The 144,179-nt window shown below is 37.7% G+C and overlaps 1 protein-coding gene across 5 annotated transcripts; it reads left to right on the forward strand.

Annotated features, from left to right (window-relative positions):
- Nucleotides 1-33,395: 33,395 nt before the first annotated feature.
- LOC149238269 (bZIP transcription factor 1-B-like) lies at nt 33,396-113,080 on the forward strand. Of its 5 annotated transcripts, XM_089366942.1 has the most exons (14): nt 33,396-33,617; nt 35,888-35,943; nt 110,001-110,164; nt 110,287-110,343; nt 110,475-110,576; nt 110,689-110,769; nt 110,899-110,961; nt 111,044-111,219; nt 111,381-111,435; nt 111,730-111,778; nt 111,949-112,274; nt 112,437-112,514; nt 112,626-112,751; nt 112,858-113,080. In XM_089366942.1, the coding sequence occupies exons 3-14, from the start codon at nt 110,108-110,110 to the stop codon at nt 112,948-112,950; spliced, it is 1,263 nt and encodes a 420-aa protein (XP_089223068.1). In that variant the 5' UTR covers nt 33,396-33,617; nt 35,888-35,943; nt 110,001-110,107; the 3' UTR covers nt 112,951-113,080. The 5 variants fall into 5 exon arrangements, with proteins under 5 accessions (XP_089223068.1, XP_089223067.1, XP_089223070.1 ...); XM_089366941.1 differs by lacking the exon at nt 35,888-35,943; XM_089366944.1 differs by lacking the exon at nt 35,888-35,943 and having other exon boundaries at nt 111,384-111,435.
- Nucleotides 113,081-144,179: the final 31,099 nt, after the last annotated feature.

Raw genomic sequence — 144,179 nt, forward strand, 5'->3', positions numbered from 1 at the left:
CATATGGTACTTTCTCTTTGGCTCTGCTCACAAAGGCCTGATGCCTCTTACCCGTGTCCTTGGAGTCTTTTGTTGGTTCATCGTCTGAGATGACTCTAATTGCGTGCAATTCCTTCTCAACAGCGATAGGCTCTTCATAATTTTTTGTTAGTGTTTGTTTTGCATTTTGTGAAAATGCTTGCTGACAAGATAGAAGTGTAGTAATCTATGGTGATGGATTCACGAGGTTTCATGTTTTCTAGAAATTTGTTCAAAATATGATTGAACCTCTAGTTGAATTCTTTCACTTTTTCCTTTTGCTCCATCTTAAGATTACCCAACTCTTTCAATAACATGGCAGGGGTCTTATCATCAACAAACTTTTCAAGAAATATCTTCTTAAACCTCCTCCAATTCTGGATGGAGTTTTAAGGAAATTTGTGATACCATACAACTCCTCTACCATCCAAGGTACATGGGAAAATTCGACATGCAACATCATCATAACATACCTCAAGAGTTTGCATATGTAGGTAAAAGTTGTCCAAATAGTCTTCAACCTTCACTGTCTTATCAGGGTCATACTTTGTTATGAGCTTCTCTGAATGCCTTTGTATCTTGCGTAGAACACCTAGAAGTGCAAGTGGGCCCTGAGTCATCCAGTCCAGATTTTCTTCCTTTTTTTCCTCCTCTTCTTTATCAGAATCTGATGGCTCTTCTTCCTTTTCTTCTTCTTCACTTGTCCCACTGAAAGTTGTGCTTGAGAGTAGAATGTTGTCTCCATCACCACCATGAAAAAATGGAGGCTCTTCTTGTTTTTCCACAAAGTCTGCTAATTCTTCAAGAGTGGAAAGAACCACGTCTTCAAGAGTCAAAAATACTATCCACATGGATTTGGTCTTGTTCTTATTCGAAGAATATGGAAGATTGATTACTCCCAGGATCAATCCAACAACTTTTTCAAATTGACGGGTTATAGGGTGGATGGTCTGAATCTGATCATACAGAATTTCATTTTTAGGCTTGGGTTGAGAAGAGTCACCAACTTCATAAGCACGAGTAGGGAACGTGCAATGAACATTTCTACCTTGACCAAAAGATGGGATGATGGGGTTAGTGGGTTTATCAGCCATAAAATACTAGCTGCCATCCTTCTAGCACCAGAAATGTTGACGGTGTTGAACACGCCAACATTCAGATGATAACCCCAGTATGAAGTACCAATTAGACCTCACATTGTTTGGTGTAGGAGTCCCATCCAGTATAAAGGGTCGGTTACCGAATCCTTAAATATTTTCCTCAGCTCTAGTTGTCAGCACAAGAGAGGGGTGTGATGATGTCTTCGAAAATCAAGGGGGTGTTCCTAGTGAGTGTTCAGTTGCAACTGTGTCAAGGTTATTCTACTGCATAGGCGAAAGAAAAGTGAGCCTCTAAGTGAGAGGCAATAGTACCACCCAAAAAGAGACACACATGAACCAGAAAGATCTGTCTAACTTCCAGCGGAATAGTCCACAACAGATGCGATGGTCGTTACAACCAATAAATGAAGAAATATATGTATAGTATCCTGCGGAATAGTCCACAAGGATGGGACAACAGTAATAACAATTACAACACAATATCAATAAGATAAGCACTGAAATACCTGAAATAGTTCAATTATCTTAGCACATGTGAAAGAAAACATGAAATACAAACATTCATAGTCCATGCGTGAAGAACATGTTGGACTTAAACACTTACGTTATTAAGTAAAAATTCCAATACGCATGTTTACAATGTACATCACTAGCCCCAATAGTGGGACATTGGAGCCACTCCTTTCTCCTCAAGGAACTAGTTGATCTCTCTAATGCCTTGCGGGAGGAGCCAAGGTGAAAAGTCATTTGCCCATACAATGAGGGAGTATATATAACCAACGGTGACCCTTTGACTACCCTCATGACTGTTTGACTTCCTATGACTTTTCAACTTACATGACTCTTTATATTCCATGTGTGTCCTTTGGCATTCCACTTTACAATACATTTGAATACAATATACATGGTCCACAGTAGTGATGTGGCATATGACTACTCATGACATGACACTGTTGACATGGAATATTTGATGATGTGGCAATGTCAAGTCACTATTGCTGCTAAGTGTTAGATGTCTTCTTGGATATGCTTTGGATATCTTCTTGGATATGCTTTGGATATCTTCTTGGATATGCTTTCTCGTCACCTCTGCATGGCTTGGTGATGCGGAATCTTCAATGATATTTAGTCTTGGATGGTGGTTGTAAACTTGTGTCCCTTCACTTTCTCTCGATTCATCCACTTGTGAGTTCAACTACAGGAGAGTCTCTAGGCATGCTTCCCTCCTTCGTCTTCTTCTCCATCATCTTGCCATGACATGATAGTGTACTTGTTCCTGCAATTCACTCATGATGAGACGACATCAATCCGAAAACCCCTAATCTAAGATGATGCATTATGATCCATCAAATCAACCCGGGACAAGTGATAGCTTGGGAAGAGGGGCTCAGTCATTACGCATTGTGCAGTTCCAGCAGTTAGGGGGGAGAGCTTGAGCCCTGATACTACGCAATCTGCAGCTCAGGGAGGCCTGGAAGAGACTTCGCAGTTTCTGTAGGCAGTGGAGTTAGGCTGAGGGGAAGGACACTTGGAAAACCAAATGCTCAATTTTAGATGTCAAGGGAGGCTAGGCTTCTGTGCATTGTGCAGTTCCAGTAACCAATGGAAAAGCTTGAGAGTTGAAGATGCGAAATGCGCAGTTCAAGGTAGGCTGGGAGACATAACTGTGTAATTTTGGGGGTCGAGGTCGGGAGTCAGGCACATGAAGTGCATAGTGCAGCAGCCCTAGGAGATAGGGACTGTGCATAGTGCAGTTCCAACTAGCACAGTCACAATTTAAAGGGTTGATATTGTTCAATACGTAGTTCCATTAGGGCCCGGTGAGGCCAAGTTGTTTGGTCGGGAAGATTTTCCTAAAATGGATGTGTGGGACAGGTAATGAACTGTGATGAACCTTGACTGTGATCACACACTTATCATAATTTGACGACACGACAACATGGATCATCGGAACACATGAGCAAAGAATTTCCCTCTGTGTGACTGCCTCATGACAAGATACGATAAGTGTGACACTTATGATAGGCTTTAGTATGACCTTGACGACACTTATGCGATATTGCTCAAGACTTTGTGTATGGATGCAAAAAATGTTTACATGGTTAGGACAACTCATATACAAAAATATTGACCTTCAAAACCATCATAATAGGATTTCAAACATTGCACGACATCCAAACATGCCAAAAGACGACAGCTAACCCAACATGCAAAAAGGACCAAAGCACTGCAAGAAAGCTCATGAAATGAGCTCTAGTGTTTGCAACAACAATATAAAAGACCAAGGAAGGCTTTGAAATTGAGTTTAAGCCAAAATTTTGGAGGGTGTTACAGCAGCTACAACAATATCATGGAGCCATCTCCACTCGTCATTTTTGTGATAGGATCCAGGTCATCTCTTTTTCTTATCACTTTCATATTTGACATGAAGGCATTGGATTAAGACTTTCCAAAATTCAAAGTGATCATAACTTCCATACGAAAGTGATATCTTTTGACCTTCAGGTTATCTTCTTGCACTGCTACCTTCCAAGATGAACACATCTTAACGTCATAGTTTCTAGGTACCAGATATTGAGTTATCCTCAATACTCTTTTATCCATACAATTGATCTTGCCTAAACTATCATCATGTGTTCTTGCTACATCCTTTTCTATGCAAAAAAATAATATGTTAACTAGATAACCAAAAAAAATCAGACTTACCTCATCACGATGACCTTCTCGTACCATCAACATCCTCATCGACCATCTCCACTTGAAACTTCATTCATGCATCAGAGTGCCCAAGGATTGAACTTGATTACCAAGTTAGAACTTATCTTCTGAAGATTATATCGGATGTTATTCAATGTTATATATATTAGAGAAATTCTTATTTTTTTAATTCATCCTAAAGTAATTCAAATTCGCCTTTCCTAAGCTTCATATATCATATACTTAAGCATACTTTATGACCAACTTTATTTTCAAAATATTCTTTACATATGAATATTATCCAAAGTTTTACACCCTGCATGCATTCCTATGCTTTCATCTAATCATCTAGGTATCTTCCCTAAAATGAGCCTACAACCAAACCTACTGCATTCCTTCATCTCTTTGATAATATTGATTCCACATTACATGGAATGTCTACTTTTCTTATCATGATGCCTTTCTAAGGACTTTCCATAATGATGGTCCTTCCAGGATCATTATGATCCATCTTAAGCAATATGAAAACCTCTAACATAATGTTAGATAATACTTGGATGAATAATATGCGAATATGGTTTATCTATTCATCTAGATGATATCTACAAAGCAACTTAATCATGTAAATTCTAGAAATGATACTATCATATGCTTCTCTCTATGATGGTTTACATAATCAAGATTAACAATGCATATTATCCAAAGAAAAGAACATTCTATCTGAAGAAGCTGCCAAACAAAGTGCCTTCTTTAATAGTAAGGATCTTTTACTTCTTCCTTTTTCGACTTCTTCTCAAGTTCTCCCACAACTTCAACTACATGAGCTTAACTTATTTCATTTCTCTTGTTTTTTTGTTGGATTGGACATTCCCTCTTAAAGTGTCCAAACACATTTCACTTAAAGCATTGAACCTTGGACATGTATTTCATCTTGGAATTTCCAAATTTTATCTTCCTTAGCTTCTTGAATCGGGCTAGAAAGGCTTGAGACTGCTCATCTAATCCAATGTCATCTTTTACCTTGATCCTTGATTCTTCTAGAATGCATTGAGCCCACAATTCATCAAAGGGAGTTGGATATTTCTTGGAGTAGTTGCTTGTTGCAAAGCTGCTCCATTCTAATGGCAATGCATTTAGTACATAAATGGTTTCTTCCGAATCAAAATTGATTCCCCAAGCCCTTGCAAATGGTCTCTTAGCTGAGATACTTTCATGAGAAAGGATGCCATATCCTCATCCTTTGATTTATTCATTCTATATAACTTATTTTGCAAAGACATATTTTTTCTAGATGTACTTATAGAGTACAAATTCACTAGATTATCATATATATCCTTAGAAGTTTTCAAGTTTACATGTTATGAAACCATATCACAACAAGATAAAAAAGATAGATCAACGACTTAAAAATTAGCCTCTTCGAGGGGGCAACTTCCTTTACATTACACAAATGAACAATTCTTGGATGATACAAATGACAAGACCTCCTTTCTATATATAGGAGTCTAAGGGGTCATAATATAATCAAAGCCAATATAACAATAATAATGTAAGGGCACAACAATAACAATAGTGGGCTTCTATGGGGCACAATAATAACAATATAGGGACTACATGGGCACACCAATATAATAAGGGGGTTGCACTAATAACAATAAGGGGTTAAACTAGTAGTATAGGGACCTAACATGCCCCTCGGTGTTGTCCTCAATGCTTGAGTAGTTCTGGATGCTTCTATATAAAATTCTCATCCTCCTATGTGGAATCTTTAGCAGGTAAGTTCTTGCACTTGATGAGATACTCTGAAATTGATCGATTTCGTAGTTGTCGAGTTCTTTTTTTCGTGACTGTTTCAGGTTCCAATATGATTTTTTCTTCCTCGTCAAGTTTTGACAATATTGTTTGAACTAGGAGCTTCTCACCTATAACCTTCTTTAAGCATGAAACATGGAAAAATGGGTGCACTCGAGAAGATGCAGGAAGCTCCAATTTGTATGCCATAGTACCAATCTTTTGTAATACCTTGTATTGACCATAATACTTTGGCGATAATTTATTATCCTTCTTAGCTTGCTTGAGGGGCATTTGTTTGTATGGTTGTAGTCATAGAAATATCCAGTCACCTACATCAAAACTTCTTTCGCTGCGATGTTGATCTACGTGTTGTTTCATTATATTATGCGCCAAAGTGAGGTTATCCTTTAAGAGTTTGAGAAATTGTTGTTGATGCTCGATGTGATCCTCCACTGCTTGAACCTTAGAATTTTATTTTAAGGATGATGTGATGGACGGTGGATGATATCCATAAAGTGCAATAAATGGGGTCATTTTTGCTGCAATATGGAAGGAAGTGTTATACCATCATTCAGCCAAAGGAAACCACTTGACCCATTATGTCTGTTTATTAGATACAAAGCAACGAAGATATCTTTCCAAACATTTGTTCACTATCACAGTTTTCCCATCAGATTCAGGATGATAAGATGAGCTATGAGCTAACTGAGTACCCAAATATTCCACCTCTTGTACTCCAAAGAAACAATTGGAGATTTTTGCATATAATTGTTTCTCCTCCAATAGTTTGAGCACCCTGTCAACATGTTGAACATGATCCTTCCAAGACTTGATGTAGATTAGTATATTATCAAAAAATACTAACACAAATTTTCTAAGGGTTTGAAAATGGAATTCATCAAACCTTGAAATGTAGAAGGTGCATTGGTAAGGCCAAAAGGCATGACCAAAAATTCATAATGACCCTCATGAGTTCTAAATGTTGTTTTTGGAATGTATTCAATCTTCATTCTGATTTGATGATATCTTCAACGAAGATCCAACTTGGTGAAGTAAATTGCTCCATGTAATTCATCCAATAATTCATCAATGACAGGAATGGGAAATTTATCTTTAATAGTAAGCTTGTTGAGCTCCCTATAATCCAGACACATGCACCATGATCCATCCTTCTTGTGTACCAATACCACTGGAGCAGAGAAAGAACTTTGACTAGGTTGAATTATACCAACCTCTAACATTTATGCAATCATACGTTCAATTTCACTCTTTTGGGCATATGGATATCTGTAAGCCTGATGTTTGGGGGAACAATTCCTGGAATTAAATGAATAGCATGATCATGATCACGAATAGGCAAGAGACCTTTGGGAGTGTCAAATACCTTGGAATGATTTTCCAGAACTTTTTGGAGATCTGGAGAAATATATGATTTCGATGTGGGTACCTCCAATGAACATAATTGTGCAATTTCTCCCTGTTGTTCTTTCTTTAGAAGCTTTGTCATCCTGTTAGAGCTAATTATCTTTCCCAGATTCCCTGTGAGACCCCTTAATTCAACCCCCTTTCCTTCCCAAAACAATTTCAAGAAAATTTCTTGAAAATTAAAAGCTATCGTACCCAAAGATTGTAGCCATTGAACTCCTAGTACAACATCTGCACCACCCATTGGAATGAAAAGCATTGGACTATTCAAGACATATTCTCCCATGGATAGCTTGATATTATGGCACTTTCTAGAGAAATTTATGGTTCCTCCATTTCCAACCATTATTTGACACTCTAGTGTTGGATATAGGAATCAATTCAATTCCTTGGCTATATTACAATGAATAAAATTATGGGTACTGCCCGAATCAATCAACATTGTTACCTTTTTCTTCTTGACATGCCCTTCTGTCTTGAGAGTTTAAGGAGTGGTAATTCCTCTCAATGCATTACAAGATATGGTCAGATTCATTTCTTCTTTCTTTGGGATTGGTTCATGGTGTATATCCTCTTCTTTTAATGTTTCTTGTTCCTTTTCTTGCTCCTCTTCCCCATATATGTAAATTAATTTCTTCTTATGAACTTTAGTGTATTTTCTATCACAATTGTAACAAAGCCCTTTTGCTCTTTTTTCTTCCAATTGTTGTGGTCTCAACCTTGTAGGTGGTGAAAGGCTAGGAGCAACAAAACTTCCATCTTTATAGTTATGAGTGGTAGGCTTGCTTGTTGCCATAATTTTGCTTTCAATTTTTCTTGCCAACCTGTATGCCTTCTCCAATGAATCAGGTTCCCAAAGGCGAACCTCATGTTGAATGTTATCCTTTAAATTCCCTATGAAGACATCGATTCTCTACTTCTCTGGAGTATCATTTAACCTTATATTCAATTTTTGGGAGTCCTCAATGTGCTCTGCCATTGAAGGCTTTTGTTTGAGATTTATCAATTGGCTAAAGAAGATGTTGCTTTATGTATCCTCATAATGTGCTATCATTTCATCCATGAAAATTGACCAGGTGACAAGTGGTTTATGAGAAAAAATCCTTTTATACCATAAAAATTGATTTGGTTCTAAATATAAAGATGCAATACGTACCTTTCGTAGCAGTTACACATCATGAAGATCAAAATATTTCTACATATGTAGTATCCATGTTATGGGATCCTTGCCATCAAACTTCCTCATATTGATCTTTGGAATATGGTGGCTCTTCAATCCAATGTTATATTCTATGAAATCATGATTAACATTTATTTTTTTCTCATCATGAGTTTCCTCTACTACCTTTTCGTCATTAGGAGGCCTTTCTTGTAGCAGCTTTGTCCCACCTTTCTTCAAATCTGCTTCCCTAACATCAATATTAGCTTCCATGGTGCATATAAAACTAGTTATCTTAACTTCCATCGCATTCCTCAATTCCTCCATCCAATTTTGCTTACTAGGTGTTTCTATTTTCTTGATTCGAGTCATTCTTTTTCTTGATTTTAGAAGCTCGATCTTGAATCTTTTGTATCTCTGAAATTTCAAATATCCAAGGAGTGTAATTGCAATCTGTAGTAGCCCTCTGTGTCCTCTTTCCAATGCCACCAGTCTGATCGAAATTGGATTCTCCAAGAAAGAGTTATGCCCAATCTCCCAAGATGACCTGCTTATATACATTTTCAGTAGAGAGAAATTGTACAAAGTTCCACGTGTTATTATTTTTACCTCCAGACCTGAAAATAATACACAGAAAATTAAATTCCATCCTCTTTCTATAGCTTCTTACTAAATTTCAATCTGGTTCTCAGAGAGAAAGTTACGACGATTTTCCTTAGGTCACCTTTTTGGGATGTAATTTGGGAGCCTGCAAAAACCCTAAATTTATTGGACTGTATCTCCGAAAATATAGTGAAAGAAGATCTGAAATTCGGGCCCTTGCTTCACCACGACTTCATCTCAACTGGGTTTTAATTTCCTAGTCTGGAACTTCGTAGAAAAAAATTATAGCGAAAATGCCACGATGAGTTGTTTGAGATGGAATTCTAGAGCTTGCAAAAACCCTAAATTCCTTAGATCATATCTCCAAAAATATAGTGAGACAAGATCTAACATTCGGACTTGAGGTTCAGAATGATTTCGGCTGAAATTGATTTTTTTTTTGAGCTTCTGAAACTACGTAGAAAAAACGTTATATCTAAAATTCCATGATGACCTGTTTGGAGCAGCGAAACCCTAAAATCCAAAGCTCTAATACCAAATGTTATGAAACAAGCTCACAAAAAGATAGAAAATATAGATCAACGACTTAAAAATCAGCCTCTTTGAGGTGGAAAACTCCTTTACATTACACAAATGAACAATTCTTGGATTTTACAAATGACAAGACCTCCTTTCTATATATAGGAATCTAAGGGGTCATAATATAATTAGAGCCGACATAACAATAATAATGTAAGGGCACAATAATAACAATAGTGGGCTTCTATGGGGCACAATAATAACAATATGGGGACTACATGGGCACAACAATATAATAAGGGGGTTTCACTAATAACAATAAGGGGTTAAACTAGTAGTATAGGGACCTAACATTACAACAAATGGAACAAGAGAATATTTAGTGGATTCAACTATGATCCTTTGTGCCCTTACTTCCCCTTTCTTTTACTTTGCTAGTTCTTGTGTATTGTCTTTGTTAGGTTTAGTAATTTCCCAGTGACATACTCCATTACTTCTTGTTCTATGAGTGTCAGTTCAATCCTTTTCTTCCATGCTAGATAATTTGATGCTGTAATGAGATTATTGCTCTCCTTGCAAAAAGAACCCATATGACCAGTATATTCAAACATGATGTAATGATATGGTACTTAATTAATAACCAAGATTCTTCTAGATGGTGCCTCCAACCTTCCTGATGCCTTCAATATCTTTGATGAGGTTTCCTTGAAAGATGTTCCCTAGATTCCTCCAACAACAACTTCCAAGAATGACCTTTGATGCTTCTTTCAAAGAGGTCTAGCTATACTTCTTTCTCAAGAGACAACCTTCTTGAAATATTTTGCTTCAGGCCTTCCTTGAGAGTTTCCTTTTTGCTTCCCCTTGACAAGTAATTCATTCTAGTCTCCTTCTAGTTGCCTTCCTTGTTCACCTTAGCTTTGAAACCATGTTGGAAAATGTGAAGTGACAACTTATTACTTCTTATTTTCCTTTTCCTTAACACTTTCTTGTGAACTTAGTTATTCTTCTCGTGTTCTTTAGTTAGATATTTTCATCAAACAAATATCAAGAACAAAACATCAAAAACAAAGGACACAAAAATTAGGCTGTCAACAAGGGGAAAACCCATAAAATTCTTCTCTTCTTATAGAATATGCTTCAATTGAGACACAAAGACCCAAACCCTAGACCAAGTCCTTTTCCAAGTACCAAGTTATCCCTCCAACAAGTCCTTTCTTGATTCTTCACCAACCAAATTCAAATTTCAATTTCAACCTGCCAACTTCAATACTGCAACTCATTTTGCAACATCGATCTTACAATTTCGACCTTGCAGCTTCTATAGAAACCCTTATTCACCTTCTTCTTGATACCTTCCTAGATCAAGAAAACTCCTCTCAAAATCAACAAGGTCAAGGTAGGGTATCCTTCCTTCCATCTACAAGATGCTGCACTTCATCCTCCTGCAACTCAGACGTGCAACTTCGGTCTCCTTCTACAACACGAAAAAATCTATAACTTTACACATGTGAGAGAGATAGAGCCCCAAAACAACATTTTTTGTCCTTCTTTCTTCTCCTAGACCTTCACTCTCCTTTTCCATGTTTCCCAGCTACAGATCGAATTCTTTCTAGAGAGATCGAACTTCTTGGGTGAGTGAGTGCTAAATGAGGTCGAACTGCTCCTTTATATAACCTTCTCAAGGGGTCGAATTACCTCCTTTAGGTGAACTTGTAACTATTAGGACCAACTTGTACTTTTGGAGTTTCCGAGATTTTCTAGACTCAAAAATAATTCTTTTTAAGGGTCTTATGATCACGATGTTGACTCCTTTGACTCATGACAATAAATCCTAAGACCTAACAAACCCTATAAGCATGAAGAACATGCTTTTACCTAGAAGACCATTAGTAAAGAGCATGCAATCCATGCTTTAATAATAACTTTTTATTTTCTTCTCTTGTATGTTACATATGATACATATTGAAATTACTAAAATAACCATTATGAAGACCAAAACTAGTTACATTTTCAACATGTATCAACCTAGGTTAACTATGTTAGATTTTAGGCTTCTGTGGGAGTTTTTTGATTCATGATCCGGATTAACCACAGTCTTCAGTTCATTCTGCCAACGTTTCAAACCCCAAAGGGGGTCCATCATCAGGACAAATTAGAAAGAATAAGAATGAGAGATTATTGAGAGAAAAAAGAATTGCGACCTGAAAATAAATACAAGAACCCTAAATTCATAAATAAAGGCCGACATATGATTTTTAATTATTATTTTCCTATTTATTAGAAAAGGTTTTTATTATTTAAAATTTTTTTGAACACATATTAAAATTTTTACTATAATTAAAATATACTAATAATTAAAATTATGAACAAATATTAAAACCTTTACTATAATTAAATTACATTAATTAATATATAACTAAATTATAATAATTATATTATTATAATTAATATATAAATAATATATGCAATATATATAAATTATAATTGATTTATATAATTATTCTAATTAATTTAATTGATTTATATATTTAATAAAAATTAATTACTATAATTTAATATAAATTAATTAATATAATTTATAAGATTTTAATATAATTAATATAGATTAATTAATATAATTAATATAATCAATATAATCCATATAAATTAATTTATATTAATTTATATTAATATAATTATATAAATTTGCTTTAATTGTTTTAATTTATTATTTTCCTTTTTATTAAATCAGGTTTTTATTATTTAAATTTATGAATAAATTTTTTATTTATTTATTTTTTTAACCATAATTAAAATATATTAATTATTAAATTATAAACAAATATTAAGATCTATACTATAATTCTTTTATAATAATTAATATAACTAAATTATATTAATTATATTATTATAATTAATATATATAAATAATATATCTAATATATATAAATTATAATTAATTCATATAATCATTCTAATTTATATAATTAATATAATTTAATATAAATTAATTAATATCATTAATATAATTTGATATAAATTAATTAATATAATTTATAAGATTTTAATATAATAAATAATATAAATAATATAAACTAATTAATAAGATTTATATAATTAATATAAATTAATTTATATTAATTTATCTTAATATAATTAATATAATTATATACTTATATAAATAATATAATTTAATATAAATTAATTAGTATAATTAATATAATTTAAAATAAATTGTTTAATATAATTTAACTATGGTTAACTATGGTTAATATAATTTAACTAGGTTAACTATGTTGTCTTGTCAATAAAGTAAGAAGTATCACCATGTATGGGCAATTTAGGAGGGTTGTCCATGACTCCTATTTTTCTTTCCACTATGTCAGAACTTCTATCGGGTCCTCTTATGATGGGAAAAACCATTTCTATGAATGAAGAGGATATGTTGGGGCAATCCAAATTAATTATATCTAACATCTTACAAATTTTTAGTGTATACATAAGACGTTAGATTATTCTAATGTTAATTACTTATCACAAATCCATAAAGAAAAATACAAAGGTTTTAGGTTGCAATTATGAGAAGATGGGGTTAAGTCACATATTGCATCAGTAGTGGACAAGACAAGCTTTTCATAAATGAGGATTATAGGCAAGTCATAATTTCAAGTTACAACATAAGTCACATTTTCAAGTTTTAGTGCAAGTCGCATTTTCAAGTGCTAGCACAAGTCGCAGTTTCAAACAATGTTATTAAGGATTAGAAGTGTGATGTGTGACTTGAGGGAGGGAGGACGCCAGACTAGTCACATATTTAGGTCTTAGTGTCACTGAGGCTTGTAAATGCAATTGGCGACTTAAGGAATGGAGGATGCATAGTCTAGTCATGAATCACATTTCTATATTGCAGAGGTTCTAAGTGTTCACTGAAATTGTGATTTGTGATTTAGTGAAAAGGGGGCCTTCTCTACAAATCGCAAGTTCAAGGATCAAATGAGAAGGCATTGGCATTCAAATTTCATGTCAAATTTGTGCCACATAATGAACTAAACGATTCAATTGCAATTTCAAGCAATTAATCATACAAATTCAACCCATGAACATATATGATTTCACACAAATGAATATATATACAATTTCATCTAATTGACTCATATGAATTCGCCCAATAAACTCATATGATTTCTTGATGCATATTTGGGATATTTAGCCGATGAAATGAGAGTTAAATTCAAGGGAGAAACCATTTGAAAAAGTGATGGCGGGTGAGGGTTTTGATACAAAAGAGACAAAATCTGAGAGTCAAGTAAGGATTCGGGGATTTATGCGAGGGCACAGTCAAGGGAGAGAGCGAGAAAACATATCTCATGGTTAGGCGTACAAAGGAGCAATATTATATTTGTATTAAGAGTATAAATATCCATGAGCAAGGTAGATGAATCGATTATATTCCCAGTGAGAAAGAAAAAGATTAACGATGGAAGGGGTTGTGTCACTTACTAGGAAAATCATAGTCGTAACTTCTATCCAGAAAAATGGGTCGCTCATCCAATGCTAGAGTGCATAATGAAATGAGTGGGGAACAACTTCGTTATATAGAAAATGGCACATGTGAGGAAGTTATAGTTAAAAAGGGAGACTGGGTTAAGTCGCATGTGATGAGGAAAATCCTAGTTGCAAGTCACATTCCTAGAAGGTAGTTGGTAAGTCACTAGGCACTGAAAGTGAAACTTGTGACTTGGGGAGATGTTGACTTAGTCTTTTTCGCAAATCAGATTTTTAGAGGCCACAGAACAAGCTTTTAGGAAATAGACTTGTGACTTGCAACTTGGGAGATGAGATTTATGTTTTAAGTCACAAATCACATTTCCAGAGGCCAAGCAAGGTAGCACTACAAGTTTCAATTGTGACTTGCGACAAAGCCAAAAGGTACAAGTCTTTAAAGTTTTAAGGCTAAGCATGAAGACTGCAATGCAACCAGATTCAAGACAAAGAAAGGTAAAGTATTAGGTAATCATAGGATAACACTGAGAAAGTGTTGAGGCTCCAAATTTTGAAATCGTAAAAAATTGGGGCTTTTGTAGTAGCTACAACACAAGGTAATCAAGAAACTAAAATTGAAACTTGAAGGGGTATTATTTCCATTTGAAATATAAGAACCCTCTTCTTGGCTAACTAAAATTGAAAATTTAAACTTAATTAACCAACAAAAATAATTAATATGAACTAAAACTTATATTGAAAATAACACCTTATGTGCATTATAGCAAATTAATCTAAAATTGAAGAGAGACTAGTGGAATGCACTTATCATAAATGGTCACTTGTAGTATCTCGGATAAAAAAAAAACAAACAAACAAACAAACAAAACAAAACAAAACAAAACAAAAAACATTCTTAACATTTTTTAACTATTAATAGGCCTCTAAATTATTCTCTAATAGCCATATCATACATGATAACCATCTCATTTACTTGTCTTTTTGTTTGATCCTAGGGCTCAATCCTAGATAGGCAATGAAAACTACCAAACTAGAGTACAATAAGCGTAGAGGTTGCAATTCTAGTGACTCCTATCCAACAACTCTATGAAGCTATTACCATATAGGTAATGCTATGTTATTTAATGAAGTCAACAAATTTACAATCCTACTCTAAAATGGATACTTTTCATATTGCACACAAATTGACAATGTTACTACAAAATAGATAAACTCAACAGATGTCACGACATGCCTATCTAGTTAATGAAAAACTAGACAATAAATTAGCTTATTTTACTTGGAATTAAACAATACTATCTTTATATGTTTCCACTCTCTCTTCATCTTTCATATGAATAAAATGGGCATTAGAGGGAAAAAGTAGATTTTTTTGTTCATAATGCAAACTTGATATACGTACACAAAGATTACATACATTTTTAAAGAAAAATAATTGAAACAACTTAAAATTATATAGTAGTGTGGCCATTGCCTTTGGAATCTCACCAATCTTATAGTCATTTCAACTATGAAATGGTTGTCAAGCTCATTGAATTAATGTTGCAATAGATTTATGAGCAACCAATTATAGGACTTATATTTCTAATATTAACTTAATACCATGATATTATAACTTATATGACTTATATTTCTAACATTAACTTGATACCATGATATTATAACATTGAAAGCCCATATATGAAAAACAATGAGAAAGATCTTTGCTTAACATTTTATTCAACCTCATTTCTAGAGATCCTTTATGTGCCTTTTTAATTAAAAAACATACTTATTTGTAAAATAAAATTTTGTTAACACTAAACTATCCTCTCACCATTCATAAATGTTAAATAACTAGCCACATTAATACTAGGTAGAAATAATTGACATAAATTAGGTTTTAATGCCCATATGCATAGAAATGGATAACAATCCATGTTCTTGTGCTTTTGGGTACATAAGTTTCCTTTCTTTCTCAAATAAAGGTGAGGTATAAAAAGCTTTAACCCAATCATGGAGGAATTTTTTTTTAACTAATTTCATTTTTTATTGCCAAATATATATTGGACTGCCTGAGATATAACTGTGAAAAGTTGAGTAAACACATGTGATCCATTTTTGAGAGTTTAGACAATGCAAATTAAATCGAAAGGATAGAGGAATGTAATCAAATCGAAAGGATAGAGAAATGCAATCCAATGGTTTCTGGAATTATAAGGGAATAAGCTTGTGATTAGAAATGATATAGGGGAAGATATTGGATTTGAATGTAAAGTCTTGATGAAGAAAATCACTTGACACCAAATGTTTGTCGAGCATAATAACAATATGCCCAGGGCATTGTTTATTCACATGTATTTCATTTTTATCAGTTTAATGTCTAATACATCCTTATTGGCAATCAAATCTTATCTCTTACACTCATTCCCCTCTTTTTTTTGAACTATGCAAAATATCAGTGAAATATCCCATTTGATTAAAATCTTTAGTTGTTTGAACTATGCAAAATATCAGTGAAATATCCCATTTGATTAAAATCTTTAGTTGTTGCTTCCTTGATTTTGCTAACTAAACCTGTACAATCTCAGGCACTGTAATCATTATTTTGACTAATATTTCGCACTTCGAAATCTATGATTAATATTATTTTTTGTGGACTCCGTAGATTTTAGGTTGGTCCTTATAGATTTTTCAATTGTTGATTGAGATTCCAACATAATTTCCTATTTACCTCTTTCTCTTTAATAATCTTATTTGGAATCTTTCCAAATCAAGGATTATTTTATTATTTTAGTTTTTTCTTTTCTTGAATCATCATCACTATATTCTTTTGTGATTGGAAAAAGTTGTTAGATAAAATTGGCTTGGGGTTAGAGTTAAAGTTGAATAGTGGTTTTGGGGCATGTGGTATTGTTTACTCATAGTTTTTTGTCCATGGTATTGCATGTAATGGAGCCTATATAAAAGGAAGATTTCATTGTAAAGGTCAAGAAAGTGAACAGTAAAAGCTGGCTCGGCCGTATTAGACATGGTTTTGGCCAAAGCTAATAAAATTTCATTGAAGTGTTCAATATTATTTGTATTATTTATATTTATGTTTATTACTGGTTATTTTTGTTTCCCTCCGTAAATCTTCTTAAATATGTTTTACTCTATTCAATTTTTCTTCATTTTATATGAGAGCCGAAGCCGAAGGTTGCATTTTGGCTTCAGAAGGACACTTTTGTTGCCCAGGGTTATTTAGTCAAAATTTTTTCATTTTGTATCAGAGCGGAAGCCGAAGGTTGTATTTTGGCTTCGGAAGGACACTTTTGTTGCCCAGGGTTATTTGGCCTCGTGAATGAAATGATCGATAAAAACTTTAGATCTAGATATTTGAGGTAACATGGTTGTGAGACTGCTATATGACTAGTGGTCGGCGCTCACGGGACGAGTTAGAGAGATCGACGTTGAAGATCAGATATGGGCGCAAATCAGATCTGGGTGCAAGTAGTTGGTGAGCAGATCCATCGTGAGCTAGGCCCGAGCTACAGAGGTTTGAGATCTCGTTAAGGGTTTCACAATCTGCGACATGGTTAATACGAACCTGTAGAGGGAGCTATTAGCATCGGTGGAGCACTTGCATCTGGTAATAAAGGAACCCCTGGATGTCATAACCAAATATTTCTCCACATGCGATTTTACTAAAAAGTCCAAGATTGTGGATGACCATGGAAAATGAACGTTAGCTGTGGTGACAAATTGCGTTGACATACACCTCGGCTATGTTTGCAATCACATTTTCGTGGAAACAGATGAGTTGGTTGGTGGAAGAATCACGGAAAACCTCCTCATGGTATCCTCGACCCAGGTTCGATTCTCGGAAAAATCACTGCATTTCTGTAGAATCCTTAATTTTCACTATAAAAATTCTAGTTACTGATTTGGAACGTTTACCAACAACTACAGGCTCTGATGTAACGAAAAACCCCTTCACTGATGCTGGCGGAGCTGAACATGTAAAAATTTCCATTAACAGCCCAAGATTATCAATACCAAATATTTCACTGACAAACTTAATATGATCTTTGTTTAAGATGACATACCTTGATTAACAGCGGAAGAAGTAATGGCTGCCATCTTCTGTCTTCTGTCTTCAGAATTCGGTTTCTCTCCTCTTGCCCTCACTTCCTTATGTGTTTCTTGATGGAGAAGAATACAACCCTTGTGGGGAGAGAGAGGACCCAATCCTTTATATTTTTAACTTTAAATCTGGTACGTCCATCATATACCAATTCAACGCTTTAATCCTTTAATGCTTTAATGCTTTTAATTATGGAATGACTTAATTAGTTGGGTCACATTAAGATTTAGAAACTTCCATTTAATTTCTAACATTCTCCCACTTGACCCGACTATTCATAATATTAAGCGTTGAACATCATACTATGATAAATTGCTGAGAGTTATGGCGGTTGTGCACTATTAATTCAATGCATTCCCTTCCATATACTACAATACCAGCAATCCATCAATTCATACTCATAATTTATATAAAACAGCATAATGGTCCACATAATGTCTTATATCATAATGATTAAACATAATATCTTTATAAGACTCTTTCTTGTTTAAAATTACATAAAATACGTACTACTTCATTAAAACAAGAGACACATAATTGTATATCAGAAACACATAAAAGAGCTCAGAATGTCACACATCAATTATCATTAATACAACCAAGACCCATTCTTTGAACATGTTCCTTAAATTGTCTTGGTTGTAACCCTTTCGTCAAAGGGTCTGTAGTCATAAGTTTTGTCCTGATGTGCATGATTGACACTCTTTGTTTCTGAACCTCATCTTTCACAACAAGATACTTCAGATCTATGTGCTTGGCACCTTTAGAGTACTTGTCGTTCTTTGAGAAAATACTGCTGCAGAGTTATCACAATAAATTTTCAGCGGCTTGCTAATGGTGTCGACAACCGCAAGTCCTGAAATAAAGTTTTGCAACCATAATGCATGAATTGTGGATCCTTATTGATTCCAATATCATAATCTGATTCTCACATAATCATCAGAAATAGCTGACCTACGATTTCTCTGAGGTCTTCTTAATGCTACTTGTTGTGGTTCATGCATATCAGTATTATGTAAGTCATTTCCTTCAGGAAGTACTTCTTCATTTATATGTTGTTCATTATCATCATGCTGTTCTACAACAGCTGGAACAACATTTGGAGTAATAGTAGATGGCGGAACTATTCTAGGCAATGTAACATTTACCCTTGTTTCCTTTACTTCTACTATTTCTTTTCTAGTACTCCCACTGACTTCACCATTCTCAATGAATCTTGCATTACCAGTTTCTATTATTTCAAGAAGCTGGCATACAATCCACACATAATTCTAGATCATTAACATTATTTGCTACATTCAACAAGGAATTCGCATAAGTGTCATTCAGTTTCAATTTATATAAACCATCAATTAGAATACCAGAACCAACATTATCAGTATTCTTATATAAATCAAAACAACCAGATCCAATCATACATCTAAAACCAGAAATATCCAATTTACTTGCGGAAATAAGGTTTCTAGATAATGAAGGTACATAAAGGGTACTGTATAAGTTTAATACATATCCACTTTCTAGAATTAGACGATAAGTCTCTTTTTACAGATACGACATTGAACCCTCTTTATTTCCTTCTTTTCGTCATCCTGCCCATTCTTAGCAGGTGCTTCTTCCTTCTTGAAATGACTTGATTTTCCTTTCTTTTCTTTACCAGCTTTATTACTCACAAAACTTACTGAGTGATTCACTTGATTTTTCAAACGTCCTTCTTCCTGAACAAGTCTACTGGCCAATTCATTAACATTCCACTTATCCTTTATAGTGTTATAGTTAATCTGAAAAGGTCCATATTCAGAAGGTAGCGAGTTCAGGATGAACTGGACAAGAAAAGAATCCTCTACTGTAAGTCCCAGGGAGTTTAACCTTGCTGCAAGATTAGTCATCTCTATAATGTGCTCTTGCATAGTTCGCGACCCATCAAACTTCATGGTCGTGAGTTCTGCCATAAGAGTGCCAGCGAGTGACTTATCAGCTGAACGAAAACGCTCTTCCACAGACTGCATATATTCCTTAGCACTTTCTGTTTGTGGAATTGTTGACTTGATGTTGTTAGCAACAGTCATCTTAATAAACATAAGGCTCAATCTGTTATTGCATTCCCATGCTTTATGGTGTGATTTTTCTGCCTCAGTACTATCTCTTGTAAGAGCAACATGTTTATCCACAAGGAGTGCCAAGTCAAGATCCTGAATACCTAAATGGAAATTGACTTGTTCTTTCCATTCAGAAAAATTAACACCAGTGAACAATGTAACAGATGAAGCATGTGTATTCATGGTAACTCCTGCAAATTAAAAATGAAATCACTATAAGCTCATAACTAACGCGATTCAGATGTAGACATAATAGTATAATATAGCACTCCTTTGGGTAGATACTATCTTATACTTAACATAATTAAATACCAAAACATAAGCAGGTAATAAATATATTCAATCAAATAGAACTGACATCTTTGGATGATCAATATTTATTTAATCAAAATATCTATTAAACCTCATCATGTCAACTAGTTATAGAACAAGACTTTCCTTTGGGTAAGTTCTCAGGTTCTATCATTAGTGACGCCAGTTCTTAATTGGTATTTTTATAACTGGCAATTTCTATCAATAATCATTATGTCACTTATGCACTAAATGATTATTCTGATTTTGACCACTTTGGTGATTAACAAAATCAGAAATCTCATGTGCATAAAGCAAAACAACATTCTGATTTTGACCACTTTGGTGATTAGCAAAATCATAAATCTCATGTGCATAAATAATTTATAACACATACCTTATGCAAAACAATCAGTCATAGAGCAATTACTTTTATGCCCAAATTTCAAAAAAACTTACGCTTACCATTAATTCTTTTTGGCATTGAAACCATGCATGCACAGACAATTAAAGAATGCACACTTTCAAACATTTGTCCCTGCTACGCGTCACATTATTTTTTCCCTTCATTAATTTGTAAACACTGCAAAACTATAATGCAAGCATACACTTTCGTGTAAAATCAACGTTTCATCATCAAAACTCTTCAAATATTTAATTCTTCATGATCAAAATAAATGTGTCAATAATTTCAATCTAGATTGAAGGGAAGACGCCCATATGAATAGTAAAAGCAGAAGCATAGACGATGCATGCAATGTGTTTGACAAAGTGCCTAAGAGAAATGCTTGGTTTAATGTTACACGGAGGCTTTGAAGCTTTTCATATAAATGCAACAAGAAATCACGAAGCCGGGTTTACATATGGAAAACGTGGAAGCATAGAGTAGGCTAACCAAATCATTTGCTAAAATTTTTGAGCCAGAGATGGTCACAATATCTGCAATGATTTCAACTTATGCATAGCATGGCAATATTGAGGAAGCCTTTTGGCCTTATTGCTGAATTGCTTTAATTAAAATCTCTTCTTCAGGGTTTCATAAGTGCGCAAGGTGGGTGTAAATGCCGAGATATCCAACGAAAAGGTTAAGGAGAATCAGTTCACCTTGACCAGCGTGAAAATGTTGGACGCCTCCATCACTAAAATTGGCCAGCACATAATACCATAAAATTCGAAGAGCACGGCTTCACTTGCAATAAAAGGGTGGCTTCATACATTAGCGTAAAAGGCCGGCCGCTCCTTGTGATAAGACATACCGCCATCCGATGTTAAAAGATCCATGATTCATAATCAAAGGCGGCTAGATCCAGTCCATGCCATGTTTCAAAAGATAGCATCAATATGAGGCGGCTTGATTAAAAACAAATGGACCCTGATTTTTACCATTCCGGACAGAGAAAGAAATTGAGACGAAATTCCCCAATGGGAAAACGAATCTCATTGGCATGGGTTGGGAACTCCGGCGTGCAGTGTCCAGGGCAATGCGCATGGCTATAATAATGACTCTAGGGTTATATAAAGCCCTTTCAGCATTTCATCATTTGCGAAAAATTCTTAAAGCAGTTTCTAACAACCGCAACAGCCAACAGTCAAGCAATCAGTTTAACTAATCACTGCTAGATAGTCAATCAACTGTTTTGAGTTAGATCGTTAAGTCCGGAGTTCTTATATAACGCTTTTGAGCGTATTACAGGCAGGTTACGCATATTTCTCAGATTAATTTGAAGGAAAGGTTCCACGGCAAAATGCTACAGCTGCAGTTTAATATTTACACAGCAAAACGTTCCAGGAAATTGCGCAAGATAATAATAACAAAGCCAACTTCGTTTTCCAGAGAGCAGCAAGGCCGATCCATGCATCTTTAGAAACCCTTAGCATCTAAATACGATATCTTATCCAGATTATTAAAATAGCGTACCTTTTGCAGCCCCGCCTCCCACTCAGCCATTTGACTAACGAATTTACATAAATAAAAATTAATGCATGGCGTTTAGACACCGGCAGCGCAATTACATGGCTCGGTTTTTGAAGGCAAGAATTGAGCTTGAAAATTGAAACGATGCTGAGCGGGTAAGGGCGCTTACGGATTTAATTAACATCATGAGTAAAGCTCAATTGCAATCATAGGAAATATTTAGTTATTGATTTGCTCTGATACCACATGTAAAAATTTCCATTAACAGCCCAAGATTATCAATACCAAATATTTCACTGACAAACTTAATATGATCTTTGTTTAAGATGACATACCTTGATTAACAGCGGAAGAAGTAATGGCTGCCATCTTCTGTCTTCTGTCTTCTGTCTTCAGAATTCGGTTTCTCTCCTCTTGCCCTCACTTCCTTATGTGTTTCTTGATGGAGAAGAATACAACCCTTGTGGGGAGAGAGAGGACCCAATCCTTTATATTTTTAACTTTAAATCTGGTACGTCCATCATATACCAATTCAACGCTTTAATGCTTTAATGCTTTTAATTATGGAATGACTTAATTAGTTGGGTCACATTAAGATTTAGAAACTTCCATTTAATTTCTAACAGAACAATCTGTTGCGAACATTTATGCAAGTTCATATGAGACCGACTTGTTGTTCTACCAGCCAGACTCACATGGATAGGATAAAAGTGCCATATGAACGATCAGGTAATTGGTGGAAGTGAGAAAAATTTGGGCCTGCGGACAGAGTGGGCAGGCGTGAGTGCATCAATGTCAGCGATAGCAGTCTCGGTGGCGGTGAAAGTTGGGTATTTGAAGCTTACCAAGTTGCTTAGTGTGTCCGCAGTGTAGACTGCACGAGGAAGTCCAGGGCATTGATCAAAATTATGTCGGGCACTCAGGTAAGGTGCAGCAAGGACTGTGGTATGTGGTACATAGTGAAATGGTGCAACGTCCCGCAGGAGATCCAGACATTCCCCGGAATTAACAAGAGGTTGTGCGAAGGAAACTAGCACTGTGTGGACAAATAATTCATTGACGACGCCTGCAATGAAGAAGGGTTATGGTTCTCTTCGAGGAGTCAAATTCGAGAAGTCTAAGTTGGATTTGTCGTCGAATTCTTATACCTTTTCATTTAAATTGAGACCACAAGTGTTTTTCTCGTTAGCAGTTTATTCTGAAATACCTTCGACGGTTCGACTTGAGGTCGTGACTGGGTGTATGTCCAGCGTGGTAGATAATAATTCCACAGTGATGTTTGATGGGACTTCAAACGATTCGAAGTTGCTGATTGTGATGCGTTGCAGGGGCAGAAAGGGGATCAAAATGCAGTAGTAGAAGAAGCACAACCCTCTTGTCAGAAGGATCAATGGTCTGCGTAAGTTGATTCTGATGTTGACACTGGTAAAGTGAATGAGCAGTAGAGCGATAACTTTAAACGTGGTTAGGGTATCATTGGAGAGCATGGGCATGAAGAGGCTCAAAGAGTACCCAATAAAAAAAAAAGAGGATGTGTAAGGTTAACATATACTATGGTATAAACTTTCTCATAAAGGTGAGAGTGAGCAAGTTTAGGGTAATTCATTTTGCAAGGTTGGCTGTATTTAGTCAAGGAACCCCAAGTCAAGTTTAAGGGGGGTAATGTTAGATAAAATTGACTCGAGGTTAGATTTAAGGTTGACAATGTTAAACAATGGTGGTTTTGGGGCATGTGGTATTGTGTACCCATGCTATTGCATGTAGTGCAGCTTATAAAAGGTTAAGAAGATTTCATGGTAAAGCAGGGCAAGGAGGTGAGCGGCCAAGTCTCATTTGGCCAGGTTTTTGGACAAGGCTAATGAAATTTCATTATGGTAGGTTTCCCCTGAAATTGGGGTTTTTCCCGATTAAATATTGTTTGTATTGTTTATGTGCATATTTGTTTCTGGTTATTTTTGTTTCTATAGATAAATCCCCATAAATATGTTTTACTCTCTAGTCAAATTTTCTTCAAGAGTGTTTCAAAACCTTTAGGTTTGAGATTTGAGAGTAATTTCAATATCCGCAAAAAAAATCTTCTTCCAAACCCACTAGCTTTGGTTTTTCCTCTTTGGACAGAGGAACTTCTTCTCTAAGAACTTCAGTTGGCTTATTATTCAAATCTTCCCTGTATTTTGGAATTACATTCCTTAGATCTTCTTTGTTGCATTGAGATATCTTCGATATTTGGATTAAAGGCAACATGGTTAGAAAAGACATTTTTCAGCTAGCTTGTTTGAGATAATGACCTTTGTTTCGTGAGGATATTCTTGAGACAGTATTTCATACTTTGTATAAATTGGTTGATTATTGTGTGAACTTTTCCTTCCTTAAAACGCAGCAACTGGAATTAATTCTTTTGACTAATTAAATTATGCAGTGTATTTTGTTATGGAAAAATAACGAATTAATCGCACTACAATTTATTCACAATAAAAACATCGCGGACAAATAAAATACCTAGAAACTAAGAAATATAGAGCACACACAAAAAAATATGACATCGTTATTTTTGGACAATTGTCCCCGGATAAACAGAATGTGAGAAAACCAATACAAAAGATGAGGGTTTTATTATTAGGAAACAGTGAAATTTTGAGTACAGTCTGGATGCCCAAAACTGGCAATCCTCTACAAGAAAAATTGACCACAAAAATTAGTGAGAGAAATCTTGCATCACCCGACACTGATCCAACTCCAAACCTGGCACCAACTGGGTTGCTTGAAACTCATGCCTTAGCCTATGTGCAGATGTTGTGCAGTCCCTCACACGCACTTCCTGGAAGTTGCTCTAATCAAGCCATACTGCCTAACTTAGCCTATGTGAATGTCTCGATAGCCCCTCTGGAATTTCTCTTGGCATCCATCAACTGAATTGACCCTCACTCCAACTGAATTGAACTCTTCCTCTGACACTGCGTATGTAGTCCCTGCGTAGCCTCACTAAGGAAAACTCAACCCTTTTGTATCTGACTCTCCATAACTAGAATCTCCTCTAAAATCACTATCTCTACCCTTGGCTGTCTCTGTGTCCCCTCTTTGGCTCGAATTATTCTCTGTTGAATCATTGCAACTTGGAAGCTTGATTTCTACCAATGAACTTGACCTCAGGTGTGGTTTGCTCCAACCCCATCAACCTCCTCTTATGATCTCTCATTGGCTCACCAACGACCATGATTAAGTCCTTATCAATGGATAAGATCATCTTTGAGTTGATCAATGTGAGTTTCTAGAGAAATCCTTCCTTTCTCAATTAATTTATGTTAATTAATAATTTTTCCTACATTAGACTTAGAAGAAAAATTTTTACAGATTAATTAACATAACTGAGCCATTTCTAGGTGTTTTCTCTTGAAACTTTTTTTGGGTTCTAGATTTCTTGTGTTTCTAAGCCTCTTTGACCAAAGTTAAGACTAGAACACCTATCCGATGCTACCCAATCATCAAAAACTAACATATCGCTCATGTTTTCACTAAACAAAAGGATTTTCTTTGTAAAAGAGATTAAAGAAGAACCCTTGGAGTAGTTTTGTCACCAGTGGTTTTTGGCACCAGATGAAATAGGGGCTTTGTTTGTTAATGCATGATATCTAGCCCCTAGATTAACATTAGATCTTGGTTTTTGACTTCTATTTTCAATTTCTCCTCCTTTTATATTGCTTGTGGTTTTTGAGTTGTCTCATTTTCACAATCTTTAGCAAGGTGTTTATATTCATGATAGGAATCACGTTTCAAAGGTGACTACTCATAGCCTAATTTTTGAATATGGTACTAATTATAAAGGGTTATTAACACTCCATTAGGTGAGCCTTTTTCAATATCAACCTCAACACACATTCAAGCACATGTAAACATATTTTCTCTAGGTTCTATTGATCAATGTAGTTCCCTAGAGTTTTTTCGATGTAGTGGAGGGCATCATCACCACAACAATGAAGAGGAATATGGGGAAGCTACACCCATATAGGAATGTTTTAAGGAACATAATTTTCCAGGCTAAAATCTAAAGACCATTGGTTCAACTACATTCCTTTGGTTCCTAAAAATATGGTCCACTTCAAAAAGATTAGATCATGATCTTCTTTGGTTCAAAAAAAAAGAAGATAAAATCGTTTGCCACAAAAGGAATTATGCACATGTTAACCCATTTTCATATATCACCTCAATTAGATCTAAATTTTCATCATCATTAGTTATCACTTACACTTCTCGTTCTCTTTTGAAGTACAACACTTAGTCATATCTCCAAAATTTCTCTGCAGAACTTTTCATCCCTAAAAATAGTTTTGCACTCTACACACCTTCCGCTCCGCACATAGTCCATCCCACACAACTTTCATACTTTTCCATTTCACACGTGTGTACCACTTCTCACAACCATCCTTCTATACAACCATCACTCCACACAACCAACTCTTCTCTTCGCACATCCTATTCTTCCACAAAGCACTTTCCACATCCTATTCTTCCACAAAGCACTTTCCTCTAAACTTTTGTTTCTCCACACATAAACTTCCACACAAAGCATATGATATATTAAATGAATGCGATCTCTCTGCTTATAATCCATACTTAATAAATCATCTAAAATGATCTTTTTTCTCCTTTTAAGACTAATTGAAAAGTCATTAAAAAAAGCTTTGATCTTCAAGGTGGAGAGGTAGTGATATGTTGCTATGTGAATCAAATCTTTTATTAGTCAATTTAAGACATGTTCCATGGGTAATTAACCCCCCACTATGACTCTTGCATTTCCTAACGAACATGATACATGATGAAAGGATGCACCACTAAATGTTACATGTAAATAATCTTTTAAACAACTAAGAGTTCTGCAAAAGCACACCTAACCTATCACGTATATCAAAGTGCATTAGAAGAATAAATCAACATGATGAGTAAAAGCGAGTCTTTTTGTGGGGATACAACTATTTCGCTCGCTTGAAAAGACAAGAACTTCGAATGGTCAACCACATATCAATGATATTTGAATTTAACACCTGAGGAGAAGCTAAATAATAAAATTTGGGTTACAAGCCTTGCTAATGCTAGATGAGTTCCATGGGTTTTTAATTTTAGTAAACTTGTTCATTTACGTGCCCACTAGTTTGACCCCAAGACCATAATGATGGAAGTTTCTTTATCAAGAAAGAACCCGATATTCTTGACTTTGAAAGCCTTAAAAAATATGCTCAAGCTGTCAAACCTGAACATGCTACTTAAATTGCTGAAGGATTATGCTTTCTTTTATTCTTACGCTGGTGGAATCAATGTCATTAAATAGTTCATGGTTCAATCTGGGCATGTACTAGCCAACCTTTCTTCCATTGACGTCTCGATGCTAGAAAACCCATAAAAGGATTTTTCTGGCTTGTTTTCTCCTATAAGAGGGTGTGAATCAACATCTCATGCACTCATGCCAATATTATATATCTTATATTTATCTTTCTAGAAGGAAATTATCATTATTTTCAATTGGGCTGAAGTAATCTCTTCTTTTTAACTAACTAATTATTTTAAAACTTTATGGTTTATTCAGGGGATAGTATATTTCATTTTGTTCAATGGCCTACCCCCTAAAAATAATATGAATCTCAAAGTGGAGCCAGTACAATTTTGGTATCCTGTTTTATGGAGAATTAAGACGCCATTCCATTTCTGCCTTGTCCATGATATATAACTCAAATATTTTTCGTTATGGCTTATTTAGTGATGGAGATAATATATTTCAATTTGTTCTATGGCCTACCCCCTAAAAATAATATGAATCCTAAAGTGGAGCCAGTCCAATTTTGGTATCCTATTTTATGGAGAATTAAGACGCCATTTCATTTCTGCCTTGTCCATGATAGATTTGTTAGGGAATTTAGATATATGTTAAATAGAATTGAATTGTAGAAGTTGACTTCAGAAGCACGTGATTTATTAAAGGGAAAATGAGTCTATATACTAGATGAAAAACATACATACATAAAATTGTATGGTTATCAAGATAAACCTTTATTACTCTAGGTTTTCATTCTTAATAGATATTTTGTTGCAAAAGTTTGTAGGAAGTATTGTTCTTGGTCAATTTTATTTTATTTGACAAGAAGAAGAAGAAGCAATTTATTTTGCTATCATTTAAAGTTGGAGAAGTTTTGGTAAAGAAGTATGCACATTTAGTAGAATTATCTGAAGTATTAAAATATTTTAATGTAAATGAGGTTGGACCTTCCTAAAGATTTGATCATGAGGGCCTATTTATCCAAATCTATCATTAATAATATATTCCAATCTGTTCACTAAGATCATAGAAGGAAGTGGAGAAAATGAAGTAGAAACTTCAAGAGATAAAGAAAAAGGAAAAAAATTACAAAAATGATGATTTAATCACAAAAGTTAATTCCAATTTAGAATAGAAGACCAAAATCAAGGAAAGAGGGAAGAACCCTACAAGTGTATAGCCCTAATAAGCCCCACAGACTCGTCGGAGTCCCTCCCTGACCCCTAAGAAAAATAGACAATTATAACATGTGGAGAGAGTAATGAATGATGCTCTAATGGAGATGATGGTGAAGAACGGCCCCATCATGATAGTTTGGATAAGTCCCATACCATGGTTACTTCATCAAGAAGTAATAAAAGTTCTAGTAAGAAATAGTCACAACAAGCAGAAGGGCCCACTGACATGAAAGTAAATATTATTGTAGTCCCCGATTGGCTAGCACCATGTCTAGTAGAAAGTCAAAGAATAGTAGAATAATTAACTATAGAGGAGCCAACCATTTTTGAAGAAAAATTATTACTATGCATAATACTCATTATGATAAGACTAGTAGGAAGTTACAAATTGAGAAGGTACGTATTAGGAACAAGAAGGTGACAAAGAAATGAAAGTCGAAAGTAGATGTCTTAGGAGTTGGACCTACTAGACTTCTTAAATTACATATGACTAAAAGGGACACACTTACGCATTTTGACACAAAGCAAGAAATTGAGAACATGTGATTAAAGAGGAAGATCAATGAACTTGAAGAAGCTCTCAGCCATAGACCTTCATTTATGCACCCTTTAGCTATCCCAACCCTAGAACTTGTACCAACAGTGACGCTTAATACACTAAATAGAATCATGAAGGCAATAAAACCATTGAATGGAATTAGGACTTAAGTCGTAGACAATATCAATATGTGACTAATAGTTATTGAACACACATGGGAGCTATTTCTAAATTTAAGAAAGCTCTCACAAAGGATTTCTTCTTTTACAAATTATTTGCAAAAGGACTTGGAACATAATTAACACTTTGCTCGTAGTGATTTAATGAAATTTATTACTAGAATTGCTACCCTTGGTGACTTTCAGAAAACCCAACAAGGGATTTCAACTGGGGAGCGAATAAAATAGATAAAGGCAAGATTATATGCTAGAATCAAAATGTTAAAGGATGCTATTTTTGAGTGTATAAAGATTAATGACTAAAGAAGCAATAGTTTCTTTAAAGGTATTAAAGTTGTTGAAGATATTCAAGGGTCAAGAATGCTTACAAACTCCATGTTAGTTCCAAAAGATGTGCTACAAGAATTGGAAGTTATTAAGACATCATGGGGTAATGAGTTTGACAACTTAACAAATTTTTTGAAGGAAGAAATAAAAAAATGGTTAGTTACATATGATAATGAGAATGAAGACCAACTATCGGTCAGCAATCAATTATGTTCAAATACAAAAGAAACATATGAGGATACTTTTGCATTTGAGGTAAGACACGACATAATCGTCCTTCCTATGGAGTATATTGAAGAATGGCTTAGAAAATATTTAAATGAAATTGTTAATCTTGAATAACTTCCCCATTGGTTAGATTAACAAATATGCAAAAACTAATGTATACTCCAACATTTGATGCTATAAGGGATAGATAATTCATTCAGCCGATCATCCTTCTGCAATTTTGTGAGTGTTCTCTATTTTATTTGAAGTAATTCCCACTTCTTTCTCCCTAGTCTTAAATCATCCAACTTTGTAAAGTGTGTTATACATTTGTAATTCTGACTGCATTCCTTTTGCTTTCTTCTAGCTTAATATATACTATTTATTGTTCCACAGGAGTCCCATTCGAGTCCCATTCTAGTCCCTTAGGGATGAATGCATTCAATTTACATTTAAGTATTAGGAATTTTGTAGAGTACTTTACACATTTGCTCTATTTGAACTTAAAGTTTGTAATATCTTTTTGAATCTTGTAGAGAGCTATTTCCAAGAGCGCATGGAATTTGTGGCCTCGTATACTTTTAATTAAGCATTGAAATCTCATGAATGCTCTCCTATGATTGTTTATGATATTGAATGAAAACATTTTAGAGCTCTTTAAAATATTTGGACCATTTCTTTATTTTTTGTCTATGTATTTGTTTCAAATGTGTCTCCCTCATGATATGTGCCATGGAATGACTTAATTAGATAGTATTTACTTCTTTTTATTTTTATTTATTTTCTTTTAAATCACATGGTCCACTCATAGGTGAATATGTTGAATGTTTAATTCCACATTTTTTAGTTAATCAGAAAACGTGAGTGTGTGAAAGAGGAGTATCATCTCTATAAAAACACCATAGAATTTATAAAAGTCCCTAGGATGTTGACTTTTATCCTTGATGGGAAACAAGATCAACAACATTGTGTCTTTTGATATAAGGCTTATAGGTATTCTTCAAACAAGTTTTCATAGTTTTGTGAAAGAGCCAAATCCTAGTGAGTTGCCCAATAAGTCTATGATCAACAAGGGTCAAGATTTTGTATCTTCATATAACATGTCTTCTAGAATTTTCTCAATTCTCTTCACAAATATGTTTAGTTGATATTTGGAAATATTAGTGTAGGTAGTAACCATGGTTTCAAAAGCTAGACCTTTAGCATCGAGAATGGATTGCAACCCTCCTTTGAAGGGGGTATCCATTACACTTAGAAGAAAGTTTTTCAATTGGCATTAAGGTTCCTCAAAGCACGCATAAAAAATTACTAATTGTTACTATGTATTAACTTTTCTTAATGTGCAATTTGATTAAGGATCGGTAATTGATTTTGGCCCATTTTTGGATCAGTATTAACACATCCACATTGCTTCTATAAATGTTAAACTTATAAGAAGGGTAATACATGTAAATTGAATTAGCTATGTATCATTTAGTATTAGTGTTATACTTTATGGGTGGCTTTTAAGCTATGGTTACTATCTATATACATGTAGATTCTTTTTAAACCCATGTTTATCAAGTATTAAAATAGATTGAATTTCTTTAATACACATAGATCCTTCTTAAATCCATATCTATTAAATATTGAGAGGGATCAAGTTTATTAGTGTATTTTTTTTTTTAAATAAGTTTAAACATTATATAGTTTGAATTTTGTTTTTGGTAATCATCACCATAATTTGGATATATAATTTTTTGATCAAATTGCATCTTTTTCATTATTGAAATTGTGTTTTTGAATGCATAAAGGGATTTAATATCCTCAAATACCCTATTTCACTTGGATTATGCAATCTCAACAATTAATATTTAAAATTCTAACAATTCTTATAAATTTTTAGTTAGATTTTGGGAAAAAAATGGTTGGAAAAACGTAGCTAAAACAAGTTTGAATTGTAACATGTTTAGACCATGCTTTTTTTTATCATTCAATATGCTGAAATAAATGCTAAACAAAATTTACACCTTAATAAATTTGTTCCCTCTATAGATGCGGGTTTAAGATGGATTTACATTGATTTAATCTTTTTAGGTATTATCACTTACATGTAAGTGAGTGATAACATCTATGTCATAATAGGTTGTGAAATACCTCATTACTCTTTAAGGAATAATATTCAATATTATTTTATTATAATAATAGATTATATGTAAATCAATTAGGTTTATAAAGGGTGGTTTATATTGATTTATATGTAAATCAATTAGGTTTAAAACTGCATTTTCTTGCAAAGAGCTCCTCTTCCTCAGATGTAAGGAAACAATTTAACGACCAAGACTCAGAGGCATCTGGCATGAGTGAAAGTCTGCCCCCTCATAGACCACCAATGGGTATTTACAAGTGGGGTGATTTTCCATAAATAACAATGATGAGTCAACCTGCATTAGCATATAGCAACAAGTGATTGTTGTCCACACTGTTGGTTTGACAACTAAGTTATGGTGGTTAAGAGAAATCATTATTCTCCTCTCAAACTATATTCAATTGCCCCAAACAACATATTGAAGATAAATATAAATTATTGCTTAACTATTCTATATTTTGACGATTTTAATTGATCCATCATAAATATAAATCATTGTTTAGCTATTCTATATTTTGAAGTTTTTAATTGATGAGTCAATCTCATTAGCAGATAACAACCAATGATGACTATCCACATTGTTAGTTTGACAAGAAAATTAAATAGCAACCAATGATGACCATCCACATTGTTAATTTGACAATGAAATTATGATAAATTTTCCCACTATTTAAAAGTTAAGTGGTTTGAAAAAATAATTATTCTCTTTTTTAACTAAATTCAATTAGCCCAAATAATATATTAAAAATAAATATAAATTATTATTTAACTTTCTACATTTTAATTTTTAAACCATTCAATTTTTTATTTAAAAAAAAACCAACCACCTCTCATTCATTCAACCTTTGAATAGAAAATATGATATAGTGAATCTCAACATCAACATCAACTTCCCAACTTCCTCCCATTGACATATATAAATTATTAAAATAAATTACACAATATAAATACCACATTCCTCCCATTGACATATATAAATTATTAAAATAAATTACACAATATAAATACCACATGCTCAATGTCCATCCCTTTAATATCAACTTTCCTCATAGTGACAAAGTCAATATACCCCAGATACACACAACGTTTTTCATACGAAGAGAGACCAACTTTTTCACATATACATATTGGGACAGCATAGGTTGAGTATGCGTACATTTATGAGACGGATGATATTCTCTTTGAGGTATATTATATGTATATATTATTTCTCCATGCAAAGCAAACTGACTGGCGAGAGACAGCACACGTCTTAGTATACATCTCTTTGATGATATTTTCTTTGAGGTATATTTTCTATATATATTGTTTTCCCATGCAAAGCAAACAGTCTGCCAATTCATGTGGCAATGCGTGATGCATTTACTAGATGGCTTGTTTGTAAATATATTGACTTGCGAGCAAATTCCACGTGGGTTGCTCTTGAAAATCAATAAAGCTGAGGTTTGAGAGAGCGCAGTTTAAGTATTTGAAACATGTGAAAGCCGGGGATTATGCATGAAGCTGTGCTTGGCCACTTGACTGTCACGCCATTGTCCGAAGGAACGAAAGGTATGCACGATGATTCTTCCTTCAATTATTCACAGTGGCCTTTAAATCTTAAATCCAAAGAGGTCCTACATATACTGAAGCTCTTAGATTCAAAATGTGCTTCTATTTAAAGTAAAATGCTCATATATTATATAAAAAAGACTGGATTCTGTAGTACCCTGCACAGTAGAATATCTTGCTGTCTTCCTGCATTTATAGTACTGTTTGAATTATTGGTTCACCCATTGGCAGTAAGTGAGTTAGTCAGACTGGGTTTCCTTAGTTTAGGCCTTTCCAAGTGGCAGTCATAATTCAAGTTTTACCAACTTGTTCTTTTTTGCAGTGAGATGTCGAATTCCGGGGGTTTGTTCTGTGGTTGGATTTTGGGGATAATCGAAGTATAGCATTGTAGGTCATGCTGTCTATGTGGGGTTCTCATGTGCTTTGCACAACTAGGATTTGGGTTCTGGTTTCCCGAGATGAACAGTGAAGTGCAATGTTGGGGGAGGGTTTGGAGATGAGGTAACTGTTGTCTAGTCCTGTTCATGCATGTAGCTTTTTTCTCAGAGCATTGTCCTAAGAATTTCATGTCACCCTTTGCTATCTGGCAACATGGTTTTCATAGAAAATTTGAAAGTTGTATTAATGGGATGCACTTGCCATGCTAAGCCATCATAGCGTCAAAATTATCTTTCCCTTACATTTCCATGCCAATAGAATGAGAGCATGACATCTCGCTTATACCAATCTCTTATTAAGGCTGCTAGATGAGCTATATGCACAAAAGAATCCAAAATTGGATATGGCTCCATTATTAGCTGATATGCTTAGTATATTTGAACTTTATCACAAGACTTGAAATCCTGTATGATCATGCTTCTTCATTTGGGGTTAATGTCAGCTGACTAGTAGGTGGTATACAACCCTTTTTCAGAAGATTTTGGAGCCTCATAAGAAATCCTGTATGATCATGCTTCTTCATTTGGGGTTAATGTCAGCTGACTAGTAGGTGGTATACAACCCTTTTTCAGAAGATTTTGGAGCCTCATAAAGGATCTTTTAGGATATTCTGCATGATGACCTTTCCCTGTAACCATGACCTGTCATCCGCTGCTGAGGTGTCATATAATTGCACTGCCCGTATTTGTAACTAGTCATGCTTGTGTAATTATAAGAAGTTTTCCAGCCAACTTAAAATTCCGCGCAGACGATGGCATCCATATTTGGTTGTCTGGTAAAGTAATTTTGTCCATCATGTTAATTGGGTTTATTTTGAGTGGTTGGGAGGATTGATTGTTATCCTCACCACCTAGGTTCAATTTTCTCAATTTCCTGAAATGATATATTGAGCTCATATTGAGTATAATGCAATAATGTTGTAACTTTCTCAATTTCGTGAAGTGATACGTTGAGCTCATATTGAGTATAATGCAATAATGTTGTAACGACTTCAAGCTTTGTTGTTGAATGACCTTGCTCCCTCAATAATATCTTACCCTTTCCTACAGTCCAGAGGGTGGGATGATTTGTTTCGTGGAAAAAAAATAAGTCTGTCCATGGACACTACTTTCCGTCCAGAGGCGTGAGGCCCTAAAGCTATATCATAATCTGTAAACATGGGAATGTCTCGAGAAAGTGAAAGATTGCATGTTTTCTGCCGGAAAGCTTTTAGTCTAAAAATATTTGTGGGAAAAACCTGTTATCAGTTTTATAACCAACGTTTTGGACTAACTGAGTGAGTCCATCATCAGGGCAATGTGATCTGCATTTTGAGAAGAGAGAGCGTGAAAGCATGGAGCAATTAATAGTTAATAGTTAATTGAGAATAGGTATTTAGCTCTTGAAATTCTCAGCTTTTCAAAATTTAGAGCATTGTTCATTATGTCCCTTCCATGGTGGGACTTAATGGTGTTAAAGAGTGAATCGATACAGGTTGGTAGAATTTTAAAATGTTCGTGGAAAAAACCTGTTATCAGTTTTATAACCAATGTTTCGGACTAACTGAGTGAGTCCATCATTAGGGCAATGTGATCTGCATTTTTAGAAGAGAGAGCGTGAAAGCATGGAGCAATTAATAGTTAATAGTTAACTGAGAATAGGTATTTAGCTCTTGAAATTGTCAACTTCTCAAAATTTAGAGCATTGTTCATTATGTCCCTTCCATGGTGGGACTTAATGGTGTTAAAGAGTAAATCCATACAGGTTGGTAGAATTTAAAAATATTTGTTGAAAAAACCTATTATCAGTTTTATAACCAATGTTTTGGACTAACTGAGTGAGTCCATCATCAGGGCATTGTGATCTGCATTTTGAGAAGAGAGAGCGTGAAAGGATGGAGCAATTAATAGTAAGTATTTTGAGCCTATGTTAACTCATATAGGGGAATTACTGTTAGAAAATTTCAAAAAGTGCCTTTTCCTAAACAGAATAGGAAAACCAGCAGGCCCACAGCTCATCTGGGACTGCTACTTTACTATGCAGAATTTTAAGTTGAGTTTAGAAACATCATCAAATTCTGTACGCTTTGTTTTTCTAATAGTATAATCATAAGTTGGGCTGATAAAAATTGTAGTATGCTTCCCTGACTTGTTCTTTCTGCATTGTCTCTTATTAGTTTGTCAAATAGGAATTTTTTATAAAATGAATGAAAGAAACTGCTTTGAAGTCTGATCTAGTTATTTTTGTGGTTGCTTGTTATGAATTCTCATATGCTTTGGTTTAATCCTATGTCGAGATATATCTTTTGCTATAGCTGGCAAATGATGTTACAATTTTTTAATCATGGATGACATGGCCAGAGTCTGAAAAACATAGCTAGCAACATCATGCAAATGGAAACGTCTAATTTTAACATATAGCTTATTTGCAGAGTTTGCGTATATGGAGGATGAGTGTTCCAATGACAAATATGTCTTTATGATCTAGTTTTAATGTACTAACAATTGCTCTAGATGTTACCGATGCTTAGATAGGATTAGGATTTAAGGTTTTCATAGTTGTCACATAAGCTTAGAAAAGTTGGTTCCAATTTGCATCCTTGAAAAATTGTACAGCCAATATAAAGTATTCCAAATGGAAAATAAAAAAAATGGTATCTTGCACCCTATTTACGTTTAGAGTATCATGCTTGTGATGCATAGAGGATGTACACATTCATATACTAATCCGAGTGGATCTCTGACAATAAACAAAATAGTAGTTGTTGGCTTGGATTTGATTCTTAGAGGTGAAACCTAGTTTGTGATCCAAACTTACAAGACTTGCAACAGGATTCATGGAGTCTATCAAAGCTCAACAACATACAATGGAGCTAGAACCCTGTGGTTGAGGATTGAGTTTGACTGGAATTGTCATCGTGGCCAGCTTGGTATAACCATGACTAAGAACCAATACCACAAACTTTGTTGTAGAGGGTATGTGTCAAACATATGTTTGCTATTAAGGTGAGAGATGGATCTAATGTGGAATCAGAGTCCATGCAAGTTGGAGAAGGAGACCATTCCATGTAGGCAAATGGAGGCACAACATATTGCAAAATGTGTGGTAGTGTGCTCACATGGAGGTGACATAAAGGGTGTAGAACCTCCTCACATGCATTGTGGGATCAACTCTTGATCTAAGTTGCACGATACGGGGAAACGGGTATGAGTTTCTGAAACGGGTACGGGTATGAAACGTGACCCCCCCCAAATTTTGGAAACAGGGAAACGCGATATATATATATATATATATATATAAGGACATTTAAGAAATATGTGCAATCATAAAGCATACATGATACATTATAATTTATTACATTATGATTAAATTGTCCAATGTCAATGCATAAACTATAAGTCTCTAAATTTACATCACATTTACTCATGAATGATCACATAATGAAAATAGCAATATCCAAAATCAGCGTTTATTATATATATGAGGTTGCAAGTACAATAAAGACAATGAGGCTGCAAGTACTATAAAGACTAAAGACTAATAGCCTTCAACCTTCATCCTCATCATCATAATCCTCATCAAAAATAGAAGCAGAAGCATGCTCAACAGTGGATGGTGGAGTTGAAGAAGATGATTGACCAATTCCACTTCTAGGCTCTCGGTCTTCAATATTCAAGGAAGCAAGAGAGAGCTCCAAATCAGAATTTCTTGGATCCACATCCCATTATCTAGAAGGACCACTGCTATATTCTGGACCCCTACGAGATGCAAGGCGAAGGTTGGTGTTATTTACAAAAAATACCATAATAAATATGAAAGATTCAATAGTTATAAAAAGTACTAGAAACTAGAAAAGACAAGTAAATATATTATCTACTACTTGACTTTCTTGCCACGAGAAATTTCTAATTTCTTGTCTCGTGCTTGATTAGGAGTCTCCTCTTGCATAGTCGAACAACCTTGGTGCTCTTCATTAAATACAAGTTCCATACCCTAGTACCCTAGGCGTTCTTGATTATTGAGAGTCTCCCTTGCATAGAGGGCTTGGTGCTCTTGATTAAATACAAGTTCCATACCCTAGTACATGACAAAATCCAATGGAAACATTCCCCCCAATCCTGAAATCCTAAATAAATGATAAGTTTGTTGGATTTTGAGTGAGATCTAAAATTCTACTTTCGCCATATGAAATCCAATGAGGGCGAAACCACTCCCAAACATCCTGAGTCATTTCATGGTAATGTTAAAAATTTAAGTCAAAGGATGAAAATGAAAGATAAAGGAGAACTTTAAGAATTTAATATTACCATGAACTACACATCAACACTAGGGCCATAGGCTTGACCATTAGGCTGCCCCATTCAATCCTTTTTTTCCAATCTTCAATATCTCCCTCTATCACTCCTGAATTGGCAGAGAGAAAAAAAAAAACATGAAAAAGACACCACTTAAAGGTTGAAACGTGGTCGTACGACCTGGAAACGCATTTCAGGTCATACTAGGCCACGTTTCCCCCACGTGAAATTTTCTCTAGGCCGTACCAAACACGTTTCCGCGTTTCTGTCTTGTTTCTTCCTAGAAACAACCTCTGGCCCAGCGTTTCCTGCAACATAGCGAGTCTTGATCAATGGTTTGCACATTTCATTGCTTTTTAGAGCTTTTAAACCATGGGAATGTGCAGACTGTTCGACCTAGATTATATTGGATGACTCGAATCCACAAGGGGCTATTAGGATCTCTTCTAAGACCATTTGCCTATTACCTTGTGAGCCTATTACCACAAAATTTAGAAGGCCCTAGGGAGGGAAATCCTATAGGACAAAAAGCTAGATTAAGTGCCAACAATAGGACAGTGGCCCACTATCACCATAACCAAGGGCCCCTGCTCTTTACAGACTTTCACCGATGGGAGGAGTCCTGGTAGGATTGTGATCACCTATAATAAATATCCTAGGGTTTTAAGATGCAAGGTGATAGATTAGGACCTCTTAAGGAAAGCTCAAGATTATGATATAATGCTTCAAAAGGTGCTTTGCTCCCTATAAGAGACCTAGAAATGAATTGCGCAAGACCTAGCGTTATGTGAATAATCATGGATGATGGTACTCCCGAGATCAAGGAAATAATGAGAAACGACCTCTTATGATTTACTTCAACAAGTACTAAGCTTATACAACCTTCAAGGAAGTTCTCAAGTTGAGGGAGAAGAACCTAGGGTTTCCCTCTTGGAGCAACACCTAGGGCAAGAAATTTTATGGATGAAACTCGAGTGGATGCCCACCAAACTTGGAGCATAGATAGCCTAGACCCTAAGCTTGATGTTTAGGCTCTCAAATTCTTGAAAAATCTCCTCCCTAAAATTTCGCTACAAGCCCTAGATTTTTTCCCTAGCCTTAAAGGACCAAATTTTAAGAGGAAAAATTATGGATGAAAAGTAGAGATGACCACCAAGGACTTGGATTAGTGCCTTTTTCTTTGGGCATAGGGAGTCTTAGGATGCTCAAGATGAGCCAAATCATCTCTAAGGAGGCTTAAAAATGATGTCGTAGATACCACATTTAAGCATTTACCCACTTCAAAGATAATGGAATTTCATGGAGAGTTCAAGAACTTCCTCCACTAGGAACATTCATTACACGGCATACATTGAATAACATATGCAATACTCAACTAAAAATCCTTCCATACATTAAACAAATTAAAGGAAAAATTTTATCAACATTAAGCACGTACAAGATGACATGCAATATATCCATCCGAGATCTAAGAAATAGCTCCAAAGAAGATATGTGAATTAGCTCCAAATGTCAAAATGGATTCTAAAACATTCTCCAATAGCCAAAGAAACAAGTGCGAGTTATTCTCAAGAGATCTAATCCAAGTATGATGATGATGAAAAGCTCAAATGAGCTCTCATCTATTTATACATGATCTATCAAGTCTAATATTAGCCTAGAAGCCCCTTATTAGTTGTCAAATGGAGGGAAAAACTAATTGTGGTTACAAGCCAACCACATTGCCAATGATAAATCATAAAGATAAGCCCACAAGAGGGCCGAAATGCTAACATCATCATTGCATGGGCCTCTTGGAGGCATGCGTTGAGCTCTCTCTATGCTAGAATGAGTCAAAAGGCTTCATAAATGATCTCCTAGGGGTTGGCCCCTAGTCATGCATGCAAATCATCAATTGGACCCCAGTTTTGTGTTTAGGGAACAAAATGGGTTTTATGGGTCTCTTCGTGGTAGAATAACTTGTATCTGCTCCAACGTTGTGGGCTCAGAGGATGGTGCTATCCCTGCCAAGTCTCAGTAGTGAGACAAACCTCATCTGGGCCTCGGATCAACTGCCAAATCATATATATATTGCTAAGCTAGCTAGGGCCATGTTGGTCCAAGTGCATCATCTTGTGAATAAAATGGGGCAAAGTGTAGACCATTGTGGTGTTGTAGGTGCCCATGGAGTGAAGTAATGATGCTTTGCAAGTATATGAGTCCCATGGCTCTCAACGCTTACCCAGATGTTGTCATATGCTCCTCTAGTGGACTTGGGTACCAGTTAAGTTGCCTAGCCCATGACAAAACCACCTACAAGTCACATATAATGTCTAGTGCTACATCCTCACCATCAGGTACAATAATTCATTAGTGCATCTAAGTGAACCAAACTTGTTAATCAAGGCCACATTGGGACTTCATATGGGGCTTATCTTCTAAGTTTAGGGCTTTAATCTCATAATAGTGTTACCTCCCTAGGTAGGAGTGGTTAATAAATGACCCTATTAGGTGTTCCTAGCCCCTAAGGGGAAATACAGGTCCTAGGTACATCCTTCAATTAATAGGTGGCATGTGAATGATGATGAAATGGATGGGGACACAGGGATCTCAAGGCCAAATGCCATGGGTACAAGGATAACAATGATGAGGGATGTCCACATATTGGGTATATAGATGTAGGAGGGAGAAATCGTGGATACATGAGATACCCCATCCTTTGTTTTTCCACACCTCTTTATTCTACTTTTGCCTTTTCTTGATTTGTCTTTGTATTACTGCTCGGGGCTCTAAGAAATGAGAGCATGCTGTGAATGATATAAAATAGTTATTACCTCTTATGGTGGGGCATTTCATCAACCAGTAGGGGTTGGGACGTGCATGGGTTCTTTAATGATGTGGGGGCACTCTTGGGGCCCTAAGAACCAAGGTGATGGCCATGATAAGGGGTAGAGATCATGTTTAAATTTTTCCCACGTGCTATTTAATGTCCTGGCCATATTTTGTATTTTATAATATTCCTTTTCTTTTGTTTCTTGCTTGTGGCCATGATATGCTTTTAACTTTCTTTTAGCTGCATCAACCTTTGGGGCAACATTTCTAGGCCTGACCTGGATATGTGGATAAGGGGAGGGGGTGTTGACGATCTTGGGTCTAGGATAGAATCTTAGAATCTCTGACGCTACCAAACCAAGAATCTCAACAAAGCTACTTTGCACAACGGAACAATATAAAGCAGTAAATCACACATGCACAAGTATAGACAACTTTTTACAAATTTCAACCCAACTTCATTATATTAATAAACATATAATACAACTGTCTAGGGCTCCCATACAAGGGATAATGACCCTCAATTATCCACAAGTACAAGAATACAAGATACACTGACAATCTCGCTGCAGTCTCTATGTCGTATCTCATCTTGCCGGTCCTTCGCTTCCGTTCTGCTCTCTAGTTGCCCCTTAGTCCATCAAAGGACAACACATAGAGCCTCCAGGAGGGTTGTCACCTATCACTACTGCAAGTCGCTTCTGCTACAATGAACACGGGTTGATCCAATCTTCTCTTGTAGGTTGGCCAACACCTGCGCTCCAATAGAACAATCTAGTAGCCTCTTTTGTCCATCAAAGAGCTACACATTAGGCTCCAATCTTCACCCAACCTTCAACTGTCAAGCTCTCATTATGACTGCTTGTCAAAGGCTACTTTGGACCATCAACACGTTTCCCTCCACCAATCCAATGACGCCCAATACTCCACTCCAAGATCTACACATAGGAGAGGCTTTTAACCACCAAGTTAAGCCCTCCAAATGGCTCTCACAAGCTACAATAACTCTGTCCACACTAGGATTGATCCAACTAGCATCTAGTCAACATGAAACCATCACATACCTGTCCAATCATGGGATGTCATACATTGTTGTAGGTATATCCCACTAGTTAAGGCTGCAACTACACTGTAATAGCTACCTTTCCTCACGTCTAGACCTCCCTTTTCTGCTGCGGTCGTCCCTTTCTATCTTCTGACCACAATCTCCTTCAAGTCTAGGCTGAATCTAGCCCCAAACAAACCTTCTCAGCCCCCTGTTCCAATGAGACAAGGCCTATGGCCTTCCTGTAGCTATAGGTAGCCTTACGACCTGCCTATTTCAAGGGAAAAGAGTCCTGCAACCTACTTGTTTGTGCCTCCAAGAATTGCGGCCTGAGAAAAGGAGAAGGCCCACACTAAAACTCTACCCATAACTCCTCTAAAGCATGCGGCTTACCTTTGCTGCTCCACAGACTTGTGAAACCCAATCAAACAAGACCAAAACAGTCCTCCTCCACTTCGACCTTCTTCCTTTTTGAGCTGCGGCTGCCTTAGGATGGTATTCCTATGAAAGATGCACTTTTGGATGAGATAAAATGATGTCCAACAACTTCTATTTATACACTTTAGAAGGGCTACACGAATAGACATGTCTTTCCGCACGTGCACTCCAAGCCTACATGACTTATGTGCCAAAAACTCATTGTTAACCTTCAAAAATTCATATCTCAATAAGGACATCTCAGATTTCGATGATTCTTGAAGCGTTGGATTCTCCTCACCGTCCTCTATCATCTCCATCCATCACATGTCCAAAATGCTCCATGGTTTTGGCCCAAACATCGATGGGTGCAAAACCCCAACCTTGGGTTCCAAGCCCACAAGTGACTCTTGTGGTGCTCCAACCTCCAAACCCTAAACCCTAGGGCTTGGACTCTGGAGTACCTCCCAAGATACTCAACAAATCAACACTTCCTCTTAGTGAGGGAGGTACTTCCAAGACTAGGAAGTAACAATTCATCATCATCACTACTCGCAACGCTCGCCCAACTCTTGGCACTCACCAATGCAGCAATCCCTGTAGTATGAACTACGCTTCTCTCAGAAGTGTCATTGTCACTGGAAGCATCCTGCTTCTTCTTATTCTCCTGTATCGCTTTCTAATCCCTCCATGATTCCTTCTTGGCAGATGTGGAAGCACCCTTGCTCCCCACTGACCACGCACTCTTTTTGGTCTGCAAAGTCTCCCTCTGAACCTACAAACTCTCGCTAGAACTCGACTCCCTCTAATCCTCTAGAATCTAGACCTTCTTCTTTGGAACCTGTACCTGCCCCTCTGAAGCCTGCACTTGCAACTGCTTCTCTGGAACCTGCACCTAGTTTGCCTGCTTCTTCTTTCCATGATCCATAGGCTTTCTTGTCAGCCTGTATAGACCATGCTCTCTAACTCCAAGCACAATACCTACGGAGCTAGAGCCTCTAGGTGTGAGTCTTGCCTTCGAATCCTGGAACAAGACCTCAAACCCTTTCTTCTCGATTATCAAGACATATATCACGATATATGAGTCTTGGTACAAACAGTGCATCCTGGATCCGCATCACTCGTCCTGGCTCCATCTTGAATGGAACAACTCTCGATCCTTGGATCTCCTTCTGACTCTTGTCGCCCAATACCATGTGCAACTTCGAGCCCCATTCAGCTAGAGTCTCGAAAACCTCCTTAGACCTTGTCATATGTTTCGACGCACCACTCTCCACGTACCATCCATCCTCATCGATAGTACCCTGCGAGAAATGAGAGATCATATTAAAGTCCTCCTCCTCCAACCTCCTGGTGAGATCATCTATCTCAGTAGAAGTGGCAACACTGACGACTTGCTTCCCTTTCTTCTTCTCGTCATCTCCCTTCTTCTTCATCAAACATCTCGACGAAAAATGACCCATCTTGCCACAGTTGAAACACTTGACTTTACTCAAGTCCTTATTCTGCTTACCCTTCATTTGTGTTGGGAGTGCCATGTCATCATTTGAAGTCCTCTTCTTCAGATGTGTTACCGCTCAAAATAGTAGGGGAATCCCTAAAGGGCAAATGCTAGGCCAAGGTCAACAAATGGAGTCTTAGCTCACTGTCAACTCAGCGAAGGCTCCCTTCTATTTACAGATTTTCACCAATGGGAGGAGACCCGGTATGTGTGGAGTCACTTAATGAAGGATGAGTCAATAGAAATGAGTGACCCAAACAACCCTTTCCCAGAATTTGAAGGATATAGATTGCTTTCTTTGTAAGCAAGGTACAAGGTAATTTAGGGAAAGGAGGAGAGGATTTGAGGGTTAGGTTTATGGGATAAGAAGGGAAATCCTTGTTAGAATTGGTATCCCAGATGGTTCTTGAATAATAGCCCTTTGAAGGAGTGGGACCACTCGGGGCCTAGTGGACCCGATCTAGGGTACGAGGAAAGTATAAAATAATCAATGATTTTCCTACCCTAGACAAGGTGGGAAGGATCAAAGAAAGTATTTCAATCGATGATGTTGTATTGACCCTGGGAAGTGCTAGCCTTGGGGATGGAAGGGAAAGTTTTGGTCCTGGAGCTAGGGCTTGGATTTTCTCCCAACTCCATCGTCAGAATGTCTTCAAACCAGGAGGAGGACTAGAGGAGAGGCCAGCGCAGGAGACCCTAGGAGATCAAACTTTTTTAGTGGCTAGCTTGTCAGGAAATTGATGTCCTAGGCACCCCAATGTGGCTAGAATTGGGAGAAGGTGAAAGAATAGGATTTTTGGTGACCACCCTTAGTAGATCAGTGCCTTAGTACTTGGGAGAATGGAGTCTATGTTGATTATGTGTAAGATTTCTTGGTTTCCAGTCAAGTAGGCCTCAAAATTACTTCACAAACCCTCTATGTCAAGTGAAAGCAATCTTGCAGCTTTTATACTTCAAATGTACAAGAGGAATGGCTTGTCAAGGTCAAATCTTACTTGTAGGATATTTCACTCATACTACAAGGGCCAATGCATGGAGAGAATGTTATAATAGAAACAATCCCACAATATTAAGCAATAATTTGCATGCAGCAATTAGCCTTAAAACAACGAAAATCCCATCCAACATATATGACAAAAGTAACAAAGAATAGAATCACAATTCCGTACTTACATGTAGTAGAGTATATCCAATCATTCACAAATGACAATAAAGAAGCTCCAAAAGAAGATAAACCAATAACCATACATTAAAATTCATCCATAAATGCTCCAATTCACCCTCCAGCAAAAAGTGTGAAATTCTCTAAAGAAAAGAGAGATCCAATCCAAAGTGATAATGAGAAATGATCTAACCTCACTTGTACTTATACACAGCTAAGGAGTTTGAATTAGCCTCCTTGGCCTACATAAGCCCCAAAAATAAAATAATGTGCTAATAATACAACCTTTTGGTGACAAGCCCACCAAACTAGCTCACAAATGAAAAAGTAAGCCTCTCAAGAGGTCAAATAATAATCTATGCATGTCGTAGGGCCTTCTAAGAGGCCTAATGAGGTCCATGGGTGCCACAATGAAGAATAGGACCCTCAAAAGAAGTGGACAAGGGGTTGGCCCCTTGTAATAACCTATGGTGCTCCAAATGACTATGGGGGCACACAAGTGTCCTCATGGGTCTCCAAACAAATTGAAGATGCTTGTAGGTTGCCCTCAAGGGCTAGGATGATAATGTAGGAGATGCCACATCATCGTAGAAGTCCTGGATCATCTACCAAGTGTATGGTGTAGATTTGGGGCCAGTTGGGCATGATGGATTAGGTGCATCCTCCTCGTCCAATAAGTGAACCACGAGCAATCTCTAAATGGATGTTGGGATCCATGAAGTGCAATCTGTTGTTATGGAGGCCCATGGCTCTCAACGCTCACCCTATGTGTGCCAATGTAGCCCTCTGGAGGATTAGGACCCCGTATAGGGAGACCAAACCCCAAATGGAAACCATCTGCGATCCTGCATAAGATCCAACCCGTCCCCTAGGCTTCCAGTACAACAAGTCATTAGAGAAATTGACTAAATGAGTTTACCTAATCATGGACCACTGGTGGAGACTTCATAATGGCATGCCCTTCCATAATGGGCTTCGGGATGTGCCAATGTCTCCTAAACTCCCAATGGGGTTAACCAAGCACTCTATTAGGTGGTTTCTTCTTCTAAAGGGGATAATATTGTCAAGGTACATCCGTTAAAAGGTGTTGGCATGTGGCAGGTAGGTGAATGAGGGAGGGAATGAGAAGGGGCAACCCTGGGTCACATGCTGGGGCACGAGGGTAGCTAATAAGAGGGAAGCCCACACTTGGGTTTATAAGGTGTAGGAGGGAGAAATCATGGTACATGAGGTGCCCAGGCCTTGATTTTTCCACCCTTCTTTATATGCCTTATGCCTTTTTATGATTTTCTTTGATTAACTGCTCGAGGCTCAAGGGGTTAGAGCATGATGGATAAGATACAACAGTGAATTCCCTCCTTTAAGGTGGGGTGGTTCATCGCCCACTAGGAGTTGGGACAATCATGGGTTCCTATATGATGAAGATGGCTCATAGAACCTGTTGGAACCGAGGTGATGGCCATGATGATGGGGTAGAGCTCATGTATTGGCTTTTTCTCACGTGCTAATGTTTTTGTCTCGGCCATATTTTGCATTTTGTGGTACTTTTCCCGTTGAATGTGGCCATATATGCTTTTAACTTTCTTTTTCGTTGCATCAACCTCTAGGCTTCATTCTAGGCCATGACCCAAGGTGTGGGCAAGGCGAAGGGGTGATCTGACCCTATGTGGACCCAGGTGGAAGAAATGATGGATGTGGGTAATAATGAATGGAAAGAGGGTAATATGAGCAGATAAGGGAGGGGGACCACACACCAAAATCGGGGTTTCCCTTGAAATACCATCCCTGGAACCAGATGGTCAGTAAAAAAAGATCCCACGGGACTAGAATCCAAGGTTAATGCCTAAAAGGTGTCTAGGGGACAGAAGCTCAGACCTAGCCTATTCTTTTCGTTGAATCCCCCCATTAATCCATGCCCAGAAATGTCCATGATAAGAAAACTACAAAACTCAATTTCAAAATGACAAGGCATACCTTTAGATTCAGGAGGCCCACCTTCAAACATAAGATCACATGGCTGGCTCAGGTTGCGGAAAAATGGCACAATGAGCTAGCTGATGGCTACAAGGGGTTGTTGTCTGTCTGCTGAGGACCATCTTGGAGAAATTTTTTCTCGTAGGGATATTACTCGCAAAATGGTGGGTAACATCTAGCTCCAACTTGGACTGATCTCTCAAAGAAGTGGGCGAAGCTACTCGAACGAAAGGTTACAAGAACTCCAATAATCTCTTAGTTACCGTAGTCCTATCACTTGCAAATACAATAGATAGAAAAAAACACGAGGCAACATGCTTTTGCGACGCCTCATGATCGCACATGCTAATATGTTAGGCCATAAAATCAACAGAAAAATAAAGATATGCAAATTTTTAATCTAAATGTAGCTAATCTACCATGAGAAATATCATATGATGTTCTATCTAATGCAAAAACAATCAGCGTGCAATGCATCCTACTCTACCATGCATATGGTAAGGCTAATACTAAGTGTAATCATAAAGCCAGTGCAACCAACATATCATCACATCAATATACATATGCCTACCAATATGATTACTCATTTAGGAACCCCAAATCGAATGTGGACATAGTCACATGGCGGATGAAGCAGGTGGGAGGCCGAAAAATATGATCTCCATTCGAGGTAAAGGGAAGTCCTAGGAGAAAGGAAACTGGTCAATCTAGAGGCCCCCAACTTTCCTTCTAGGTACAAAATGGTGGAATGAATGATCACTCTCAAGAACTCCTTATCACGATCATTGTTTGTAATATCATGTTTTAAGGATGTCACATGGTTGTGATAAGAGGGGAACGAAGGGTGAGAGAAAGGAGTGCAACAAATAGGTCTCTCAATGTGATGGTCACATTAGAGAGGGGAGGTCGTGGAGTGATCATAATCCTGAGGATGGGTCTAAGGGGATAACGTATATTCAATGAAGGGTTCTTTCTTGACACAATGTTCAGAAAGGGGAGAAGGGGCATGGTCACTCGAGGTCATATCAAAAGAGGTGAGGTAATTACTTGAGGAAGACTCAAGGTGGTGAACAAGATGGAAAGGCAGAGGCGAAGTATCATATTCAACGGGATTTCCCTCCCCGCACTCTAAAGGCTCAAGTGATCTAAATACATAGTCATAAGGTGAGTAGGTGGGAGCCTCATTTCTTTCCTCATTATAAGCATCAAAGATTGGTCTTTCGCTAAAAGGAGAATCAATCACTTCCAACTGTCCTTCTTCATGCAAGGGAAAATAATAATTCTCCCTCCCAAAGGCATTGATGGGTATGTCATCGCAAGTAATGTCCAAGATAAAGGAGAAACTGATTTCAATCTCATCCTCCTTGTCAGTATCATAAATGGGAGCACAATCAAATTGGGGCCCAACAATCTCCCATTTCTCCTTTTCAATGCGGAAATAATCTCCAATGTCATTCTTCAAGGAGCTCACGGGATCACCTTATGCAACGTTTTCAAAAGGAGAGTCATCAAGAGTGATACCCTTGAGAAAGGTAAGGTCAGTCTCGACCTTACTTTCCATAACTTCATTGTCCTCAACACGTGCTCTCAAAATCATCCTGCCCGTCCTGCAACCCCAATAAGGACTCATCTTCCTGCTCATCACCGAGATCCTCAAGGTCATCTTCATCTGGGTTGGTTGACAAGCAGTACCTCTCTTCTTCTCTCTTCTCTTGAAGAACAATGGCTAAGGTATTTGTTACATGATTCTGGTAGAGTATGTTTCTAGGAGGAGAGCATTAGTAGGGTTTTCTTTATATTCACATTTCATCTATGTTGCCAGGAAACGTGGGTGCGGGGACGGGGACGACATTTTTGGAAACAGGGTGCGTGGGTTCGTCGGGTAATATAATAATATTAAATTTTAATAATTATATTTTATAAATTATAAATTTATAAGTAATAATATATATGAAATTTGAATTTGTATATTTTTTCAACTTTAAACAAGAAAACTTTAATGATAATCATTTAAATGGGACAGATTTTGTCACACACAGCTGACTGAGATACACTAGCCAAGTTTCCTACAAACTCAAGAGTACGCTAAAAAATCCTAAAGTATTTTGAGTTCTCAAAGACTCAACATTTTAAACTTTATTTTATTGGGCTGCCTTGTGTGTTTGGTGGGACAGTAGTGAAATATATGCTGCCAGCAGCCATAATTTATACTTTAATGTAGCCATAAGCCTAAAAAAACCACATAATTTATATGTTAATGACAAATGTAATGATTCAATTTTTCAAAAATTAAAATATATATACTATGAACTGTTTTTCCTGAACAAATTCTGAACCATTTAATTGGATTTTGTTGATCCATGGTGAAATTACATTGCAAGGGCAAGCAACACCATTGTTAGAGGGTAGATAATGAACTGGCTTGAATGTTGTGTAGATGATTGAGTTGAAAATTTGAAATACATTCTCACTGAACGGTTTATATTGTAAAGAATAGCACAGAGCTATATTCAGTGTATGAATGCAATTATGTAATGCCATTCATTAATGCAAAAAATGATGAAGATTTTCTGCGCTTTATTAATCTATTTGCAACTATTTCAGGTTAAAAGAACTGAAACGTATACTTCTCATATTATAGTATATAGTATAAAAAATTAAAAATTTAACAAGTCTGGGCTGAGTAGAGATAAGTTTGTGGCATTGTCATCTCTGTTTAGGGCTTCGGTTGGGTACAGGAGTCTGCATAGGGAGGCCGAGGTCTGTTCCTTAGTGAACAGTGAGTTGTTTTGTGTAAACAGTGGCATGAATCAAGCCCTACAAGGAGGAGGAGGGACTATGCCGCAGCTGTAGGAGGCAAATTGAGTGTATAAAAGTGGACTGACAGTTGTGGCTCATGTTGCAGACAATCCGAAACAGCAAGAAATTGTGACATTCATTCCGGCAATTCTGCTTAATGTAGTTGAGCCCCTGTGGGTGTTCACTGTTCAAATGTGTAATATAATGCACCTATATTTTTCACACGTGGGTCTTGTGAAACTTTTTCATGGAATAATAAAATTGAAAACGAAAACTTGTAAATACCACTGCCGCTGAAGCTACTCTATCCACTGCCGCTGAAGCTGCCCACTGCCGCCAGAAATGGTAAATGGGGACGGCTCAAGCCTCAACCAAATGGAAAAAACTTAAAAGTTAAATGAAATCAGTAATCACGTATCAGATATTTGCTTGTGTGCGTTCATAAAGAGTTAAAGTCTTAAAGATTTAGGGTTTTTTAAGTTTTTTACCTTTGTTATAAGTTATTTTTTAAATTTCAATAAAAAAATTATTTGAAAATTAAATTTTTAATATAATTTTTTTTATTAAGAACCCAAAGAACCCAACCCGAAGAACCCGAAGAACCCAAGAACCCAAGAACCCGTTAAAGGAAAAGAACCCAATTTTTTTTTTGAAGAACCTGGTTCTTCATGGAAGAACCCGGTTCTTCTGGGTTCGTCTGGGAAGAACCCGTACCCGAATCCGGTACTTGGGTGCGGGAACCAGGGACGGGTTCGAGAACCCCACCCCCGGGTGCGGGTACCCATGCAACATAGCATTTCATCTTATGATGCTTTACTTCGTCATCATATAAGCAGGAGAAAACTTCACTAAAATTGTATTCCCTTACTACCTCCCCGCATGACCTACTATATTCATCTATTCTTTCTTGTGTGTCTTGGAGGCTAGTGGGATTCAATTCTTCGTCATCCTGAGAGGAGGAATTCCCTTTCACCTTGTTATTGATGAGGTTGCCCAAAATATTCACAACACAAGTTACATGAGCAAGGTCAAGGAGACGACTAGGATCCTCTTCATAAGAACACATTACTATGTCGAGTTGTACTTCTTGCGACCTATAAAACCTGAGCATGAGTTCCATATCCATGCTTTCCAACATATTTTGAAAAGTTTATGCATATTCCACAACTTTCCTTTGCAGCTCTTGAATCTCTTGATTATTGAGTTTTTCAAATATAGGACCAAGAGAAATCTCCATTTTCTATGATTTTGCATATTAAGATTATGATGGAGTCGCCAGGGTGAATTAAAGTGCCTTGATAGATGCTTGCTTCACCCTACAAGCATTAACTTTAAAGTTCAATGAAGAACTAGGGCTTCGTTCTTCCTGTGGAGTCGCCAGCAATGATATGTCAATATGTCGTACAAGGAACAAAATACACGTCTTGTGTCCTTGACAATGATGCCAAAATTTTACAGTTCAAACTAGCAGGGGAATCCCTAAAGGGCAAATGCTAGGCCAAGGGCAACAAATGGAGTCTTAGCCCACTGTCACCTCAGCTAAGGCTCCCTTCTATTTACGGAATTTCACGGCTGGGAGGAGACCTGGTATGTGTGGAGTCACTAAATGAAGGATGAGTCAATCGATATGAGTGACTCGAACAACCCTTTCCCGGAATTTGAAGAATCAAGATTGCTTGCTTTGTAAGAAAGGTACTAGGTAATCTAAGGAAAGGAAGAGAGGATTTGAGGGTTAGATTTATGGGATAAGAAGTGTGAAGGAGTTTCCTAATCCCTAAAATCCTTGTTAGAATTGGTATCCTGGATGGTTCTTGAAGAATAGCCCTTTGAAGGAGTGGGACCACTTGGGGCCTAGTGGACCCGGTCTAGGGTATGAGGAAAGTATGAAATAATCAATGATTTTCTTACCCGAGACGAGGTTGGAAGGATCAAAGAAAGTATTTCAATCAATGATGTTGTTTTGACCCTGGGAAGTGCTAGCCTTGGGGATGGCAGGGCAAGTTTTGGTCTTGGAGCTAGGGCTTGGCTTTTCTCCCAACTCCATTGTTGGAATGCCTTCAAATCTGGAGGAGGGCTTGAGGAAAGGCAAGTGCAGGATATCCTAGGAGATTGAACTTTTTTAGTTGCTAACTGGCCAGGAAATTGATGCCCTAGGCACCCCAATGTGGCTAGACTTGGGAGAAGGTGAAAGAATAGGAGTTTTGGTGACCACCCTTGGTAGATCAGTGCCTTAGTACTTGGGAGAATGGAGTCTATGTTGATTATGTGTAAGATTTCTTGGTTTCCAGTCAAGGAGGCCTCAAAATTACTTCACAAACCCTCTAGGTCAAGTGAAAGCAATCTTGGAGTTTTTATACTTCAAATGTACAAGAGGAATGGCTTGTCAAGGTCAAATCTTACCTCTAGGAGATTTCACTCATACTACAAGGGCTAATGCATGGAGAGAATGTATAATAGAGACAATCCCACAATATTAAGCAATAATTTGCATGCAACAATTAACCTTAAAACAATGAAAGTCCCATCCAACATATATGACAAAAGTAAAAAAGAATAGCATCAAAATTTCGTACTTACATGCAGTAGAGTATATACAACCTTTCACAAATTACAATAAAGAATCTCCAAGAGAAGTTAAACCAATTACCATACATCAAAATTCATCCATAAATGCTCCAATTCATCCTCCATTAAAAAGTGCGAAATTCTCTAAAGAAGAGAGAGATCCATTCCAAAGTGATCATGAGAAATGATCTCACCTCACTTGTATTTATACACATTTGAGGAGTTTGAATTAGCCTCATTGGCCTACATAAGCCCCCAAAATAAAATAATGTGCTAATTCCATTAAAAAGTGCGAAATTCTCTAAAGAAGAGAGAGATCCATTTCAAAATGATCATGAGAAATGATCTCACCTCACTTATATTTATACACATATAAGGAGTTCGAATAAGCCTCCTTGGCCTACATAAGCCCCCAAAATAAAATAATGTGCTAAGAATACAACCTTTTGGTGACAAGCCCACCAAACTAGCTCAGAAATGAAAAAGTAAACCTCTCAAGAGGTCAAATAATAATCTATGCATGTCGTAGGGCCCTCGAAGAGGCTAATGAGGTCCATGGGTGCCAAAATGAAGAATAGGAACCTCAAAAGCAGTGGACAAGGGGTTGGCCCCTTGTAATAACCTATGGTGGTCCAAATGACTGTGGGGGCATGCAAGTGTCCTCATCGGTCTCCAAACAAATCGAAGATGCCTGTAGGTTGCCCTCAAGGGCTAGGATGATAATGTAGGAGATGCCACATCATCGTAGAAGTCTTGGATCATCTACCAGCTGTCGAGTGTATGGTGTAGATCTGGGGCCAGTTGGGCATGATGGATCAGGTGCATCCTTCTCGTCCAGTAAGTGAACCACGAGCAATCTCTGAATGGCTATGGGGATCCATGAAGTGCAATTTGTTGTTGTGGAGGCCTTTTGCTCTCAACGATTACCCAATGTGTGCCAATGTAGCCCTCAGGAGGATTAGGACCGCGTATAGGGATACCAAACCCCAAATGGAAACCATCTGCAATCTTGCATAAGATGCAATGCGTCCCCTAGGCTTCCAGTACAACAAGTCATTAGAGAAATCGAGAAAATGAGCTTACCTAATCATGGACCACAGGCGGGGACTTCATAATGGTCTGCCCTTCCATAATGGTCTTCGAGATGTGCCAATGTCTTCTAAACTCCCAATGGGCTTAACCAAGTACCCTATTAAGTGGTTTTTGCTTCTAAAGGGGATAATATAGTCAAGGAACATCCGTCAAAATGTGGTGGCATGTGGCAGATAGGTGAATGAGGAGGGAATGAGAAGGGGCAACCCTGTGTCACATGCTGGGGCACGAGGGTAGCTAATAAGAGGGAAGCCCACACTTGGGTTTATAAGGTGAAGGAGGGGGAAATTGTGGTACATGAGGTGTCTCGACCTTGATTTTTCCACCCTTCTTTATATGCCTTTTGCCTTTTTATGATTTTTTTTATTAATTTCTCGGGGCTTAAGGGGTTAGAGCATGATGTATAAGATACAACAGTGAATTCCCCCCTTTAAGGTGGGGCGGTTCATTGCCCACCAGGGGTTGGGACAATCATGGTTTCCTATTGTTAATTTTTTCAACTACGGTCAAATTCCACTTTGGATAGCTCATATGATGAAGATGATTGCATTAGATTCCTCTTTTCGAGAGGACCAAAATCGACCTAAAGATCACCTTATTTGGATAAGCGAACGTTGGTTTTTAAATTTATTTATTCACTCATGTATATTGGGTTAGGTCGACCCTAAGCACATGTTAAATTGGACAGGTTGGTCTCAACCCTAAGTGGACCCTCATGAAAGCCTATAAATAGAAGAGACCTCAAGCTCATTTGGACACATTGAGCAAGCCATCTTCTCTTCTCTTATTTGTCTTGGTTCGCACAAGTTTGTTGGAGGAAAGTTTGCATAAGGGTTAGAAATCTCAGGGTCAAAGCTTGCACTGATCTAGGGTTTTTTGGATCTCGGACGTTGGCATAGAACTGGTCATTTTAGTCCTTGGACGCTGGCACAAAGTGGTCCTGACAGCGTCTAGGGAGCCTTCGATGCTAGCACAGTGTTTTATGGGAGCGTCTAGGGCTTGAGGATCATATCGGGTTGTATTAGTCCCCGGACGCTGGCACAGAGTGGTCCTGAGAGCGTCTGGGCTTCCATAGATGCTCACGCAGAGGCCTTATGAGACCGTCCAGGGCTTGAAGTAGATTTGGGTATGTTTGACCCCAGACACCCTCATCTAGTTCACCTGGGAGCGTCCAGATCTGTTCTGGATGCAAACATCCAGTTATGCAGAGAGCATCCAGAGCTTCTATAGACGCTCGCACAGCTCCTCCTCCCTTCGTCTGGGACTCAAATATGAGATTCCAGTATTCCGAAGATTCCGCTCAGTGACAACAGTGTTCAGCAGTATCCAACAGTTGACGACAAACAGTGACAACACTTTACAGTCCTCAGAATTAGGGTTTTGATTATAAGCATGATTAGATCTATTTCATGGATATCATAGTTGTTTTGTTGCATAGATAAAGTTATGGATCATTGTACTCTCTTTTGTTGAATCATTTGATGACAATCTAAGAAGAAGAATATTTGCAAGGGTTTTCCCCATAGTGGGTTTTTCCCTGGTCTCGGACCAATCCTGGTGTCTCTATGTGTGTGCATGCTTTTATTCTATTATTCCTTTATGTTCTGCTGCATTGATGATGATGATGATGTTGTTCTTTCTATATAATTGCATATGTTGATGAATAATGGTGTAGATCTGAATAATGTAATGATGATATGGGGTGAACTTAATGTATTAATGAAGAAATGCAATTATCAAAGAAAAGAACAATGTAGCCCTATGAAAAATTAACACCTATATGATGAAGAAGGCTCATAGAACCTGTTGGAACCAGGGTGATGGCCATGATGATGGGCTAGAGCTCATGTTTTTGTGGTACTTTTCCCGTTTAATATGGCCATATATGCTTTTAACTTTATTTTTAGCTGCATCAACCTTCGGGCTTCATTCCAGGCCATGATCCAAGGTGTGGGCAAGGGAAAGGGGTGAGCTGACCCTATGTGGACCCAATGGAGGAATGTGGACCCAGGTGGGAGAAATGATGGATGGGGGTAATAATGAATGGAAAGAGGGTAATATGACCAGATAAGGGAGCGGAACCACGCACCAAAATTAGGGTTTCCCGTGAAATGCCATCCCTAGAACCAGATGGTCAGTAAAAAAAGATCCCACGGGACTAGAATCCAAGGTTAATTCCTAAAAGGGGTCTAGGTGACAGAAGCATAGACCTAGCCCATTCTTTCCGTTGAATCCCCCCATTAATCCATGCCTAGAAATATCCATGATAAGCAAACTTCAAAATTCAATTTCAAAATGACAAGGCATACCTTTAGATTCAGGAGGTCCACCTTCAAACATACGATCATGGAAGATGGGCGACGGACCACATCGCTGGCTCAAGTGGCGGAGAAATGGCACAATGAGTTAGTTGATGGCTGCTGGCTAAGGACCATCTTGGAGAAATTTTTTCTCCTAGGGATATTACCCACAAAATGGTGGGTAATAGGATGAAGATCCTCGTCTCGCAACTCTTCCTGAATGAAGTCGTCCCACAGCCTATTCCAGTCTAGCAACTTCTCTCTGGCAACGATCCCCTTGATGAAGGGCTTCCATTCCTCGGTGAACCCTTTCAAAGCAATCCTCACCATATCAGAATCTGAAATAGTCACACCGACGACAGCAAGCTCATCTTTGACTTGAGACAATCTCGTCAGATACGAAGTCACTCCTTCACCTTGTATCATCTTGGTGGACTTCAACTTATCCTCCAATACTAGTACCCGGTTCTCGTTCTTATTCTGGAACAAATTCTGAAGAGCCATCCACATCTCATGTGCAATGTTCTTCCTGGACAAATGAGGTATTGGGGATCCTTCACACCATCAAGGATGATCAATCTCGCCCCCGTACCCAAATCCTCGTACACTTGCAACTTTTTTGGGTCAGTTGGCTTCTTGATGGCTTTCTCGGTGAACTCCCAGATCTTATTGACCTGCAAGACCAACTTGATCCTTTCCTTCCATGGACTTGTTGACCATGGGAGTGGCACCCGATGATTAAATGAAAGACTCCATGCCCAAGGATGATCCAGAGGACACTTGTACCTTTCAAATATCATTAGTCAACAAATTCTTAAAACTCTACTTCTATTTTCTCATCATCTTTCTTGTAACCAGATTCCACACCCTGCGGGGAATTGTAACAAGTGATACTAGTAATGAAGAGTTTTGAGTCTGTAGCAGGCCTAGGATGTTGGGACTCGATCAACAAATGAGTACACTTTGGAGTGTTTTTTTATCTATTTAATTATCCATTTTTTTTCTTCAGAGGTGGATAATTTTATGGGTTTTTTCACTCACTTTTTAGCCAAGTTAGGGTGACGGTTTGAAGGTTGAGCCCCTAACTGTTAAAATTGGAAACTAGGGCCAAACTCCACATGGGTCATCTTATTTATGACAGCCGATATTTTTCTTGGATTCCTCTTTCCGAGAGGTGTAGGATTGTTCTAAAGATCATCCGATTCTGACATGAACAAATGAAGTTATGAATTTACTTTGATTATGGACAAATTGTCAAGGTCGGCCAACAAACTTATGTAGGCTTAGAAGCCCAACAGTCACGTCTATTCATCCTCAACATTTGCTATAAATACATGATGCCTTAGCCTCATTTGGACACACTCATCCTCACACATCTCTCTCTCTCCTCATCTGATTGGGTACGCATTTTCTGGGCAACTTTCTCTCTCACACGTGCGAAGGAAAGGAGGACGAAATCCTGTTTTAGGCATTGACCAGTGTTGACCAAATTTCAGCAAGTGTTTTGACCAGCATTGACTAGCATCGTTGACCCGTTTGACTGCGTTTTTGGTGAGATATTTTTGTTTGGGAAAGCCACATTTATGGGCACAAAAATAGAGGTCAAGCATTGACTTTGACCATCGTTGACTGCAGCTGGGCTGATCGCAGGGTTGGCTGTTTGACTAGGTTTGAGTGGACTGTTTTGGGCTATTTTGAGGGCTGATTCATCTTGTTTGGAGGCCAAATTTGACTGAACTTGACCATTTTGTTAAGGCTCAACTCTGCCTTGTTGACCAACGTTGACTTTTCTGGTTAGGGCTCTTTTACTGTTGTTACAAAATATCATATTTGTAAATTGTACTATCTCTCTCTGCTGAATTATTGAAGACTAAAAGAAGAATTGATCAAGGGTTTCCCCACATTGGGGTTTGTCCCTGGCTGGTGCCACATCTTGTGTCCTCTTGTCTTGGCTTGTCTTCCACTATTTATGTTTATGTTCCATCTACATTTTACTATCATGTTGATGTGATTGCTAATCTGGATATTAATATTGGGCTAATAAAGAAATTGAAGTAAAATTGCTCTAAAGCATAGAACATACCATTGTTTCCTAAAATTAACATGGTATCAGATGTGAGGTGAAGACAAAGCCCAAGCAAGAGTGAAAGAGAAATCACCAAAGACAGTTGGACAAGGACAAAAGGCTCAATGGGTTCCTCATCCCACTTCCCGGCTGAAGACAAGCTCCATAAAAAATCTGACTATCATGGATGGAAGATGTCTCTTGATCTGACCTTGGAAGAACAAGAAGTGTTGGATTATGTGAAGGGTAAAATCCTTGAGCCTCCTTCAAATGTACCGGCTGCTGCGAAGGCCAAGTACAATAAGGCTGAAGTCAAAGCAAAGAAGGTTGTTAGAGATTCCATTGACAAGCGTCTGGTGGCCTACATCTCCGATTTGAAGACCTCCAAGGAGATCTACGACAAGTTGGTCAACATGTTCAAGGTTAGTGATGCTGATCAAATTTTATTTCTCAAAATTAAGTTGAAGGATATTAAGAAGAGCAAGGACGAGGATATTCAATCCTACTTCTTAAGGATCACTGAGATCAAGAATGATCTACTTTCAATTGGAGAGGTCATTCCTGACAGGGAACTTACTATCACTACCCTTGGAGGATTCCCACCTAAGTGGTATATATTTAGAACCACTGTTCTCAATAATGATCAAATTCCAGTGTTTGAAGAATTGATGTCAAGATGCATTCAAGAAGAAACAAGAATGGTGGAGCAAGAAATGCCTTCTAATAGAAGCAACCTCACTGCATCCTTCGCTCATGCCAAAAGGAAAAATAATGCAGGGTCTAAAGGTCATTTCAATGGTAAGCCTGGATCTAAGGGAGGAAGGAAGGGCGGGTGCTTTGTTTGTAATAAGTTTGGTCACTATGCAAGGGAGTGTCCAAATAGAAGGGACACATCACATGATGATGATCACAATCATTCTAGGGGAAACTTCAATCACAACGATCAAAGGAATGGCAGGTACAATGGCAAAGGAAAAAGGAATGCGGGACATCAAGGAAATGGTCGACCCTCCAAGAAAGCAAGACACTCCATGTATGAAGAATAAATTTTTGTTAACAATAATCAAAAGGAGTACTATCTTATATCGGCCCTCTCCACTACCTCTCCACCATACACTTTGGGGAATTAGCTAATTGATAGTGGTGCCTCAAGGCACTTCACCAGATACAAGGAAGCTCTCTCACCGGATACAAGGAAGCTCTCTCTAATCTGATAGAGAAGGAGACAAACTTGGAGATTATCCTTGGAGACGATGCCACCTATTGTGTGAAGGGAGTAGGAAATGTTACCCTTCAATTGAATCAAGGTAACACTATTCATTGACAAGAAGCACTTATGTACCTGATCTCAAGAAGAACTTGGTGTCCATTTCGGCAATGGGAGACAAAGGATACAAGGTGGCATTCATCGATGGAAAGGTACATGTTTGGAAAAGAAATTTTAAAGATGCTTTTACTCTTGGGTTCAGGGTTGACACTTTGTATCAAGTTGGAGGAAGTCCATTAGCAGCCATGTCTTGCGACACATCTCTACAATCTGAACTATGGCACCGGAGGTTTGCCCATCTTCATTATAAGGCCCTACCCGATGTGAGACAGATGATGACAGGTATGCCCGAGTTCAAAGTAGAACACGAAGGTGTATGTCTGGGATGTGCCGAAGAAAAACTTACAAGGGGACCATTCCCCTCAAGTAATAGTAAGACTACAGACCTCCGACATATCCGGTATGATGCCCGTAAACTCTTTGGGAGGATACTTATATTATCTCACCTTCATTGATGATTATTCTTGCAAGATCTAGATCTACTTCTTGAAGAAGAAGGATGAAGTGTTCACCTGGTTCCAACACTTCAAAGCCTTGATCGAAAACCAATCCAAGAAGAAAATCAAGATATTGAGGACTAATAATGGGATTGAGTACGAATCAAATGAATTCCATGATTATTGCAGAGAAGCTAGCATTAAGAGGGAGACTACAACATCATACACTCTCGAGCAGAATAGTGTAGCTGAAAGGAAGAATCGTGCTATTGTAGAAGTTGTTCGTGCCATGCTTCATAATCAAGGGCTTTCGAAGTTCCTATGGGCTGAAGCTGCAAATACCGCTGTGTATGTTCAAAACCGATGCCCTCATCAAGCATTGGATTCCAAGACTCCCGAAGAAGTGTTCACTGGTAAGAAACCCGATGCCTCTCATTTTAGAATTTTTGGAAGTCCCGTATATTTTCATGTGCCGAAAGAGAAAAGAAGCAAATTGGGTGCATCAAGGAAGAAATAGATCTTTGTGGGCTATAGTGAAAATTCCAAGGGTTATAGAATTTATGTGGCTAGTCAAAGGGAAGTTGAGATAAATCATGATGTCATCTTCGACGAAGATATGGCCCTCAGCAAGATCAACAACCTTCCTATCCCAAGGAAGGACAAAGAAGCTGACATTAGAAAACAGGGTACAAAAGAAGATGAAACAATGCCAAATGTTGATGAACCTATGGATCCTATTGATCCTCCTCCTCAAGAACCCTCCCCCTCCAAGAGAAGACCCTCATGGCTTAGGGAGACTCTCGAAGATGCTGAGAGACATATTGCACCAAGGGGGACTTTCTGTGAAAGCAAGAAGCCGAACAGGTATCAAGGATACTTGACCGTCATGAGCACTATCATTCAAAATGAGCCTTCATCATTCGAAGAAACCGTGAAGCATCAAGTATGGAAGGATGCTATGAATGAAGAATACGAGTCAATTATGAAGAATGATGTCTGGGATGTGGTTCCTAGACCCCAGGACAAATCGGTTATCACCTCTAAGTGGCTCTAGCATGGAGCTGTTGGAAGTGCAGAAAAGTTCAAGGCTTGCTTTGTTTCTCGAGGCTTCTCTCAAAAGTAAGGTGTAGATTAAGATGAGATATTTGCACATGTTGCCCGATACGCCACCATCGCTTGATCATAGCCCTTGCTTCCTTGCAAGGATGGAACCTACATCAGATGGATGTCAAGACCGCTTTCTTGCATGGTTCGATCAAAGAGGAAGTCTATGTGGAACAACCTGAGGGGTTTGAGGTTCATGACCGAGAATCTCATGTATGCAGGTTGAAGAAAGCTCTCTATGGCTTGAAGCAAGCACCCTGGGCTTGGTATGAGAGGATTGCTAGCTATTTGATGAAGTTGAGATTCACTACAAGTGAAGCCGATCTGAACCTTTACTTTAAGGTTGAAAATGATAAACCTCTCATATTGGTACTTTATGTGGACGACCTCTTTCTGACAGGTGCAGACCCTCTCATTCACAAATGTAAGAGGGAGTTGGCTTTTGAATTTGAGATGAAGGATCTAGGACTGATGCACTACTTCCTAGGGTTGGAGGTCTGGCAAAAGCCAGGAAAATTTTTCCTATCTCAAGGAAAATATAGTGTGAAGATATTGGAAAGATTTGGGATGGTGGATTGCAAGCCTGTGACTACCCTGATGGAACTTAACTTTAAGAAGTTATGTGGTAGTGCTGCTGGACCTGAATTGGGAAATGCTTATGAGTATCATCAACTCATAGGAGCACTGATGTTCTTGGTGAAATCCTATCCGGACATATGTTTTGCAGTTAACACATTGAGCCAATATATATGGTTGAGCCTTATCATATGCATTGGATTGGTGCCAAGAATCTTCTGAGATATCTTCGGGGCACAATCACTCATGGACTGAGATACACTGCCAGAGATGTGAGGCTGCATGGTTATTCTGATGCTGATTGGGTTGGCAGTGTGGTGGATCGCAAGAGCACTTCTGGATGTTGTTTTTCTTTGGATTCTGTTTCGATATCTTTGATGAGAAGGAAGTAGAAATCGGTTGCCTTGAGCACCGCTGAGGCCGAATACATAGCTGCTAGTATGGCTTCCTATGAAGCTGTCTGGTTGAGGAAGCTATTTAGTGAGCTGTTTGGACATGTGTTGCATACCATCGTGATCCTCTGTGACAACCAGAGTGGGATTTGATTATTAGAGAATCTTGTGTTTCATGATCACTCCAAGCACATAGATATCAGGTGCCACTTTATCCGGGATATGGTACAACGAGGAGCAATAAGGCTCCATCACATTGGGAATGATGAGCAGGTTGCCAATATTCTGACAAAGCCCTTGGGGAAGGTCAAGTTCTTGGTCTTTCGAGAACGACTTGGAGTCGTGGAGAGACCCTCTTGTGAGGGTCTTGTATGATATGGACATTGAGCTTTGGGAGCTCCGGGGGGCTTGGGGTACTTCTTGGAGCGATGAGCAACCATTGGGTGAGTGGTTCAATCTTCCCCTAGTGGTTTGCTTTGTACAGAGTGAGTGGTTTAGCCTTCCCCTAGTGGTTTGCTATGCACAGGGTGAGTGATTCAACCTTCCCCTGTGATACCCCTGGTGACATGTAGGCAGGATGAGTGGTTCATCCTTCTCCTGCTGAGACATCCTACCCATGCAGTCTAGGAGTCATGGGAAGTACCTCTCATTTGGCCAATGAGTAGGGAGATGAGAATAGGGACCATATTACTACCGATGGACACATCGTGTACTACCGTACTCCCTATGCTAGGATGACCGATATTGATCTGGGATCAATTGGAACCGACTTCGGGTCAGTAAGAGTGGTATGAGACACTCTCTTTTGATTGGAACTAACTTCGGGTCAATAAGAGTGGTATGAGACACTCTCTTTTATTTGGGATTGACTTCGGGTCAGTGGAGAATGGTATGATACATTCTCTATCACTTCTTCTTCTTCATAGTTTAGCAGAGTAGTGTAGAGAAGTGCATTGATGGCAGAGATAGTATAGAATGGCAAATAGATTAGCAGATGGAGTTCTCCTAGTTGAGAGGGAATATTAAAATTGGCAACTATGGCCAAACTCCACATGGGTCATCTTATTTATGACAAATGATATTTTTCTTGGATTCCTCTCTTCGAGAGGTGTAGGATTGATCTAAAGGTCATCCGATTCTGACATGTACAAATGAAGTTATGAATCTATTTTGATTATGGACAAATTGTCAAGGTTGGCCAACAAACTTATATAGGCTTAGAAGCCCAACAGTCGCGTCTATTCATCCTCAACATTTGCTATAAATACATGATGCCTTAGCCTCATTTGGACATACTCATCCTCACACATATCTCTCTCTCCTCATCTGATTGGGTACGCATTTTCCGGGCAGCTCCCTTTCACACGTGCGAAGGAAAGGAGGATGAAATTCTTTTTTGAGCGTTGACCAGCATTGACCAAATTTTAGCAAGTGTTTTGACCAACATTGACCAACAACGTTGACTTGTTTGACTCCATTTTTGGGTGAGATATTTCTGTTTGGGTAGGCCGCATTTCTAGGCACAGAAATCGAGGTCAAACGTTGACCTTGACCAGCGTTGACTGCAGCTAGGGCTAACCGCAGGTTTGGTTGTTTGACCAGGTTTGATTGGACTATTTTGGGTTGTTTTGAGGGCCGATTCATCTTGTTGTTTGGAGGCTGAAGTTGAATGAAGTTGACCATTTTGTTAAGGGTCAAATCTACCCTGTTGACCAACGTTGACTTTTTTGGTTAGGGCTCTTTTACTGCTGTTACAAAATATCAGATTTGTAAATTGTAATATCTCTCTCTGCTGAACTATTGAAGACTAAAAGAAGAATTGATCAAGGATTTCCCCACATTGGGGTTTGTCCTTGGCTGGTGCCACATATTGTGTCCTCTTGTCTTCTACTGTTTATGTTTATGTTCTATCTGCATTTTACTATCATGTTGATGTGATTGCTAATCTGGATATTGATATTGGGCTAATAAAGAAATTGAAGTAAAATTGCTCTAAAGCATAAAACATACCATTGTTGCTTAAAATTAACACTAACACATCTTAGTACCTAGAGTCAATCTATATTGCCATACTAGATCACACAAAATTTCGTGGAATTTGGTTAGGTCTAGGTTGTCATTTTTTAAATTTTTAGATTTTCCGCACTGCGGCAATTGCAATAAAAATTGTATTTGTAATGTAATAAGTGATGTCTAGAGAAGTTGTATGGGGTATGAGTAATGAAATTTGCACTTCTCACCCTCAACTTTCTACTATGACACACTTTGAAGGGCTAAAAATGTGTTTTGAACCTTCAAAACCCACTTTTCCTAAGATTAGTGGGAACTTTGGTAATTAATTAAGCCAGAAATTAAATAAATGGAAAAAAATAAATATCCACACATGCTAAATGTTGTGGAAATGAGGTGGAAAATTATGGGGGAGTTAAAGTGAAGTCCTAAGGTGATGTGGACTCCTAAAATCAAGGAAATGACATGTGTTCAAATAAAATCGAATTTTTGGCATTAAATGAGAAAGTTGCTTACTTGGAAATTCGAATTTGTGAAGTTAATACACATTTGGGAGGATTTGGGAGAATATTTGGTGGAGATTTTTGTGGGAAATTGTCCCCACATAGGTTACCACCCATATACACTTGTCATTTTATCATAAAATTCGAATTTGGCACATAAGGGAAGAAGAAAATGATATCCACTTGCCACAATTCAATTTTTACACTTGGCATTGTAGCTCCATTTAACAAATTTGAATTTCTCTTTGGGATTGTCACCTTGTGCCACTTGTTTAATCACTTTTATATTGAGATTGGCTCTCAGTTCTATATAATAGAGCCTTGAGCTCTCATTAGTATCATATTGTTACTAGCTATTGTGACATTGGGATTGACTCTCATAGTTCTATATAATAGAGTCTTGAGCTCTCATTTGTATCATTTTGTTATTAGCTATTGTGCTTGCGGAAACGCTGATGCCTTGTACACTTTCAAAAATATCAATAAAGACTTTGGGGTTTCATTCATGAGGTGTTCCTCCTTTGGGAGTGTGATGAATTGTTGATCATTGGTATAATTCCTTTTACTCATGCTTTGATCTAATTTGTTTCCATATGCTCTTGTAAATGTAGAGCTATCTTGCATTGACATTTGATTTAGAAATATGCTCTAGGTATAGAATGCTCTAGTTGGTTTTAAATAAATCTCTAGAGTTTCTTATCATTGTTTATTGCTAAATCTATATGGAACTAATTCTTGATTGAAGTTTTGTAGAGGGAACATCTTGTTGGGATCACAGAATCAAGCGTGAGGGGAAGTCTTTGGAGAGACCAACCCACTCTTGATACATTCTTAAAGGAGCTCTCATTTGTTCTTTGAGCCTTCATAGTCTTATCTTACAAAGTGGTTTTGCAGGGGTTTTGGCACATAGCTTGTACACAAGCTGAGAACTTCTAAATTTAAATCTCTTTTAAAAAACATTGTACTTCATTTCTTTCATTTGTTATCTAAGAGCTTGAAGATGGCTAAGCAAAGACGAGAGTTTACTCTCACTCTTTAGCTTAGCCTTTTGTAAATTATAATTGTACATATACATTTTATCTTGTTGATTTTTTCACTAATACTTAACTTATTTTGCAGTCATTGTTTGGATTGTTTGCTAACTCTTGTGTGGTAGATTTTGAAGAGCAACCTCCCACAACATCTAACAAGTGTTTGCAGAACCTTTGGAAAATGTTGGGGGTTCGATTTCCAAGGATGTTGTGAGCCTTTTTGAGGCTTATTTTGGCCAAGTCGAGTTCCCTAGAGGGTTGCCCATTTTCCTCTCTAAGCTGTGGGTATTTGGAGGAAACTCACACCTTGTTTCCTTTGCATAAGTTTTGTGAGATCTTGTCACTACTTTGTCAAGAAAGGAGGTTTAGTGTCCAAGTTTCAAGCAATTATTCTGAGGACTCTCCTCGAAGTTTAGTTGAGGACTTTGAAGGGCCCTTTTCTCATTGTAATATTAATAAAAGATTTAATTTGCTTGTGGGAGCTTGGGATTTCTCCCATGGTATCCTATCTCCCCATTTAGAGGGAGGTTTCTCTTGGGTGGATTGACATTTGCATGGTTTAAAATTTCAAGCTTAATGTCAATCCACCCAAGAGAAGCCTCCCTCTAAATGGGGAGATAGTATACCATGGGAGAAATCCCAAGGTCCGACAAGCAAATTAGATCTTTTATTAATATTACAATGAGAAGAGGGCCCTTAAAAGTCCTCAATTAAACTTCAAGGAGAATCCTCAGAATAATTGCTTGAAACTTGGACAGTAGACCTCCTTTCTTGAGAAAGTAGTGACAAGATCTCACAAAACTTATGCAAGGAAAACAAGGTGTGAGTTTCCTCCAAATGCCCACGGCTTAGAGAGGAAAATGGGCAACCCTCTAGTGAACTCGACTTGGCCAAAATAAGCCTCAAAAGGGTTCATGACATCCTTGAAAATCGAACCCCCAACATTTTCCAAAGGTCCTGCAAACACTTGTTAGATGTTGTGGGAGGTTGCTCTTCAAAATCTGCCACACAAGAGTTAGCAAACAATCCAAACAATGACTGCAAAATAAGTTAAGTATTAGTGAAAAAATCAACAAGATAAAATGTATATGTACAATTATAATTTACAAAAAGCTAAGCTAAAGAGTGAGTGTAAACTCCCGTCTTTGCTTAGCCATCTTCAAACTCTTAGATAGCAAATGAAAGAAATGAAGTACAATGTTTTTTAAAAGAGATTTAAATTTAGAAGTGCTCGGCTTGTGTACAAGCTATGTACCAAAACCCTTGCAAAACCACTTTGTAGGATAAGACTATAAAGGCTCAAAGAACAAATGAGAGCTCCTTTAAGAATGTATCAAGAGTGGGTTGGTCTCTCCAAAGACTTCCCCTCACGCTTGATTTTGTGATCCCAACAAGATGTTCCCTCTACAAAACTTCAATCAAGAATTAGTTCCATATAGATTTAGCAATAAACAATGATAAGAAACTCTAGAGATTTATTTAAAACCAACTAGAGCATTCTATACCTAGAGCATACTTCTAAATCAAATGTCAATGCAAGATAGCTCTACATTAACAAATCTACAAGAGCATATGGAAACAAATTAGATCAAAGCATGAGTAAAATGAATTATACCAATGATCAACAATTCATCACACTCCCAAAGGAGGAACACCTCATGAATGAAACCCCAAAGTCTTTATTGATATTTTTGAAAGTGTACAAGGCACCAACGCTTCCACAAGCACAATAGCTAGTAACAATATGATACAAATGAGAGATCAAGGCTCTATTATATAGAACTATGAGAGTCAATCCCAATGTAGGAGTGATTAAACAAGTGGCATGAGGTGACAATCCCAAAGAGAAATACAAATTTGTTGAATAAAATTCCAATGTCAAGTGTAAAAATCGAATTCTGGCAAGTGGACATCATTTTCTTCTTCTCTTATGTGCCAAATTTGAATTTTATGATGGAATGACAAGTGTATATGGGTGGTCACCCATGTGGGGACAATTTTCCACAAAAATGTCCTCCAAATATTCTCCAAAATCCTCCCAAATGTGCATTAGCTTCACAAATTCGAATTTCCAAGTAAGCAACTTTTTCATTTAATGTCAAAAATTCGATTTTATTTGAGCACATGTCATTTCCTTGATTTTAGGAGTCCACATCACCTTGGGACTTCACTTTAACTCCCCCATAATTTTCCACCTCATTTCCACAACATTTAGTATGTGTGGATATTTATTTTTCTCCATTTATTTAATTTTTGGCTTAATTAATTGCCAGGTTTCCCACTAAACTTAGGAAAAATGGGTTTTGAGGGTTCAAAACACATTTTTAACTCCTCAAAGTGTGTCATAGTATAAATTTGAGGGTGAGACGTATAAATTTCATTACTCATGCCCCATACAACTTCTCTAGACATCACTTATTACATTACAAATACAATTTTTATTGCAATTTCCACAGTGCAGAAAATCTAAAAATTTTAAAAGTGACTACCTAGGCCTAACCAAATTCCACGATTTTTTGTGTGTGATCTAGTATGGTAATATACATTGACTCTAAACACTAAGATGTGTTAGGGGCTCAACCTTCAAACCTTCACTCCGACTTGGGTAAAAAGTGAGTAAAAAAACCCAGAAAATTCTCCGCATCTGAAAAAAGGGGATAATTAACCAGATAAAAAAAACACTCCAAGGTGTACTCACTTGTTGATCAAGTCCCAACATCCTAGCCCTGTTATAGACTCAAAACTCATCATTACTAGTATCACTTATTACAATTCCCCGCAGGGTGTGGAATCTGGGTACAAGAAAGATGATGAGAAAATAGAAGTAGAGTTTAAAAACTTTGTTGACTAATGATATTTGATGATATAAGTGTCCTCTGGATCATCTTTGGGCATGGAGTTTTTTATTTAATCATCAAGCGCCACTTCAGTGGTCAACATTTGGCTCCATATGGGGATGCATGCTAGATATGAAGTGATAGTGTGCAAGAACCTGGAATCTACATCCATCGACAATAGACATATATCAACAATATCCATTCAAAATATCATCAAATGAAATAAAGTATAAAAATGAAGAAAGGGAAGTTTATTTTAAGAGCATAAATGACAATTTATTCATGAAATAAAACTAATTAAACAAAATTGACAAGGGATAAGGTTAGAAATATGATACAAAATGATGCCCCATAGCATCAGATGTCCTCAATGAAGTTCATGCTGAGAACCTGTTTACTTTCAGGCAGATCCATGGGCTGCTTTTCTGATGTGCCCTGTCCAATTCTAAATATTTGAGGACTTTGATCAATCCCAACACTGTGTTGTACATGGCCATCATATTTACGAAATCCTTTTCGCTTTTTTCTTAACATATTGTGATGTTGATGTTGAGGTGATCAAAGTAGACATTTTTGCCCGATCTTGAAGATGCTCTGATGGAAAATGCGATGTATCCAAGAATTCTTTGATCTTCCTTTGTCCATTTTGCTTCTGCTCTGACATGGGTGATGGATCAATCTCATAAGTATAAACTTGATTCCCCTCAGTTTCCTTACTATCCAAATCTCTATCAATTAGCCATTTTTAAATGGAGTAAATGACCTCCTCATAATGAGATGAAGATTGCTTTAGTGGATCAGGAGGCTTATGATTTGTTTCTTTGTTCTTTTCCCATCCATCATCTGTCCTAAGATGGAATTTTTGTACTTGTAATCTTTCCATTTCCTCCAGCCTATTTTGAAAAGTGATTTGGTTAGCCTTCATAACACTTATTTCCTTGGCATGATTTGTTTCCATGGTGTTGATTAATTGTACTTGTTTTTCTTCCATGGCGAGCAACCTATTTTGAATAGAGGTCATCTGATTAGAATGATTTACTTCCATGGCCTTTATTGCTTGTGCATGATTTTCCTCCATGGTCTTAATGAGTTGAGCTTGGTTGAGCTACATATCCTTAATCATTCGAGTCAACCCCTTGATGAGATCCTTATCATTCTCATTTTCTTGAGTTTTGATCTTTCTTTCATTTCCATATTTTTCTTCAAAGGCATCAATGATTGATTCTAGAGAATCAAAATTGTTAGCAGGTAAGTCTATGAACCAATCCATAGCATCACCATCTAATGAAAAGATGAAAAGTCTCATTTTAACATCCTCATGGTTAATATCATGGCACCATTTGCTCACACAAAGGTGGAAATTCCTAAGGTGAGTTTCAGTACTAATGGCATTGTTACCTAGAAAAGTAGGCAACTCTTCAATAGCCTCAATGGCTTCATCTGGAATGAAATTCGGATAGCTTGAAATGTTAGTAAAATCCAAAGGGAAGAACAAATCATTCATGATGTCATGCTCACTTGAACCTAAAAGAGCAAATGGATACCAGAGAGAGGCTCTTGTCCAAGATTAGCAAGAAATCTACAAGAAGCAAGCTTCAAGCATAAATCCTTGCAGAAAATGAAACAAGTGGAGTTGCCACTTGAACAAGAATCTAACTCTAAAATCCAACATGCAAAAACCAAAGTTAGTTGTATTGCCCAGGTACAAGAAGACTTGTCCTCGGCAACGGCGCCAAAAATGAGTTCCCTGCCACCAACCACACCTTGTGGGGTTGCATGCTTTAATTGGGAATTAACACAACCTCACTATCACATTTCATTTTTTAAGTTAAAGTTTGTTACAATTTCATTTGAGCTTTGCATTTTCTATCTCATTGTTGCTTGGAGCTACAAGCTTACACTTTACTTTGGGTAATTTATCCTTTACATTCAAGCATTTTGTATTCTTAACAAACTTTGGTTCGTTTCCATTTATCTTGGTAAATTGTTTCATGAGCACTTGAATACATGCTTCATGTTTATGCTACATTGTTATTTTGAATATTGGATCAATTTATTGTCATTATCTATTTGAAACAAATTTTACTTTCAAACAAATTACTTGCATCATTTTAATTTATTTTCAATCAATTGATGAGACACATGCAACACTTGTAAGCTAATTTTATTCCTCCAATTGAAGTTATAATTGCAACTTATGTTGAACACTATTTCATTTTCATTACTTTGAAGCATTGCAAATCAATCTCTCTTTTGGGGAAAAAGCTTACATGCATTTCATCTATGCATTTTAGTATAGGAAAGCTCCAATCCTCATTAAAATTTTACCTCCAACATAAGTTGGTTGAAGTAGACATCTTAGGGACCCTCTACTCCTCTATTGACTCCTCACTGTGAGATCCATACCTTTGGGCGAGGGTGAGGTCTGAGGATTGAAGAGTTAAATTGTAATCTTGTTGTAAAGATAATTAATTAAATTAACCAAGAGAACTTTCCATTACATTTACTTTACTTGTCTCTTGATGGTTTGAGTTTTCATATGCAAAGTCTATTCCAAAAGCAAGTATTGTAATCCTTTCAAACAAGTGTTTTCTTTTCATGCTTCAAGTCTAATTTCATATTGATGTCTTGGTTTAACACTTCCTTTCTTTTACATTTCCAAGTTAATTACTAATTTTTGGGTTTTTGCAAGATATGTTTCACACGTTTTGATTTATAAAGAGTATTATTTCAAAAACATTTTGTATCTTACATATCTTGTGCTAACAATTTTCGTTTACATTTTAGGGTTAATTTTCTTTCTCTTTTGAGAGCATTGCATTTTACTTTGAGCAAATATATTTTTGTTGAAAAAATTTCTTATAAGGCATTGGTTTATGGTTTTTGTCATATTAATAATTGGCATTGTTATTTCAAGTTGCTCACTTCATATTTTCTCATAAATCCTTAAAAGTAATCCATTTTCACTATAACACTCTCCTAGAAACTCACATCTTTTAACTTAACTTTTCATTAGGGACCACCCCCCTTAGTTAACCTAGGAGATAGTTCAAACTGAGAGAGTCAAGATTAGTGTGACAACCCCTTCTTTGAGTTCCCTGCCACCAACCACACCTTGTGGGGTTGAAGGCTTTTCTCACTAACTTGTAGGTAGGTGTAGGCGGCAGGTGATAACAAGACTATAGTTCGAGAACCCCTCCAACTTGTCCTCATGCTGGAGATTAGTCTACAATTTTGACATTGTAGTGAGCCCTTCACCTACAATGTGACCAACTCTAAGTTGCAGGAAACGTGGCCCTAGGGGTCGTTTCCCCAGGGGAAACGAAACGAAATGCGTTTCCCCGTACCGTATGGCCTGGAAACGCGTTTCCGGCCGTACGGCCACGTTTCCCGAAACGAAAACGTGGCCGTATGGCCGGAAACGCGTTTCCAGGCCGTACGGGCCACGTTTCCCCAAAAAAACAGTTGTTTTTTAATTTTTTTTTTTTTTTTTTTTTTATTTGTTTTTAATTTTTTTTAGGGTTTCCAGGATGTTCTAGAAACCTATTCTAAAGTTATAAAAGAGCAGTTTGTCTCATTCTCTCATCACACTATTCAGCAAGTCGTTTCTCTTGGAGACTGGCAGTTGTTTCAGCTAGGGTGTTTTGAGCAGTGAGCAAAGTAGATTTCAGCAGCAGGAGAAAGAGATTTCAGCAGCAAGAGAAAGAGATTTCGGCAGGAGATTTCAGTAGCAGCAGATTTGGCTCAGCTACAACCATATTTCTCTTCTCTTTTTTGGCATTTCGGGGTAGTCTCAGCCACAGATAATTAATTTGGGTAAGCCACATTCATTTTTTTAGTTTTTTCTTACTATTTCTTCAATTTTTCTAGGGTTTAGGCAGCCAAAAATATGAAAAACGTTTTTTATTGATAGATTTGTTTTTTAAATTTATTTTTGCAGCAGATTTGGCTCAGCTACAGCCATATTTCTCTTCTTTTCTGGCATTTTAGGGTAGATTCAGCCACAGAAAATTTAATTTGGGTAAGCCACATTCATTTCTTAGTTTTTTTCTTACTATTTCTTTAATTTTTCTAGGGTTTATACAGCCAAAAATATGAAAAACGTTTTTATTATTTACAGATTTGTTTTTTTAATTTATTTTTGCAGCAATGGCTTCCAGCCAAAGTGTAGCTGCAACTTCAAGCCCTAGGGCCAACCCAAGGGCTGAATATTATCCTCTTTGGAGGCATGTGACGAAGCTTCAAAGATGTGGAGGTGGTGGCTCATGGGAATGGCGATGCAATGTTTGCAATAATATGTACAAGGGCTCCTACCCAAGAGTGAAGGCACATTTATTGCATGGAGGAGGACAGGGGATTTCAGGTTGCACAAAAACATCAGATCCGTTGGTAAGGAGGGCATATCAAAGAGAGAAAGATGAGGCGGATGGTACTAAGAGAAGGCATGATGACCTTACTCAAGCTCCATCTAACATTGAGCCAAGGATTGTAGCTGAAGCAAGAAAGAGGAGAGCTGGTCACAGTCAAGAACATGAACAACCAGCACCCAAAAATACCAGAGGCCTAGGGGCATCCCATTCAGTTCAGGATAGCAGAATTGCTAGATTGGTGAATGTGCAAGCAAGAGAAGAAGCTGATTCCAGAGTGGCTAGGTGCATTTATGCATGTGGTATCCCATTCAATGTTGTTCGCTCTCCTTACTGGCAAGATATGATAAGGGCAGTTAACAAAGCTCCTCAAGGGTACAAGGGGCCCAACTATGAGAATGTCAGAACCCAGCTTCTCAAAAATGAGAAGGAACTTGTGGAGGACATTTTAGCTCCAATTCGTTCTTCCTGGAGTAGCTCTGGGGTTACCATAGTCTCAGATGGTTGGACAGATATGAGGCGCAGACCATTGATAAATATCATTGCCACTTCCCCCAAAGGAGCAATGTTTATCAAGGCAGAAGACTGCTCAGGAGAGGTGAAAGATGCACAGTTCATTGCTGATGTTATTATAAAAGCTATTGAACAAATAGGGCCTAACAGGGTGGTGCAAGTTATCACAGATAATGCACCAGTTTGCAAAGCTGCAGGTTTAATTATTGAGGGGAGGTATGACCACATCTTTTGGACACCATGCATTGTCCATAATCTGAATCTGATCTTAGAGGAGATCGACAACAAAGTTTCCTAGATAAAGGAAGTCACAGGGAAAGCAAGGGAGATTATCAAATTCATCACCATCCACCACCAGTCTCAGGCCATATTTCGAGAGTACTCCAAATTGGAGTTGTTAAAAGTTGCTGAGACAAGATATGCCTCAAACTTCGTGATGTTGCGCCGCCTTGTTGAGGTTAAGCATGCATTAGTTTCTATGGTGGTGAGTCAACTTTGGATTGAGTGGAGACAAGCAGATTCAGAGCGGGGATCTATGGTGCGTAGATTGTGCCTTGATGAGGATTGGTGGAGCAAGTTAGATTTCTTGCTAAAGTTCACAACCCCTGCATTTGAGCTTCTCCGGAGTGCTGACACTGACCAACCTTTCTTGGGAGAGGTATATGATGGCATGGATTCCATGGTTGAGAAAACTATGGAAATAATTTCGCAGGAGTCTCCACAACTTTTGTTTGTTGATGATCATTTTGCTAGTTTGATCAAGAAAATCATTGTTGACAGGTGGAACAATTTCAATACACCATTGCACACTTTAGCACATGCTTTGAACCCCAAATTTTATGATGAGGAGCTTATTGCTAAAAGCAATGGGAAGAGGAAGGAACCCCATAAGGATAGAGAGGTGGCTACTAGGGTGAAAAAAGCACTTATGAGAATGTTTCCTTCTCATCTACATAGGGAGGTAAAGGAGGAATTTGCCAGTTTTGCTGCAGGAATAGATGATTATGCAGATATATCAGCTTTGGAGGAGAGAAGCATCATGAATCCAGTTAGGTGGTGGATTTGTCATGGAGCAAATGGTGTACATTTGCAAAGCCTTGCCATTCGTATTCTTTCACAAGTGGCAAGCTCTTCATCAGTAGAAAGGAATTGGAGCACTTATGGTTTTATTCATTCTGTGAAGCGCAATAGGTTGGGCTCACAGAAAGCAGAGGATCTTGTTTATGTGCACTCCAACCTTCGCCTTGCATCTCGTAGGGGTCCAGAATACAACAGTGGTCCTTCTAAAGAATGGGATGTGGATGCAGAAAATCCTGATTTGGATCTCTCTCTTGCTGCCCTGAATATTGAGGACGATTCTGGAAGTGGAATTGGTGCATCATCTTCTTCAGCACCACCATCCACTGTTGAGCATTCTGCTGCTTCTATTTTTGATGAGGATTAGTCTTTTGTGACTTGTCTCTATAGTTCTTGCAGCCTTATAGTCTTTATTGTACTTGCAGCCTCATATACTAATATAAATAAAGGCTGATTTTGGATTTTCCAGTTCCTATATTTTTATTTTCATTATGTGATTATTCATGACTCATGAGTAAATGTGATGTAAATTTAATCTTAATGTTTAAATGTAATAAATTATAATCATATAATGTAAATGTATCATTAATGCTTTATGATTGCACATATATATATTAATAATTTTTAAATATTTTTAATATATATATATATATATATATATATATTCGTGTTTCCCTGTTTCCAAAATTTGGGGAGGTCGCGTTTCGTATCGCTTCCCGTTTCGGAAACTCGTTTCCGTTTCCCGTTTCGTGCAACTTAGGACCAACTCCCTCTTAAGTTGTACTTTGTTGTGCACTCTGATGATTCACTGTCTTCCAAAGTAGCTCAGACACCCTCTAATACCATGTTGAATTTCCACGACCTTGGGTCTAGGATAGAATCTTAGAATCTCTGACGCTACCAAACCAAGAATCTCAACAAAGCTACTTTGCATAGCGGAACAATATAAAGCAGTAAATCACACATGCACAAGTATAGACAACTTTTTACAAATTTCAACCCAACTTCGTTATATTAATCAACATATAATACAACTGTCTAGGGCTCCCATACAAGGGATAATGACCCTCAATTATCCACAAGTATAAGAATACAAGATACACTGACAATCTCGCTGCAGTCTCTATGTCGTATCTCGTCCTGTCGGTCCTTCGCTTCCGTTCTGCTCTCTAGTTGCCCCTTAGTCCATCAAAGGACAAAACATAGATTCTCCAGGAGGGTTGCCACCTATCACTGCTGCAAGTCACTTCTGCTACAATGAATAGGGGTTGATTCTTAGTCCATCAAAGGACAAAACATAGATTCTCCAGGAGGGCTGCCACCTATCGCTGCTACAAGTCACTTCTGCTACAATGAACAGGGGTTGATCCAATTTTCTCTTCTAGGCTGGCCAACACCTGAGCTCCAATCTGCCAATCTAGTATCCTCTTTTGTCCATCAAAGAGCCACACATTGGGCTCCAATATTCACCCAACCTTCAACTGTCAAGCTCTCGTTATGACTGCTTGTCAAGGGCTACTTTGGGGCATCAACACGTTGCCCTCCACCTGTCCAATGATGCCCAATACTCCACTGCAATATCTGCTCTTAGGAGAGGCTTCTAACCACCAAGTTAAGCCCTCCAAATGGCTCCCACAAGCTGTAATAACTCTGTCCACACTAGGATCGATCCAACTAGCATCTAGTCAACATGAAACCATCACATATCTCTCCAATCATGGGCTATCATACACTGTTGTAGGTTTGCCCCACTAGTTAGGGCTGCAACTACACTGCAATAGCTACCTTTCCTCACGTCTAGACTTCCCTTTTCTGCTGCGGTATTCCCTTTCTATATTTTGACCACAATCTCCTTCAAGTCTGGGCTGAATCTAGCCCCAAACAAACCTTCTCGTCCCCTGTTCCAATGAGACAAGGGTTGTGGCCTTCCTGTAGCTATAGGTAGCCTTACGACCTACCTATTTCAAGGGAAAAGAGGCCTGCAACCTACCTGCTTGTGCCTCCAAGAATTGTGGCCTGAGAAAAGGAGAAAGGCCACACTAAAACTCTGCCCATAACTCCTCTAAAGCATGCGGCTTACCTAGGCTGCTCCACAAACTTGTGAAACCCAATCAAACAAGACCAAAATAGTCCTTCTCCACTTCGACCTTCTTCCTTTTCGAGTTGTCGCTGCCTTAGGATGGTATTCCTATGAACACTTTTGGATGAGCTAAAATGATGTCCAACACCTTTATTTATACACTTTATAAGGTCTACATGAATAGACATGTCTCTTGGCAAATGCACTCCAAGCCTACATGACTTATGTGCCAAAAACTCGTTGTTAACATTCAAAAATTCATATCTCATGAAGGACATCTCAGGTTTCGATGATTCTTGAAGCGTTGGAATCTCCTCGTCGTTCTCTATCATCTCCATCCATCACATGTCCAAAATGATCCATGGTTTTGGCCCAAACATCGATGGGTGCAAAACCCCAACCTTGGGTTCCAAGGCCACAACTGACTCTTGTGGTGCTCCAACCTCCAAACCCTAAACCCTAGGGCTTGGAGTACCTCCCAAGTTACTCAAAAAATCAATAGGGGGAAATGCCAATGCCTTATGGACCCGGTGGTCACATGGAACTAGAGAAGGAAAATGATGAAATAAGGCTTGTAATGTACGGAGGGGAGTGAAAAACGTGGAATGGGAAAATGGGACCACACTACCAAAATCGGGGTTTTCCAAGTAGTGCCCTTCTTGAAACCATAGGTCAATAGGGGAGATCCCACGAGACTAGGATTGAGGATCAACCCCCTATTTAAGGTGAGGGAACAAAACCACAATCAAATCCCTTCTTTCTTCCAAGCCACTCAATAATCCATGCCCAAGATGCCGAAGAAAAACAATTATAAGCACCCAATTTCATAATGAAAAACATACCTTTTGGCTTGGATTGCCCACATTCTAACATATTCTCTCGACAGATGGGCAATGGGACATACGATTGATGTAGGAAGCTGAGATCAAATGTCACATTGTATCGACTACACTGGTGGATGTCAGGGGCTACTGGCTGCCAGTTGAAGAGATAACTTGGAGAAAAAATCTCCTATGGGGTCACCCACTTTTGGTGGATAACAATAGCTAAAGATCCTATGGAACCCTTCAATGAATGACAAACGACAATATTTCAAATCTGAAAATGAAAACAACCAAGAGAATAATTTGACATGACCTTATTTAAGCTTTCTTTCCCAATAGCTAGCCACACTACTTGAGAACTTTATTGGATCAAAGTTTAGAGAGATTCTAGCACATATATATCAACAACCAATGGCAGATGGATAGCCACTTATTTATAATAGAATTCACCATTTCTACTTCAATGAGAGATGTTCAATACAAGACAAAAACCAAGAACATAGGTGTCTCCTCAAGCCATCAATAAGCATTACAAATGGAAGAACCTCTCTTATATAGAGTTTACACTCAAAACCTCAACATAAAATATCAATATCCATGTTTGAGATCCTAGATCTCTAATCTCTCCTAGGAAAGCATAATTAAACTAATATCTCCTCACCAAAATCAAATGATTATTCAAACATTACGTAGAATAATGGGCAACAAGTGAGGCTATGCCACATGGCTCATTCTCCATCAAAATGATTAAGCAAGGATATATCCTCAAACAAAGTGATCTTTCATGTCCAGAATGCTCAAACACCCTTCTAAAATCTATCCAATAGTATTGATCCCCTAGCCAAGTCTCAATAGATGTGCAATAAGCCTGCTATTCATGGATCAGACCACTAGAAGATGGAGTGGATACCAATAAATGATAAATACATGCTAGAAATAGTTTGAAAGACTAGGTTATCTCTACAAATTGGTCTCCTAGGTGTAACAAACCCTCAAACCTCAAAGAATGTGCAAATGTCTAGATCCATAAAAGTAGAAGTTAACGACCAATATGCTATGTCCAATCCAAGTGCCAAGTCATCAAAGTGAATTACTAGCTTCATGAAGAAGGGTATGACCCCATCAAATAAATAATAAAACATGCTTAGACCTCAACATATGTGCCAAGAAGGAGAGCAATCCCTTGGGAATGGTGCTCACTCATCTTAACTCGAACAACATGCAAAGAACTTCCAAATAAGCAAGGGTGTACAAGTAATAGGGCTCCAATCAATTCAAAGCATATGGACTAATTGTTGAGAGGGATAGATCCACCCAGAACAATGTACCAACAAGGAGCACTTTACTAAAATCATGTAATAACGATGCAAAGATGTTATACCAAGGAAAATCAAGCCCATAAGTGCCAAGGCATTCCTCCACAAATATCATCATATATCATTAATGGACAGCTAATGTGAGGGGTTGTATTATCATAGAAAAGTATGCAAAGGTGGAGCGTTATCACAAAATGATGAGAAAATACACCAAGAATGACATCATAATGCTGAAAGGAACCATATGGTCAAAAGTGATCCCCAACCAAGCCCAAATACATCAACAACAACCACCAAACAATCCTCTCTTGATGTGCTCTAGTGGCATCGATAAACAAGAAAGTATATGTGCAAAGGAAAAGCTCTCCTCTAGACACCTTAAAACCCACCACAATGGTGGTAAACAATGTCATAAGAGAAGTGCCAAGGAAAGTGTGTGCACCAATTATAATGCTCCTATATCCATCAAAAGTTCAAATGCTCCAATATCATATACAAATCTTTGACATGTGTAGTGAATATCACAAATACCACTGAGTTCTGATGGTAATCAGAAAGTGGTGAGATGGAAATCACAACTTTCATGATGAAAATCACGATTTTGAAACCTTATACAAAATATGGGGTAGCAAGGAGAACACTCTGAAATGCAAGAATGATGAATTCATTCTTTGAATATTAGGGAAAAATGTTTTCACTAATTACATCCATAAACCCTTGATACAAAGAATGACAATTATGTGCTTTGCCCAAACATCATAATCAACACTATTCGATTTGGAAAATGTGCATTGAGAATCTTGTTCCCATGAAATCTAGTGACCTTAGTGCAAAGCCTCATTAAGTACTCTAGGTTAAGTGAAGCAATGGGAGCAATCACCACTGTCACTTTTGCAACTATTCCCCTGTTGTATTTTGGTTATTATCTCCCTATTGTCTCTCAGGTTGTATAGGCACTGCGACAATGACTCAGGTTGGGGGCCGTCACTCTGATCTCTGACCTCTTCGTTCTATCTATCTCCCAACAACAGGCTATGGGGGGTAGTCCCTATGTAAATGTGAAGATGAAAGACAAGTTGACAACCAACGAGTCTAGGAGACACGATTGAGTGGCCTAGCTACTTGGTTAATTTTAGCAAGATTTAAGGATTACACTAAATTCAAATGTGAGACCAATGCCTTATGGAGTCAACGTCTTGCTTATTATCAATTATAGACCAAGTAACCAGATGGACAATCGTTGCTTAGATGCTTCATTAACCAATATGCTATGCAAATCCTAATACCTAGGTGTGGTGAAAGAATCTTGGTTACTTTTAGTTATATTCTTATTCTAAGTAAGACCTTCCTCTTTACTATTTTGAAGCTAGTCTCCAAGGTAGGTTTGGGGAAAGAAACCAATAGGAAGCAAGAAAAGGCTTGATTAACGATACCTTTTGTTAGGCTCTTATCACCCGATGCCTTCGGAATTGCAGAGACTGTGGCTCTGACGATTGCAAGGTCACCGTGTCAACCACCAAAGAGTTGCTAAGCCCCTCAAGCTAGATGAGAAGGGTGGCCTTATAAGTCTATCAACCAAGCTTTATGCTTGGAGGTAAATTATTAGTGCAACTAGAATAGGAATGCTTGTGCAAGGTGTATGAGTGGTTCTTGATTTAAGATTGTTTGATAATTTAAGTACTTAATTAAGATTTGATCTTGAGTTATCAAGTACTTATTAAGGAATTAAAAGACAATCTTAAACAAGAAAAAATGCTACAAGTGCCAACAAGAAACCAAAAGATATCCAAAGATACAATTGCTTAAGAATGAAACAAATGCTCTTTACAATGCTTTACAAATATATATCTTCTTAGAACATGAACTATAGATGTCAATAAGAGCACTTATCCACTTTCAACGATTAGCCAATCATTAAAATGATATGCCAATGACAATTATCCAAAAGCGGCACTAAGATTGTAAATGCTCTTAATATACTTCAACATAAGATGCCAGTATTTGAGATTATCAATGATATTATCAATGCTCAATTAGGTACTTCCAAGATGTCAATATAACCAATGAGTCAAAAACAATTGCTTACTCAAGATGATTACCCAATTAGGTATTAGACTTAGCAAGTCCCTTAGAGCTTAGTGATGCCTACTTGAAAGAATTAGGAAACAATGTTCAATGAGATACTATATTTATTTAACAAGATGAGACTAGTTCTTTTAGATGTGAACTTATAGCTTTGTGGATCACACTTCACAAAGAAACACAATGTTAGATTCCAAATAATCAAAGCTAACAACCCTTTTCAAAATAGTGCATAAAACCATGGGACAAGGAATAATTAAAATTTCTTATGTTACTTGTGTTCCAAAGTTTGCAAAATGGCCTTCAATGAACAATTAGGACAACAGTAAGTAATCTCATGAGAACAATGATCTAACAATGAATTGCTTTTGTGCCAAATGCATTAGACAGTCCCAAAATTGATTAAATTTTCAAGAGCACATTCAAATGAAGATGCACAATATGAAATGATGCTCAAGTTACTATTTTGAATCAGACCTTACAATTTATCCAGAACAGAGATAACAGTCACCCAAAAAAAAACTTAATTTTTTGCTAAAATAGAAGTGCCAAATTTATAAAAGTAATCCCTTAATGTTTGAGGCAATTTGTGAATTAATTTTGAGAGCATTTATTACTGTTATAAAGTGATTGATTTGCTGAAGTAAACAGTGCAACAGTAAGGATACAGAAGGCAAACCAGCAAGGCCTAAGGGCTGGAATGAGGCTAGGAAGTCTGCTCACAATTTCCTTGAGTAGCAGGTCCTCCTGCAAACACAAATCTTACCCCAATTTCTCTGCAAACAATGATTAACTCAGAAAATTAAGTGATTACCACAGTGAGGAAGAATGAAGGCAAGGTAGGGCTCAATGACTCCAACACATCAAGGTGAGAAGGCCGAAATAGGCCTGTGTTAAGGAGAGGGAGGCCTTAGAGGCCATGACAATGAGGGCCGAGGGGAAATAAGGGCCTGCGATAGGCTTGAGGGCTGGAAGGAAGGGTAGTGAGGGGGGAGGAGGTTGTACGGAGAGGATAGGAGGGAGAGCGGAGGGATAAGGAGGCAAGGGAAGGAAGAAGAGAGGAGGCCGAGGGAGAAAAGGAGGGCCGAGAGGAAGGGAAGTAGGGTCGAGGCTTTTAGGGCTCACGGCCAAGCATAAAAGGGCCAAAAAACGCTGATGCAGGGGGTTTAGAGGCTGGCGCTACGGCTAGAAGGGGCCACGCTAGGCCTAGGGGCCCTGAAAAAACCTTGAAACGCTCGCCAAAAAATTAATTTTGCTTCAAATCTTCAATTTCTGCAAAATTCTTCGGTTGTTGGCCCTGCAAAATATTGTAGAGGCTAGATCTGACCCTCAAGGGCCTAGATCTAGCTTTAATCCAACAATCTTCCTTTGATCTCACCTGCACAAATAAATTTACACCAACCTGAAACCCAAATATATATAAAAGTTCAAAAAATCCCAAAATCCAAGAAAACCCCAGCTACAAAACAAGGGTTAGAAAATAAAATAATTTATAGATAAACCCAAATATATATAAAAGTTCAAAAAATCCCAAAATCCAAGAAAACCCCAGCTACAAAACAAGGGTTAGAAAATAAAATAATTTATAGATCTATTGTACAAAAATACATTTACAAAATATACAAATGTACAATGCTTAGAAGAATTTTGTTTGTAGATTTTGACAATGGCTATATGTATTTCGAAAAATAAATGCCAAACCACAACCTTAGCAAAGTTAGAAAACCATATAAAATATTCAGGATCCAAACATAGTCAGGATCCAAACATAGTCTGCTTGTGCCCACAGTTTGTGAACTTGGAGCCTAAGGGTTGGGGAACCTGCAAACACTATATAATTTCTCAAGAATAAACCGTTAGAACAACAATGAATCGGATCACCTAAGATAAGGCCAAAACTTATCAATAAAATGTTCCTATCATCTACAATGAAATAATGATTTAATAAAATATTGAAGCACAATATAGGAATGCCCGTACCCAACACATACCACAAATTAGTAGAACAAAGACACCATGAACTGCACCCCAAAGTCTTTTATTATGATTATTCAAAACGTTCTTAGTGGGACAATAGCTTTACATCAAGTTTAGAGAGTTACATTAGCCAAAGATCAGAGGTTTTGAGACACACATTACTTCTAATTTATAGATAAATCCTCCAAGTGGAAAATAATGGCTAGTTGGCTTGATCCCCGTCAAAATAATCTCGGCTGTTGATAAATATTCGATGATCCTTTAATCTTTGTCGTCGAAATAATTATTTTTGAGGAATTTTCGAATTTCTCATTAAAACCATTTTTTATTAGCTCAAAAATAATTGTTTCGAGTTAATTTCCTAAAAAATTTGACTTTAATTTGACCACCAAGGCCTAAGGGTTCAATTTTTCTTGGAATTTCCAATATTCCCTTGGTGGGGGACCTCCAAAAATTTATTTGTTTATGACCCACGAATTTTTCCACTTGGAGAATTTATATTCTCTAGCAATTTAATATTTTGATTCTAATTAATTAATTTTTTGGCTTAAAATTAATTTAATTTTGCCAAACAAACTATTTTTTTTCTTCTAAATATGACTAAATCTATTAATGAAACAAAAAATAGTACATGGAGGCACTGGCCTCTGCAGATCATGTCTCAGATTTTACCATGTTTTAACAAACAGTAACTGAAAAATGACTGCCCTCAAAGGGGAAACCAGTCCAAGATTCGAGGAGTATGCTGCCCACGCAGGGGAACCAGCCTGTAATAACATTGTGGTATAGTTTTTTGAAAAAAAACAACAAAATTGACATCAATTACAACAACAAACATTAAAAAGACCCCTAAGTTGGTGACCGGGTGCTTAAAGAAACCTGAAATAAACCTTGGCCTGCTAGGTGTCATTAGGTGGCAGAGGTTCCTCCACAATTAGACACCTGTAAGCCTCCATATCATCTTCGTCGTGCTGTTGCCCGCTCGTCGTGGCTTCCATATTCGTATTTCCGCCTGGAGTGTTGTGAACCTGAGCTACGTCCGTCCGGTTCAGAGCTTCATCGTGTGTTCTGCGAGTCTCGAGCTGCTACCAGGAGTTTTCCTTCTGTTGGTGTCGGTGCTTTCCTGAATGATGCGAGCTGGAATGACAGAGCTCTGTGGCTCCTCTCTAAAGGCAACAGAAATGGTAGCAATGATGCACGGGCGCTCCAGCGTGCAATGAAACTGGAACTGGGTAGAATGGCAAGGTTGCATCGTTGGAACAGAGGCATCAGGAGGTTGATGGGTGTCTGCAGCACGCCTAGAGCCGGCCGTCTGAGTACGCCCCCTATCACTGCGGGTGGCGGGATATCGACCCATGAAGTGAGCAGCAGTCGACGGGGAGGAGGAATTCGAAGGAGTAGAGGCAGAGCGGGACAACGAGGGAGGGCGAGTTGCTCTTCCTCTGCTGCTGCCCCGTCTACATCGCATCCTGTGCCACAAACGAGGCATACTTGCTTGGTTGGAATTGGTTCGGCGGGTGCTAGGAGGAGCAGGATGAGGGATAGAATGGCTAGTGGAAGCAGGAGAATGGGGAATTCGTTGATCAAAAGCAGAATTCAGGGCCGAAGCAGCAGTTCTGAAGCAGCAAAACAGATTATGCGAGAAGTGGGCACCTTCAACCATTTCAATACAACAGAGGATCTGGCACCTTCTCCCCGTAGCCGTGCGCGAGCTCGGCTCTGCAGCAGCGGGGAGGCAGTTACAGTCCAAAGGAGGCATAACAGGGGGAAGGCGATCCGATATCGCCATCTTATGGATCAGAGTGAGGTTTCCTCGGCCTTCACACAACATTAAATTTTTTCGGCCTTCACACCGCATTAAAACGCCATTAATTATGGCGGTGGGCTTCTGGGTGGCCATGTGGCCGCACCACTTGCCATCCCAAATTTGCTGCATTGTACCAATGCGGTTAATCACCCGCATCCGGGACCAAACAAACTAATTAATTGACATTTGAGGAGATTAATTATTTTTTCACCCTCAAATATTTTAGCCATGGTGTCTAAGTATGAGGGACCATGCACTAAAATATTTTTTACATAATATTTTACAATAATTCAACCCTCAAAGGGGGAATATCCGTTCGTTATAGACCCTCAAATAACTTACCCAATTCTGCGACACAATATGATCTAGTAGACCAAGTGACTTGTAATAAAATAATTTAGCCAATTAGCTTAAATTATTCCCAAATCACTTTTACAGAAGACTCGACTAGAACACTAGGACTCACCTAAGACTTTGACGATAAATTCCACCCTAGCTTTGGGGTGAGGCTGGAGGGAAAAACTCTGCCGATCATCTGTGTTTAGAAACACAGATAATCAGTGAGATGAAAAACCTCCTAGGATGAAATTCGTCGCCAAAATAATAGGCTTACCTAGGTTGTTACATAAATACATGGTCTTACTAGCATCATTTACATTACAAATTTGCAGAATGGGTTTATAATGACTCAAAAAGTTGTTGGCTGATGATCCTGATCTTTGAAAAAAATTGGCACAATTGCTTCCTTGGAACTTTGACAAAATGTGTGCAACATCTGGCTCCATATGGGGACACGTTGCTTCCATGAAGTAACGTGAGAATCCCAGAATCCTGTATCCAAGAAAACAAAAGTCCATCAAATAGATATCCATTCATAATCAAAATCATCATGCGTATATAGAATATCTGCTGGAATAGAACAAATCTACTCTAACAAACTGAAATATAAAACATAAGTGCATAAAATAAAACTAACTAATGACATAAATGAAGAGGAGTAGGGTTAGAGATACTATACAAAGATGCCCTATGGCATCAAATGTCTTCAACATAGTGCATACTGAGCATCTGCCGACTTTCCGACAAGTCTGTGGGTTGCTTCTTGGATTTTCCATGCTCGATCTTGCATATCGAAGGATTCTGTCTTATTTAAATATCGAGCTACTCCGGACCATTGGATGCATCAAACCTCTTCTTTCTTCTCTTTCTCTTTTTACGTTTTCTCTCAGCATAATGTTGATGTTGATGCGATCAATGTGCAACTTTCTATCTGATTTGGACAACGCTCATACGGAAAATTTGGAACGTCCAAGATTTTTGTGACCTGCTCTTCTTTATTTTCATGAACCTGATATGTTATGACTGGTGGATCAACCTTGCAAGCATCAACCTGATTCTTATCAATTTCCTTCCTGCCTGGATCATCTTCATTTAACCATTTCTCAATGGAATCAATGACTTCTTCATAATAAGATGAAGGTTGCTTCTGTGAGCTAGGAGGCTTGTGTTCTGGATCCTTTGGTCTTGGCTGGAGTTCCTGAACCTGTGATTTTTCCATTATCTGCAGCTTATTTTGAAGAATGATTTGTTTGCTTCTTATGGCATTCATTTGATTAGAATGCTCATCCTTCATAGCATTGATTTCTCTGGCATGATTCTCCTCCATGGTATCCATCATATTCTAAAAGGTGATTGTTTGATTATACTGCGTAACTTCCATAACCTGTAACTTGTTCTGAAGAGCCATCTGACTGGCTTGCATGTCCTTTATCACTTTATCATGACTTATTTGAATAGAACTCCTTTCTTCCTATTGATTTGTTTCCATAATGATCAAATAGTTTTGCATGGTGGTCATCTGAATGGAGTGATTAACTTTCATGATTTCTAGCTCCTCATCACGTTTTTCTTCTATGGCCAATAATTTGGTATACATGGTTCTTCTATCCTTGGCGTGATCTACTAATAATCTTTCTTGATTAAGTTCCATTGTTTTCATCAATTGTGCTTGACCTCCTCATCATGTTTTTCTTCTATGGCCAATAATTTGGTATACATGGTTCTTCTATCCTTGGCGTGATCTCCTAATAATCTTTCTTGATTAAGTTCCATGGTTTTCATCAACTGTGCTTGACTGAATTGCATGTCTTTAATCATTTGCTTTAGTTCCTTGATAAGATGCTTATCATTTTCCTTTTCATCATCAATATTAATTTGATCCTTCGTCCTTGCCCTTCCACTATCGAGGATTCTTCTTGCAACAACACAAGTGGATTCATCATGAGAATGGTCACAATGTCTGCAATATGGCACATTTTGTTGTGGTGTATTTTCTTGAAATCTTTCTTCGATAATTGGGTCCTTTACAAGATCACTTTCATCTTTCTTCATAGTACTAGGGGCACAAGGCGAATCCTTTTGATCCCCATATCTATTTTGAAAACATTGACGATGGCTTGTAAGGAATCAAAAGAACTGTTAGGAAAATCACAAAACCAATTTCTAGCATCACCTTCCAAAGAAAGGACAAAGAGCTGCATCTTGATGTCTTCATGATTGTATGCAGTTGCATGAGCATATCTTGCCAGAAAAGTTGTGAACCTTTTGATGTGATCTGTAGCAGTGGTTGCATCATTACCCATGAAAGAAGGTAATATGTCAATAGCCCTTTCCGGAATATCATGAGGAATGTTAGTAAAATGCAAAGGGGCGAACAAGTCATCCATGATGACTTGCTTCAAGGGAAAATGAAGCCAATGGATGTTGGAGCAAGAGATCCTTGTTCAAGAAAAACAAGAGATCCACAAGAAGCGAGCTTCTAGTAGAAATTCTTGTAAAAAATGAAATAACTGGAGTCGCCACTTGAACATGAATCTAACTCCAAGAACCAAAAGGCAAAAACTGAAAAGTTAGTCAGGAAAAAGCAGATGGATGTCGAGGAGAGATTCCTGTCCAAGAAAATGAATGCTCACTAGAATGCAATTTGTTCAACCAAGTTCTGAGAGCGAGGTTGACTAAGCTACCGGGATTTCCTCTAGTGTAAGCTTTCATGAATGGATGAATCAATGGAGTTGCCACCCAAACATGAAACCAACTGAAATGTCCAAGTGCTAAAGGTGCGGATAGAGAAGATGAAAATATTAGTGAGAGGAAAAAATATAAGGTGATGAAAAGATTAAGAGATATAATAGCACCAGAAAATGTGTTATTGATGGGATAAGGAATGAAAATGTCGTTGAAGCACGAGTTGATAAACTTATCCATGACAACGATGCGAGAAAATGTTGTTGCTCAGATTGTACAGGAACTACGACAACGACTCAGGTCGGGGGCTGTCACTCTGATCCCCGACCTCTGTTCTAGCTATCTCCCAACAACAGGTTATGGGGGGTAGTCCCTATGGAAATGTTAAGATGAAAGACAAGTTAACAACCAACGAGTTTGAGAGACACAATTGAGTGGCCTAGCTACTTGGTTGATTTTAGCAAGATTATGGATCAGACTAAATTCAAATGTGAGACCAATGCCTTATGGAGTACTTAACGATACCTTTTGTTAGGCTCTTTTCACCCAATGCCTCCAGCGTTGCGGAGATTGTGGCTCTGACGACTGCAAGGTCACCATGTCAACCACCAAAGAGCTGCTAAGCCCCTCACGCTAGATGAGAAGGGTGGCCCTAGAAGTCTATCAACCAAGCTTATGCTTGGAGGTAAATTATTAATGCAGCTAGACTTAGAATGCCTGTGCAAGGTGTATGAGTTGTTCTTGATTTAAGATTGTTTGATAATTTAAGTACTTAATTAAGATTTGATCTTGAGTTATCAATTACTTATTAAGGAATTAAAAGACAATCTTAAACAAGATAAAATGCCAATTTTACAAGTGCCAACAAGAAACCAAAAGATATCCAAAGATACAATTGCTTAAGAATGAAACATATGCTCTTACAATGATTCACAAATATATAGCTTCTTAGAACATGAACTATAGATGTCAATAAGAACACTTATCCACTTTCAACGATTAGCCAATCATTCAAAATGATATGCCAATGACAATTATCCAAAAGAGTTACTAAGATTGTAAATGCTCTTAATATACTTCAACACAAGATGCCAATGCTTGAGATTATCAATGCTCAATTAGGTACTTCCAAGATATGTCAATATAACCAATGAGTCAAAAAAAATTGCTTACTCAAGATGATTACCCAATTAGGTATTAGATTTAGCAAGTCCCTTAGATCTTAGTGGTGATTACTTGAAAGAATTAGGAACCAATGTTCCGTGAGATGCTATATTTATTTAACAAGATGAGACTAGTGCTTTTAGATGTGAACTTATAGCTTTGTGGATCACACTTCACAAGGAAACACAATGTTAGATTCCAAATAATCAAAGCTAGCAACCCTTTTCACAATAGTGCATAAAACCATGGGACAAGGAATAATTAAAATTTCTTATGTTACTTGTGTTCCAAAGTTTGAAAAATGGCCTTCAATGAACAATTAGGACAACAGTAAGTAATCACATGAGAACAGTGATCTTGGACAATCCAAAAAATGCTTAACTTTTGAAGAGCACATTCAAATGAAGATGCACACTATGAAATGATGCTCAAGTTACTGTTATAAATCAGACCTTACTATGTTTCCAGAACAGAGATAACAATCTCCCCAAAAACAAAACTTAAGTTTTTGCTAAAATAGAAGTGCCAAATTTATAAAATTAATCCCTTAATGTTTGAGGCAATTTGTGAATTAATTTTGAGAGCATTTATTACTGTTATAAAGTGATTGATTTGCTGAAGTAAACAGTGCAACAGTAAGGATATAGAAGGAAAACCAGCAAGGCCTAAGGGCTGGAATGAGGCTAGGAAGTCTGCTCACGATTTCCTTGCATAGCAAGTCCTCCTGCAAACACAAATCTTACCCCAGTTTCTCTGCAAACAATGATTAACTCAGAAAATTAAGTGATTACCACAGTGAGGAAGAATGAGGACAAGGTAGGGCTCAATGGGGCCAACACAGCAAGGAGAGAAGGCAGAAATAGGCCTGCGTTGAGGAGAGGGAGGCCTTAGAGGCCACGACAATGAAGACCAAGGGGAAATAAGGGCCTGTGGTAGTGATTTGTAGTGATCACGCAGAGGGGCAGAGAGAGTTTTGGCTAGAGGATCCTCTCCGGAGCCAAGAATACTCAGCAGAGAGGCAGAGAGACACACATAGGAGGCAGCGCAGAGGGCAGAGAGGGTGACACAGAGCCAAGAAGGGCTCACGAAGGCCCCACACAGAGCAACATAGTAGCTTCCAACACAAAAGTTCGAATTTGCTGAGGAAGTAACATTTTTGAGCTGGCAGGGATGGAATAAGCTTCTGAGGACAGATCGATTCCCAGTTGAGCTGACGCAAGGGCAACGCAGAAGTAGCCAGGGAACTCATGGTTTAGATGATGGATCAGCCGGGACTTGCAGTGTGGAGTGAGATAATTTCACTAATTTCTTCGTCCAAGTGATTTTCTATGTAACTGGATTGTCGGGAGGGCATTCAACGATTGTATTGAGAAATGCTTCTGCTTAATAATAAAAACTCTCAGATCTGCTGCACCAGTTTTCCTGCGTTGGGTTTTTCCGGGGACGATTGTCCAAAAACAATTGTGTCATTTGTGTGTATCTTTCTCTATCGTTTAGTTTCTTGTTTCGGAATATTATTTAAATGGTGTAGGCTGCATTGTATGTATTTCGATGTTTTCCATAGGAAACTGCAAATAACTTGTTCATGTAAATCTAACAAGTAGAATAAATATCATCAGTGTTGTAGTAGGAATTCCTGGGTTTAAGGAATTTTCACAATGTGGACCTAGATGAGAAATATGATGAATGGGGTTATAATGAGCGGAGGGGAGTAATGTATATGGTTTCGAGAAGCGGGACCACGTAACCAAAATCGAGATTTCCAATGTAGTGCCAGCCCTAAAGCTAATAGCCAGTAGAGGAGATCCCACAGGAATAGGATACAAGGTTAACTACCAAATTAGGCAGAGGAGACAAGAGTACAAACCTAGCCCACTCTTTTTGCTGAATCCCCCCACTAATCCATGCCCAAAAGTGTCCATGATAAGTAAACAAAATCATTTAATTATACTAATGAAAAGCCATACCTTCGGGGTTGGGAGGCTCACCTTCAAACATACAATCATAACAGATGGGCGAGGGACCACATGGCTAGTTTAGGTGGCAGAGATAATGGCACATCGAGCTATCTGGTGGCTGCAAGGGGCTGCCGGCTAAGGACCATCTAGGAGAAAAAATTTCTCCTACGATACCACCCACGGATGGTGGGTAACATCTGGCTCCAACTAGGACATGAGCTCTCGGAAGAGTGCACGAACGTACTCAAGCGAGAGGTCATGAGAACACCAACAATCTCTTGGGACCAGAGCCCTGTTATCTGCACATATCAAAGATCAAGAACACATGGAAACATGTTTTTGTGGTGTCTTATGATCACCCATGCTTAGTATTAGGCCATAAAATCAACAAAAAAATAAAGTTTAATCTAAATGCAGTTAGTCTATCATGGTAATATCTTATTTAGTTCTAATGAGAAAATCAACATGCAATCTAAGTCACCTGACACGGGGATTCAGGATTCGACGAATACGGGGATTCGAGTGTCGGATACAAACACGTTGACCCCCCGAAACAAGATATGTTCGGATACATTATATATTATTTTATTAATATATATATATATTTCAAACATAGTTCTTCATCTAGATGTAAGTTTTACAAAATAACAGTATGCATACAAATACAATTGTGACATAAATGATAAATCATAATACATACTCAATTCATCAATGATCCAATAGGAGAAAGGCAAGATAATAAGATAAATATACTGTAGTTTTCTCATTAAGTCATCAAAATCAAAATGTGTTACATAGGTAGTGCAATGCCAATGTCAAATAGAAATAGAAAATACAAAACAACTACAAGTATACAAGCCTCAAGGCAGTAAGTAGCTCATGACTCATGAGTCATCAATCCTCATAGTCATCATCCTTGAATCTCCTTGAAAATACTCCCACACCCTTTGCTCCTTGCTCCCAAACACCCACAACAAACCCACAACAAACTAAACAACTGAATGTGAAAATAGAATGGGGAAATACGTCTTTATAACGTCGCGCAAGTTCCTAATTTTCGGATTTGTGTTCGAAAATCGGGACACACCTTGGATTCGAACGTGTCCGAAAATCGGGACACGTCCCGGATTTGAACGTGTCCCGATTTTTGAACACGAATTTGCCCGAATCGTGTTCGATTCGTCGGATTCGGGACACACAGGGCCTAGGGGACGAATCGGGTTTCATAGCATGCAATGCATCCTACCCTAACATGCATATAATACAACATCAAGTGTCAAGGAAAGGGATGATACGACTTAATTTGACCGGTTGTGGCCAAAGTTTGTCGTTAAGTTTGGCAATGTAATAACAATATTCTCCATCCTTCCCATGAATCTTGATAGGCACAGGGTTTTTATCCACCAAGACCACATCCCCAGCCTTGTATTCTCTTTTGGGCTTCCACTTCTTGTTCGTCTTGTGATTTGGTCTCTTGAGGATACAACCTCTTGAGAAGGGAGAATAGGAGATGGTTCCTTGGCCCTAGGAGTTTTATAATAAGGGATCAGTCCTGGTTTTACCACATGAGTAGGGTACATGGGTTCTCTATAAAGGGTAAATGGGGTTCCATCAAATTGTGGGATGGTGACATAGGATAAGTCCATTTGGAGTTGACCACCAATAGTAGCACCCCATTTCCTAGACAAAAGCATTCCCCACGCATCGAGAATATATATATGACCACAATGTCCATGAGTAGGGATATATCGGGGTTCATGGCTAAGGAAACCTTCAGATCTTTTATGAGGCCTTCTACTTCAATAGGCTTGGAGTTGAAACCACAGACCGCCCTATATTCACGGGTGATGCTAAGATTCAATTGCTTCATGACCTTTAATGGCATGATATTTGCAGAAGCCCCTGAATCTAGCATACAGTTATGTAAGAGGAGGTCATTGATAGCTAAGGTGAGAAAGAATGGTTCATGTCCCGGATTTGATTTGGAAAAGTGAATGTTTTGCAATGTTATTGGTGTGTCCTCTTCCTTTTCAAACCCGAGGGCTTTCTTCACTTGCCATTCTTGGCGTGGGAGTTTCACAATTTCCTTCAAAGGGACTTGCATAGTCATCTTTCCTATAGCAACATCTAAGTCGAGATCAAGTTCCACCTCCTTACCCTTGGACTTGTTTTTGGGCTCCCATTTTGGAGGTTTCCCCTTGGAATTTTCTTTCTTCGAGGGATCTTTCTTAGGGGGGTCCCTAGGAGGAGGATCTTTAGGAAGGGGTTGCTTAGGAGGTGATTCCTTTGTGCCAGCCTCCTTTGAGGTAGAAGGGGGGTTCTTGTCATTCTTTCTTGAGTATTGGATCCCTTTAAATCTCCCACTATCATCAGCATTGAGGATTAGTTCTTCCTTAATAGTCACTTCACTAATGGGAGGATGAGTATATGAACCACCTAGAAAAATGTTGAAGGCTTCAAATTCCACGATGTTAGCTTGCTCATTGATTTCTTCATCTTCACTCTCATCCTCATCACTTTGCTCCTCCTCAGAGGATGATTCTTGTTCCACAACATTTGTTGGAGCCAAAGTGTTTGGGACTTGAGATGAGCTAGGCTTGTCTTCATCATTTTGTCTCCTAGGGAAAGGCTTTCCTTTAGGAATATAATTTGATTTTTGAGCCCTTTCCAAGGTGGTGAGTTTGTTCATGTATAATTTATCTCGTGAGTTCATCTCCTCGGTTAGCTTATCGACTTTCTTAAGGAGCACTAGAAGGGTTTCTTCGGTTTGGTCCTTGGATTTGCCCTTTTTGACTTCAACCTTAGCTTTAGGATGTTCATCTACATCCATTTTGGAAATTCGTAGGTTTTGTTCAACTTCCATCACTAATTCCTTAGCCTCAGCGAAGGTCTTAGGTTTCTTATCCCTTAATGCATATGTCAGATGACCACCCATGACTTTAATGAATTTTTCAAGTATACTAGCATCAAGGGGTCTCAAATGGTCAGGGATATCCCTAACTTCTTGATCAAATTTTTGGACAAACTCTTTGATATCTTCCCTTCCCCTATTTATTTGGTAAAATTTTTCAATGTTGAAAGTTCCCTGTGCATCACATGACCATCTTCTCATGAACATATCCTCAAATTGGTCAGAGTTTTCTACACATCCTGGGGAAGACTTAGGTACCATTCCCTAGCTTTCCCTTCAAGGGATAATGCAAAAAGCATCATGATCCTATCTTCATCGAATACCAATCTAGGAGAAATGTTCCAATAAAACTCTTCAACATGGTCATGAGCACTTATAGTAGCATCGCCCTTGAACTTGGGTAGCCAATTATTATATTTTTTGGGTAAAGGCTTAGGGTCATTACTCAAGTTCAGAGGGGCAAAGACACTAACCAAATGCCTCTCACTTCGTGACATTTTTGGTTGGTCTTGGTTTAGGCCAGTGGTCGAATTGGTTTCCATCTTGGCGGTGTGATTACCAACCTTTTCAAATTCAGGGAGAAGGCTAGTTTTAACAAGGGATGGAGTTCGTTCTCCCCTTCTTGCAGCAACCCTAGTTAAAGGAGGAATGTTGTCACCTTAAAGTAGACTAGGGGATTGGACAATGAATGGAGTTGCTAGAGGAATATTTGAATTGCCGTATATGAATCAATTCCTCAATGATTCACTAGGGAGCTAGACCCGCTTCCTCCTCGGGAACGACGCCAAAAATGTTATCACTCAAACTAGCATGGGTCCTAGGAAGGGATCCTATGGAGAAACTACTAGGTCAAGGGGCAACAATGGAGCGATAGTCCACTGTCACCTCAGCCTAGGCTCCTTGCTCTTTTACGGACTTTCACTGATGGGAGGATTCCTAGTATGAGAGGAATCACAAAAATGGATGGGTCAATGATAAGATATGAGGTGATTCCTAAAGCCTATTCACAAGAGAGGCTCAAATAGATGGCTTGCTTGCTTTGAAAGCAAGGTGATTGACTCTCTAAGAAGGGCTATGAGGATACCTAGACCTAGGGTTGGACAATAAGCCTTGTCAAGGGGCTTCCTAGGCTTAAGGATCCTTGTGAAGAAATGGATTCTATGTAATCCTTGTGGAATTTGAGTTGTAGAGTTGTGGGACCACAAAGAACCCAAGTGGACCCAGACTAGGTCAAGGGTATGGAGTTGATCAATCAAGGAGGGGCTTGACCTAATTAGGGAAGAGAATAGGATCAAAGGACTAATCTTCTTTTGAGATTTGAATGCAATGATCCTAGTGAGGACACTAACCCAAATCAACCTAGGGCAAGAATTGGTCTTATGGCTAGGGCTTGCTATATCTCGGGATTCCACTGTCAGATTTGCCTCAAACTTGGAGGACCTCTAGAGAAAACCCCAATGCAGTAGTGGACCAAAAATCAAGGTGTTTGGATGGCTACAAAGGAATTCGATTGATGCCCTAGGTGACCCTCTAGGGTTAGGCCTAGAATTGGGAAGAGTGAAGAAAAGAAAGATAAATTTGACCACCAAGAGGATGCGAGGATCAGTGCCTTGCTTAGGGGGCTTAATGGAGTCAAGATACACCTAGATCGAGGAATTTCATGAGCTAAGGAGCCCTAATTCACCTTCGCTAGCCTACTCAAGGGCAACAACTAGGTTATTAGAGATTTATACTTCAAATTGCCAAAGAGATGAAGTTCCGAGCAATGTTATCAGAACCAGACTGTAACTGGTGGAACCAGTTGGTTTGGCCATTTTTGGCCCAAAGCCGGTCCGAACTAGTCCTCTGAAGTACCGATTTGGCCTATTCCATCGAACCAATCGGTTTAGGACCGGTTTTGTTCTGTTTGTCCCTTCCGACGTCAGCGTAAAAAAATTGTCTTTTTTCTGTTTTTTGATTTTTTCAATTGGCTGGTTTACTTCTAACTCTCCCCTAGGCCAACCTAATATTCAAGCTTATGGTCCTTAGCCTAATAGTCAAGCCTATGGTCCAATTATTGCTATGCATTTCATGGTAATGTTAAATTCTTAAATTTTTAACATTACCATGAAATGACTCAGGATGTTTGAGAGTGGTTCCAACCTCATTGGATTTCATATGGAGAAAGTAGAATTTTAGATTTCACTCAAAATCCAGCAGACTTAACAATTTTTCAGGATATCAGGATTGCGGGGATTGCAACATTTCCATTGGATTTTTTCATGTACAAGAGTAAGGAACTAGTATTTAATAAAGAGCATCAATCCCTCTATGTACTTTGATGTTAGTGTCAATCGTTGTTGAACTCCTCTATCATGAATCTACTAAAAATGTGGTTCCAACCTCATTGGATTTCATATGGAGAAAGTAGAATTTTAGATTTCACCCAAAATCCAGCAGACTTAACAATTTTTCAGGATATCAGGATTGCGGGGATTGCAACATTTCCATTGGATTTTTTCATGTACAAGAGTAAGGAACTAGTATTTAATAAAGAGCATCAATCCCTCTATGTACTTTGATGTTAGTGTCAATCGTTGTTGAACTCCTCTATCATGACTCTACTAAAAATGTAGCCATCACTAAAACAAAATCTTGACTTGACATGCTACACTTTTTCTTTCTTACTTTAATGCTTAGAGGGTTATACTGATGATAAAGATCCCAATATAGGCAATGATTGCAGACTTGGATTCTACTCATTCTTCAAATGAGGATGAGTAGGATGATCAGGATGATGATTCTAATGATGACATTGACAATTAGCACTTGTAGGTTGTAGTTGTAGTATTGTAGACTGTAGTATCATACTATCATGTTATTTTGGACTATAAAGACCTTTTAGAGCCTACTGCTTCATGTTTTTTGGTTCAACGATGTTTTGCACTAAGGTATATTTTGGTTATATGCATTATTACTTGCTATATAAATGAGAACTTTTGCATATTTGTGTATATGCACATGAATATATATGTTTTTGGTATATCGTTTTGTTTGTTTGTTTGTTGGTTAATCTGGTTTTTTACCATTTCCTGGTCCACAAGGTTTTTTGGTTCGATCATCGTTTCGGTTCTGATAACATTGTTTCCAAGGTCTTTCAACCTAAGAGTTGCCTCTAGGAACATTCACCCAATCCCTCCAGAGAAATGCGTGCATTAAATCACTTATTCAAAGGTCCCAAAAGAATTTTGCATTACATTAACCCATCCAAAAATAATGATAACAATATACGCGTTGAGAAATATAGGGCATTAGTATTAGATGATTATCTTCTTTGGTGACTGCTTGTGAATTATTTTTACATGATTAGATTAGGATTTTCTTTATGTTAGATTCTTAGTGTTCTTCTTCATCAAACAATAACCAATGCAAGAACATAAATAGACAAGAGACACAACATGTAGGCTATGAGCCAGGGCCAAAACCTCTCACTCTTTGAGAGGAAAACCCACACAAATTCTTCTTCTAGAGATTCCAATTGATGAATTCCAAGACCAAGGCCCTTAACCTATTAGCCACTCCATGATCAAGACACAAGTCCTCTTCTGCTTCTGTCTTCTAGATTCTTCTTCCATTGTTGAGGCTACACTAGAGACCTTCACTGAGATAGAAATCCGAAATCCATAACTGTAATACCACTGTACTATAAGCATGTCTGAATTGCAGCATCATTGAGACTGTGACTTAACACTGGATCCTTCTTCCTGTGACAACACCGATGTTTCTAAACAGAACTTGATTCAAAACACAGTCTTCTTATCTTCCGGATAGTGGACTCTCCTCAACACTAAGACAGTGTCACTGCACTAGGCCACCTGAATGGAGGTATCCGAATTATTTATTGTTCTTTTCTTCTGAAATCAGAGAGAGAGAGACATCCAAGCTTCATTCTGCTGCTACCTATCTGAGGCCACAGAAAGATATGAGAAGTTCTCATTGTTGTTCATCACCGAAACTTTAGAGAATCCGAACTTCTGTCCTTTGTTACCCATTTAAAATTACCGAATTTTTTACTGTAATTGTTATGCGAAAATCTCAAAGACAGATCCAAATTTCTATGTCCTAATGCAAAGAGCCTAGCTGTATATTTATAGTAGTTTGTCCATATACTCAATCCGACATTACTATTCGAATGGGTGTGACACTTGGGTGAGCCGACATAAGTTATTTTTTTCATATTATAGGCCGACATCAAGCCAAGAGGACTATGCTTGTCTTTTGGAGGGATTTCTAGACACTAGATTGACTCATATACATTTTACATACGCTCAAGAAGATCTTTTCATACCTGACATTAATTCTTTGACCTTAATGACAAATCCTAAGACTCTCAATGGGAGCCATCTAAAATAAAATCACTTTCTCATGAAACCCATGAAGCAAGACTTACAAAAAAAATAAAAAAAATTATTACGTCATTTACAAAAGTCACAATTACATATCATTATGAAGACCAAACCTAGTTACACTTTTCAACACTCCCTCTTAACTAGGGAGGTATTTATAATGGTACTTGGTCATTCTCAATCTGAAGAATTTCTTATAAGAAGAATTCGGATTTGTAACTCATTTATATAGCATCATATCAACCAACATTGTTATATAGAAATGCCTTGACTAACAACTCTATCTCTCCACAAGATCAGAGCACAATGCTGGTGAGACCAATGATTTATAGGCATACTCATCATGTTCTCTCTAAGAACATACCCCACCTGAGTTCACTTAGGATATGCTCCATAAGGACTATTCTTTTCTTGGACTCCTCAGTCCCACAAAGAATATCGGTCCTCCACGACTACTCTTACTGTTGGATGCCCTATCTCATCCTCAAAGAGCATCGGATGCCAAATGATTACACAATCCTCCATTCTGTCTTCCCAGGTGAAGAATAGAACGATGTGTCTATCTCTCCTTTTCAAACCAGGAGGTTTTATTCCATTAAAGGAATGTACTCATTCCTATCACAAAGGAATGTACCTAAGCTTCTTGCTTAGGAATTTCCCAAGTTTCTTCCAAGTAAGAAACTTCTTCTCAGGCTCCCTCTTAACCAGGGACCTATCGCAGCTCCTTATGTGGAGATCCTGAAACAACCAGTTGCTTGAAGAGCTCCTTCCTTCGATGTCATAAATTTCTTTTTCGTCAAGGAGTCTTCATCTTTGGGAACTTCTATATAGGGCACAGATCATCCATCACTTTATTCATGAGTTAGTCATGTCTTCAACTCATTAGAAAGTGATCCATCAGATTTTCCATCTGGCTTTTGCTTTACGTTATTTTTCTTTCATGCCATATTTTCGGAATGACATTACATCCTTCTATATGGTCTGCTTGGAAGTTGTTTAGAGATCTTCCCTTTGACAGTCCTACATAAGCCCAACCAGATGTTAGTTCAAAAATAATCAATGAACACTTCAAATTAGAATTACCTTTGTGATGATCTTTCACCATGACATCTTCTTGTAAGTATCAGCATCCTGCATGCAGATTGACACATCTCCCATAGATGTTCAGTGTCAAGGGTCTCTATCTTTTTCCGACTTCCATCAGAGTCTTCACATCCTTCTGGGAGATCTTCTAGTCAAATCTTCTTGGACTTCGGATGTTGAATGCCTTCTACCTTCGTTGCATATTATCACGATCTCTTCCTATCTTTTCACACACTTCATTCCCAGGGGCTTCCAATCAAAGTTCCTCAATCGTAGTCAACCACCTCATACTTCATATGAGGACATATTATGTTGATTTCATCTAGTGTGACTCATGCCTTCCGACATTCTTTCATAGGAGGAGATTCCTTTCCTTTGATCATGCTTCTCAAAATAGAAGTAGTGATCCTTGTTACTTGCAACCATACGACATGACTTTATAATATTAAATACAAGCATACATACCTTATTTACCTTTAGGTCATCTAGGCTTCTTTCAACAACTTTCTTGATTGAAAAGATCTTCAACCCCTTGATCTGCTTCATCTCTTATGTTATCATACCATCATCCCATGAACTCCACAAGTTGGAGTTTCTGATGAAACACTTGCTTCCTCTCTAGATTGGTGAATCCTTCAATGAGGATTCCATCTCACATATCCTTATTCAGCGGATGATTCCATTTTAAAGTGATGTATGATGAGACTTGAACTGGATGACTTCTTCCTTCGATCTTTCAATGAGGTCACCAAGAGCTATATCCTTCAAAGTTGCCTAGGAAACATCTTCATGTTTCCTATGATGATGTCACGAGCTCTTGTTTCTAATTCTTCCATGATGCCACGATGCATCTTATTATTTATTATAGACATATCCTATAACATAATATTTAGAAGCTATGTCAAGCCTCTTTGAGAGGGAGACTATCTTAGACCTAGTAGAGATCTCTTACTTCCTCTTTTCTTGGACTTCTTTTCAGCGTCCTCCACTTCTTTGGTGATGTGGGCTTCTTCTCTTTCTAATATTGTCCCTTTAAGACAATCTTTTCTGTAATGTCCATAGTCTTTACATCCTTAACCTTCAACAATTTTTCCTTCAACTTGTCTTCTTCTATCTTGCATAGAAATCGCAAGTTGTCGAATGAGGTAACTTTCTTATCCTCATGGATATCTATTACCTTATTCATCAGCTAGTGCATTATAGGTCAATGATTATTATCTTCTTATCATCTCTCCTAGATCTCGTAGTTGAGATCTTATGAAGATATCCCTTCATTCTTTGATACCTTCAATTTTGTGTAGATCAGATCTAAATCATGTGACTTTCTTTACTGCATCTTCAGAGAATATTCTTACGATTTTATCATATACATCTCTTTGATGTCTCCAATATTGCTATATGAGGGGACCTTTCATAAGAATCCATTTCCATGAATTCAGAGGAGGTCTTTCCATTGATATGTTCAATGACTTCACTTTCTTTGAGGACTATATCTATCCTCCTTTTTCATGCAAGGAATTTCGATGACTCATCCAACTTATAGATAGCCTTGCAAACACGAAGTTATTTTACCAAATTGATTAAAGAATGAAAGATACTTACTTGACAAGTGAAGATGAAATATTCACCTTGATCGCTTTGATGATGGTTGAAGAAGATGTATTAGTGCTCCCTTTTGGATGATCTTCTTCCAAATGAAAAATCCTTTCTTCAATAGAGAAGGTTGCTCCTTTTGATGAGGATGATTTGCTGCTTCTTCGGATGAACTTCTTCAAGGACAAGGAGAGGATCCTTGCTTGCTTTATAACCTTGAAGATGATGACAATGCCTTCTCGCCTTCAATATACTTCGACTTCTCTTGTAGTGTAGATCAGAAATGATTCTAGGGTTTCGACTTTCTCCAAGATGATGTGATCTTCATCTTTAAATTCCTTCGAGCTATCTTGCCTTGTAGACAACTTGATGAGGGTCTTTGTGGCCTTTTGATGATAACTATAGAAACAAAAGCTCTCACTGTTGTAAACTGCTTCTTCGATCTAGGGTTTGATTCTTCAATGCAGACCTTGATCTCTTGCTTTGATAACCTTCAACTTGCTTTGATGCCCTTCTTGAAACTCGATCCTTGAATGTCTCTTTGATTAGATGCCCTTCCTTTGACTTCAACGCCTTAGCTTCGATACCATGTTGAGAAATCTAGGGCATTAGTATTAGATGATTTCTCTTCTTTGGTGACTGCTTGTGAATGCTTTTTACATGATTAGATTATGATCTCATTTATGTTAAATTATTAGTGTTCTTCTTCATCAAACAATAACCAATGCAAGAACATAAATAGACAAGAGACACAGCATGTAGGTTATGAGCCAGGGCCAAAACCTCTCACGCTTTGAGAGGAAAACCCGCACAAATTATTTTTCTAGAGATTCCAATTGATGAATGCCAAGACCAAGTCCCTTCACCTATTAGCCACTCCATGATCAAGACACGAGTCCTCTTCTGCTTCTGTCTTCTACATTCTTCTCCCATTGTTGAGGCTACACTAGAGACCTTCAATAAGATAGAAATCCGAAATCCGTCACTGTAATATCACTGTACTGTAAGCATGTCCTAATTGCAGCATCATTGAGACTATGACTTAGCACTGGATTCCTCTTCCTATGACAGCACCGAGGTTTCTAAATGGAACTTGCTTCAAAACACAGTCTTCTCTTCCGAACAATGGACTCTCCTCAACACTGAGACAATGTCACTGCACTAGGCCACCTGAATGGAGGTATCCAAATTATTTACTTTTCTTGTCTTCTGAAATCAGAGAGAGACATCCGAGCTTCATTCTGCTACTACCCATTTGAGACCACAAAAAGATCTACGAAGTTCTCATTGTTTTTCATCATCGAAACTTCAGAGAACCTGAACTTCTGTCTTCTATTACCCATCTGAAATTACCGAACTTCTAACTATAATTGTTATGCGAAAATCTCAGAGACAGATCCGAATTTCTGTGTCCTAATGCGAAAAGCCTAGTTGTGTATTTATAGTAGTTTGTCCATGTACTCAAGCCGACATGACTATTCAAATGGGTGTGACACTTGGGTGAGATGACATAAGTTACTTTCTTCATATTACAAGCCGACATCAAGTCAAGAGGGTTGTTCTTGTCTTTTGGAGGGCTTTCTAGACACTAGATTGACTCATATACATTTTACATACACTCAAGAAGAGCTCTTCATGCATGACATTAATTCTTTGACCTTAATGACAAATCCTAAGGCTCTCAATGGGAGCCATCTAAAATAAAATCACTTGCTCATGAAACCCATGAAGTAAGGCTTACAAAGAAAAATAAAAAATTATTACATCACTTACAAAAGTCACAATTATATGTCATTATGAAGACTGAACCTAGTTACACTTTTCAACAATACATGCATTTGACAAGTAAGATAAAAAATATTAGCATTAAAAGTTCACTTACATGAGAGAGAGAGTATATCCATTCATCAACTTTGCATTAGAAAGAAGCTCTAAAGACAATAGCGAAAATCCAGACATCATAGTGCATCAAGAAACTCCAAAAAGTTTATCCCAGCAAAAAGTGCGAAAATCTCTCAAGAGATACTAATCCAATCCAAGTGATGATGAGAGGAATGAATGAGCCTCTCATCAATTTATATCCTCTCTAAAGAGTTCGATTTGCCTAATTAGGCCTAATTAAGCCCCAAATAATAAAATAATGTGCAATAATAACATTTCTTGGTGACAAGCCCAACAAGATAGCTCAAAATAGAAAAATAAGCCTTTCAAGAGGGAAAAATAGAAAACATGATGAGTCGTTGGGCCATTGAGAAGGCTTAATGGAGTCTAAAGTGTGCCAATGTGTGAGAATAGGCTCCAAACATAGTGAAAAAGGGGTTGGCCCCTTGATATCTAAGCATGTCACATGTGGTGTCCCCAAGTGGGTGTGGGGGCACAATGACATCCTCATGGGTCTCCAAGTGGATCGATAATGCCTGTAAACCATCTGTAAGGGTTAGGATGATGACATTAGCCTTCCTGTCTCTCCTGCGGTGATACATATCCTCATTTGGACCTTGGAACATCTACCAAGTGTGTGGTGCAATGTGAAGCTGACTGAGCATGGTGATCTAGGTGCATCATCGTCATAAAAAAAGGTGGAAAATGAGCAATCATTGAATGGTACTGGGGATCCATGAAGTTCTCTTTGCTATGGTGGAGGCCCATGGCTCTCTATGCTCACCCTACAAGTGCCAATGTGACCCTCTGGAGGGCTTAGACCCTGTATAGGGAGACCAAACCCAAATGGAGACCCACCTGCAATCCTACATAAGATCCAATGCGTCCCCTTGCCCTCCAGTACAACAAATCATTAGAATAATCAAATAAAAGAGTTTGAAAATCATGGAATCAAGTGGGCACTTCATGGTGGCATGCCCTTCCATAGTGGGCTTTGGCATGTACAGGTGTCTCCAAGCTCAATAAGGGGGTTAACCAAGGACCCTATTAGGTGGTTTCAGCCTTTAAAGGCGGTACATCCATCAAGTGGCAAGTGGCATGTGATATAATGATGAAATGGAGTGGGGATCAGGGGAGAAGCTCCAAGCCATGTGCCATGGTACAAGGGTAGCTATAATGGGGAAGCCCACACCTGGGTACATGAGTGAAGGAGGGAGCAATCGTGGTACATAACTTATCCCAGGCCTTTTTTTTCCACCCTTCTTCATATGCCTTTTGCCTTTGATTGATTTTTCTTCATAACTGCTCAGGGAATGAGAGCATCATGTGTAGTATATAGCAGTAGATACCCCCTTTTAAGGTGGGGTAGTTCATTGCTCACCAAGGGTTGGGACAGTCATGGGTTCCTTGATGTAGAGGGGGTTCATCTAGGGCCCATAGGAACTAGGGTGATGGCCACAGATAAGGGGTAGAGCTTATGCTTGGCTTTTTCCCATGTGCTAAATGTGTATGTCCCGACTATCTCTTGCATTTTATGGTACAATTTCCTGTTGATATGGGAACAATTTCCCAAATATCATTCTTCATTATTGATTGGTATGCTTCTTTTATTGCATTCTTCCATTCTCGATGTTCAGTTGCCTTTTCATAAGTGGTAGGTTCTGCTTCAATAATTTTAGTCATGTAAGTTGCATAACCAGAATATCAATTTCCCAAATATCATTCTTCATTATTAATTGGTATGCTTCTTTTATTGCATTCTTCCATTCTCGATATTCGGTTGCCTTTTCATAAGTGGTAGGTTCTGCTTCAATAATTTTAGTCATGTAAGTTGCATAACCTGAATATCTCTTAGGCTTTTTGCTTTCTCTAAATGTTCCTTTAGTTGTTGCATGTCCTTCGACTTCTTGTAGAGTTGACCTTAACTAAGTTGTCCTTTTTCGAGTTTCTGGGATGATGAGTTGCTGCACAGGTTGACTTGGTCCTTCAATTTCTTCATGATTAGTTGTAGGTTTTGTAGTATTGTCATGTCTTGAAACTTCTTCATTTGCAAAGATAGGGTCTTTTTCCTCATCAAAATCATTAGGAATGTCTTTGGACTTCTTGTATACAACATTTTCATCAAAGATGACATCTCTACTTATTTCAATATGACGATCTTCCTTGATGTAGACTCTATATTCTTTTGATGAAGTGCCATATCCAACAAACATTCCTCTTATACCACTTGGGTCCAACCTCTTCCTTTTGTCTTTGGGAATGTGAATGCATACGGGGCATCCAAAAATTCAGAGATGATCAACACTTGGCTTCTTTCTTTTGAATGCTTCTTCAGAGGTCATGTCATTAAGAATTCTATAAGGACTTCGATTTTGTATATACATTGTTGTTACAAAAGCTTCTCCCCATCAGAACTTGGGAAAGTCTTGGTCATGAAGCATGGCTCTAACACAGTGTTCAATGGATTGATTCTTCCTTTCAGCCACACCATTCTATTGAGAATTGTAGGGAACTATAAGCTCCCTCTTAATTCCTGCTTCTTTGCAAAAAGCCATAAGTTCTTTTGAAGTATATTCTCCACCATTATTTGATCTTAGGGTTTTGATCATGGCTCTAACACAGTGTTCAATGGATTGATTCTTCCTTTCAGCCACACCATTCTATTGAGAATTGTAGGGAACTATAAGCTCCCTCTTAATTCCTGCCTCTTTGCAAAAAGCCATAAGTTCTTTTGAAGTATATTCTCCACCATTATTTGATCTTAGGGTTTTGATCTTCCTTCTTGTCAAATTTTCTACTTCTGCCTTCAACTCTTGAAATTTCTCAAATACTTCATCCTTAGATTTTAGGAGGTATATCCAAGTCTTTCTAGAGTGATCATCAATGAATGTTACATAGTATTGATGACCTCCAAGTGACTTCTCTTCCATACAAACATTAGAGTGTATGAGATCCAAAATTTCCTTGGATCTTGTGTCACTGCTAGTAAAAGGTTTCTTCACATTCTTGCCAAGAGCACATCCCTTACGCACTCCTTCATGCTCCTCTTTCAATTCGGGGATACTAGTAACCATATGGTTCAATGATGGCAATATCTTATAATGAAGGCGACCATACCTTCTATGCCATAATTCACAAGGGTTGATATCTAAATGTACTAGAGCTTGAGGAGGAGGTGTTAGAAGTAGATACATACTCACCTCACGAATCCCAATAGTCTTTTCATTTTCAATACTAGATCCATTTACCCATACAATAACTTTTCCATCAACAAATGCAACCCTATCACCTTTATATTCTAAGCAATAGATAGAAAGCAATTTCTTTTTCAAACCTAGAACATAGATAATATCGTTGAGATGAATATTTCCATTGGATTCCATCCCCAAGGAGGTAGATCCAATCCTTTGACCGAGTAGCTATTCTTGTCTCCAAGTTCCACTGAGTAAGAACAGTTTCCTTTATATAGAGTCTTGAGTTGACCTCGTCCCCCTGTCATGTGCCTTGAAGCTCCACTGTCAATTACCCATGTGCTATCATCTTCAAATGAACCTGTAAGAGCAGAATAAAGACTTCCATCCATGACTTCTTTAGATAGATTGGAGATGAACTTGATGAAGCAACCTTTGATAGATTCAAGGAGACTCCTAAGAGTCTTGATGCCTTTCTTCATATAGTTTGCCATTGGAGAGGGAGAGAGAAGATAGTTGCTTTAAGAATGTCTTCCAACAAGAGTGTCAACAAGGATGTAGAGTGCTAACAAGGATGCGATCTTCAAACTTACTTCCTTCATCTTAGCTTTGATACCATGTTGAGAAATCAGTGGTCTTGTAGATTAGGGTTGATTCCTCTTACTTGATAATTACTTGTGAGTGTTTGTTAGCTTTTATTACTTTATTATGTCTTCTTCATCAAGCAATTACCAAAAACATAAAGTGCATGAAGATCACAAGAAACAAAGAACACAAGATGTAGGCTCCAAGCTAGGGCAAAACCCCACAAGGGGGAAACCCAAACAACTTCTCTTCTTATAGAATCAAATCAAAGTGAGACATCCAAGACCCAAGACCAAGACCTCCACAAGGAACCAAGTTAGCCCTCCTTCAGATCTCCTCCAACCAAACCAAGTCAACAAGAATCAAAGCTGGTCAAATCTCTTCTAATTAGAATTTCGGACCTGCAACTTCGTAGAGTTTTCCCAGCACTTTCGCAGAAACAAAATTTCGACCCTGTAATTTGCAAAGTAACCCCAACAACTTCGCATGTGTGAACAAAGACGAGTGAAAATTCAATTTTCCTTCTTTCCATAGATTCTTCTCTCTCTCCTTGGCCTTCGCTCTACTTCTTCTCTTTTGCACAAAAATCGAAGTGTGTGAGTGAGTGATCAAATGAGGTCAAAGTCTCTTCCTTTTATAGCCATCCAGGATGTCAAATAGGGCCTCTTCAAGGCTGACTTGACAAGGCAGGGCCACTTGGTCTTGTGGAACAAAATGACTCTTTTAGGCTCAAAATAAAATTTTTCTTTTTGGTACAAATTGTCCAAATGGGACTTTGACACTACACATTTTCCTCTTGACTCAATAAACCCTAGAAGCATGAAGAACATGCTTGGACTAGAATAATAATAATAATATTTATTTTTCTTCTTTTTGCATTTTACATGAACTACATATTTATTCAAGTACAAAGATAATTATGAAGACTGAACCTAGTTACATTTTTCAACAAGGGAGGATGCTCTAGGGCATCCACTTGCAAAACCCTAATTACTATTCTTGTAAGGTGGGAAATAATTATAAGGTCTACACACTAGGAGTTTCCTTCTAGGTTATTAAGAAGACAATTATACATGCAATAATACATCAAAGTTTCACCAATGATAAACGTTTAGACATGGAGCAATAGAAATCCTACTTAAAACATTTAAAGCATGCAAAATATTAGAAATAAAAAAATAAACTAACAAAATCATCCACAATAGTTCTTTTTCCAATCCTAGAATAGTGTCTCGAAGCCAAAAATCACATCCAAGACAAATCGCATCCACAAAAGATCACAATATGCCTAAGTAGCGAAGAAGGAAGCAAGTCACACTCTTTTCTAGAGAGGTTGAAATAAAATGTGTGGTGATGATAAATGTAGTGAGGGGGAGGCTCTATTTATATGAGCCTTCGTCCACCCACTTTACAAATAAAATGACTAAAAGCCCTAAAGACAAGTTCATTTTTGAGTGTTTCACAAGAAATAGGTTACAAGGCAACCTCATGGCTCAAAAGCAAGACAATATGCCACAATAGCCCACACCTCTAGGAATAGATGCTCCAATAGTGTGACATTACCATCCAAATGAGCTCAGCGAGTCCTCAAAATGTGAGACAAGGGCTAAACTGTGTTTCATACTCCAAGAAGTTCTCAAGGATCATGTACAAACCATCACAAGTATTTCCATATCAAGACGCCATCCCCAAAGGGTATCCATGGTCACCCTCACAAGAGGAAAAGGGGGGACATGGAATCAACTAGCTCATGGTCACCCTCATAAGAGGAAAAGGGGTGACATGGAATCAACTAGCTCAAGCCTTGGGGCTCCAAGGTGATGTACACACCCTCCCTTGTCATCTCAAGGATTACTACCATCATTTGGGCTTTGGATCAGACGATGTCCATCAAACAATGTCAAGGCCAGCCTTGGGGCATCCTGGGTCCTCTGGGCACATCTTCAATATCTCTAACACTAAGCATTAAGGGCTCAATGTTTCAATATCTGGGGTTCCTTTAGGTGTCAAGCATCATGTGAAGCCCTCAAGTATCCCAATGCTCTGCTCTAGGTAGGCAATGCTACACTATCAATGTCGATCTCTCTCTCTCTCTCTCTCTGCACTCGATAGTACGACTTCTACTCCTTTGCTAAGGAGGTGGGGCAATCACCTCAAGAAGCCTTTGCTATTATGATGTGGACCACTTGACAAAAGCTTATCAAGATCAAGTGTAAATCAATTAATCGTTAGATAACTAAGACCATAGATGCATCATAGTGGACCATTATGATGTGGACCACTTGACAAAACCTCCTCAAGATCAAGTGTAAATCAATTAATCATTAGATAACTAAGACCATAGATGCATCATAGTGGACCATACCTAAAGTTAGGGATGCAACCAATACTTCACACAAAGATCACCATCAAATATATAACTAGACGAAGTTCCATATAGTTGTTCCCTCTCTTAGGTTTTGGGATGGCTAGGTGGATAACCCTATTAGGTGTTTCCAGGCCCCACGGGGAAGTGACAGGTCCCAGGTCAACCCATCAGTCCATAGGTGCAAGTGTAGATGGTGGTAATGGAGTGGGCAAGACTTCAGGGCCAAGTGCCATAGCCAAGTGACCAGCTAATGGTGATCCAACATCCTGGGTGTATAGATGTAAGGAGGGAGCAGTCGTGGAGGCATGAGTTACCCTTTTCCTCGGCTTGCTTTTTATACCCCTCTAGTGTGCCTTTTATGTTTTTATAATGCTTTGATATGGTGCATAGCTCAGGAGCCCAAGCATGCATTTGAGAGATTTAACATTTATGACCCCTTAAGATGAGGTGATTTATTGCTCGTCCAAGGGTGGGACAATACAAGGGTTCCTTTTTATGTGTGAGTATCAAGTGCTCTAGGAACCGAGTGATGTCTAATGGGGGAGGGGGGGGTAGAGCTCATACTAGGCTTCTGTCCACTCTCTAAATTTAGTCCCAGCCATCTTTTGTTTTTTTCCTTTTTCTTTTTATTGCGGCTTTCTTTGTTTTTATCATACTTTTAGCTGCATCAACCTCTAGGGTAATGTTTCCAGCCCAAACCTAAGGATGAGGATGAGAAAGTGCCAATCACCATGACCCATGACCACTTGTTCAAAGAATGGGTGTGGAATAGAGGGAATGATGGAAAGTGGTAAGTATGGAATATCACAGGCGAGCTACTTCAATCAGAGCTACTTCAATCAGTGCCTCCGCAATAATGTCCTTTCTATAATCCTAAGGCCTCAGAGGAGTTCCCACTAGACTAAGATCAAAGACTAACCGCCCAGGTGATGTGATGTGAGGGCACAACAATACAGTAAAGATCAGTCAATTATTTGGATCACCCCTTGATTCATATCAGGATGCCCCAAAACAAGCAAAAGCACATGATTGCAAAATGGTAAAACTACTCGCCGATTTGATGACCCACCTTCCGTCAAGGAATTTCAGATGGGAGAAAGAAATCTGACCAGATCATATGTGTGGAGGGTCCATGGTATCATGTCAAGTGCTGATCAATAGGGCTGCTGGCTGGCTGGCTCTCCAAGGAGGAGAAAAATTTCTCCTATGGGTCACCCACTTTTTGGGGCGTAACAGTCCCATTGTGTGCCCCGCAACTCAATAATTTTGCTTTCCTTTGGGTGTATGAAGGGCATTTCATAAATAGATAGAATAGTATTTTTAATATTTCAAATATATAATTACTTTTTTTCCCTTCATATATTCAATTATCAACTTAAGGTGTGTCGATGACATTTAAGGGTTATTGTTATTTTCTTTTTCCTAACTTGCATGATATAGCCTTTAGTGTGTGTGCTGGTTAGAAATCCAGTTTTATCATAGTTTATATGGAGATATTAACTCTATTCTAATTTCTGATCAACATAACCATCGACAGGTTTACTATCAGAGTATCTAGTTATGTGAAATATCTGTTCCAATTTTTAGGATTGTGGGATAAATGGAAAATTGATCGAACAGACAAGCAGAGATCCCACTTGAATAATGGGTACAGGAGAGATGGGGACGCAGACCAGAACAGAAAAGGCATCTACAGCAAAGGTCATTTGTACTTTCAAGCTCTTTGTTGCTGTGTTGACATTGAATCAGTTATTGTGAATGTCATTGCAACATCCAAAAAGGTGGTCTTAATAGGGCATTTCCTTCTTCCTTTATTCTTGCAGGAACAATCTCCCACGACCATTACCATGATTTACCCTGACTGGGCTGCTGCATTTCAGGTGATAGCAGTCTCTGGATCTTGTTTCATCTCCATTGCAGGATTTATGTCTAATTTTCACTCCTCTCATGTTAATGCTGGCTTTTGGTGGAAAAATAGTTTATTGATTTTTTAATTGTCTTTAATGCGTAGGCATACTATTTCTCTGCAACTATGCCAGCGCCACCTCCTGGGTACTTCCATTCTACAATGGCATTGAGTCCACAACCTCATCCATATACGAGGGGAATGCAGGTATGTTTTGAGAAATAATATTGATGGTTCATAATTTTCTACTACGATAAAACTGTAATTATCTTTTCGTGGTGTCAGTCTGTCATTTCTCAAGTTAGTCTTTCTGTGACAGCCTCTAATGCCTCTATATGGAACTCCAACTCCTCTATATGATTCCTTGTATGCACATGGGGGAATGTATGCCATGCCACCGGTATCTTCTGTTATCTATTCTCAGTATTTGCTGCCTTCAAAGGGTTCATTTTTCTAGATATATTTTCCGATGATGGCACAAACTTGAAGCTATTGCTAATTAGTAACATGCAATGAAATAAATATTCAGGGTGCCCATCCCTATGGCCCTTGTGGAATACTACCTCCAGGACTCATAAATGAAGCTGCAGCTGTAAGTGTTTAGAAATTTATGTATCTGCTACTGCATCTCATATACATGCAGTTCACAGGAAATGCTAAGTATAAGTGGTTAGTTCCAGGGTGCTTCAACTGGAATTACAGAAGCAATTACAAAGTTGTCTGAGGCTAAGGACCGGAGTCCACCGAAAAGGTCAAAAGGAAGCTTAGGCACCCTTAGCATGTTCACTGGAAAGCTAAGTGAGACATGCAAGACAATAAATTGTTCAGCAGATAGTGTTTCTTCCCAGAGGTAGCCAGTGAATTCTCGGAATATACTTTTAATCTTCTACTGTCAGCATCTAATGGTTTTTGGGCTTGAGGTGGTTTACAGAGATGTATTGGGTGTTTCATTTATAAAGCTTACATGCAACTTTGATTAATCAGTTGAAAATTATATATAATAATGTGCAGCAGTGAGAGTGGAAGCGAAGGTTCGAGTGAAAGATGTGATGACAGTTCACAAAATGTATATAATTTCTTATTCTGATGTTTGGTTCATCTTTGCACGTCTTTTGAGCTTAAGCCTGGAAAGCAAAGGGATAATGCAGAAATGAAGTTAGAAGTTCATGTGTATGATTACAATGATTGATAGATCCTTCTATATCTGAAAATCCTGGACAGAGAAAAGTTGTTGCATCTGCCCTTTGGGTCAGATGGACAAGCTCCAGAATCATCTATGAAACCCATTTTATCTCTTTTGATTTTCCTTGAATGTAGAATTCATTCTTTTGACACAAGCATCATTTCTTTGTTTTCCCAGGATTCCCACACCGAACAGAAGATCAGCTTTGGGCAAGGTTGTGTGGAATGTATGTTGTTGACTCTGCCTTGAAGCACTTCTGTATATATCATCTGTGAGACCAACTCGAGTTTCTCTGAAATTTTCGTTCTTTTAAGCCAAGCTGGAGACATCCTGTTGAATAGACAGTTTGGATTCCTTTTGTCAACTCACTGAAATTCTGTTATGTCTTGAGGACAGCTACCATGGCGCACACGGTTAATACAACTCACTCACAAGTTGGTAGTGGACATGCTGTATCTGGGGGCACAGCAACAAATACGAGTGTGAACCAAGCCATTGCAGCCGTACCAACTTCTGTTACAGGTAAGTCCACTGCAGTTACAGGGTTGACAATCAACTTAAATATTGGCATGGAGTACTGGACTATGTCGGCTCCAACACCAATTTCTGCTATATGTGGGAGACATCCTGGTGCTCCATTGACAGCAGGACCGGTTTCTTCTGCCCTGAACATGTCACTTATTGAACATCCTGATAGTCTTCCTACAGACCTTTGGCTACAGGTTCATTTCATTTTTTTTGTGCTTATCATTTCCAAGTAGTGTATTGGGTTCCAAGAGTTTAAATACAAGGCCAAATCAATGCATGAGTCGCACAGATTTCTTTGTTTTGAGTTTCTTCTGTGCCCAAATTAGTTTCTGAGCATTGCATTTATTGAGATATAGGATGAGAGAGAGCTTAAAAAGCAACGAAGAAAGCAATCTAACAGGGAGTCTGCAAGGCGATCAAGGCTACGTAAACAGGTATAGATGCTTTGGGATTATAGGAGATGGTTAGAAATATGATATCCGAGCATCGAATCTAAAACTTAATGTGGAATACAATTTCAAGTTGATCATGTACTTTTAACTCAGGCTGAGTGCGAGGAGCTCGCAGAAAGAGTTGAAACACTGAAAGCAGAGAATGTGGTCTTGAGAACAGAGATATATCGTTTGGAAGAGGAACATAAAAAGCTGAAATCTGTAAATGTATCTCTCCATGTGAGTTGCAATTGATGTTATGAAACCGAGCTGATGTCAGATTCGTAGTGGTTCATGTGGTTGCTTAGCAAAAATAATTGTATAATTATTTCTCTGGTTTTTGCAGGATCGGTTTTGGAAAGTTCAAAGAGAAGATAGAGATGGAATGCAAGAAGAGCAAGAACAGTATATTGCAAATTCCAAGCACTGTGAATTATAGAAGATGGCACACAAGCAAGCAACATTGCAGCAATTCCAAGAGATGGTAGGAGAAAAGCAGCGGTGTGAAAAACAGATGGAAGAAGCCAACCTTATTTTGACAGCAGAATCCAAGTCAAGTCTGTCTCTGATGATTAATTCAAGACGACTTTAACAAATTTAACATGTTATTGGTGGCCCTTATGCAATTTTCTGGGTTTTCAATTAAACAGGGATACAAATGTTGTAGATTACACCAATATCAGTCACCCATTATTTGAGGTTTTGAGGAAACACTTAAGTTGGACCTGCTTCTTTTGGTTTGGCAACAACGACTTTTTTGATAGTTTTATTTTGTCCAAATTTTGGAAATTCCTAAAAATGTAAATTCCAATTATACAGGCATGCGATGCAGAAGAATGCATCAGTGATCTCGTTTCTGGTTAGGATCTGGCTTTGGAGCTGCATGTAATGATCTATCAGTTGCTTTCTGAGGTGCAGTGCCCAGGCATTGTATGTATGTATAAGAGTACGGAAGTGTGACTGAACTGTGTACTTATGGTGAGATAGCAGTCTGAATTCCACAGGCTCTTCCTCGTCTTCTTTCTACAATCAGAAAACAAAAAAATGTCATGGTTTTTAATGCTCATATATTAATACTGATATATTATTTATATGATTAATGGCAGGCCTCTTTGCATTACCAATTTTTTTCGCGAGGGATAAATTGTTACAAGAGAGGGAGAGGGAGCAAGAGAGGAGATTTTATAGTCATAAAGCTATTCCAAGATGCCACAATATAAGCATGGCCCACAATATAAAATCCAGTGTTTTTTTCCTCTGAAAAAATAAATAAAATGTTCCATTGTTGTTTGTTTTGCATACATGCAGACTGACACAATACATTCCACAGAATACTCACCCCACAACCAATGAAATAAGCAATATACAGAAGTTCAAGAATGATACCCACTATTATACAAAAAAATTGATAATATGCTGAAATAGTGGTCAAGCATTGGGCTTTGGTTCAGTGGTAAACTGGTGGGAGTTTACCTCAGCTGACCCACGTTTAATCCTCAGTGTTTTGTTGGTTACATCCTGTCTCATCAACTTCGAAATCATGACAGTGACTTGTTCCCACTCTAACCAAAAAAAAGGCGGGAGATTTCTTAATTTATTTTTTACAAAGAATGGTTGAAATAATGGTTGGGGGCACCTAAACAGTCAAGTGGACTGCCCCTACAAATCTGAAAGAATGGAGGAACACATTTTATGATGAGGTCTATTAAAAATGAATAGTAAATTTATTTATTTATTAATTTATTAATTTTCTGTTGTGATAGAGACCACACAGGTTTTGGCCGGCGAGATTGAAACTCGAGCAACATGTTAATTTATGATTCTCAAGCAGAATCCATATAGGAATGCCCTATGTTACCCGTGAAATATAGGGGAGAGAATCCATATAGGAATGCCCTATGTTACCCGTGAAATATAGGGGAGAATCCATATAGGAATGCCCTATGTTACCCGTGAAATACCGTGAAATATAGGAATCCATATAGGAATGCCCTATGTTACCCATAAAAATGGGTAACCCTATTGGAGAAACTTTTTTCCTATTCTTCACATCTAGACGGTCAGCCATGCAACCCCTGACAACACCACTAGCAGATGACGTGCCATTATATTTCCACCACTTTAATCTGTTGTATGCCTCTCATCCATCTGACAAGAGCACATGAACGAAGGTGGACTTCCGATCAAAAGGTACCTTATTCATTTTGCAATTGGGTGCTTATGCTTGTTTGCATTTGGGCATTTGGTATGAAATGAATAATGGGGTGAGCTGGAAAAAAGAGAGGTTTTGATCATGATCTTGTTTCCTCACCTTAAATGAGAGGTTAATCTTTGATCCTAGTCCAGTGAGACCTCCCTGATGACCCAATGGGTATAGGAGAGGCACTATTCGGAAAGCCCTGATTGAGATAGCGTAGTTCCATCTATCCCTATTCCATACTTGCCACTTTCCATCATACATTATAGGTCCTTATCTCACATCCATTCTTTGGGTTCAACTAACCATTGTTTCTCTGAGATTTGGCACCCAACATCCTCACACTTGGGTAGGGCACAAAACTTTGTCTTGGGAGGTTGGAGGTTGACACAGTGAAAAGAAAAAGAAAAAAACATACCATGGCCACAAAATAAAATAAAAAAAAGAATATCAAAATGTAAAAGATGGCGAGGACATTCACATTAGCACATGGGCAAAAGGGTAGAATGAGCTCTACCTCACTCATTATGGCCATCACCTGGTTATTGAGCACATGTTTCTTATTACATCATGAATTTCAATGAGCAATGAAATGACTCATCCTTAAGACGTAATATAACTACTATACATGATTTAAAGCAAGCTCTAATCCTTTGAGCTATAAGTACTAATACAAGGAAAAATCAAGCAAAAGTAAAAAGCGCACAAGAAGGGTGGAAAACAAAGGTTGAGTTGTTAATTTATGCATCCACTATTGTTCCCTCCTCACATTTATACACTTAGGATTTGGATCCCCATCATGTTGGTCCCTTTGATCATGGCACTTGGCCATGAAGTTTTCTCCCCTCCATACCATCATTATTATCCACTAACACTTATAAATTGAAGGGTGGACTAAGGAAATGTTACTCCCCTTTAGGGGTTGGAAACACCTAATAGGGTTTTCCTCTAGACACTTCTACCTAGAGAGTAAACACCATCGTGAGCTCAAGGCCTTAATTTTGGAAAAGAATTTTTATTTGAAGTGTTAAATAACCCTTTACATTCAAGCTTGTTCACTTAGATGCTATGTTGCCAGGAAACGTGGGTGCGGGGACGGGGACGACATTTTTGGAAACAGGGTGCGTGGGTTCGTCGGGTAATATAATAATATTAAATTTTAATAATTATATTTTATAAATTTATAATTAATAATATATATGAAATTTGAATTTGTATATTTTTTTAACTTTAAATTTTAAACAAGAAAACTTTAATGATAATCATTTAAACATGCATATTATTAATTAATATTTCATATATATATAATTAATAATATATATGAAATATATTAAAGTTGAAAAAATATAATTAATAATATATATGAAATTTGAATTTGTATATTTTTTCCAAACCCATTCTGATAATGCATAAACGGACCTGCTTACCATTTTCATTTGATGGCACTCTGGCACATGCCTTCAGAATAATAGTGAAGATCACCTGGTTTGGATTTATGCCAAACCAAAGCATTCTGCCACAAATTGGAAAGCATCCATGCAACAGTTGTGGTCAGCATATCCTGTTGTCATTGAGTTCCACAAAACCGCATACCACGCAAGCATCCTATCAAATACAGTTTTGCAGGTCAAACTTGTTCCCTAACTCTATATTGCCATATTAACATTGCAGGCATCATTGTTTGTCTGATCACACTGCTATAATGTCCATCCTTTTCCATGCTTCCAATTTCTCTTCCTATGCTTATCTTTCATTTTATTTTGAAATTTTCCAAATCCAACAGAATTTCAGACCTTTCTCAATTGTTATGTTACCTGTTTGACCCTCAAACACAAGTCCCCAGTATTAGCTACCATAAAAAAAGGGTGAAGATATTAACTGTTGTTTTATACAGACAAGCATAACATCTGTTGCTTGATGCAATTAACTTATTCAATTTAGAGCTGCACCATATTTTCATCCAAAAATGAAACACATGAAATCAGTACAAAGTCAATTATACAGCTTGTTGGCAAGCGTCTTTTGTCAAGCCAACATATGGAATAATACATTACAGCGATAAACTATAATTCTTGTGTGCATCTCTCTATGTCCATTAATGTCTGTCTATGTGTATGCATCGATTTGTGTGCATACATCTACATCTTATATGTATTTATGTGAGATTTGAATTTCAACACTTCTCATCATGAGCAAAAATAGAACATGAGTGTCTCTGAAAATGCCTTTACTGCTATTTATAAGTCATTACCTGAAGCTCCAAGGAAAAAAAAGGTCTCTAACTGAAGCCCGATCCCTATTCTGCCCAAACAAGCTCTCTACAATCATATATCCAAGGAGGTCGACAGTCCACTCACATCTTTTGTTCACTTGAATATCTTGATGTAGCTTCAACCTAAAAATTTTGAAAATACCCATGCTACTTCAAACTTGTTGTATGGGCTCTTGTCCTTGAGAAATGCCTTGGGAGATATAGCCTTTGGCATGATACATGAAAACAATGAACAATCCTCAAACCTCCACTCCCTTTGTAGAGACACCAACAGAATAATATAGCACTTCCAACTAACTTATTTTACTTAAGCCTCAATATAAATCCCAAAAAAATAGAGTTGAGGAAATAATGAAGTGGATTAAATCACTCAGGACGGTTTCCTGCATGGTGACCTCATTTATGAACTTGGCAGAATAGTGGCAATTACAACATATGCACTTCTTGTGCTTTTGATGAGACTTCAGTGGTCTTTACAACTTGCTGAAAAGCACAAACAAAATATAAGATTCTTCCTCTTGTAAAACAACGCAGATTCCCACCACTCCTATTGCACATCATGTGATGATCACTACCACCTGCTCCTGTTTCTTATCATGCAGCATAAAGTGCACATCAGGTACATCCCCTGCTTCCTTCATCAACCCTGTCAGTCACTGCAATTCTGCATAGATCTCCTCTGTCTGTGGGTGTGATCTATCTCCTACAACAAATGTATGCACTTTGTTCTTAACCTCAATCCAACTATATATTATTAATTATATTTTTAATATAGTTTTTTTAAGAAGAACCCAAAGAACCCTAAGAACCCAAAGAACCCAACGCAAAGACCCTGAAGAACCCGAAGAACCCAAGAACCCAAGAACCCGTTAAAGGAAAAGAACCCAAATTTTTTTTTTGAAGAACCCGGTTCTTCATGGAAGAACCCGGTTCTTCTGGGTTCATATGGGAAGAACCCGTACCCGAATCTGGTACTTGGGTGCGGGAACCTGGGACGGGTTCGAGAACCCCACCCCCGGGTGCGGGTACCCGTGCAACATAGCTTAGATGCAATAATGATAATTGTCTCTAATGACTGATTGTTTTCACTAGACTTTATGTTGTGATTGTCAAGGGGTTCAACAACCCATGTCCGGGGCACCTTACCCACAGGTGTCCAAGCCACTAAAGAAGTATATTGGCACCCACAGGTGAAACATTTAGAGCCATGGGCCTCCGAGCAGCAGTAGTACATCACACATGACTTTGGGCACCTCCTGCACCCAAGACATTCTGCCACTTTACATTACATTTAATGATTCTTTAGGATAATACACTTGGACCCAACATGCCCCCATGCTGGACTTAGCACCTTATGAGGGATGTAAGCCCATATGAGAATGGTCTCACCTTCAGAGACTTGGGGAGGGCTAGTAGCACCTGAAAAGCCCTCAACGTTGGAGCAGAGTTGGACACGTTGACCTTGGGACATTCCTTTTTCCATGCTATTATTCAAACCCTAAGTCTAGCGTGTCATAGTTTAGCTTCTTTAATAGAAGCACATTGCCTCTTCTCTATTGCTTCCTTGTTCTTAAGTTGAGGCCTCCCTTAGAATCCTTTTAGTCACCTTATACCTTAGAGCATAGAGCATATCTTAGGTGACCTATATACAAAGACTCTTCCCATTAGTGAAAATCCATAAAGAGCAGGGGGTAGTAGCTATGGTGACAGTGGGCTACTACCTTATTGTTTTCAGTTGGTCTAGTTCTTGCCTTGTAAGGTACCCCTATACAAGGATTTATAGATTTTGTGGCAACATTTTTGGCATCATGGCTAGGAAGGAAGCAATTCTACCTCCCTATAATTTGAAGCTTTAGCTTTATTCCTTTGAAGAGGAAAATCTCAAACGACAAGATAGATCCTCTTCTGGTGACTCTAATATAGATAAATCATGGAAGTAGCTACCCAAACCCTTTTGACATATCATCGAAGGAATGAAGGTTTTCGTAGTACTCCCTTCATGGATAGAGTAAGCACAAGGAGGAAATTTCACCTTGGATTCAATATGCTTTGTGCCCTTTGAATTATGAGAACTTCCTAGGAGTTCCTCACCCTTTGCCCACAAAATATGAATGAATACCCCTCTTCTATCGTAGAAAGGATGATGACCCTAAAAAGCATATTTGTTAATTCAAATATGCTTGCTTTGGTAATCATGTTAGGGAAGACCAAGATGTATTCACGACCTTGTTTTCCCTATTGTTAAAGTAATATGCTCAAGGTTGGTTCATGACCCTCCCTAAGAAATCCATTAACTCTTGGGATGAATTTGTCAATGCATTCTCTTCTAGGTGGATTGAAGAGAAGTATTGTTGACCTATATAAAGATTTCCTCCCAGTCCAAAAAGGTGAAACTAAGCTTGTTAGGGAATTCAACCAACAATTTAATACCCTTGTGGAATTGGTCCCTGAGAAGCTAAAACCACCTGATGAAATAATCCTTTCAACTTACCTCCGATCCTTTATTTTGGAAATAGTGTATCTAACAAGAGACAAAAAGCCTACAACTATCCTTCATGTACAAGATGCAACCCTCAAGGTTTGTGAAATATTGGAGCTCGAACAATCCCAATCAACAGAGACCTTGGTCCAAGTCCATGAGGATCTTCTCAACAAATTTAAGGGTCAATTTGAAATTGTGATGCCCATCATTGTGCATAATTATAATGTTCTCTTCTCCCAAGTCAACAAGATTAAAGAAGAACAAAACCAAACTCCTCACATAGTCAAGGAGGAAGATGCCAATATTGACCCTCCATTTGTCTTGTATACTAGACAATTTGATTGTGGACATCCCCCATTCTTCATAACCCTTAGGATTAATAATTGTTTCCTTCATGATTGTATGCTTGATTATGGATTAGAAACCAATATTATGCCATTAAAGGTGATGCAACAATTAGGGTTACACATCTTTAGGAAATGCAAGAATGTTTGTGGAATTGATTCAAAGGAGCTTGAGGTATGCAGGATGATAGAAAACCAAATGGTCACTCTACAAGGGTACCTTGAAAAAAGGATCACCATGAACATTGTGGTTGTTGACCTCCATGACAATTGGGGAATGCTCTTATCTAGAGAATGGGCATCCAATGTTGGAGGCACCATTCAAATGGACATGGTGGAAGAACAATCACATGTTGTCATATATAAGCAACTATCCAGTCGACCTTTGGTCATGCCTCTTTGGGTAACCGTGGGAGATGATGAAGGAGAGGAAGATTACGAGTTCGAGGAATGGAAGATATACCATAGGGACCCTGATCTTGAAACTAAATATGAAGGGACATGGACTTTGTATTTTAATGGAGCTTGTTCTAAAGTAAGATCAAGGGCAAGTATAGTTTTGATATCACCTTCAAAATCCTATTATATGTTTTCTTGTAGGCTTGGATTACATTGTACAAATAATGTGGTGGAATATGAGACGTTGGCACTGGGCCTAGACATAACCTTGTGTAGACAAGTGTAACATCTAAAGGCTAGAAGGGATTCTAACCTAATTGTTTCCCAAGTTAAGGGGTCCTTCAATACGAAGAATGAAAGGCTCAAAAGATATCGAGATTGCGTGTTGAACACTACAAGAATTTGAAACGTTTAGTATAGAAGTCATCCCTAGAGAAAAGAACAACCTAGTCGATGCTCTTGTAGTGACAACATCCAATTCCCAATATCCTAATGAAGAGATCACTAAGTTGGACCAATGACTAATATGAGCTAACTTTCAACCAACTGTGCCTAACAATCTAGAGCATTGACTTGTGTTTGAGGATGTAAAGGAAATTATAGCATTCCTTTAAAACAACATTTCTGACCTAGGCGAACCCAAGGATTAAGGGAAAGAAATATATATGGAAAGGCGATTTGACAGAGATGAGAGAAGCAAGATCAAAGAGAAGGTTCGTGAATCATCTAACATTATAGAAATCAAACTAGGTTATGAATCCTCTCCCCAAAATGTCAAGATAGGGAAAGGATTGTCCAAGGACAAAAGCGTAGAATTAGAAAGATTGTTAAGAGAATTCAAGGATGTTTTTGCTTGATCATATCAAGATCTTAAAACCTATAGCCTTGAGGTCATTCAACACACCATCCCTCTTTAAGAAGGAACCAAGTTGGTCAAATTTTTTTTGAGAAGAATAAACCCCAAATTGGCACCTTTGGTTAAAGAGGAACTCCAAAAGATTTTGGTTGTTGGTATAATTTCCCTCGTCGGACATTCCTCATGGATATCTAACTTGGTGGTCACACGAAAGAAGAATGGAAACATTAGGATGTGTGTATACTTTAGAGACCTAAATCAGTGGTGCCTTAATGATAACTATCCCTTGCTCACTATGGAGAATCTTTTGCAGTGAATCACCATATCTAAGATGATTTTGTTCCTTGATGACTTCTCTGGATATAATCAACTAGTGGTGAAGGACGAATAACAACTACCTTCACCACCCCTTTGGGAACTTACAAATATTGGAGAATTCCATTTGGACTATTAAATGTTGGTTCTACCTTCCAAAGAGCAATGGAATTTTCCTTTCGATACCTCATAGGAAAAAGCATGAAAATATATCAGGATGACTTAGTCGTGGCATATGAAGAAATACATGACCATTGCAAGCATCTCAGGAAGGTGTTCGAGAAATGTAGGCATTACCAAATATCCTTGAATCCTAAAAAGTCCATATTTGGGGTTTATTGGAAAATTGATAGTGGCAATTATTAATCTTATTTTCCATAACCTTGATATTTGCTTGTGAACCTTATTTATCTTCTTTATGTTGTTTAGTTAGATATTTTCATCAAAAAAAATAAAAAACAATAATAGCAATAATAGAGGACACAAATATTAGGCTCTCAGCCAGGGGAAAACCCCTCCACGGGGAAAACCCAGAAACTCTTCTCTTATTAGAATCTGCTTCAAATCAGATACAAAGACCCAAACCCTAAACCAAGTCCTTTTCCTAGTACTAGGTCAGCACTTCCTCAAGTCCTTCCTTGATTCAGCACCAGCCAACTTCAATACTGAATCTTCGACCTACCAACTTCAATACTGCAACTTGTCCTACAACTTCGACCCTGCAATTTCGATGTTGCAACTCCTTTGGAAACCCTAATCCAACCTCCTCTTGAAACTTTCCTGGAGCAAGACCACTCTCCCAAGGTCAACGAGGTCAATATAGGGTTTTCTCCATTCCAACTACAACATTCTTCATTTCATCCTACTGTAACTGAGACCTGTAGTTTCAACCTCCTTCTGTAGCAGCAAAAACCCTAGATATTCGCACCTATGAGAGAGATAGAGCCCAAAAACAAGATATTTTGTCCTTGTTCTTCTCCTAGACCTTCACTCTTCTTCCTCTAGCTTCCTAGCTTTAGATTGAACTCTTTCTTGATAGATCGAACTTGTGAAGTGAGTCTCTCAAATGAGGTTGAAATTCTTCTTTATATAACCTTCTCAAGGGATTGAATTGCCTCCTTTAGGCCGACTTAATGTTCCCAGGGCTGACTTGTACTTTGGAGCTTCCAAAGCTTTCTAGACTAAAAAATAATTCTTTTTACAAATATAGTTTTTCCCAGAAGGGTCTTATAAACATGATGTTGACTCCTTTGACTCAAGACAATAAATCCTAAGACCTAACAAACCCTAGAAGCATGAATGACATGCTTTTACCTAGAAGACCATCAATAATGATCATGAAACCCATGATTTAATAATAATAACTTTTCTTTTCTTTTCTTTTCTTGTTTATTACATAGGATACATATTAAAATGAGTACAACAATTATGAAGACTGAAACTAGTTACATTGATCAATAGGGATGAGCAGGGGAAGTTACTTTTCCATATTTTTACCAAAGAAGGAATTAACATTGACCCAGAAAGAATTGTTGCTATTAAAGGTATTTCTCCCCCAAAGGATAAGAATTCTTGAGATCATTCTTTGGAAAGATTAAATTGATAAGAAGTTTTATCCCAAACTTTGTTGAGTTTGTTAAACCCATGAATGATTTATTAAACAAAGATGTTCCATACATTTGGGATGAGAATAAAGACAAATATCTTGAAGAGATCGAAGAAAAAATAGCTTTGATCCCCATCTTAATTAGTCCTAATTACTCTAGAAACTTCATCATTTACTCTTTCACATCCAAGGATACAATTGTTGGGATACTGATGCAAAGGGATGTTTAACGAGAATGAAAGGCCCATAGCCTTTATGAGAAAGTCTTTGCGAGATGCCAAAGTAAAGTAAACTCTGACTAAAAAGTAGGCGTATGCCATGGTCAAGTCTTTAAATTACTTTTGTGCCTATGTCGGATATAATAAAATTCATGCCTTTGTTCTCTACCCAACTGTGAAGGACATTTTGTCTTAAAGTGATTGTTTAGAATCAAGGGGGAAGTGGGTTTCGAAAATCTAAAAGTATGGCTTAGAAATCCAACCTAAGAAAATCATTAAGGGCCAAGGCTTAACTGAAATGTTAACTGAAGGTAATGATAAATCTATTCAAATAGGAAGGGAGGAGAAATTTGTGTTACAACCATAGAATTAGAAGAAGATGAGTGGTATTTTGATGTCATATATTACCTTAGAAACTTGTTTGCTCCTCCTGGATTGGTAGATCATAAGAGAAGAGCCCTTGGGTTGAAGGCCACTAAGTATTGCTTAACTCAAGATGTCCTTGGGTGGATGAACCCTGATGGAGTTATTCTTCATTGTGTGAACAAAGATGAAGCTGACAAACTAATCAAACAGTTTCATGCAAGGAATTTTGGTGGGCATTATGCCGCTTGGACTATCACACACAGTACTAAATGTTGGCTATTACTAGCCTACCATTTTTGTAGATACATTTTAAGTTTTGTTAGGAAATGCCAACCTTATCAATTTTTCATAGGAAAGAAAAAACTCCCACCATTACCATTGAATAGTCTCGTCAATGAATCTTTGTTCTAACAATGGGGTCTTGATTTCATAGAAGAGTTCGAAGACAATTCTAGCAATGGTCACAAATGGATCCTTACAACCACTCATTATCTGGCTAAGTGGGTGGAAGCTATTCCCACTAAGAAGGAAAATGACTAGGTGGTAATGGATTTCCTTGAAGAACATATTATCATAATATTTGGTATCCCCCCCAAAATAGTGACTGATAATGCTAAGGAATTCAATTCCATGGCCCTTACCTCGATGTGTTGCAATTATGTAATAATGTTGCCCCACTCTTCAAATTATTATCCTCAAGGAAATGGCCAAGCTTAATCAAGCAACAAGAACCTTACGAAAATAATCAAGAAATTCATAGTCAAGAACAAATGAAGTTGGGATAGCAAGATCAAATACACCCTATGGGTTGACCGCACAAACATGAAATCATCCACTGGTTATAGTCCCTTTTAATTAGTCTATGGGTCTGAGGCAAAGCTACCCATCCAATTAAAGTTGCATGTATTTGAATGCCTCAAATCATTCCCCGACAAGCAACATGCCATAAAGTTAAGAATCAACCAAATCATTGAAATGAATGAATCCCACCATTAAGCTATAGATCATGTTGGTAGAAACTAGGAGAAGATTAAAATCACCTTTGATAAGAAGGCTAGACCTCAAGCTTTTTAACCTAGAACCATGGTCCTCCTATGGGAAAAGAGATGAGAAAACCCAATATGCATAATATGCTTGATAACTTATGGATTGGTCCTTACAAAATACTTGACATTGTTAGCATTAATGCATACCATCTTGAGACCTTAGAAGGGGAAGCTCTCTTGTTCTCTGTAAATGGTCAATTTTTGAAAGAATACTATTCTAGCATAACTTTACATCCACACATCATGCATAGTGGTTTAGTTTCATTGCATATTGTGTAAGCATTCCAACATCATTCATATAATGTTTCATGCTATAATATATTGCATTCTCTGTATGGATTTATGCTTTCATATAAAACATGGGTGATACCCTACGCCTAGTGCACATGGTCCCAAAAAGAATCATTGCAATGTGCAGGTTACAGGTTTGTGAGCCTAGGGATTATCAGAGTTCTCATGAAATCCTTATCCAATCATATGGGTCATGGGATCTATAGTGAGCTCATGTCCTGATCGAGTTGGATCCAAATGTTACCCACCAATATGGGTAACCCTATAGTAGAAAATATGTTCTCCTATTCTTCACATATAGCTGACCAACCATGTAGTCCCTAACATCCACAACTAGCTGATAAAATACCATTATATCTCAGCTACCTATATCAACCATATGCCTCTCACCCATTTGGTAAGAGCACATGGACAAAGGTGGGATTCCAATTAAAAGGTATCTTATTCATTTTGCAATCAGGTGCTTATGCTTGTTTAATTTTAGGCCTTTGGTATGGATTATGGGGTGACCTCAAAATAATTCCTCTTGGTTGTCGTTCTTTACATTTCCATCCATAATTTATCTTTCCCTAGTTATTTTCCCTAGGATAGAACCATAGTTTGGTTAAGCTTCAACATGAGGGTTTATTGAAGGTTTCATGTGCCTTTGTCTCACTAATACTCATTATTGGAAACCTTTTCTTTACACCTTGACCTTAGACATTCCTTTTTCCCTGCCATTACTCAAACCCTAGGTCTAGCTAGTTTGGCTTGTTTAAGGGAATCACATTACCTCTTCTCCATTGCTTGAGCCTTGTTCTTAATTTGAGTCCTCCCTTAGAAGCCTTTTAATCAGCTTATACCTTTAAGCATAGAAAATATCTTAAGTAACCTATATATCAGGACTCCTCCCATTGGTGAAAATCCATAAATAGAAGAGGGTAGTAGTTGTGGTGACAATGGGCTACTGCCTTATTGTTATCATTTGGTATGTTTTTACTTTGTAGGGTACCCCTCTATAAGGCCAACTAGATTTTGTGGAAACCCAATCAGTGGTGGTAGGATTGGATGCATTACCTCTATGTGGTGTCATTGTTGGAAATAATACTGAGAGGGGGGGTGAATCAGTATTATCAGATCAATAATTTAAATTTCAAAAATTGATTTGTATACGCTACTTTAGCTCAGTGAACTAGCATGTATATGCGACTATACGTAATGCAACCAATGTATATGCAGAGATCTTTAGATTTACCCAAATTATCATGTGGTGAACTTTAATCAGTATATCAGGAATTCATTAGACAGTGCAGTAACAGCAGAATAAAGCATCACACATAAGCAACACACAAGAACAACAAGATATAAGGTGGAAACCCAATGTGGGTAAAAACCACCTGCTGCTGTCGTCTCTATCTTCTTTTAATAATAAGAAAATTCTGCTTACAATTTTTGTATTGGTGCAGTCTTATACCAGTACGCAGGCTTCTACCTGCAGAAGGCTACAACCTTCTCTCATTCTCTAGCTTCTACTGGAAGGGAGCTACAACCCCCTAGCTCTTGTACTAGCTGATATGTTTACTAGTACGTAGGTGTCGTCCTACAAAAAGCTACAACCTTCTCTTTTCTTCCAGGGACCACGTTTCATAAATTTTCAGACTTGATCCATCAACAACATCATTCAATTATCAAATATATCTGCATCAACCAATCTCCTTTTGAACCAACCACAACTGAATCAATCAATCACTATGACAACCCATCAATCTGATCATTCAGAATGCTGTCACCAGAATACAGTAACCAGAATCCAATCCAGAACCCAGAACACCGCAATATAAAAAAAAAGCAACTAAAACATATTTTATAAGGTATACGCTACTTCCATGTGTCAAACCTGCATGTATACGTGCTTTTCTCAAAGCGAACCAGCGTACAGATCTGCAAATCAAATTTATTATGTATACGCTGCTTTGATATGCAGAACTAGTGTGTATACACTCCTTTTCTAAAGTGAACCTGCGTACAGATATGTAAATGATGATTTAAACATTACAACTATTCCAGACTTCAGTCATACCCAGATCATCATATTTACAGACTACAACATGCATCAGTTATTTAGATACATGATCAAACCATATAAAGATAATTCACTTCAAGCCTTAAGATCCTAATACATCATTAGATCTTATCCTTCATCAACCGCTAAGGTTCCTCCTTGGTTCAGATCCAACAATGCACCATAACCCAATAACCTGCATACTAGATCTCACACTTCATCAGATATTCAATGCCTGTGTGTCTTGGCCTAATGATCTCCTCCTCCTTTTATAGTTTTAGGCTTTTCTTAATACCATGGACCAAAACCACTTAGGACCAATACCTTGGACCAAATACCTAGGATTAATACCTCAGACCCGATACCTTGGACCAATACCATGGATCAAAATACCATGGACCAAATACTTCGGACCAAAAACTTAGTTTTCCAAAGTATACGCGCTTTTCCTTTTGTGAAAGTGCATGTGTACGTATACGCGACTTGTATACAGTGAACCCGCGTGTATATGCGGCTTGGCCAATGGTGAACCTGCGTATACCTCTCTTTCTTCATTCTGTGCAGTCTGATCTGTAACTCTGTGCTGTTAACCTGCTGTACTGTGATCTGTCATCTGAGTGAGTTCCCTTCTGAACTGATTCCTCGAAGATGACCTACATTTCATCACATCTGTAAACACTACTGTTATGAATTCTGTCACATCTGATATCTCTTCTATAGATTCATCTAGTTACCATATACAAGTGAGTTGTTCTGCTACAAGTGGGTTGCCATCATGTACAACACATACATCATAATGCCAACAATATCCCCCTTCGGACTTGATGGCAACAAAAACCGCAAGTCACTCTCCCCCTTTGACATCAAGGGCAAAAGGGTCATGCTCCCGCTAAGTGCATGCTGAATTCTCTGATATGCTGAAGTGTGCTGATTGAGCTCCCATGATCGAGTTCATGCTCCCCCTGAGCATAAGCAAGGTCTGCTAAAAGAAGAACATGGCTCTATATATATCACAAATGACCTCCCTATCACCAAAGACTCATACATACATCCATCTCCCAACCAAGTGGGGATTTACCAGATTGGACTCATCCACCCAACCAAGTGGGGATATACCAATTGTTTATACATGTCAAAACAAAACATTACATCATCCATCCCATGCATAGTGGGGTTACAAATTAGGTCTTTTCATGACCTTTACATTAAAAGATGTACATGACATAAACAACAGAGACCAAATATATTAAACCAGACCATGATAGTCATCAACAACTATCATATGATCTGCACTATCAGCAGCATCTGTCAATCAACATCCAAACCAACAACCATGTTCTCCCCCTTGAACTTGTTCCTCCTGAATAAAAAAAAACTATGTGAATATGTACCAAGATCTTCTAAGATAATGCCAACACTGCATTATTAGAATCATATGCTCCCCCTGAACATGTGCCAGATGTTCACTGTCAGATCTGATCATTTCATATATTAGAAGAGTTATCAAGGCATCATCATCAATCAAATATACATCAAGTTATCAACAACTTATGAGAGCCAACATATTTGCACATGTCATCAACAGATTGTAACCATCATCAAGCAGAGCAGATAATTCACTGAACCATATCAGACCCCTTTCTTCCTGAGTCTGGCCCACTGCCTTTCCTCAAACCAACATATATGCAACTGTACCCACAGAAACCAGCATATGTACGCGACTACGCTTCATGAAACTCGCGTATAACCACCTTTCTCTGAAGAAGATAGGATTTAACAGCATGATGATGCAGCAACTACTCCCAGCTTTTGTCTGAGATATTCAAATGTTTCTCTGAGTAGTGGTTTAGTGAATATATCAGCAACCTGTTCTTTGGAGGGAACATACTCCAATTTGACCTTTTGTTCAAGCACTTGTTCATGTAGAAAATGATATTTGATGGGTATGTGCTTGGTCTTGGAGTGCATGACTGGATTCTTTGAAATACTGATGGAACTTGTATTATCACATAGAATGGAGATGGGTGGAGTACATGTGATCTGAATGTCTTGCAAGGTTTGCATCATCCAAAGTAGTTGTGTGCAACAAGATGCAACAACCACATATTCTGTTTCAGCTGTAGATAATGAAATTGAACTTTGTTTCTTGCTGAACCAATACACTAACTTGGAACCCATAGAGAATGCACCACCAGTAGTGTTTTTTCTGTCATCAACACTTCCTGCCCAATTTGCATCTGTATATGCATGAAGTGTAAGATCTATATCTCTAGGATACCATAAACCAAAGTTTTGTGTTCCTTGAAGATATTTGAAAATCCTTTGGATTGCCTGAAAGTGTGATTCCTTTAGATTTGCTTGGAATCTTCCAACTATTCCCACTGCATGCATGATGTTTGGTCGGGTACCTATTAGATAAAGCAAATTTCCAATCATGGATCTGTAAGTTGGTTGCTGTACTGCTGCTGATTCATCATTTGAGCTAAGGCTGCATCCTGTTACCATTGGGGTACATACTGGTTTAGAATCTTCCATGCCGTACTTTTTCAGGATCTGTTTGAGATATTTGGTTTGTGAGAGAAAAATACCATCTTTATTTTGTTGAACTTGTAGACCAAGAAAATAGGTAAGCTCTCCAAGCAAAGACATTTCAAATTATTGCTGCATTACTGAGGAAAATTTTTGACTCATGGATTCTTCATTGCTATCAAAAATGATATCATCAACATACACAACAATTATTAGCAATTTATCAGTGTCCATCTTTGTATATAGATTGCTATTTGCTGACCCCTTTGAAAAACCTTATTGGTGGAGATATTTGTTAAGTCGGTAATACCATGCTCTTGGAGCCTGTTTTAGACCATAGAGAGATTTTTTGAGTTTGCATACAAGTTTTGCATCATTTCCAAGAATTAATCCTTCTGGTTGTTCAATATAGACTTCTTCTTCTAAGTCTCCATTAAGAAAGGCAGATTTTACATCCATTTGGTATACTTTGAATTTCTGAAAACTAGAAAGAGCAAGAAACATTCTTATGGCTTCAAGTCTAGCAACAGGTGCAAAAGTTTCTTCAAAATCTATACCTTCTTGTTGAGCATATCCTTTGCAAACAATTCTGGCCTTGTTTCTAATAACTTCTCCATTTTCGTTTAGCTTGTTTTTGAATATCCATTTAGTTCCTATGATATTCTTATCATGAGGTCTAGGAACTAATTCCCAAGTATTATTCTTTTCAATTTGCTCAAGTTCTTCATTCATGGCCTTGACCCAACATTCATCTCTGCATGCTTCATTTACATTTTGAGGTTCAGTGGAAGATAGTAATGCTAGATAGCTTGAGGTTTCGGCAATAGTTCTTATTCTCTGCACACCTGCCCCTTTTTCCCCCAAAATTTGAGTTTCTGGATGATTTTTCTGAACATACCTGGACAAAGTCTTTTCTTCTATCGTTATCTCTTATTCTGGTGCTTCATTGGTTTCTTATTTAGAATCAGTGTGATTTGATGTGGGAAAATGATCCTCTTCTTCTTCATTGTCATGATCTCCAGTTTTTATCTGTTTTGGATTTTTGCATGCTTCATCAACTACAACATCAATACTTTCAATAATTTTCCCAAGTCTTTTATTATAACATTTATATCCTTTACTTCGGGAAGAGTAGCCAAGAAGAATACCTTCATCTGCTCTAGGTTCAAATTTACCAAGTTTTTCATCAGTCCTTTTGATGTAACATTTGCTTCCAAAAACTTTGAAGAACTTTATAGTAGGAGTTTTACCATACCAAAGTTCATGCGGAGTTTGAGTGCTGTTTACCCGAACATTTGCTTGGTTGAGAATAGTGACGGCGACGAATGCAGCTTCACCCTAGAAGGTTGCAGGAGTTCTAGATTCATATAGCATAGCACAAGCCATTTGTTGAACAGTTCTGTTCATCCTTTCTATCACTCCATTTTGCTGAGGAGTCCTTGCGGTGGAGAACTGCCTTTTTATTCCATGTTGTTCACAGAAGTCAAAGAATTCATCTGAGGTAAATTCCCCTCCTCGATAAGATCTGAGGCATTTGATTTTGCAATCTAATTCATTTTCAACCAAAGCTTTGAAAGCTTTGAACTTTTCAAATGCTTCATCTTTATGCTTTAGAAGACCTATCCAACACATTCTGGAAAAATCATCAATGAACAATATAAAGTATTCTTCTCCACGAGGTGACTTTTTCCTTGATGGTCCACATAAATCAGTATGAACAAGTTCAAGAGGCTTACTAGCTGATCCTTCCTTTTCGATGAATTGAGATCTGGTTTGCTTACCAAATTGACATGATTTGCATATAGTATTTTCAGAAATGTTGATATCTGAAATATCTCGAACAACCTGGAATTTGCATGCTTTTCTTATTTGAGAAAAGTGTAGATGTCCCGATCTTTTGTGCCATAGCCATTTTTCATCATTTTTGCTTAGATAGCACTGTTGTTGTCCTTCCTTGAGTATGTATAGGTTGTTTGGAGTTCTTGTATGTTTAATCATGGTTTCTCCTGTATCAAGCTCACGAACAACACATCCATTTGACCGAAACACTACTTCATTTCCTTGATCACACATTTGACTCACACTCAACAAGTTATGCTTTAAGCCATCAACATACATAACATTTCCAGCTTTAACTTTTTCTTTCAAGAAAACAGAGCCTTTACCTTTTATGATAGCAGGAGTGTCGTTTCCAAATGAGACACGCTTTTCCTTTTATAAGGCATTATACGAGTGTAGTTTTTCTTTGTCACCTGTCATGTGTTTTGAGCATCCAATGTCGATGTACCACTAGTTTTCTTGTCCTTCTTCATACAAGGCTATACCACATCTTTCTGTTTGTGGTTCTTTATTTCTCCATATTTTTGGATTTAATGGAGTTTGCTCCTTTTGAGATATTTGCCGAAATTTTCTCCTGCATTCAGATTCTTTATGGCCAAAGTTGTTACAGATTGAGCATTCTATTTCATTTTCAAGCAGAGAAAAGTTATTATAGGAACTTTTCTTGATCCTTGTCACATTCCTTTTATTTCGTGCTTCTCTAGTCATGATGGTTTTTTAAGCAACACATTGAGCAGCTTTGTGTCCAAAATTATGACATGAGAAACATTGACCATTAAAGAAGTTCCTGCGATTATCAAATCTACTGACCTGGTGATTGTAGTTTCTATTGATATTCATCTTTGAAGCAAATTGAGTACGATTTACCTAAGGTTGATTGTGGCTTCTGTTCATCCTTGAAGTAAATTGAGCCTGGTTTACCTAGTGATTTTCTTTATGCCTTTGCTGACGATTGTCAAACTGTTCACTGCTCTTTGTTGCATCAAGATAGCTTTTAGTGGAGGTTGACGGCTTCTGTGATTGAGATGCTTCTTCAATATATCCAAGACCTATCTTTTTCAGAGGAGAACGCTGGATAATTTCATTTAAGGTTTCTGATCATTTAGTGAATCTAAGATTGAGAGCTTTTGTTTTCTCAAGATCCTTTCTTAGACCCACAATTTCACATTATAGTTTTTCATTGTGTTTTTCTCTTTCAGAAAGTTGGTATGTCAAGGTATCTATAATCATATTCTTTTCTTCTAAATAGATTTTAAGTTTAGAGATTTCTTCATAAAGGTCATCTTCATATAAAGCATCCAAAAAGGCATCATCTTCATAAGCCATCAGAAGTCTATAGTCATTAATATTTTCGTCTTCATCACTATTTGATAAACCATCGCTATCTTCATGACTATAGTATCTCTTTTTACTTACACTTTGTTTTCTATTCCTTTTTGCAGATTCCTTCCCTTTATCATATTTATCTTTATGAGGACATTTGGCAGCATAATGACCAACTCTACCACAGGCAAGACATTTGAAAGGTAGTTTACCTCTGAATCAATTGGAACCCTGTTGAAGGTTCTTGATAAAGTTTGCTTCTTCTTCTTCTTCTTCTGAAATATGTCCTAATTCATTGAGTTCTTCTTTTCCTTTTGCTGAAGCTTTAAATGTGGCTTCTCTCATATCTGATGGACCTCATTTTCTCATCTCAAAGGCAGTTAAGATTCCGTGAAGATATGTCATAGTAATACTTTGTAGATCCTGCTTTTCTTCTATGGCAGATACTTTTGATTCAAATTTAGTAGACAAGGATCTTAAAACTTTTTCAACTAAGGTAACTTCCTTTATCTCTTCACCCATATTCTTCATGCAATTAACAACCTCATCTATACGTAAGAAGTAACTAGCTATACTTTCATCATTGTGCATCTTGAGAGTTTCATATTGAATTCTGAGAGCTTGCAGTTTAGCACGTTTTACCTGAGAGTTTCCTTCATAGCTTAGAACGATTTTCCCCCATATTTCTTTCGCTGATTTGAGCTGCATAACTTTGACAAACTCTGATTGTGTCAGACTTCCCAATAATGTATTGACAACCTTGGCATTGGTTTCATATTGCTTTTTACCTGCCGTATCTGTAGGAATTGCTTATGGAAATGTATATCCTCCTTCCACGATTTCCCAGACATCTGTTCCAAGTGATTGAAGATAGGCTGTGGTTCTTACCTTCCAGTAAAAAAAGTTTCTCCCATCAAAGATTGGCGGTCTAATGGATCCCCCGCTTTCTTGATTACTCATGATGGTGGATCTTCCTTCAAGCGATCAAGCTTCTTCTGAAGGACCTGCTCTGATACCAATTGTTGGAAATAATACTGAGAGGGGGGGTGAATCAGTATTATCAGATCAATAATTTAAATTTCAAAAACTGATTTGTATAAGCTACTTTAGCTTAGTGAACTAGCGTGTATACATGACTATACTTAATGCAACCAGCGTATATCCAGAGATCTTTAGATTTACCCAAATTATCATGTGGTGAACTTTAATCAGTATATCAGGAATTCATTAGACAGTGCAATAATAGCAGAATAAAGCATCACACATAAGAAAAACACAAGAACACCAAGATATAAGGTGGAAACCCAATGTGGGTAAAAACCACCTGCTGCTGTCATCTCTGTCTTCTTTTAATAACAAGAAAATTCTGTTTACAATTTTTATACTGGTGCAGTCTTATACCAGTACGAAGGCTTCTACCTGTAGAAGCCTACAACCTTCTCTTGTTCTCCAGCTTCTACTGGAAGGGAGCTACAACCCCCTAGCTCTTGTGCTAGCTGATATGTTTACTAGTACGTAGGTGACGACCTACATAAGGCTACAACCTTCTCTTTTCTTCCAAGGACCACATTTCATAAATTTTCAGACTAGATCCATCAACAACATCATTCAATCATCAAATATATCTGCATCAACCGATCTCCTTTTGAACCAACCACAATCGAATCAATCAATCACTTTGACAACCCATCAATTTGATCATTCAAAATGCTGTCACCAGAATACAGTAACCAGAACCCAAGCTAGAACCCAGAACACTGCAATAGAAAACAAAAGCAACTAAAACATATTTTATAAGGTATACGCTACTTCCATGTGTCGAACCTGCGTGTATATGCGCTTTCCTCAAAGCGAACTAGTGTACAGATCTGCAAATCAAATTTATGATGTATACGCTGCTTTGATATGCAGAATCAACATGTATATGCTCCTTTTCTAAAGTGAACCTGTGTACAGATCTGTAAATGATGATTTAAACATTACAATTATTCCAGACTTCAGTCATACCCAGATCATCATATTTACAGACTACAACATGCGTCAGTTATTCAGATACATGATCAAACCATATAAAGATAATTCACTTCAAGCCTTAAGACCCTGATACATCATTAGATCTTATCCTTCATCAAACGCTAAGGTTCCTCCTTGGTTCAGATCCAACAATGCACCATAACCCAATAACCTGCATACTAGATCTAACACTTCATCATATATTCAATGCTTGTGTGTCTTGGTCTAATGATCTCCTCCTCCTTTTATAGTTTTATGCTTTTCTCAATACCATGGACCAAAACCACTTAGGACCAATACGTTGGACCAAATACCTAGGGTCAATACCTCAGACCCAATACTTTGGACCAATACCATGGATCAAAATACCATGGACCAAATACTTCGGACGAAAAACTTAGTTTTCCAAAGTATACGCGCTTTTCCTTTTGTGAAAGTGCATGTGTACGTATACACGACTTGTATACAGTGAACCCGCATGTATATGTGGCTTGGCCAATGGTGAACTTGCGTATTCCTCTCTTTCTTCATTCTGTGCAGTTTGATCTGTAACTCTGTGTTGTTAACCTGGTGTACTGTGATCTGTCATCTGAGTGAGTTGCCTTCTGAACTGATTCTTTGAAGCTGCCCTGCATTTCATCACTTTTGTAAACACTACTATCATGCATTCTGTCACATTTGATATCTCTTCTGTAGATTCATCTTGTTACCATATACAAGTGAGTTGTTATGCTACAAGTGGGTTGCCATCAAGTACAACACATACATCATAATGCCAACAACCATGACATCTTTTTGCCATACATTCCAATTCTTAATTCTAGGTGCCTCCATGGCTACCTCAAGGATTTATAATGACTTATGGGCATGAAACTTTTTCGGGTATAATTGAAGTCCAAGAGATTTGAAGCTTGATCAAAATTGTGAAATCCGCACTCCCCAACCATAGTTCGAAGGGTGTATAACTTGGTCGAGGTACCAAGTGAAGTAAAATGAGATCTGAACCTTAACCAAAGGTGTGAAATACTTTCTTCCCACCTCTAGTCCTAAGTTCGTAGAAATTGGTCTTGGTACCAAGTGAAGTCCATGAATTTTGAACCTTGACCAAAGGTGTGAAATCATTACTTCCCACCTATAGTCTAAAGTCTCATGGGCCTTTAAAATTGTAGTAATTATGGAGAACATGGGGGTTCACAATGTGTGTGTGTGTGCTATGACCTCATAATTCCATAATCTCAACCCCTACCTCTAAGTGCCCGATATCTCCCTCAAGGTGTTAGAACTGTTACCACATGAAAAACATGCAAATTTGTTAATGGGAAGTCAGAAGAACATGATATTAGAGGGTTATGACTTGATGGAGGAGTATTTTGATTAGGAGGCCCTCTTTTTTGTCTTTGGTGGTGTTGATGCCTCAAAAATCATTGCTTCAACACAGGGGGAAAACCACCCGGTCCGGACCTTAAGACAACTCTTTTTTCGTTTAAGTAGTGGCACGGACTAGGGATAATGGGACCAGTTTCCCAATGAAAAGTGATTGAATGAGTGTGTAATGATTATGGTGGAGTGAAATAGATGGATTTGTAATAATGAATTAAATGGAAAACCTATGTATTATTCTACTCTATAATCCGAGATTATTTAACTTTTATCTAGATGTGATCTATAATGATTTTCCTTAGTAAATGACAATATAGGTTATTCAAATACCAGTGGAAATGAAACTATTTTAAGATGATTAGTTTGATTAAATAGTTAATCAAAATAATGTGTAAACTCATATTGCATTTAGAATATAAAAGCAAATTTCTTAACGTGTATAAAAATATCAATGACAACATGATCAATAGTGAATACATGTAACACTGTTATTTAAATATCAAGTAATAAGCAATCTGAAAAGATTAATTTACTATTTACTTATGAACAAAACAAAGGTACAATGATAGAAATACTAGATGCACTTCGCTCAGCTCATAAAATAAATAGCAGCAGTTTAGTCTTTCTCACAAAGATGATTTTGGGAGTACAATAGTGCAACTTCTAAAAATTCTTTATGAAAATTCAAAAAAACAATGTTCCAGTCATTCTATTGAGAAAAGTATGAAAGTACAATAGTGCGAGCTTTCGTAAGCCTTTCTCCATAAAATTCAGGACCTTTATTTCATACAAAAAGTAAGCTTAAATAGCATAAAACAAAATGAGTCTATTGTGCAGACCGTTGAGGGAATTTAAACAGATCCCTTCAACAATGCTTAAAGGAAAACAATTTTTTGGTAGTAATTTCTGAAAATGATATGTTGTCATCATCAGCTTCATTTGTTCCATCAAATTCTCTGGATGTTTGTCAGCTTGTTCGAACTGATATGCCAATTATCAACACATTTATCTTCCTCTGTCATGAACCTGAAGACAGAAAGTAAGAATCGATAAGATAAACATAAATGAGATGATAAACAGATTTTATTTGAAACAAATCATGTTTTGCAGGAAATCAAGAAAAATGTAGAGTGCAATAAATCCCGACACAGACATCATGGAGAGGAATTCAGAGTGAGGAGGTGGACTTTACGACTTATCGCAATAAGAAATCAGAGTTTGGGGCAGATCATAAAACAATTGCAATCAGAATGGGCAAGAGACGGTGAAGTGATCATGTTTTGTTATTTGCGATAGCCACGAATGCAGGGTTTTATAAATTACAATGTATAATCCTATCGGGTCCGGGGCTTATCGCATATCGCAATACATAGGATTTATCGCAATCACAAATCAGAGTTGTAGATTATAAGAAGTGGTTGAAAGATTTACGATTTGCGATATGCGGGATGACGTCATGGTGACGTGGCAGATGATGTGGCAGGTGGCAGGTGACGTGGTAGGTGACATGGCAGGTGACATGATGTGGTAGGTGATGTTATATCGCAATCGGCATTGGGATGTATATCAAAATTGACATTGGGATGAGGCATGTCGTTTTAGAACTTTGCGAATGCGATATAGGCCCCGAACGCGATATTAATATAGATTGGATTTAATTTCCCTGTCGGGTTCGGGCTTAATCGCATATCGCAATTCTTTAAGGTATGAGACTTAAGTAATGTTGTTTATTGTGATAGCTACGGATGCGGGGAATGTATGAATTGTTTTAATTTTGTCATCGGTTCCGGGCTTAAATCGCAGTCACAATTGCAATCGAGGATGCAGAGGGGTCTTTGATTTAGAACTTTGTTTATTTGCGATGTGGGGGAGTCTTAGCCTTTAGATAAGTCAGAGTTTGTGGGAAAGTCTTTTCCTTTAGAAACTTTCGATTATTTTGATTTTTTGTTTAAATAACCCATGTTTTAATACTTAAGGCTTTAATTAAAAAAAACTTAAGTGTAAGTCTTGGTTCCGAGGGCTATTTAATTTGGTTTTTTGGGATAATCAAGGTTTAATACTTGGGTTTTAATTAAAAAGCCTAAGTATTAAACTTTGATTATAATATTTTTCTAAAATTGAAGGGTCCCTATTTTAATATAATAAATTTCATAAGAAATTTATAATATTTTAAAATGGGGGGATGTTGAACAGTACAACAATTGACGATTCATTGGAAGAACCAGTTATCTCTGATAAATGATTTTTTTCAAAAATTCAGTAAAAATAATCTAATAAGTGGAAACTACTTTTCGAAACATTTAGATAAAATTACTTTGACTATAAAATTCGTTAAATTGAAATTTCTGATAAAAACCTTTTGTGAATGAAAAACACCTATTTACTTGTATCAGTCATTAATCAATTTATAAAAATAAAGTAGGGGTCATTTTACGACTTATCTTAAAATGTACCGGTTCGTCACAGGTAGAGCCATTGCTGCCAGCAGGCATTCATAGCCTCGACAAGGTTACCTTTTAACCAACAACAATCTGGTATCCCATCCATTTAATAGTGCAATAATTAGAGGTAATTTTTTTTTTGATGCTAAAAATCTATTGTCCTGTTTTGGTGGCCAGATAATGACAATGCCATTCACTGGTAATAATTAAAATTGAACAAGCTGGCTCGTGATGAGACCCCTTGTCTTATAATTAAAAATCATAAGCCATTACCCTGATTTGGTGTTCAGTGTGGTAATGTTAGTTTAATTGGTTCCCTATGAACATGGTAAGTAGGCTCGTGATGAGACCTCTTATCTTTTCAGATTTATTATATTTTAGAATTACACTCTAAAAGTTCCCTTTTTAATGGACGGGGAGGGCTATTGACTCCTTAAGAGTTTTGGATGAAAAATTTGAGTTGAAAGTTTTTTAGTCGTAAGACGGTCTTTACTTTTTAAGGATAACCTTTTTAACTAAAACTTAAAGTAAAAGGATATAATTTTCGAGGTTTTTTTAAAAGATTTTACAACTTAATGGAAAATTTTTTCAGAGTTCCATAATTTTATCTAATTTTCAATTTTGGTAACCACTACTTAAAAATTCTATCTTCAAAATGAAGAAAAAAACTTTGAGAGATGTTTGAAAAGTTAATAGAGTACTATTTAACATTTTTATTAACAAAATCTGTAAAAAGGAAAATAAATTATTGTGGGATGTACAATGGAAGTGATTTTATACCACACACACACACACACACATATATATTTTTAAGATGAACCCATTTACAGGGAAAGAATCTCTCTTTCGTGATAAATCTTGAAGTATAAATGTAGATGGGTTTATTTGTTCAACAATATGAAATGGACCAAGCCATAATTTCTGAAATTTGCTATGTTTCCCTTTTTCTTCGTGTGCTTTGACCCACTTGAGAACTAGATCTCCAACTTGGAAGGATCTTTGTATGATCGAAATTGCATAAAAAGAAGCTTTCACCATCTGTTGATGTTTGGTGTGTGTGAGTTTTGCATTTTCCCTTTCTTCTTCTAGTTTTAGGATTTGTGAATTTCTTAATTGCAATGAAGAACAATGCGTTTCTTCAATAAATTGAGCTAGGGCTAATGAAGGAAGAGCTAAATGTGATGGAATAATGACTTCCTTCCCATAGACTAGGTTAAAAGGAGAAGTGACTATAGAGGTCTTCTGAGTTATTCTATTAGCCCATATAGAAAATATTAAAGCTTTATGTCAGTGTCTTTGATTTTGATCTATAGTTCTTTTGATTATTCTAAGGAGATTTTTATTAGTGGATCCAAACCATTTCCCTAGGGATAGTAATTAGTAGAATATTTGAGTTTAAACCCGATCCTAATTGCAAATTCAATCATATTGGTACCTAAAAAATAAGATGCATTGTCAAATATAAGTGCAGAAGGGAAACCAAATCTTGTAATTGTAAATTAATCAATAAATTCAATAACAGATTCAGAATTGACTACCTTTAGCGGAATTGCTTCCACCCACTTAGTGAAGTAATCTATAGCAGTGAGAATATATCTATGTTGTTTAGAAGAATGAGGAACGATCTCACCTATGATATCCAGTCCCCATTGTTCGAAAGGTTGTTCGATGTTGACTAGCTACAGAGGAAAAACTGGTTTCCTTTGTCTTCCAGAAGCAGTTTGGCATGTTTTGCATTTCCTCACATATGCGTGGGTATCTTTGAAGAGAGCAGGCCAGTAGTATCCAACATGTAAGATTTTGTGTGTTGTAGTATCTTCTCCAAAGTGTCCACCTGCTAGTCCATCGTGAAGTTCCTGCAAAACTGTTTGTGCTTCAGACTTTTCTAAGCATCTTAACAATATGGAATCATAGTTCCTCCTGGATAACACGTTATCAACAATCTCATAATTTTTTTCTTTTAATCGTAAAGCTTTTTTAATTTTATAATTGAGTTCAGGAAGAGCATATCCATTTTTTAAATAAAAAATTAAATCAACATATTGGGGATCAACATCAATTACATTTACCTCAGAAATGTATTCACTATTACATGTGACTGGTATGCGGAATTCTCTTGTAAGAAGCTTGTAGAAACCTTTCCCTCTGACAATTTTGGATGATTTAATTTCAATATCATATTCCTGCAAAGTTGTTACCCAATTCGCTCTCTTTTCTCCTAATTCTTTCTACATTAGTAATTGCCTCACTGCTCAAAATGAGACTATTACTTTTGTGTGTGTTTTTAAAAGAAAAGGTTGAAAATGCTTTACATATTTATATACAGTATATGCTTGTTTTTCTACTTCTGAATAATTCAATTCAGTACCTTGGAAATTTGCACTGAAAAATGAGATGGGTGCTTCGATTGTCTGATTATTAATTTGTGTCAAAACAACAACATAAGGCATTGAAGAAGCAAAAGTATATAAGATGAAATGATTGGAGAAATTCAGATTATTTAAAGAGGGAGCATTGATAATTGCCTGTTTAATTAAATCAAATGATTTCTTTTCATGCTGGCCCCATTTAAAAACTGTGTTTTTCTTAATCATTTGTTGTAACGGAAAAATAATTTGTGAGAAATCAGGGACAAACCTTTTAACAAAATTGATTTGTCCAAAGAATGATTGCATGATTTTTTTGTTGTATGGTGGAGAAATTTCTGAAATTCTATTAGGGTAAATATAAATTCTAATTTTTGACACAATGAATTCTGAAAATTTCCCTTCACTACAAGTGAAAAATGACTTTTTTGGATTTAATGAAATGCCATATTTTCTACAATGTTCAAAAATATGTTTTAAGTCTTGTAAATGACTATTTTTGTTTTTTGAATAAATAGTAATATTATCTAGATAGACAACAATTGTTTTATTTAACAGACCTTTGAATGCTATATCCATGGCTTGTTGGAAGGTGGCCCCTGTGTTTATTAAACCGAATGGAATTTTTTGGTAGGCATAAGTTCCCCATTTGGTTTTGAAAGTAGTCTTTAGCCTATCATCTGGGTGGACCATAATTTGATTATATCCAGAGAAACCATCAAGGAAAGACATAAGTTCGGAACCAACAACTAATCGTAAAATCTGTTCCATAGTGGGCATCGAGAAATTATCCTTTTGACTGGCCTTATTAATGTTCCTAGAATCTATACAAATGCGGATATCACCGTTTTTCTTCCTAATAGGTACCAAGTTGGAAAACCATCTTGAATACCTAATAGGAAAAATAATTTTAGCCTTAAGGAGTTTATTCAATTCCGTTTTGATTTGATCTTCTAAGTTCGGGTGAATTTTCCTTAATTTCTATTGGATAGGTTTATCATTTGATATTTTTGGGATTGTATGTTGAATGATAGAAGTGTCAAACATTTTGAGATCTTCGTAACTCCAAGCAAAGATATCCTTATATTTCTTTAACAAATTGATGAAGGATAATCTTTCTTCAAATGAGAGACCAAGTCCTGAATTGATGTTCTTAGGTTTATGATCTGTCCCAAGGTTTATTAATTCAAATCTCATTGTTGAAATTTGTAGTTTTGAATTAGTAACTCTTTTAAATTTGTCTTTTAAATCATAGAGATCCTCAAGTTTAACTATAGATTTGGGTATGGGATTATCCTCAATTTTCTGTTTTAATTGATTGTCGTGTTCATCCTCATCAATTATTTGGTCATCATATGATTTTTCAGAAGTTAAAAAGCTTAAAATGTCTTCATCATCATTGAATACCCGCTAGTTGGTGATATTAACGGGAATGGATGGTCTAAAGATTAATTATACAGAAAATATATCGGGACTGTAATCTTCAGATGGGATTAATTTTGATGCAACATTAGCAAGAAGGTTAGCATTGGCATTCTGAATCCTACGAATAGTAGAAATGTTAAACGCTGAAAAATGTGAAGTGAGAGACTAAACCAAAGATTGATAATGCTTCAAGTGTGTAGAGATATAATGCATCATGTTTCTTACTTGTTTAACTACAATTTCTGAATCTCCATAAAGTTGCAAGTATTTAATGTCAAGGCTAATTGGTTTATACATACCTTGGACTAATGCCTCATATTCTGAAATATTATTTGTGCATTCGAATTCCAATCTGTAAGTTAGCATTGTCTTCACACCTTCAGGATTAATCAATATGTAACCTGCTCTCGCACCATCGCTTGATTTCGACCCATCAAAATACAATGTCTAGAATAAAGAATTAACTAATGGTTTTTCTAGCATATTTATACATCTGGAAAAGTCTGTCTGTGAAAAATTTTCAATTTGAGAAGTTACATAATTACTTAGAAATGGTGATGTTTGTGCTTTAAAATTCTCAAAAAATGATTCAGTAGAGTAGTTTCCAAGAATGTTGTTATTAAATACTACTGCCTCATTTTCACCTTCGAAATCTGTTACTGAATGTTTCATATGTTTTTCTCGGTTGATTCTAATTTGATTTAGCTTTCCATTAAATGGGATCCATAAGTGAGACCAATTAGTGGCAAAATAATCGTGTAGTTTTTATGACCAATCTCTACTAAGAATTAAACTGTAGAAATTTGGGATATCAGCAACAAGTATATCAATTATTTGACAAACTTCATGATTCGAAGGTAATCTAATAAGAACTGAATTCATTTCTCCTATGACTTTGACTTTTTTCCTATCGATTTGCACAATGTGAACTAGATTTTTCTGGGGTGACATGTTTAATTTCAGACAAACTGAATACGACATGATATTCGAAGAAGCCCCTGAATCTACCAAGCAGTTATGTAAATTTTTATTAAATATTTCAAAAGTCAAAAGAAAAGGAGGAGTATGTGAGTTAGATTTATCACCTATCAGAATAGCATTAGAGGAATCGAATAATGGATGACCAAGAGGTTTACCCATTCCATTAGAAGCTTTGGATACCACAACAGTAGGAAGAGGAGAAGCAGGTACTGCATTCAATTCTTTTAGTAAAAATTTATGTTGTTGTTTGAGTTTAGTGAGTTCATGAAGGGAAATGTTTGCTTTTATTTTCTTCATATCCTCAACTATATTGTACTCAATAGTATCTGAAACTACTAAGGTTTTGCGTGAAGATGGAGAATTGGATGAAGATGGAACTGCTTGGGGAGAACTAGTAGTGGATTTTTTAACAACAACTTTATCTTTAGCAATGGAAGTTGAAGGTTTCTATTTTTGAATTGGTTGTATAGGATCAACTGGACTTTTGCTTCTTGTGCTAACAAGTAATGCTTCATATTCATTTTCACTATCAGAAATAGGAAGAATAAAATCCCACATTCCATTTAACTCAACTATTTGTTCATCTTGGGATTCATCAACAGAAAATGCTGCTTCTTCCTCATCTTCATCATCAGTTTCTGCATTAGAGATCGTGTTTGGAGGTTGTGGATTAGGTGGTTGATTTCTTCTGAATGGTCTAAAAGGTTTTTTGGAAGAGGATTCAACTACTTGTTTTTTGATCTCTATCATCTCGTTAGATAAAGTTTTAAGGACTTGTTGTAAGCCTTCAAGATCAAAGGGATCTTTAGGTGCTTTCTTTTTAGCTTCATCCTTAAATGTAACTCTTTTTAATTTTATGTCTTCCTGATCTTTTTTTATTTTCTAGTGCATTTATCCCCTTCTCTATAGACATAGCTTATTTCATGTTTTCTACCAAG

The sequence above is a fragment of the Pinus tabuliformis genome, chromosome 8 (genome assembly GCF_031772625.1).
Source record: "Pinus tabuliformis cultivar Carrire ecotype Pingquan chromosome 8, CPIR1, whole genome shotgun sequence".
NCBI classification, from domain to species: Eukaryota; Viridiplantae; Streptophyta; class Pinopsida; order Pinales; family Pinaceae; genus Pinus; species Pinus tabuliformis.

Excerpts from the sequence above, each read along its gene's own strand:
- LOC149238269 (XM_089366942.1), top strand. The coding sequence starts at position 110,108 with ATGGGTACAGGAGAGATGGGGACGCAGACCAGAACAGAAAAGGCATCT. Across the intron at positions 111,436-111,729 it reads GTGATGACAGTTCACAAAAT|GATTCCCACACCGAACAGAA; the intron begins GTATATAATTTC and ends TTGTTTTCCCAG. Across the intron at positions 111,779-111,948 it reads TGGGCAAGGTTGTGTGGAAT|CTACCATGGCGCACACGGTT; the intron begins GTATGTTGTTGA and ends TCTTGAGGACAG.